The following is a 141,794-nucleotide window of genomic DNA, read 5'->3' on the forward strand; positions in this document are numbered from 1 at the left end:
ACTGCAAATGTGGCATTAAATATTCATAACCTTTGGCTGTCGTGTTCCTGTTTGAAGATAAATGTGCAACAAAAAAACAAAATCCTACAAAATTACTCACTTCTAATAAGTCAAAGATCCATAAAGATAGATCATTAAAGCATTATGGGAAAGTTTTACAGGCGATATTAAGAGCAGCAGCAGCAGCAGCAGCAGCAGCTGGGATCCACTTTCCCTCACATTGTCTGGTATAGACGCAGGAAGGTAAACTGCAATTTGCTTATTTTCCACAGAACATTTTCACCTCTGTCAAACTCTTGTCTCACAAAGATTTAAATGCATCTCATAAGATTGCAGACAGATAGGGCCTTTGACTTCAGCTTATGCTCGTGTGTGGGAAATCATGAAAGTAAATCTGTGCTTTCAAAACTTTAGATTGAAGTTGGCACTGAAGTGATTTGATCTAAAACTTCAATCAAAATGGCATCTTTTTTTTTTAATGAACTAAGACAAACCATGCATAGCGTCTTCATAAAACCACCTTTTTTTTTTAAATAACTGACATTGATATATACATAATAATTTAATTATTTAAACAATACGACACAACTTATTATCATTTCAAAAGACTCAATAAGACTTTACAAATTTCACGCAGTGCATTAAAGGACTTCAACCAGCTTTTTGAGAACTTTGAAATATTCATCTCAGTGTCTGCCTCAGTAAACTAATTATATCGCTTTCAATAAATGATTGGCTGAGAAACATATGAAAAATGTGAAAAAGGGGATGAATGTGTCAGCAATCCAAAAAGCTATATATTGACGAAAAAGCATGGAGAAAAAGTCAATTATTATCTGTTATTATTCAGTCAGTCAAGGAAATCTTGCAGCCTGAGGCTTCATGTGGTGAGTTTCAAAATGTTCATGTAGCTAGCGGACGTGTTTCTATCTAGTTTAACTCTCAAATTCATGCAAATGCAAACATTCATACATACACTCGTTTCTCAACACAGACAGAGCTACAGATTATCATAACATTGCTTGGAAAGCTTGCAGAATGTAACATTATTTTAGCCAGGGAGTGAAATATGATTGAATCAACAGTGAAATATTGAAATCAAAATTGAAAGAACTCGTTGTGTAATGTTGAATAAATGTCAGATTTCCAGTCACGACTCACACTAAATCAATACTGATTTAGCTATTATCCAAAAGGTACCCTGGGATTGAACTTTATTTAATTTAGATATATTGACTCACCAATTAACCACAAGAATTCAGACCTTTTGATGACATTTCCTTATACAACATTTGAACACATGGTAAAACAATCAAATGAAACTATACTTACAGGTAAGACATTCATTCATGTCATTAATTTTTAAAGAATGAGTGAAATACTTATACATCATACAGTACTAATGCACTTTATGTCACCCTGTGCGATTTCATACTTGTCCAATTATTTTTCATCTGAAGTTGATCCTTTCTCAGCCTCTCTCTCTCCAGCGTTTCTTCATCTACGAATGGCTGAAGGTCAGTTGCAATATCTTTTTGTGTTGCAGTGCAATGAAAGAGACAAATTAAAAACACATCACAAGTGGAGTGCAGAAGACATAAAAAAAAAATGTGAAGAATCCAGCAACTCAAGGGGAGAAAGTAACATTGATTGTTTTTAAATAGAAATGTTTCCTACTAATTTCATTTAAACTAAATCTTTTATACACATTTTTAATTTACAACTTCTAAAAAGTGTTTTTTTGTTTTTGATTGTCATTACTTTTACATCTACTAATTAACAGTCAGGTGTAGTGTGTTCAGGTGCCAACAAAACTGCAACTCCACCTTGCACTCCCACCTAACGCTCACTGTGATGTTTGGGTGGAAGACTGATTTCTGTAGATCACCTTGTCAGTGCAGCCTTGATAGATAGGAGAGCGAGCGAGAGGGTGGACAGAAAGTAATAGCTGTTGGTGTACCTAGATTACACTTGTTGTATTGGACTGAATTGTAATGTACAGTATGTGCTTGTGGCTTCAGAGATTACTACTAGAGACTAGTGACCGCCCCACCCCAACTCTCTCATGAGTGCAGCCAGTAGGTGAAATAACTTCTGACTTACCAGCACTTGTAGGTTAGGGATGTGGTACTAGCCTGAGGTGGATTCTGTCACTCCTATGAAAACACATAATTGCTATATATATATAGACTGCAGAATATTGCATTACAGGCAAACAAGGACATTGTCTTCCACAATACAACATTGTGATGCACTAATTAGGATTTATTTTACTTAAAATTCATTGCATTTACTGTTGTTGCGCTCCCACCAGTCTCAAAGGAGGTGCTTACTGTAAGCATTAATCCTCATAAGGAAAAAGTTTCCCTTTAAATTAAAATTTCTGAAGATTTCTGCTTTTCTAAAGGACTTGGCTTCAGACTGCCCTGATAAATCTTTTATGTTACTGTGATAGACATCGTCCATTTGTTTAGGTGAATATATAACAGTATAAAAACTTGCAAAGCACAACCAATAAATCATGGGAAAGGTGACATTCAATGGAACATCAGTTAAGTTTGAGGCTATTTTTAATTGTTTGTTTTCATCTGAAATCGTCTGAAATCATCATTTGGCTGCAATAATTTATTTAGCAGCAAATGCTATCACATATATCACCATAAATAATTTAATGACCATATACAAACAGCAAATGCAGCAAGATAATTGCACTTGGTCTAAAGAAAATGACGCAACATTGCCAAAGATCCACTTAGAGGCATTTGTTTTAGGGTTTTGTTGTTTTTGGTTGCTCCCTGAAATATTACATTAATTAATTTTCCATAACCATCGTGGGGTCATGGGGGGCTGGAGCTGATCCCAGCTGACACTCGTGAGAGGCGGGGTACACCTTAGACAAGTCACCAGTTAATCACAGGGCTGACACTTTGGGCTGTGGAGAGAAATCACATTTCCCCACAGAAATGGACCAGCTGGCTGGTGAATTAGAACCCCAGACCTTTTTGCTGTGAGACGACAGCACTAATCACTGCACCACCAAGACAAAAAGACAACAATTCACAAGTTGACCTTACATCTTTCTACCTTTGTCCCCAGGATGATGAGAGATGATGAGGGTGTTGGGCAGTTGGAGAGGTTGAATACATTTCAGTATTCAAATTTATGATTTAGTGCTCACACGCTGTGTGCATCACAATGAAGAAGTGCCTCAAACATATTGTAAATAGCTAGCCTTTTGTTACAGGAATTTTAAAGAAAAACCCTTAAATAGGGAGGATCGATTCGAAGCATCAAATTTTAAGTTGAATTTATTGTTCTTGTGCAACACACTAAAGGGGTTACAGAGAAAAGCTCTGACAGTTGGTTCTTATACATTTTCCTAAAAATGGGCTGTCTCATCCCCTGCAAATTGTTAACAGACAATTTGCATATAAAGCATCTAAACAGTTTTCTTCAACATATCCCCTAATCAGTAGCCAGTATATCCCCAATCTAGATGTCCCCTCTCTGACCTGTCCCTGGCCCTCATTTTATTCTGGAATTCCTCTATTTATACATTAACCCGAATTTTACCTTACCCTGCCAATCTCAGTAAAACATCAATAAATGGAAGTGCCTTCAAGACATAATAAATAGGAATACACATTGTATAAGTTAAAACATCTAAATAGCAGTGTAATCCTAATTTTTATGACACCTTTCATTTAAGATATTTTGGCAGGATGGACATTGAAACAATATTTTTTAAATGTTAGAATTTCAGAACTGAAACCACAACCTTTAAACCATGTCAGTTGAATAGCACACATTGGTTACTGAATCCAATGTATGGTTGAAATTTAGCAAAGACAATTTAATTGGCAAAATAACAAAAAATCATTGTCTTTTGGTCTTTGCAACATGACTATGTGCACTTCCTCATCATCACATCTTCAATTTACTGTCAACAGAACTCTCCAAAATAAGTGCTAACATCACAGCACGCTGACATAAACAACATTTTTCATCCTGTATTTGTAATGCAGTGACACAAAATCTGATCGAACAGGAAAGAAACAATGTGACACTTTGACAATAGAGATTTGTTAAATAAGACCAAAGCTCCATCTGAGCTGGATTCATTCCTCCAGGGGAGGTGGGGTGATATTTAAATCACCTGTGCTGGTCAGTGATTTTAATCCTGTCCAGAGCACATACACGGGTAATTTTTCACCTCCCTAGTAATAATTATAGCGGCAATTACCCACTGATTGGTGAACTCGCTGGTCCCCCTGTAAATTAATTCTGTCTGGGACAATGTCCTTGTATTTTTAAGTGGAAGTTTTTTACTCTGGCTGCTTGTCCTTTGACTTCGGATCAGATCTGATCTAATCGGATCAGTGTAAACTTTGACTTTTGTGTGAAAACAGAGGAAGTGGAAAATAATTTTATTAACCTGATAGACAGAAACAGATTAACACCAACAAATAGTCCAATCTAAGAGCCAATGTGACAATTAGCTCAGTTGGTAGAGCATCCGCCCCATGTATGAAAGCTTAGCAGCGGCCCAGGGTTTGTGACCAACCTGTGTCATTCCCCGTCTCTTTCTCCCCACATTCCTGTCACTCTTTAGCTGTCTCTATAAAGAAGCCAGAAAATATCTTTAAAAAAGAATGTCCAGGTGAGAACGGTCCGGTTGCACCCATTAACATTCTAGTATGTGAAAAAAACACACTGGATTCTTGTTGTATTTTTTTAAACTTATCACAATCGTCTTGGGCGGCACTGAGCTGAGCATGCAGGACGGTTGCAAAATAGTGTTGGTAGAGAACTTGGTTTTTGGTGGAACATACCAGATAGTGAAAATGGAACATAAAAATGGTCAGCCAAAGGCAAGCTTGTATCAACAGCCTACTTTCTGTGAGCCGGACTAAGTCCCGTCTGAATGGGGCTTGTGGGAGTGTGAGTGGCCATGATAGAGTTTTTTTTGAGGCCCAGCTAAATGCTAATGTTACCATGCTAACAAGCTTACAAAAGCAGGTACAGTGTAATGTTGGCAATGTATCTCAGTTCAGCATGTTATAATGCCAATGTTCGCTACTTTGCAGTCAATTAGAGCTGAGGCTGACGGAATGTCATTGGTTTTGCAGGTATTTGTGAACAAAATGTCGACACAAAATTGTGTTCTGATCCATTTGGTCGATATTGAAATATTTCACACAATAAGTGAACACTTTGACCTGCCGGTGGTGTTCGTCAGGGAATCACTACAGTCATTACATCCTGCGGGGAGCAAAAAGGTCTGTACCAAATTCATCCTGTACCTGTTGAGACATTTGAGTCTGCAGGCCAGAACGACAGACTGACATTACCAGTCACAGAGCCATGCCACTAGCATAGTTCGAGGGATTAAGGGGGCTTTAAGATTTATCTCATAAAGTATGCATATAATGGTTCTGCAAAGGTTCAACATTAATTTCTAACTCTTAACTCTGGACTTACTTTACACAGTATTTCTTCACCAGAGGCATTTTCCCCCTTAAAACCAGTGAGGAGTAGAATATCTAACATTTAACAATCTTTTATTAAGAGCCAATAATTAAAAAAGGTCATTTGATTTACTGCCTTTATAGTTTACTAGAAATCTTTGTCTGTGAAACCACAAACCAAAGCTTCCAACTTTCCTTTGTTGAGCTGCGGGTCCCCCCAAACCTATGATGCATAAATTTCAAATTACAGAGCTGGCCGATTGCTATAAATGAATAATGAATTTCATCACCTACTGTTATATGAACACATCTCATCTCTGTGCAGCTGTGTGCATTGTCCAGAACAGGGCAGAAGCCTAATTACTAAGTTACAGGATAGGGGAGACCGGACTAATCTCTTACGGGTTTTTCCAACAGATGTGTCCAATTAATGGCCTCTTTGAAAGAGTTTAGATGCGTACTATTCTGGGAATTGTATTTCAAAGTAAAAGACCCAGCTTAGTTTCTGATGAATAAACCCTATAGGCAGTCTTAATCACAACTTTCGTCTATCCAATCATACACAGGACTGATCTTGGATAACAGATGGGATATGAACTGAACTAAAGCCAATTGCGAATGTTAATAACCTGGTCAGAGCAGATAGAGAGGGCAGATAACATCCCTGGTTGGAATCATTACTTCATTGGCTGAAACACAGCAGGAACGCTGCTTGGGAATTAGACATATGGGAGTCTTATCTTGGAAAATGAAAGAATAAAGAGGGAACGGCAGTAGGCACATCAAAATGAGCTCTTCGTATTACAAGCGAGTACTGGTGGATAGGAGAGAAAAATCCCACCATAATTTACCACTTGTATGCACAATGCAAGTCCTGCTTTCCTTGAATGAGCGGGTTGAGAGGACCCTTACAGTCATAGAAAGAGAAGAATTAAGGCTGGCCAGTAAACCTTAATAGATCTGTGCCAATGCTCCCCTGCTGCTCTGAGAGAAGCCTGTCACGTAGCATGTACATGCATTTAGGCTTATTTACCTCGATCCCGCTGGATGCCTGACAGGCACGTCTCACTGCTGGAGATGCAACGTCGTTGTCTGGCAACCCCTTGATCAAAGCGTTTTGTGGTGTGGCCAGCACATCGCAAAGGGTGACACACACACAGAGAGCTGCACTGCAAAAGATAACAGAAAAAAACAGAAACCCAACATCTGCACTCATTTAGTGCAGCCTGCCCTTCAGTGTTGATGCTCTAACCTAGACTTAAATTATTAATCATCATTTTGATCTACTAGTCAATGGGGCCCGTGGCTCTGCCAGATACATGTACTCATTACGCCTCATCCTCAAACTGAAGATGAAGACAAGAAAAAATATGCTGCAAGTTATATGACCTTTTAGTTTCAGGATTTTGGAAGCAAATTGGGATCAATAACATTGGAGTGTGCAGTCTGGCCTTTATTAAGGCAGTTGAACATGTAGAGCCTACTACTAGAATCTGTATTCTCACTACAACTTCTCTTGTATATATTGTGTTGCTTATTGCTATTGCTATAAAATGAAACCGCAGCATTACTAAATAACTAAATATCCTCTTGACAACTCTTTAAATATTTAGCTGTAGCTTTCCCACAAACTGTTTATTGTCATGGAACTCAAAAATAGATAAATGCTTACATGTAAAGGCTGGATTTGTTCACGTTTGTCACATCCAAAAGGGTACCCGTGATTTCTAAAATGCAAAGTTGAGAGAAACTGGGTTGATCATTCCATCTCAGTATCTTTTGTTGGTTCAGCTGAACATTTTATTCAACAGTCTGTAAATGTAAAACACCATCCTCCCACAGCAAAGACATGAAAACATTAAGACCCCACAGCTGAAAAGTACCATTTGAAGCATTTACAGCGCGCAGATTGGCATTTATTTGAAACATGAACACAGTACCAAGAGAAATACAAAAAAAGCACTTTGAAATCAAAACACATTTGAACATCCAAAAAAGATCAAAGAAATCAGGAAACAGTCGAGTCTTCTTGAATTTCCCTCTGTTTTCTCATCGTGTTGTTTTTAACTCTGCACTTCAACATCCTACACAGCAAATCATTACCCAGTGAAATGGATCACATGTAGTCTAGTCTGCACTTTGGTGGTAGAGGGACTGGTGTCAGGATTTCTTGGACGACACCACATGAGACATTGAGGCTTTCACCTCCAAAGACAGCTGTGTGTGTTCTATACATTCTGTTGTTTTATTGACCTCTGGTCCAACACATTTCTTATTAAAATACAGAGGCTATAAAAAATACTTTTTCACTAGATCAGCATTGATGACTCCTATATTTGTATATATTCATAAATAATTTAATACATAGATAAATAGATATTCTGTGTGTGGATTATAAACGTTCATAAAAGCATTTTCTTTCTTCAGTAATACAGGAGTGACTATAAATGCTGAAATGCTCGAGGGCTGCAGTCCGACCCTGATGTCCGGTAGACTGGGTGAAAGGCCAAGAGTTTACATGCGGATTGGCGCTGGTGTTGTGTGCCAACGTCCCCTCTCACCATGCCAGTCTCTAGCTCCGCTGGCACTCATTTTTACTGCAGGTGGCTTGACGCTCAATCTGCCAGGTGCCCTCCTCGTATGTGCAGTAGCAGATTGTACACTCATCAATCTTCACCTCTCGGCCAGCCGGTATCACTGTTGTGTCTGCGTAGCAATTTGGCCCTGTAGGTGTTGAGGAAAAAGCAAAAGTCGAGCAAATTAGAAAGTAGCCCCTATAGTGTGTTTGAAAATAGAATTTCAAATTGGCTTCATATATTTTTAATGTGTTTTTTTTGTGTTGCTAACACCATGACACATTATAGGGTTCAGGCTATGACCACTGAAAATGCATGCTTTGCTTTGCTCCGGTTATTTGAGGTAATATGTAAGCATTGCTCCGGTCAAACCAAATGAACAGAAACTTGATGATATTAAATGATATATTATGATGTCAAATGAATCATTTATCCTCATGTCAATGTTATAGTTGAAAGTTAATTAGAAATTTCAAAGAAAAAATATCTGTTGCCACCTGAGTCTGTGTTATTTTTCTGCTACTAGTCCCACCAAGGACACAGTTCAGTGTGTAAAAAGGCCATTATGGGACTGTACACCCAATTCAAAGTCACATCCCTTTGTGTTGTTCAAAAGATCAGATCAGAGTCAGTGAATTCCCAGACATCCTTGTCCGTCTAGACTCTTCTGTTCTGTAGTTCTGTCACTCAAAAACCTTGCTTGTTTTTCTTTGTGGATAAATCAGGTAAGCCTACAGTAAGTGACATTAAATATCAGAATAAGTAGCCTGTGAATAAAAGCCACAGAAGTGGCAACTCCCGTGGCTTTGTGATGTGAGCTTTCAGAAACCTGTGGGTGACGTCATGGATATGACGTCCAATCTTTATACTGTCACTGGGTATGACCAGCAGCTTATCAAGTCTAATGTTAGTTAACGTCAGCAACCACCATGAATGCCTGTTTTTTTGTTTGCTTGTTTTTTTATTTTGTCCAGAGTTTGTTCTTAGCCTTTTTCATTTGCTTTTCGTTTGCTAAATGTGCATGCTCAACACCCGTGATTATCTGGTTCTGGTTATTGCCATTCTGCAGAGCACCATTCAGGCTAGAGTTCTTGTAGCCTTCGTTTCAAAGTGCATTATGTGGTTTCAATTACATCTACTACTGCTCTTGCTAATAAAAAAAAATGTATTTCACACATTTTATGATTATATGACAGGGTTTTGATAATGTTTCTATTCTAGTACAAGACTCAAGCTGAAGTAGGTCAATACTGTGACAAAGTGCTAAAATTTCAATAGGTAGCATTTTATTCATTTAGAAGCATATGAATGTATAATATATAAGAGAAGAATTGCCCTTTTGTCAGATGTGTTTCAGCCTTCCACATCTGACAAAAGGAAACCTTCTATGTGGAAATACAGTGTGGAACAAAGGCCAATGGGAAACAAGTTATTTTGAAAGCAGTACAGTATCTCATCTTGTTTCTGTAAGATAATTTCATGAAACCCCAGTAAACATAAATGCACTCAGTCCATGAAGAGAATGAACACAAGAGACCAAATGCTGTGCCCTTCATTTCATTTCTCTCAGTGGAAAATGGGTTCCCACATCTGGGCTTTCATTGATAGTTTCCCAAAATAGTCTTATAAAGAGCCACAGGAAAAAATAATAGAAACACAGGTATCACCACACTTCTGCTGGTTTCAGTTGCCATTGCTGACAGGTTTTAATTCAGGATGATTCACATTCATCAAAATGAATATGAGCTTTCACCGGGGTCCCTTAAAAGGTGGAATTTGCAGTTTCCCAGTTGGCAATGAATCATCAATTGGATTCGTATCTGCTCAAAATAGCTCTTCCATTGGTCATCATTACCAGGCTCTTCAGACCACTGAGTGACCACTCACGGGTGATGTAGAGCAGCATTTTTCATTCTGGAAGACCGAGCTCTCATCAGGAAAGAGATGCATCCTGGGATTGCAGTGATTGCACTGAATTGTTAAGGACCCAATTCACACGATTATCGCTTCTGCTCTAGTTTTGTCCTGGGATTCAAACATTTAACCTGATTTTGTTTATTTAAAACTTATTTAAAAGCAAATTTTATTCAATTGTAGATGCACAATCGAGATATTCAATGCTATTTTGTTCTACACTACCAAAGGAAAAGCATAAATCCTGATGTAGGCGTGCCTTCCTCCATGTGTAACTGAGGTTGGAATGCACAAAGTGGGAATTGTGCATAAAAACCAAATTAAGCACTATTACGCAGTGCTTTAATACAGTTCTAAAGTGTTCCCCAAGGGACTGTTCTTTTTTATTATTTTGTAGGAAATTGGATCTCACTAATGGAAATTTTGATGTTGAAGGTAGTTTGTTAAGAACTGAGCCCTGCAAGTGGCTCAGAGACGTGCAAAAAAAGAACTGCCGCTGGGGCGCTTATTTAGGCGCTCCCTTCCGTCTGCCAACATTGCGTGCACAAAAAAATCCACTTGCCAAGTCCTCCTTATATCACATACAGCATTACCTTCTTTGGTAGTAGGTGTGATGCAAAAGCTAAAAAAGCTAAAGCTTCTGTTGAGTGGAAGTGGCTCTGTCCTCAACCGGTGGCTTAAAAAAAAAAAGTGCTCATAAATCATCCATTATCTCTCAAGCTGCACGGCAAAATATAAACACTGCGGGAATTGCTTCCACAACATCAGGTATAGCATAACAATGGCTATTTCCCTCAGACTAACAAGGTCTTGAGCCACACTGTTGTATAATTAAGATGCTGATAAATGGGGAGTCTTTCAGCTGCAGCCACCACATTTCATTATACGTCAGCACCCAGGAGGAGCGTACTGGCACATCAATCAATGTGAACAGTTTGCCGAGGCCTGTCAAAATGTCAGCCCTAACACATTTATAAGTCTTCAGATGAACACGCACACACCCTATCTGAATAACAACTCATCCTGTGGCCCAGGCTGCTGTCGCTACTGATTCATCATCATTAGCGGCATTTAGAACACAGCGTCTCAAATAAAAGACGCAAATGTCAGGAATATCCTGCGAGAGAAAAATGGGAAAAATAATCATGCACTTTACAAAATAAATCAAAAGAACTTCCTTCCTGGAGCTGGGATTAAATCACAACCTGCCAGTTATTTAGAGTTGCATGACACTCATTTGTGTTAATTAATGCATGGATTCGGCGCCACTGTGCTTACTCATTCCTGTCACCCTATTATTCTGCCATTCAACACCCACCTTTTTGTCATTGCTTCATTAATATAACATACCCCATCTCCCCATCACTCTTTTTCTCTCCCTCTCACTCTCTATGGCAGAAAGAGATTTTTATAGGCACATCAGGCTTCAGAGGAGCTTTTCAATGGCACAAGAGCCAAAAACAAATGGACTGTGCATGTGCATGAACAGTTGGACCCAAACTGTCACTACAGCGTGTTCGAAGTTGGCATGGGTAGCGTGAGAAAGAGATAGCCATTAGCACCTGTGGCTTTTGGCTCTCTAGCAGCTCCAGATAATGGACGAGGAAATGAGGACACATCACAATCATCACACGACTTAATTCAGAAATGTTAAGAACTTGCGGAGCTCCATTTTAAAGGTAATGGAAAGAAGAAAATAGCAGAAATCACTCATCTTAATGCATTTCTTGAGTACATTTGCATTATAAATGCAGAATAAAAATGACCTTGCTTCGCAAAGGCAGAAAGTGGGAGAACTTTGCAGCAAGAGATGATGATTTAACAACAATATGAATCATTTCTTCCAGAGATGCTGCGTGAAACGGACGGTTACTTTTAAATATGAACTGCCTTGGATTAAAGCTGCAGACAGTTTTATAGAAGTGCCACCTCATATTGAATGTTTGTTTGCATATGCTGTCTCCAGCCACTGTGTCCACTGATAATCTTTGTGGCTGAACGACCCTGCTGCACACAAGTAGCACGTCTGTCACAACCGATGTCCTTCACAGGGACTTGCCACAAAACCTTGCCAGCCATCACAGCAGTGTCCAGGTGACAGACTTTACTGGAAGACCTTCAATTATTTCAACCTCATAAACATTATATTTAAAGTTTTGATGTCAGTCTAGAAGATCAACTAGATTTTCATTTAGTTTTGTTCCCCTTCATTACCATACTGTGAAAATTTGGAAGTCAAATTAACATTTGAGTTTTATTCAGAAGATAATATAGAAAATAACACATAACAAGCAGAGGACTCAGCGACTCTGCAGTACTCTAATTGTTAAGACATAATATAACTAACAATTGCTTCATTATAGTGACCTTTCTCTAATGTAATCATGAGTCCAGTAATGGAAATGGCCTTTAGATAATTAAATAAACCAGCACAATGAAAAAATTAAACCAAAAATGAAATATTTTTTTTAACCTTTTGTTATGATGTGAAATGTCCTACCTTTCCAGTTCATCTAAAACATGACACTTTATTATATTATTATTATTCCTGATTACATTATGGCCAACAGTATAGACACTATGCTGCACTGTACATAATTACTGCTCATCATTGTCTTTGTTGTATACTGACCTAACTATTAGACTGTTCTCTCTGAGCTAAAAACAGCAATTGTTCAATCATAGCTTAGCAACCATAACAATCTGTCAAGAGTTGAATTTTTTATGTAATTGCATAGGGCGATATCGGAGCAATTCTGTATATAAACAGTGTGTTTATCTGCTCTAATATAAGCTGCAACCATGTCTGGCTGACTGGTTAACTACCTGGTGTCATTTCAAGATGCAAGGGGCATGTCACAAGCTTTATTCTATTGGGTTACAGATTACAATAGAGAAATATTGGTTTAGCGTGCGAACATCTAATGCATGGGAGCAAAGGTGTGACTCGACCAGAATTTAGAATAACATTAGCAGCTTCGTCCTGGGATTCCCCTCCAGCAAGTGCAGCAATCTGAGTTACATATGGTTATGTTTGGCAAACTCATCAGGTATGCTTCATCCTCAGATTCTTTTCCCTTGTAAAAGTAGTCCATATACTGTTTGATGTATGTTGAAGTATCACCTTAAACGTCCAGCGTGTTTATTGTGCTCTATATACAGGCAGAATATAGTATCTATAAATATGTAATTCTTTGTGTGTAATCACCCAAAAAAAAATTATATATATTTTTTGTTATTGTAAGAATTAGTGTTTTAGATCTACAGATGCTGCAGGTCCCCTTCTAAGAAGTCCACCATGTTGAAGTGCCATGTTTCTAGATAGTCTTCAGTGTTTTTTGCATGTTTCCTCGCCACTGTAGTTTCTTCTTCACGCCATAGGAAGGACAAATATACTTTTGTACATTTGAGTGGGGAGAATTCAGATTTTTTGCTTGGGACACGTAGCTTTAGCTGCAATGTTTTAGCTCTTTTTGGTATGTAACAATCATGTACATATGTTATGTAATGTAATGAGCATTTACAAGATTTTGTCTTCTAAGGAATCAGCTGGAAGCATGAAAACATCAACTGGAGTAGGAGACGGGGATGCAGAGCTGGATCTAAACAGAACTAAGCGCCAGGAGCGGAAAAGACTGTACAAACCATGTATAAGATCTCTCCCTTATAAGATCACTAATCAGGGGAGTATTGAGAGTGTAGCATCACAGAGATGTGGTTAAATGAACTCACTTCGGACTCGCTGGTAACTCTGGACGGAAGAACAAATGAGAGCAGACAGCTGAAGACAGACAGGAAAGCAGGGAGAGAGAGGGGGAACAACACCCAGCAAATGTCCGTGGACCAGACCAGGCCAGAATCAGAACCTGGTCGTATGCGAGGAGCCCACTCTACTAGATGAGCCACCAGGACGCCCCTATTTATTTATTTAATGTGTATTTTTCCTTATCCACCTTGTATATTGTAAGCTGCTGCAACAAGTGGGATCAATAAAGTCTATCTTTTTGTATCTTACCTTATTTTGTCTTGTCTTGTCTTATCTTATGATTTTGTCATCTAACAAACAGTATTTTAGCACAAACATTATGTAACCTAGCTTCATTACATGAAATATAGCGGTTGTTGTCATTTTACCCAACAAAACATTGCCAAGTGCCTGCTTTTTGTTAAGTCTGTACAAAACAATGATGGACTTTCAAGGTGCCTGTGACCTGGTTAATGCTGGTTTATCCACAAGCATTTTCATTGTAAACTACATAGAGTATGTGAGAATGAAAAGCTTGGCAGTAAGTATTTATTGACTGAGACTAGCTCTGTTTGCTACACTACTCCTCGCCTGTGCTGTCAGGATGAGATGGACACACCATTTCACGTCCATGTAAACAACTTCCCTTTCACTTGTGTGTTTTTTTTTTTTGTTCCTTTAGCATGCACGCTCCTTTAGAAAAACCTGCCACATCTCAAAAGGCTGTCTATGAATCATGCCTCTCTTAATTTAAATGAGTCTCTATCCCTCTTGGCAACCAGGCTACCATGTCTTGTGTTGCTCTATTTGAAGTGATTTTGGCTCGGGTTCAGACTGTTTATCACATCCCCCCCAGATTAGTGTTGACCCTAACGTCTGAGTCTTGAAGAGCATCACTTGTTTCCTCATGCGTTGCCAAGGCGATACCCTGCAAGAGCAAAGGACAAGAGGGAGAGAGTCATGGCCGAGGTGCCGACGAAAGAGGCTTCTCCTGCATTGATTTTCTTTTTCCAAAGAATTCTTCAAAAGCAGATGCTGCGAGAGGGAATCTCGGCATAGAATACATAATACTGTCATTCCTACAACACCTACATGTCGTGGAAAAGGAAAATAAGTATAAGTAGTAAATAATAAATGACTTCAAGCAGTAAAAAAAATACCCAAAAAAATTAAAGTACAGAGAGCATGTTTTCCCTCTTTGACTTGTATTGACGAGGCATTCTTTGAAAGAATCAATATTGTTTAATTAAACTTTATGGCAGCGTGTGAATGATAGTCAAAACTTTACAGGCTATGAAACCATTTAATTGCAATGTGTTCCAGTGCTTTGAGATAATGAGTAAAAAATGATGAGAACCTGCTCTCATTCACAGCTGTTCTTTGATATTCATGAACAACTGTCTGCGGTGGATGTTAGCGATACCTCTCACTTTCATCTTCCTCCCCTGGCTCTTCCCCAAGTGTCTCCTTGCATACAGGCTGAATAACACATCTGAGACAGGGTGCTCTGCCATAAGCATTGATTTTGCATGCCTGAAAAGGCCAAGATAATGCCTGTGCATATTTGATGAACTTATCAAACACTAAAATACTTCATTGTGATTTATATCAAGAGTGAAAACGGTAAAGCAGAATGGCTGTTAGCTGGGAAATTAGAGTAAAAGTTTAATCAGAAACCAAATGTGAGATTTTTTTTTCTCTTTACAGATCTGATGTTTCAATCTTTCACCTCATTCATTCCATTTTTGCTCCTTTTTCTACTTTGATTTGCACAACATTAAACTCTATGACAATTTCCTCTCCTGACATTACACATCTGGATGAGGATTTAATTCGGTCCCATTAATGAGCTGAGCTTTGATGTGACACTTTAGATGCGTCACAGTTCCTGGGAGGTCTTAACATCTGTCTACATGTCAAACAACATCTGCAAACAAGACAAACAACACCACCGGAGCGGGAAGTCTCTGACGACCTCCAATAACCTTATTTTAAATCATCAGTATTTCATCACGGAGCTAGCACTGAGGTGCTGTCTTGTATTGAGTGCTTCATGATCAACGGCGGCAAGATGGGAGTTGACAATCAATGATCCTCATCTTTTAAATCATGGTGTCTGTAATACCTGGCAAAGAAGCATCATGAATAAAAGACAAAGTGAAATCCAATGTCTAATCGTTTTGATATTGATACGAACTGAAGGATGATCAGCGGTGTCATTTCGAGCGATGTCTCATTTACTTCTGTTTACGTCCGATTAATGTATCTTTCAATATTTAACAAGGTATGCCCTGTAGTTCATTTTTTAACATGTAGTTATGTACACTTTATGGTGGCAAGTCTAGCGTGAAATAAACTGCAAATGGGAAAAAGAAAGAACGTGACAATTAACTCTACAAGCCGAAATGTTTTTGATGGATTATTCCCTGGCACAAGACTCCATTTCCTCCAAAACGTTGAAGGTGATGAGCAGCATGCAAAGTCTGACGCTCATAAAAATGCTTGGTGATTCTGAAAAGTGTTTACACCTCATGTTTACACCTCATGTTTACACGATGATAACCCCAGCACTCCTGTTCATCAAATCAGAGCCAAAACTGCTCCCTGTCCAATAAAAGGTTGTTGAACACATACTGATACAAAGATACTCAACTCTGCTTAATTAAAAGTGTGAACTTGGATATTCACAGCTATCCTGAATATGTGAAAACACCAGCAGGAGCCACGGAACTGAGAAAGGAAGTCTAGGAGGCGATGGGCACAAGCCTAAAAATATACTTTTCAGCATTAAAGATATCACCTGCTGCAGCTCTAAAAACACTGTGACCTGACTGCTGTATAAACAAGGCGTAAGTGCTGCCAAAGGCTAGTTCTACATCTTCATAAATACCACTGTGCTCAGGTAGATTGCTGTAAAAGAGAGTGAGACAGAGCTGACAGAGGTTAAATGATGTAGCAGACGTCTAATTTTAGTAAAGCCATACAGGTGTGTGCGTAAAAAAATAATAGTATGGGGTTAAAGGGGTGCTCTACTGATTTAATATTTCACTTCCATAAATTTGGGGGACTTATTAAAGACAAAGCGTGTTAAATATAACAGAGGCCAATGAGATCTTGACTTTATATCCCTATTTTTTTCCTTTGAGTAGCAAATTGGGAGGACTATTTTGGCCGCTCCTGCCTCTGCAGAAGTAAGACAACGTTAGATGACTGACAGTTGACTTGGATGGACATGAAACTCTCCTAGTTTAATCTCTACTGTGGGGTAAATGTGGCATGTTTTCTTGTATGGTTGCCGGTTTGATTCCCAGCTCCCCCAGTCCAGTTGATGTGTCCTTAAGCAAGATATTGAAACGTATGGCTCCCAATGGTTGTGATGTCAGTGTATGAATGTGTGTGTATGACTGAGTTTAGTATCAGTGTGAGCAGTTTGGATAGAAAGCTGCCTTATGCTTCTGATGAGCAGTTGGCACTTTGCATGGCATCCTCTGCCATCAGAGTATGAATGTGTTTGTGAATTAAGTGGCCATCCGTCCACCATACCAAACTTACAGGAAAAAAACTGTCTGATTTCCCAGAAACAGACACGAAGACTTAGTCCTTGCCGTGGCAGCCCAGGGTTCAAATCCAACCTGTGGCTCTTTCCCTCATGTCATTCCCCATCTCTCCCCACATTCCTGACATTCCTCTTCAGCTGTCTCTATCAAAAATAAAGCTTGAAAAGGCAAAAAAATATATAACTAATAAAAAGCTAAATCATCGGGGTGGACGGTAGCGTAGTGGGTTGTGCAGGCGCCCCGTGTGTAGAGGCTACGGTCCTTGCTGCAGTTGGCCCCAATTCGAATCCTGCATCGGACGACCCTTTGCTGCATGTCATTCCCCTTCTCTCTGCCCCCTGCTTCCTGTCTCTCTTCAGCTGTCCTATCAATTAAAGGCATAAAAAGGCCCAAAAAATATCGGTTCCAAAACTGCTGATTTCAGTCAATATAACTCAGGCTACAAATGGAAACCAGAATATTTACAGGACCTGAATCTTGATCCCTCACCTCCAGATGCTGCATTCATATATGTCTATAGAGATTGATGTTTTCAAAATGTACTTGAATAGACTTGAGATCAGCCTTGCAGTTTTATGATGTCCATTTGTATGACATCCATTCTATTCTGATTTGATTGTTTTATATTGATTGTTATAAAGAACTTTGTTACATGTACTGAAAAATGATATATAAATACAGCTATTATAAACTGACAGAATGTGCACTTATTTTCTTAAGATTCAGGCTGTTGATTGATTGTGAACGTTTTCAGAATGTACTTCTTTACGCTCAAACAAAGGTTTTAATCATCCAGCCCACTTGAAATCAGTCTCCGCTCTATGGTAGCCCTTTAACAAAAGACTCTTGTGTTTCTATGTTGGGGAACATTTAGGCACCAACACCCTCTTCTTGGTAAAAGTCTACATATTTCAATGCCTCCAGTTTATAGTGCAGGTTTTAAAAGTGTGAAAGAGATTATATAGCTGTTTTCACAGGTTGCGTTGAACCCCTCATGACGAATAAACTGGTCTCAATGTGTAAAATCGGCGTAGTACCCCAGAATCCCAAAGGTCTAAAATAATCCAAATATTTCCGAGGATTGAAGGACTGAGGCAAAGTTAGTTGTGGTTTCAAACATTGAGCTCTGTTTATTGGATGCTAATATGTGGTAATCTTATGGTAATGTGGACTGATGCCATCTTAAAACTGAAAATCCTCATCGGCTGAATGACTTTGTGGGTTTGGTGGGACTTTTGAATATAGATGCATACTCTCTACAGTGTGCCACATCTCTGCACATACTGTACTGTAACTGCCTCCGAGACTGATGTGCCTGCGAATGCAATCTAGCAAATCCACAGGGCATTTTACAGGGGAAAATGTAGAGCACTGCCCAAACTCTGCACAAAGCATGCTCAGCATGATCAATATGTGCATACAAAAAAAGTGGGTGAACAGCAAAAAAAAAAAAAAGGGAACAAAGGACCAACATGTATTTCCCAAGATTACAGCAGGAAAATATTAATTGGATGCATAACACTCTGTGACTACCAATGTTTTCAACGTGTCATCTCTAGAGGTTGTGAAACAAGCTTTTAATTTGAGTGGGAGAACTTCTGATAACTATGTTCATGTCATGAACATTCATTACATGCAAATGCTTTATGTCATAAAATGTGAGAAGAATCGTTCTAATGTGATATTCTGGATGTTATTATGATGAACTGAGTAGACAGTGGCTGCAGTTTGTGGACATTTTATTTCTTTCAGTTAAATAAACGTCTTGACATATTTTCGCACATCTCTTCGGAGCATAAATATGCAAGACAGTTGTTTTTGTAATCTGACTTGCCCACAGTCTGTTATTTCTAACTCTCTTGTGTTCACCATTCAGTGTATTAATGCTCAGTTTCAACAAACAGCATTAAAACCAAAATATCTTGCTTGCAGTTTTACTCAAAAATGATATTATCAGGGCTGTCATCTAATAAGTGGCTCACTACAGACGAAGCAATTTTATGTGCAGCGCACTGTGTATCTTGTCTCTATCACAGGGCTTTTTCTTCATGCAGATTGCTTGCTCTTGTTTATAGCAGACAGCCTGCGCCACTTTAAGATTCCAAGTCAGAGATGCATATCGCAAGTCATCATTCTTTTTGCTGAAGGAAGCAATGTTGCTGACATTGCCATGTTGCATTAGAGTCACACTAAGAAAACAAGGGGACATAATCTAGGACATGCTGTCTGGAATCATCCGAAACAACTTCAGATAATCGACTCTGAGCCACAGAATTCCTTCTTCTCAGACGCGCTGAAGCTCTCAAACCAACTGGATTATACTTTTTAAAACGCCTGGCAGAAAATAAATAGATAAATTGCAAGCGGATCTCAAATCTCAAGACAGTAAAAACGGATTTTGAATATATGCAACAATTTCCATCAGATAAACTGAGTAATTGAATGAAATTAAGACACAAGAGCAAACAAAAACAGGCCACGACTCATAGCTGATTAACCATATTTTTGGTGTGCCTTCATTGAAACAGCTCTCATTACTTCAAAGATGCAATCTGATATGATATGAAAGAGACTGCAAACACTGCAGTGCAGTAAGCTGCGTGCTTTGCGTCAGCAAAATAAGTGTCACGTTACCTTGGCCTTATAACTCCTGTTGAGGTGCCCTTGAGCAAAAAAATTTGACACAAGTCTGCTCTCGTGGAGCTACTCAGCGTCCACCGCTAGATTGGCTGTACTAAAGCATTCACCACAGTGCTGTTGAAGGAAATCGTCTACACTCACCGCTCTTGCAAATGGGACAGCACTGATCCGGCTCGTACTCTGGGTCCACACACTCGGTCTGAGGGCAGGCTGCCACAGAGCACAACACCTCTCCACTTGGCTCGCATCGGCACTTCTCGCACGGAGACACCTGAGTAGCAGTGAAGAAATAGTAATTAACACACCCATAAAAAGACACACAGATGCACAGACAACAAAGAGTCATCAGCTTGTTAATTACTTTCTTGTTATCTTGGTCTCTCGCTCTTTGTTTGTCTCAGTGTGTCCTTTTTCTGCTGTTCTGTCTCTCTGCAGCTATCTTTGTTTTTCACACACACACACACACACACACACACACACACACACACACCCTTGCACATACACAAAAAGTACTGCTGCCTGTCCGGTTTGTTTAAGACAGTGTGCATTCAATGTCACGAAGCTACATCTATAGGGAAGTCTCATCCTTCTCAACTTCATTGCCAATGAATGCTTCATTTTAGGGAGTGCCGAGTAGAGAATTGAACTTCACTATCCAATCAAGGGATATAGAAAAATCAATAGGAATTGGAAAGAAAAGAAAGATGCTTCCAATTTTCTCAGTGCGTGAACAGAAACATTAGAAATAACTTGGTTGGGAGCGTTCCTGTATGTCTAGAAATAGAACAAATGTGGGGCAAGGGTTGGAATTGATAGTATACAGTTTGAATTAAATCCAGCTCCTACATTCCCTGTGAAAGGCTTCATTTAGTCACACACCTTTAGTCTTAACAAGAGAGCAAAGGTTAATTCTACCTGCATTGCTGTAGATTGCAGAAGCATGCGCCTCCGCATGGCACTCCACTGTGAAAAATGGAGCGAGGCAGCACTTAGCACAATGCCCCAGAACTTAGCAATCAAGCATAAAAATCTGCCTGTTGCTTAGTTTCAAAGCACACCACACTGCACACAGCTGACATATGCTGCTTATGAAAGTGGAGCTTTCTGTAGATTTCCCTGAGCAGAGACTTGACATAGAGCTGTCACTAACAATATGAGTTAAAGTAAGAAAATCCTGTATTAGGCTTGACCTCCTGCTGAGACCCTCGCCAACATAAAGAGAAGAATTAGGAGCTGGAAAATGTAGTGTCTTATAAGATACATAACATCGAGATTGTGGTGCAATCAGGTCAGATGATAAAACATAAAAAATCTTGCAGCTGTATCTCTGCACCTACATGCAGCAGTGTGCTCTGCAGAGTTGTAACATTACTACCTTAATGTACTACTGTAGCCTTATCATGTGTATCAACAAACTGAATATGGAAACACTCTGCTGAAGCTGTGCTGCTAAATTCAGCCTCCGGTAATATTCGGGGGTTGTGTGAGGAAAAAAAAAAGACAAGTGCTGACCTTTGCCATTATAAATCTGCCTGCCTGCTCACTTACATGCCGCAAGACAAGGTAGCTAGTTTCTATGGAGTGCCTGTGATGAACTGCAACAAGTGTTTTGTCAGCATTTCTTTGTCAAGAATGAGTGAATGTGGTTACCGGGCTCACCTTAAACTCTTCTAGAGAGGCGTAGATCTTGCCACGAAACTCACAGTAGTTCTTTTTCTCCTTGCACTGCGGGCAGCATTGGCTAGTGTCCACTTTGATGCAGCGAGGGTGAACCTTGGGACACTCTGGCTTGGTGCACAGAGGGCCCTCGTCTGTGCAGAGGCAAGGGCACGTTGAAGGGCCCGGGGTGAACTGCTCACCAATGGCAAACACAAAGCCACTCTCGTCCATGCAGCCTTTACCCCTGTAGTCTGGGTAGGCGTATTCGTCGATAGCATCCAGGGAAAGGGTGACGTCACTGGTGGGGCCCTCGTCTATTTGATTCAGGCTGTCCTGTTCAGTCCACAGCTCCTGGGACTTCCCGTCCTTAGATCCTTGTGTCTGGGAGCTGAGGTTCAGCCGGGTGCGGCTCACGGCAGTCCTGTTGGGGCCCAAGGCATTGATTCCCTCCAACCGCTGCTGAGCGCTGTATCCCAGCGGCTCCTCTATGGTCTGCTTGTCCTGATGTTTGTCCTCCCTGGCTTGGGTCAACACCCTTTCCAGACGTTCTCGGCTCACTGGTAGGGTCGCTATAGGATTACACTGAGCGCTGCTCATCAGGACCCCAAGAACAAAGAGAACTTCTGCTGTCATGGCAACGGAGTGCAGCATCTCTCCCCACCACCAGTGAGGTGGGAAAACACCTAGGCTCACATAACACACTTCACATCTCAGGTGTGAGCCAGTCCATCTGGAAAGAGAAAATTAAACTGGGGTTATGTGCTCAGTTTTTTGTCACTTTTTACCCCAGGTGTGAAGTTTCATTCTGTGTCTAGAACAGTGAAAGAAATTCTGTTGACTTCAGAGCACTGCTCCATTGTGTAAAACATCTTGCTGAGTGTGACGGCAGCCTGTAGGATCAGTGAATTGGATCATCAGGGCAGAGTGTATTCATAGGGCCATGTAAGGAAATCAATACGGCTTCATACTGTAACACCTCTCTGCATCAATCGGTCCTAGCAGTGACAGAGTAAGAGGAAAATAGCCAAAGAAGGACCTGAATCCAACACTTTTAAGCTCTGGCTCCCCTTATGGAACAAAGAATCAGGATCAATGTCTGTTTTTTTAAATGAATCACAGTCAACTGTACAAAAAGAGAAATTGATTTGAAAATAGGACATAATTCCAGTCTGGAAAGATGAATTTGCAATAGCTGACAGAAGTAGCCGTATTAAATTTCAAACTAAAACCAGATCTGCCAAAGCTTTTACAAAGAGGGGTATGGACGTCAAAACCTTCAAAAAATAGCGCATTAAATATCTCATTGTTTAGTTTGAATCAAAAGTAAAAGGAGCATCACGTTTTTGACTCCACATCTCTGAACAGCTGTAGTCAATGTTTTTGTTTTTCTCTCTTGGTTAACTTGATTTACTGAGACATCTTGAAATTCAAATGCTATGATGCTTTGCTGAGTTTGGTGGCCTACTTCCATTCATTTCCTCACCAAATGTTCTGTGTCACCGTCATCACTAAGCTCCGTTTAACAGGGCTGCGGTCGTGTTGAGATTTATATCTTATTTTGAAACAAGGTGAGATTGCTCCATATTGACTCGCTCAACAATTAACTGCAATGTCCTGTCTGTGTTTGTTTAAGAATAGTTCACCATATTGATTAATTTGTCAACTTCAATGAACACAGCTAATTTCCAGCAGAGCGATAAGGAGCCCTAAACACGAGGTGGAGTGAAACTAAGCATTAAATAAGCTGTAAGCAAATCCGTTTAGGTTCTGTACATGGTGATACATAGAAGAGCAGAGATAATGCCCCGACAACCAGTCACATTAATTCTATCTAACTCCAACTATGAAGCCAGAGTCTCCCCATATGTTTTAAGCCATGCATTTTGATATTCATGAATTCTGTTCCATTCAGTGGGAAAAAGGCTGAAATTGACTGCTGGCACGTCAGTGGTATTTGAGCGGTGTTTTAGCTGAATTGCTATGTTTGAGGCAGAATCCTTGGAGCTGCTGTGGAACCGAGAGGAAGCAGAACGAGGTGCATACCGATAATGCTGCTGCAGCTGAGAGAGAGAGCGAGACAGAGAGAGAGAGAGAGAGAGAGAGAGAGAGAGAGAGAGGGAGGGAGATGAGGCCAAGCCTCATTAATAAAAGGACCTCATTTGGCTTTTCTCAGCCTCACCTCTCCACCTTAACAGCTGTTACTAGCTGTCACACTATAACTGCTCCTGCTGTGCTCTCCATCAGGAGTGAGCACTGGGTGGCCCTCAGGCAGGTTGTCAACTGGGCACAAACTAGCCACATTAACACCGTGCCTAACAGGATAAGGCTGCCGATAGATTTCTTATTTCCGTCAAATCCCAATGAAAAGACCAAGATCCTACTAACAAGCAGTGTTAAAGTGTATCCAAAGCTTCATTCAGATTATTCATCTGTGCCACAGAGCTCTACAGAAAACGATTAAAAACACACCAATGAGCTGTTGTACTGGCTGTTCCTTTGCTGTGATGATACTGAACTTTACATACGCTATATTCAGTAGTAGTAGTTGTGGCTTGTGCTCCCACTCTCAGTTTGTAAAAGTTGTTGGTGGCATGACACGGTAGATAGTTTAGTACAAATTCATATCATAGTTTTCCCTGTGTGAAGTATCGTGACAAATTCAAATGCTACTACGGAGGACGTAAAGTATTTCACAGAGACAACTTGAAATACCGAACTAGCTGTCTGTTAGCTAGCTAAAAAACCATGTTGATCTTTTATAGAGTCAACCAACTACATTACTGACCTGTACATATTTTACATTTGGTTCCTATCCAGACTAGAATATGCACACACATAAACTCATGCCTCATTATACCTCTACTCAACACAATACAAGGAAATAATGCAGTGTTAAGTGGCCAGTTACAGCGCTGCTGGATGTGGTCAATTACGCTGGGTTACACAGAGCATATTACATATTACGTTATAACATATTAACAGCTGACAAATAGCAAGTGAATCAGTTGCCAAATCCGTTTGGCAAGTAAGCCTATAGCCACTGGCGAAGAAATGTTTGTATTTTGGAGTCATTTACGGGCACGCTGTTTCTGTCCTCTGCTGTCTGATTCGTAATTGGACACTCGAGTAGGGATGTGCATGATTAGCCAACAAGTCTGTTAAATGTCGCCAACCTCTATTATTATTACTATTTTGTTATTATTTCATCACCAGCCCCTTTGGCTGGTGAGTCAAAAAGTTGATTTTGGGCACCCATCCACCTTCAGCTCTAAAGATTTCAGCATCAGGTGTGTTATTATTCTGTGGCTGAAAATAGAAAATAGTTGCCAACAAATGCATTACTTCCTGTGTGAGTAACATTTGCTTAAAACTACTGTGTCCTGCTGTTTTAAGATACAGAACATTCTTGAAAATAGAAACTGTTATATTTGTGACTGCTTTTAAAGCTTTATGTCTTCCTTCGGAATAAAAGGGTTCAGGGCAGAGTGAAAGAAAAAGCGCAGAGAAATCAAAAAGTACTAGCATTACTTTGTTAGCTTTGGTCTTTTCAAGGAATTTGTTGACAGTAGACAAAAACTGGATAATGCCCACACATCCTTAAATATTATAAATATATAATATTTAATTCAAAAAGATAAAATCCTTACAACCTTATGTATTCTGTTGATCAACAATTGTGTTTGCTGTATTAATCATTCATACACTAATATCATGTTCAGCTTTTGTAAATGTTAAATGTTCTCAAGATGCCTTTGTAGATACTTTCGTAACAGCTCCTCAGGTCCAAGCGATGGCACACATTTATAATGTTGCATATAAACCATTTGGTGAAAGGTCAGAGATTTATCTTTGCCCTACAGCCCTGCATAGAATTCAGTTTTTTTGCTTCATTGCTCTATCTTGAATACTTGCAGAAGATATTCTGGCTGGAGAGAAAAAACGACTATGAAGTATGTAGATACAATACAGCATCCACTTCTCTCTGCAGCATAGGGTAGAAGCTTGACTACTACTGGCTATTAAATTTGAAGTATTAAATTGAGTGTAATGGGCACATAATGTGTGATAAACTGTCATGGCTCTGTAAAGTTTCTTTTAAAGTCAGAACCTGATGAAGCAACTTTTACCAAAGCTGCTAGAGTCACAATAAAGCCGCAATCAGACTCATAATCTCAGCTCATGTGACCTCAAAAAGGCTTGTGCTAACTAATGGTTGTAGAAATCAATCAGCAATATAGCCGAGTTTATATAAGCCAACATCACTGAGTTCATAGACACTTCTGACACATTTGAACACCCACTTCAGAGCAGAAAATCAACTCTGTAAGTGGAAAAACAACCCTTCAATTTACACTTGTCAGTTTCAAATAATTATCAGCGGAAAATAAACACTTATTAACACTGGAAAAATAGCTGATTTTTTTCTTTTTTTTCTTGAAGAACAGTCATCTTTTTTAACCACATAGAGCTAAGTGTTCATGTGGGTTCCCTGTTCCCACATCTGTACGGCAACTGACAGGACTCCGCGTGGTTCCAAAGACTGAAGTGGTCCAGGCAATTACAAAGTGACATAAAGTGCTAAAATGTCCTAGTCTGGGCAAAAATGGTCAATAAAAATAGAAACGCACATGAGAACAGTTCCAAAAATCAGTGACTTAAAGTGCGAAAATGCTCCATAAGTCGAGCCAAAAATGGTCAATTAAAAAAGAAATACATAGAAGGACAATTGAACAATTCAGTCAGATTCTTGTAGCTTTTAACATGAAACCACATGCACTTTGTATTGCACTGTAGGGGGTTGGACCAAAACAGCGAGCTTCTCGTGATTAGACATGCATAATATTAACTCCAATAAAACCACAACCTCCACTTAGCTTTACTGTTGTGCTAAATCACGATCTAATGTTATTTCTTTAATTGATGTTTGATTATTAAATAATGATGCAATCAAAAGCTGCAATGTTTGTGCGTGCGTGCGTGTGTGTGTGTGTGTGTGTCTGTGTGTGTGTGTAAACTGGCAAACAAACAACACATCCCTGGAGTATAATATTGGCCTTAAATATACTTATTAGTAAAACATCTCTGTGCATAATATCAAAGTTTAATGATTGAGCGATACAAGAGTTTAAATGAGCTGAGTAATAAACTAATCCTCCACTTGAGACAGCACTGGGATGTAATGTGAAAGTTGTCAGTTCAAACTTCAGGCCTGACAGGTCGAACATCAGGAACACGTCAGCTGAAAACTTAGCAGAGGGAGTGATTTCTATGAATACAATATTATATCATTATTATTATATCACTAATGGAAGTGAGAGTTAGACTGTGCTAGCTATACAGTATATTATACTGTAATGTAATATACTGTATCTTCTGTTTACCAACCCAAAGCACATATTTCAGATTGTTTTATCACTTTAATATTTGGAGACTATTTAATCCAAATTTTATGAGAATTGCTCATGAACATGATTTTGAACTATTATCTGCTATACAGACTCGCTGTTAAATAAAATAGATTTTAATCATTTCTATACTTGTGACTGAGGCACTTTTTTAACTTCTCCCAAATTGCAAATAACTGTGCTCATATTTCTGGGATTAGACTTTGAGAAGTGCTAACTTATAATTGATCTAACGAACAAATATAATAGCAAAGGGGAGCAGTTATTGGAGACTGCAAAGCAGCAAAATTCAGAACAACACTGAGCCAGTCCTCTTTAGCAGTGAAAGGCTCACAGATTTAGTCTGCCATCAGAAATAAAAACATGAACTGATTGGAAAACGTTCTGAGGCTCAAACAAAACCACATCTGTGAACACTTGGATGATGTATTTATGTAGCAAACATACTCTTGCGTTTGATGGTCATTTTCACTCATTGTTCTTAATTGTTGTTTTTAGTAATGGCTGTATCAAGTACAGATTGTAGTGTTTATTTCTCTGTTTATTGTGTGTGTCTTATTATGTGTTTTGTTCTTTAAAGGCCTAACCACAGACAACAACTGCAAATTAGCTTTATCTAGATTTTGTCATCTAAATTGCCTTTCTTCTCTAAAATGTTAGAGAAGATTGTTTATTCCCAGCTCATGGACTTTTTAAATGAAGAAAAAAATAGTGAGATTTTCCAATCCAGTTTTAAAACATTGCACAGCACAGATTTAGCGCTTTTAAGAGTTTTTAATGATAAGAATAATCTTTTTAGCTACTGACTCTGGTCACTGTGTTGTCCTGGTACTTTTAGATTTGACTGCAGCATTTGATACAGTCGACCATGAAATCCTGATTGCTCGTTTGGAGCAGTGGGTGGGCATCAGTGGCACAGCACTGGAATGGTTCAGGTCCTACCTGTCACATCGGACTTTCTGTGTAAGCCTTGATGATTCTGTGTCCTCCACTACTCCTCTCTCATGTGGGGTCCCACAGGGCTCTGTGCTTGGCCCTCTTTTATTTTCTCTCTCTTTTATTTATTTACTCTACTCCCACTTGGTTCTATTCTCAGGAAACATGGCATTTCTTTTCAATGCTATGATAGCCAGATCTATGTCCCTCTCAAAAAGTCTGATTCATACTCTGTTAAACCGCTGCTAAAGTGCTTACATGACTTCAGCCAAATTTAAGCTGTGGTGAAGTCCAGCTTTTTTCAGTTTAGGCAGCTGGCAAAAATCAAACCAGTCCTTCAGAGGCAACAGTTTGAGACAGTAATTCATGCCTTTGTGACCACCTGGCTGGATTACTGTAATGTACTTTATTTGGGGGTTAATGGGTCCTCTATTAGTTGTCTTCAACTGGTACAAAATGCTGCTGCACCTCTTTTTACTGGCACAAGCATATATGAGCACATTTCGCCTATTTTAGCTTCACTCCACTGGCTGCCTGTCCATTTTAGGATTTTAGGACTTTCTATTGTCTACTTCATGTTTTTATTGTGTTTCTATTGTGTTATTTACTTATTGTGTTTTATCTTGTCGTGCAGCCCTTTGGAAACCTTGTGTTTGCTAAAAATCGTGCTATATACGGTAAATACGGTAAATAAAGTGGATTGGATTGGATATGAATGTTTTTTTTTGGTCAACGTCAACGAAACATATGAGTAATACTACTACGATTCTATCAAATACCAATGTATTAAGAGTAAGCTGATTTTATCTGTCTACCATAGATACACTGGTATTTGAGTGTATTTTTTAAATGTATATTAATTTGTAATGATTCAATGACCAGTGTTTTTACCTGTGTTTGACGACGCGCAAAAAATGCAAAAGGCCTGGCTCACAACTTTTGGAGTTAACTGCTTACGTTTGTTTTTTCTTTGGATGCTGCTCAGTGATGCATGCACTCAAAACAGTTCAAAACAGGAGTCATGGTGGGGTTGGAGCCTATCCTACCTGATTTTGGGCGAGAGTTGGGATTAATAAAACAACATACCAAATCTTAATTTCAGGCGATTGTACGCTAATGAAAACAGTGATATCAAAGATAACACTATAACATAATATATTCCATTTTAGCCATATTCCATAAATAATAATCTATTATTTTACACACTGGACCTTTAAATTCACAGTGAAGCTTACAGCTTCAATGCACTGATGTCATTTTGAACAACAAAGTTTATTGTTAAAATGTAAAATATTTGTTGGATCATGGCAAAGAAATGTATGTTTATTTCTAAATTTGACAATACAATATCAATCGCATCAATATGTGAATTCTTTACTCTTTAATATCAGTATCGGCCCCAAAAATCCAGTATCAGTAAGGCTCTGATCTGCCCTTCAATAGAGATTCATGTTTCTGGGAAAAGATTTTTTTTATTTTTTTTTTTATAAATGAGGTCAAGATAATGAATGCTGGCACAAATAGTAGAGGTAATCACATTAGCAGTCAAAGACCAGCCCTTGATAAAAAATAAGTCCTGACTCTTCCTGCTGTACATTAAATATATAATATGACATCAAAAAGTTTCTCCTTTCCTCAAATATTCAAGTCCTCTACTTCCCACTCTCTCCAGTTTGACTCTCTGCACACACAAATGAATAATTATCACATGTACAGTCAAAATTACAATGCAGCAGAGGAAAATTATAATCATCTACTCTAAATGGCTAATTTCACAATAATGAAGTTGCATTTTGTTATTCTGCTCCCTCATTAACATTGGAAATCTGAATGCTGCCATATCCTGTGCTGTTACTATCGAGGACGGACGTTTCCACTTTCCACTGACATTTAAATGTTGCATTGACTTCCTGCATCACAGAGAATGAAGTCAGTTTTAGCCTCAGTGTCTGCCAGCAGGAGCAGGTTCAGTCATTAACATCACTGTAGATGTAAATCTCCCTGTCAGAGGCCAAGATTCTGTTTACAACGCCGGCTGTTGAGCATAGCCGCTTGACCACTGAGGTGCAGCGACAATGATTAATCAAGCAGGAATTCAACCTGGCTTTTGGTTCACGGTTCAATGATGCTCACCATCCCATTGATTTATGACTCATAAATTATTGTCGTTTTCATTAACCAGCAGAGCGATAAGTCTTGACACAACAACCTGAGCCCGGAGTGAAATTTTAGCTCTACGTCGACTAATAAGATGCTATTATTCATATAGATTAAACTGGCAAGGCTTTCAGTAGCACAAAGCGTGGCAATTAAGTAGTGTTAAGGATGACCTGCCTCTTGTTTTCTTCATTGATGTCACTCAGAAAGCATTCTTCCAGGGAGGTTGATGGCAGTTTTACTCACACAATAATGCTATAAATAGGGCCAAATGTACTGAGGCAGAGCACTCATCTCCAGCATATTTAGTTCTTAATATAATGTGAGCAGTATTTAAAAATAAAACTTCATTATGACAGAAAAACAACAGCTATGCAGGAAGTGTTGAATGGAGAGGCTCACAGCATCCTTCTTTGATTTCTGTGCAAGCCTGACGGTTAGCCTCCAGAACAATCAAACATCACATTCACATTGTCGGGGAGAATACAACTCCTGCGATGTCCCTCTGCAAAATCAAACTGAATGTCGTTAAGAGTAAAACCATCTCCTCTGGGCTAGAATTAACTCAGACAGACAATATGCCCTCATCGCTGTGCACTCTTCATTTATCGAACATTACAGATTCTCCTTTTTACACTGTTCCAACATCCCTACTTCCCATCGATGGCACACGGGGAACGCAACAATTTAGTCTGAGGTCTATTTCAATTTATGACAAAGCGCATCACAGGGAACGAGATGTGAAATGTTTAGACAGTGGTGGCTAGTGGTCTTGGATCTGACAGGGTGACTGAGAAAGTATTGAATTAATGATGCCACATTTTAAAACTCATTTTTTACAGATAAACAGTGTGAAATGGTGAAATCCAATTAGAGCAATAAAGGACACTAAGGCAGCATCCAAGTGTATTAAGCCATCTGCCAGTGAGTTAAGATTGCTGCAGGGCTGCCTAATTGAATTTTATCCTCTGACTGTAAATCTTATGAGTGACCCAAATCAAAAGAAAGTTTGCCTAAACATGCAATGCAAAACTAACACTCCTTGCAAAGCTGTCATATAATCTGAAGATTATGTGCTGTGGAGCAAGGTGAGAATTCACACATATGCACAAAGCCTGCCAGGACAAGTCTGTAGCAGGCAGAACAGTGTAAATCAGCTTGATTTTTTTTTATGTTTCTCAGAAAGAACATAAATGATGATGATGACAAGCAGCCCCTTTGACTTTCTCCTGTGTCACACCCAGAGATGTAGTCACATTTTCATAAATCTCAATCCAGTGAACTGCAAAAAACAATCAGCAAAAAAAGACCCTATCATCATCCAACCACTTACTTTGCCGGTCACTATGAATTTATTAAATCATGAGTGCATTGAAGGGTGTTTTTGGCTGCCTGCTCTACCGTTAGAGGCTGTGTTGACTGAATGTTGCATCCTAGAGTGTGTAAGCAGGCAGAGCCTTTGTGCAGCCACTGAAATCCTCCTGATGCGTCTTAGAACAGCCTCAGTCCAAATTTACATCCAAAAAATACCAGCATAGTTCACTAACACTGATTCCTATGGAGCTTCTACAGGTGCAACAGCCAACAGTCTGCATTAGAGTTCCCCATCAAGCTCATTTGTATATAAAGGCTTCTTGAGATGGATGCAGTTTAATTTTAAGGCATGGTGGCTCAAAGAGTGAGATCTTCATGAAATGCGCACGAAGACCAATTTTAACAGAAAGCACAAGGCAGTCCATTCACGGTAAAACTAAGTTGATGTTAAACCTGAGCATTCAAGGAAATGAGACTACCATGCAGAATTAAAAAGCTGCATCCTGACACAGCAGCATAGATATAATTCACCTGTGATCCCCGGAGTCTGTCTGTATCCGTCAGTGTGCCAGGTTGAAAACACACAGCCTTCGGACTGCTGGACAGAGGAGCCACGACAGCAACAAATGATTACTAGTGAAGAGATGGGAACTGACGCTCGTTAAGCCAGTCAAATGCACAGTTCCCCCGGAGGATGCTCGCAGGTCATCAGCGTGTCGCGCTCAACTTTAATCGGCACAGTGAGTGAAAGCGCTCCGTCTCCGGCGATCCGCCGCTGCAAGTGCCGCGCAGCTTCTGATGTCCTTGCTCTACACTGGCACTTTATTTCTCACGGTGACAAAAAAATAAATAATTTAATAAACGAGGGGGGAGAGAAAAAAGCGTTCAGACCTCACGTTTATCCGAGCGGCCACTAGATGGAGCAGTTTGAAATGACTGAGGAACAACAGGCAGTCAATTAGTGAGCTCAGTGCGTTCACAGGTCGGTTCAGGAGGTTCACGCACCGCTGTGATTAACGACTTTACTTAATTATCTCGAATTAGGAAGTCGTTTCCGTGACACAATTTGGTCACCGGGCAATTTGTTGCCAAATGAGAAAATTCTAAAGCACATTATACAAGGAGGGAATTAAATTGTGGACAAGACACTGCAGTATCTGCATGAAGAATCATGCAGGGCCACAGCAAGGACTGCCACTGAGGTCATGGGGCCCAGGCAGCACGCCCCCCTTTAACCTTTAACCACAGAAACATCTTAAGTGTCTTTAATATTAGTTAGATTATTCATTTTATTTCTTATTGTTCGCCACAGTAAAGGTCTAAAAACCTAATCTACACTACTAACAGCAATAACAAATCACTTGTTATCGATTTATTCTTGTATTTCTGACATACAATTACATTTAAACATATTGAAACTTAAAATACTGGAATAAGCGTATAACATACTCGTGTGTTGCAAAATGCAGCAATGAAATAAACTATGTGCATGTAGCTTTTGTGAAGTAGGCCACTCGTATATCATTTGAATGTTGTGTTGCTTTATACATACATGTAATACTATATACTACTAAATATATTTAAGAGGGGGGTATTGTTACTCTGCAGATTATCTGTAATTAAAAACGGTGACATGCCATTGTTCCGATTCAAAAACCCAAATAGACCAAAAAAATTTGCCAAAAAAACAACCATTGCTCCAAAAATACACACTCAGGTATCACCAACTAACTTAATTGACGTAACTAACATACTTATTTTAACCCAAAACATGACCTTTTCTTAATCTGACCAAGTAGTTTTGATGCCTTGACCTAACAAATACATTTAATAAAGTTAACAATGTTTGTTATTGTTGCCATGATGATGAAAGTCACCCAACCTTTCCTGCATGTTTGGATAGATGTGTAGCGAATGGACTTTGAAAGGCAGGAGGCTCGAGGCAGAGGTTTCGGTGTAGACCAACCAGGTATTCATTTCACTCACGATGACAGCATGGTAACAATAACAGACACATTCACATAAAACACTGCGACCCACAGGTAATATGTGCTCTTGACAGAAGCAGCGGCAGCTCTTGTTGGGAACTGGCAGCCTTATGTAGCCTGCCACTGGCCTCAACTGCTCCCACAGTATAGAGGAATCTGCCCCTCACCTGACATCAAAACTTCACAAACACATCAATTAAAAATACTTCTGCTACTACTGACATCGACCTACTTTATGGTACATAGTGTAAAGGAATCATAGAAACCCTGATCAGCAGATTAAAGAACAAAGTAAAGTTTGTAGCTTTTATCATTACCATGACCTGATAACGGTGCAGTCGATTACCAAAATCCTTCAAATTCATCCTGTGTGGACCATGAAACGCAACATTAATCAAAACTCAATATTAATAACAGCAGAATGAGCTCAACCTCAGCCAGCCACAACATTAAACCTTATTTCATCAGTGAGAATAATTCTACATCATGATACAACTGATAATGATTACAGAGACTAGTTGTACGCCTGCTTATGTACTTTTATACAATGTTATAAATAGTGCCAAATGTACTGGGTCTTAATCAATGTGAGCATTTAAAAGAATATTTGCAAATCTGATCTGGCTGGAAAACATCATGGTCACAGTGATGAGTGGTGAGGCTGACAGCATCTTTCTCTTTTTGGTGTCGTGCACTGTGTAAACCTCACAATGAGCCTCCAAAACAATCAAACCTCACATTGTCTTGGAGACAATCATCATTCAACCACCTACTTTGTTGGAAACTATGAATTTATTAAATCACGAGTACACTGAATGATGTTTTGGCTGTGTAGAGGCCGTGTTGACTGAAAGCTGCATCCTGGAGTGTGCAGCCACTGAAAAATCCTTTTGATGCCTCTTAGAACAGCCTCAGTCCTATTTACATCAAATGTACCAGCACAGTTCGCTCACGCTGATACCTATGCAGCTTTTACAGGTGCAACAGCCTTTTGGAGGTGTATACAACCTGAAATCTTTTACATTTGAGATTTACTGACTTATGTAACATTTTAATGCATGACTTTTACTTGTAACAGAGTTGGTTATGTTTTATTTACATTGTGGTCTTGCTACTTTTTGTTCTACCATCACTGGTAGAATGTGAACTTCTAAAACTTCACAAAAAGCACCACAACTACTACAAAGCTAGAGACTAAACAAAAACATTATATCTAATCTAGTTATACAAGATTTGCTATACCATACATATACCATAACAATCACTATGCTGAAATTGAATATTTACTCTATATATTATAGAAAGTATCATCAAAGTATTAGGCTTTGTGATAACACCAGTCCATGGGAATACAGTGGTAAACAACTGAAGGGATAGCATCCACAAAGTAAAATACAATTAGGCACCACATACCATCCCTACAGTCTGTCAGAGTCAGAGTATTGCAGAGATTTTTCATTAGGGATTGAGTGACAGCGCTGCCTACCAATTTTCCACAAACTTTCAAGTAGTTATGCACCTAAAAAAAATATTTATTTTCTTATTTACCTCTAAATTGCTTTTTCAGAACTGCATGATGCCAGTAAGCTCCAAAAAATGCCCCCCTCACTCCCGAGTGTGTCAGGTTGAAAAAGGAAATCATTAATATAGCATTAGAAGCTGGCTGTGAACCCATAACTGCCCTGGGCACACATCAGCATACATGCTGCACTGTTCTCTACTGCTACACCTTCCCCGAGGTTCAAATGTCATCCTTCACTGTCATTACATTTCTGCCCCCATTAACTATTGATTATCTGCACTTCAGCATTTCGAGCCCTGCTGTGAAAATGGCCCACATGGCTCACTAGCCATACTCGGATCAGACAGAACTGTAGTGCCCACCTCCTGTTTTTTTACACTAAAAAGGGAGGGAGGGGTCAGACTCAGGAGCAGGGGTAAAGAGGGACACAGAGCAACAAGGACTGACTAAACTGTACTGTAACAGCCTATTAACAGTGTGCTTGAGCGGACGACTGGAGGTTAAGTTGTTCTTTTTTGTGACCTGTGAGAATTTTGCTGCAACATGTTTAGAATATTTACCATGAGGTTATTCCAAGTTTGCATCTGTTTTTCAGGAGACTGCAGGTGGGAAAGTTTGTGCCCTCTGCTAACAACAAACTACAGTCATAATACCACGGACTAGTTTGTGCAGAGTTGTATTTGTACACCTGCCAAAATCTCAAAGTGCCTGTGTGTTTGCAAATTGCTGATGGCCACTGTAACTGCTCTCCATTGTTTTCTATATTTTAGTATCATTGCTGTTTAATGTTTTACATGTACAGGCTGTGGAGGTAGGAGAAAATATCAGAAGATGGAGAAATATTTGCTTAGTCAATGCATTCTGGGTGTCTGGTCTTTAATCTTACAAGTAAATCACATACATGTTGATGATTTGCATAGATAAAGTATGAAACTTTAGACGAATATCACATTGTACCATTACGGGTGCTCAAATTCCTCCCCATGTAAACAGAGTTTAGCAAACTATTTTGTATAGTTTGCATTTTGTATTTTTACAAAATAAATAAATAAATACATTTTGGCACCAGGGGATTTCTCTCTGAGATGATTTTTCAAACAAAACAGCTTCACTGCTCTCTGAGTTATTAACAGTAATTCCAGCTAAGTGGAATTTTGTTGTCCTGATTTATGTACAATTAAAAACTCAAAACACATTTTAGAGTAAATAATGCATAAATCCTCAGAGTGTATGTCTGTATATAGGGGTCAGAGTAATCAGAAAGAATGTCAAGTATTTTCTATACCAACAGAATTACAAAACAACAACAGCCAATCTGTATTCATAAAAAGTCCCATTTATTTCAAAGTCATTTCATCAACAAATATTACAAATCTGCATTGTTTGAGGGTAGACCCACCAGTAACACATGAATAAAACATTTATTACAATAATTGCTCAGCACTGAAGTTGAAGCATTCCATTCATTTAGGTTGAAGAATAAACAAGAAACAAGCTAACGTACAGAAAGAATAAATGAGTTGGTTACACCATTCCCGCCTTACAGGATTACTGTGCAGAGTGAAATCCACTAGGATCCACTGGCTTTAGGATAATCCCATCAGAACCGCTACAGTGCAATGCTACTACAGGACACCCAAGCCTTTTAGCACTGATGAGAGCCTATAGTAGAGTGAAGCAATCCTTGTTAAAAAAATACTTATCACACTGACTTCTAACATTTTATTAACAGCCTGCTGCCAACCAACACCATGTCTTATGATACTAGTTTGCATTATCTAACAAAAACTGACTGTAAACTAGTTACACAGATAAAAAAAAGTCAATATTTGCATCGTGGAAAATACCTCTCCTGGAGTAAATCTTCATATAAAGCTCTGTAACATGAATCCATCTGAAAAAAATCTTTTCCTGGGATAATAATACAAGCCTGAGTTACCTACATTAATTGTTATTCATGTCCTTAAGATAATACTGAGTTAATATGCACCTCTGCTGCCTGTTTTAATTAATGAGGACATGTTTTGATACTAACCTGTATAGTAGTATCAGTAGAATTCAGTTAGTCAATTTTCTCCTGATTTATGGAAGTGCTACGCTGGCAAAACTTACACACACTGGTGTAAGCTATTTTTATGCCTGTATTCCCAATTTAAAACAATTTCTCATCATTTAATAATGTCTCACCAGTCGGCTTCACAGACTAGACTTGAAAAGCAGACATCAATAAGGAGCAAACTTCTGCCGCTCAGATTTTTTGATGCCAGAGGTTGGCATTTTTGCGGTGTAAGGGGATAAACCCTGTGCTAGGCTGGAAGCGGCTGCTGGGTGGACAGCCAGTACAGGGAGACCTTTCATGCCAAGCAGGCTAGAAACGGGGATGGCGTAGTGTGGGTTTTGGATGGTTGATAAAGTGGAGGGAGAGTGGACGTTAATGGTGGTGGGGGTTGGGGTGGCCGCCAGGACGGCCATAGAGGTAGCAGCGGTGGAGGCAGTGGGGACGGACTGGGAGAAGCTCATGTTGAGGTCAACTGGGGTCGCAGAGGAAGCGGCCTGCATGGTGTATTTAGCCATCTCTAAGCTGCAGGTTGTGATGTTTGGAGGGGGGAGTTGAGATGGTGGAGGGTTAAGAGGAGATTGTGAAAAATGAAAAGGGGGGAGAATGGGTGATACAAAGGAGAAGGGAGGTGAGAGAGAGAGGGGGGGGAAAATAAGAATCAAAGAAGGAATGTGTTAAAAAGCAGAGACAATAAGGATTTTAATGCAGTCAAAAGAATGGAGCAGTGAGATGGAACAAATCCAGCCTCACCCTGAGTACAATAACTCTGGCCTCATACAATAGCATGGTGTTTGGCTGTCTTATCACCAGACTGTGATGTGAAGCCTTGCAGGACATGGTCGCCCTGCGTAATGTCTTACCTGGCATTGATGAGGTACTGGGCCACACTGATGCTGGCTGGCGAGCCTGTGATCGTGACTTGGCGCATGGCTGAGCCATCAGTGGCACTGGCAATTTTGATGTGAGCTCCAGAGACCTGGCGAATCTCATTGATCTTGCTGCCTTGTCTTCCAATTATGCAGCCAATAAACTAGAAGGAGAGAGAGTGGAAACATGTAAATAGCAAATCAGCTCGTGTTTCCGTGCCTTTCAGGAATTAAATTTTGAGGCAACGGTCCGGATGACAGCAGTGCCACAATCTGCCGGCAGAAAAAAACATGTGGCCCTTTGTTTGATTTAACACCGGATCACATCTCCATTATGCAATGGACTCATATAAGCTAACCCTAAACCTAACCCACCAAACTGTAAGATCACATGAAATGTTAGCTGACAATCCTGTGAAAGTTATGAGTAGAGCTACTGCATTTTTTAATGCAGCAGCTCTACTGATGAGACGATCAGTACCACTTTCATGTGTGTATGATAATTACAAAGCTAACGCCAGCAGCTGGTTAGCTTAGCAACAAGACTGATAACAGGGAAACACTTAGCTCAGCTTTGCCTGGCCATTAATCAACACAGCTGATCCTGACATACTAACATACTATATGTAATGACTAGTTCATGTATGAGTCATAGTTGATTGCCAGGCAATCTCACAGTGTCCTTCTGTTGGCGGTGTCATCTATAAATATTCCAAGAAAGTGAATAAACATACTGTTAATCTCAAAACGTTGAAATATTCAAGGCCTGAATCAAAGGCAAAGGTTACATTTTACAATGTGCAATTCTAGGGATGTTCCGCTTTCCTAACCTATGGTCCATGTAATTCATGATTTATGATTCTGATGACAGAAGGAAAGCAAACACAGCGTATAGACTGCTACACAGTCTGCTAAACAGTTTTTGATCGACAGTCTTTGAGTCTTTTTATTAAACCACTGAGATTTTCTTTCTTCTTTTTGTGGCTACAACAAGGTAACACAACAATGATGTTTTTTCAAGAGACAAAAGATAAATTACTTCATGCAGCTATGAAGGTGAAACACTTTTGTCCAAAAAATGAATAAAAATCCTCATTATACCTGTCCTCCTGGAAAGTGTTAACGAGTAAGTAGCAGGAGGATTAACAGTGCTGGAAGAACACAAACAATGTGACACTTACATCATTAGGTATTGCCAGCTCTTGTGAACTTGTGGGGGCAGATGCATCCAACCCTGCAAAGTAGGACAAGGAATGACAACAACAACAGTATGGCACTAATGGCTTCCACTTTCAGTTGTCCTACTTCGTCTAGTTTATCTCCTAAATTACGAACATGAAAATGACATATGGTAAGAAAATAGACTTTCTAGACAGACACATACTTTATATAGTATTCAGTACACAGTCTATGCATATATGTAATATTACTGCTATGAGGCTACATTTTCATTCACATGAGTATGTTTCCATCACTAGAGCCTGCTTATATAATCAAGTGTTTTGTCCTCAGTTAGTTTAAATGAGTATGTGGGGTAGTTGAGGTCAGGGATGGTCTGGCCAAGACAATGTTAGATTTGGAGGAGAAATGTTGCAGAGGTGGAGGATGGGTCAAGAGATTAGGATTTGTTTTTGGAGAGGGAAATTGGGCAAATGGAGTTGAAATTTTGGGAGAATATGAGAAAAAGTGAGAAATAGTTAAATATTTACTCCACTGTAAATATTTGTCATTTTTCACATTTCCCTTTCAGAGAACTCTGTTTTTTTTTCATTTTTTATTTCATTCTGTCTGCTTCAGAATGTAACACATACTCTTTTGTGTTATGAATATTTCAGTGACTAACTTTCAAAATTGTTGATAATAAACTAGTCTGGTGGCTCAACCTTGTAATGTCACTATTCTATCTGTGAAGCCACCTTTAATGAAATTAAAAACCTGTGAGTCTGTATACTCTAAGAGAATGGAGACATCCTTGATCTTCTCTGTAGCGAAAGGGGTGTTTTGATGATGTGATTCGAAGAGGAGTGAAGACAGAGGGCTAGATGGACTTCCCCTGGGAGCCGTGGGTACGTACCAGGGAAGGTAGGGTTGCTCTGCCCAAGGGAAGGGAGGGGGATATGCTGCATAGCCAACTGGTGAAGCTTGGTCAACTGCAGGGTAGGAAGGAGGTTAGAGCTAACCAATCAAACTGGATTATTTCAGAGGAGTTGACAACTACAATACAGAGCCAATCTGAAGTTCACAAACATCACAGATGGTGTCAGTGTGAAGAGATTCATTTCCTTCAGAAAGCATGCTGGCTTCTCATGGCAGTCATCTGAAAATACATCACATCTCTGACTACAAAGCTAAAACTGATCATTATGTCTTAAGGTTTTCACTTTTCATTTCAATCAACGCATGCTGCTGTTTGTTAGTGTTAGTAATATCAACAGATCAGGGTTATAGAAGTTTCATTTTTGCAGAGTAGGGTACACAGAGGGCGTAGTGGTGGCTTGGTAGGAGTGGGTAGGAGTAGGTCATCAGGGCAGATGTCAGTCGCTCAAATGAACATACTTACATCTTGATGTGCAAAAGCATACTGTCCTGGAATTGCAAAGGCCTGGAACGGACAGAGAATAGATGTGGTGATATGACTGGGAGGCGCAGACATGTTATAACGTGTCACTTGAAACTTGAATTTGTCACAGCGTAAAGTGGAGTGGAGTCAGTGCAATGAGTGCCTCTCTGAAAATCCATTCCCTTCCCTTTTTCCATAGCTCTAATGTGTATAGATTTGATGGAATTTCATCTAAATGTCATCTGCTGTTTTCCCCCCTCTTTGACCATGGTCAGAAATCCAATAACATAAACAGATGTGCGATAGGTCAGAACAGACTGTGCCAAATCCAGGACAGCGACATGGAAAACATGAGCTTTAGTCACGACATCTTTCAGGTTTCACACTGCAGGGAATAATTAATGTAAATACCTTCTATTCATATGTCATCACATTACAGCTTGGCTAATATGATCATTACCTCATCTTATTGCATAGAGCGTTATAATACAAGGTGCTTATTGCTGTATAATTACACAGATGTGTCCGTCTAGTGGTGAAAATATTCTTAATGAGAATCAGTGTGACTCAAGATCCCGCAAAAAAAAGGAGCCCATTCCATTGTTATGTTTTTACAAAAGTGGCTACAATCACACATATATAACTCCCATACAGCTACTTACTTGTGCAGAGTGTTGTGGTGCTAATACTGCATGTGCTCCAGCAGGTATGGCCTTAGGACGGTAGGGAATAGTCGCTCCTTTTGGTGGAGACTTAAAAAAACAGTCATGAAAACCAAAAAGGGAGAAAAAAATTTATATGCTGCTGCAGCTGAGAAAAGGACTCTTACTGGCTCTGATGCATTTTATATCCCTTTTTATATCACTTGCTGAATCTTTTTATACCCCATTCATCGGTTGAGAAAGTTACATGAAACCAAGACACCAATGACAGAACTGTGAAGAGACCTGAAAACAAGGAATTACAGTTTTACAGAATTTTTAGTTTTTCACAAACCTAAAATATTATACTCTAAAATATTTTCAAGTTTATAGATATAATTCTAAAAAAATGATTTTTTTTTTTACATCATTGATTCCCATCCAGCGCTACTCGATTTGGATTGCAAATTGATATATTTATGAAGCTTTAGTTTATTCACGTTCACATAACCAGCAGCTGCCTGATTCAGTTTCAACACATCAATATCATATGTTGCAATTCAGAGTGCGTGGATACTAAGTAAACAGAGAAGTTGAAATACTTGATAAACTGAATAAATTGATGTAAGGCTATGCTCTACTACTTGAAGTGATAATAGAACAAATACAATGTTCATAATAGCCACTTAACTCAACTGTATAAATAAAATTATTGTAACCATATCCATCAGTATATAAAATACTGTTGAATAATCTCCAGTTTATAATCCTTTCAAGGGTACTTAAATTCCTCTGACAGGGCTTTTGGCTTTTATGTCAGAAAGGTTAGGAACTACTGATATAAACTATTATTAAAAAATGCAAAAATCATAGACCATTATAGAAAATAGTGTCATTATTGTTGCACATCTCATGAGGGTGTCTAACCACTGCAACCTGAACACAAAGCTTTAGGAGTAAAATGTTGCTGAGACAGAAAGTATCCTGAACGTGCGACTGAATACCTAAACAAATGTGACACACGTGACACCTAAATAGAGCTGTTGAATGTGAAGATCATCGGCTGTCTGACAGTGCTTACCTCCAGCATGACGGAGCAGATGTGTCTTACACACTGAGTAATGGCCTGTGGAGTGCCGGAGATTGTGACAGCCCTCTCTGTAGAGTCCGGCAGCATGTCTCCTGCCACCTGAACCTGAGCGCCTGTGGTCTTAACATCGCCAGACAACAGAAGAAGCAAAGGCTATTTATTGCTGAAAAGAGCACACCATCACCCAAACTGAAATGCTGTTTCAAGCACCCGCAAATTACCCAGTACACATTTTGACATGCAGGGAGCAGCTGCAAGCCAAATAGAAATGTGTGCTCCAATATTTGAAGAGGCACACACAAATATTGTCCATTCAGAATGAGCATTCAGCCCATCTTTACAGGCATAATCAGTGGAATTTTCATGAGCAGCAACCAAAAAAGTACACAAATCCTAAGGAAGAGGAAAACAAGAAAAGCTTGAATGGAGTGTTTGATACTCAAGGTGTCAGAGCACCAGGGAGGATGTTTTCTGTCCCTATTTGAGTGGAAAATAAAAAGTAAAGGACTCCTACCTCTCTGATCTCTTTGATCTTTGAGCCTCCTTTGCCAATCAGTGAGCCACACTGGCTCCCTGGGAAAACCAGGCGAAGTGTCACAGGTGGCTTGCTTGTCACGTTGCTGTTTGTCATTGCTGCGGTAATATCCTTAGGGAGAATTCAAAAATATGTTTTTCAGCACCGACTGTAAGGGCACTAGCTTTATTTGACAAGCCCTCTTTTTTTTCTGCAAGACTGAGAAAAAAACTGCAGCTTCAATGTCCTTCAGACTTCAGACTTCCTTCAGACTAAATAAACTGTAAAAGAACAGAATTTTTATTGATGACATGTGGAAAGTTGCAGCAGGTTTGTTTTCCTGTACCTCCTCAAACTTCTGTGCGATCATGGAGAAAGCTCTGAAGATGCCTTCTGTAGGTCCCGTGATAGTAACTATTCTCTCGGGAGATGATCCCTCTGATATGTTGATACGAGCACCACTCTGGAAATACAAATCCACAATTATTACAGCCTCAGTTTGTTGTAATTGAACACATCACACATGTTTTCACGCCCAAGTGAATGCTCACCTCCTCCCTCATCTTCTTTACTGTTTCTCCTTTCTGGATTCATGTAGAAAATAAAACAGTGGATTTGATTAGTTTTATTAAAAGAGGAAAACCAGACAAGTAATGAATGAATGTTGATAGATTGTAAAACAAATCTACCTTCCCAATTATGCTGCCAACTTCCTGTCAATGAAAAGATAACAATGCTTGAGAAAATGGCATCACAGAAGATTTTCTCGTAACAGCTTCTCACATTAAGAGAAGGATGTAGGCTAACATGCTATTACCGGACCATTGGGCTTTTACCACCAAAGACACTAAATTACTTTAACAATTTCTGTATCAGTGTATTACCTTTCCATGCATCAGCAGCCTCAGTGTCAGTGTAACATTCAGACTCCCATCTGAAGCCATTTCTTCCTTGTCAGACATTCTGTGTGTTTTGAGCTTTAGAGCAAGCACTCTGCAAAGAGAAAGACATTGTTTCCAACAGTTACTTTATACGAGAGCTCAATATTTCAGGTGGTTTGGTAGATTATCTGTTAAAATAAAAAGGTAATCTAGAAGATTTAAATATTAAACTGAATTATAATAATTCCCAGACTCTTATTTGTGTTAAAGGCATCATCACTGTTCATGCTAACTACCCTGTTCTTTTTCTATTTAATACAGTCAAACTGCTGCAGCTGCAGGAAATGTGAAATGCATCATTTCCTGTGCTCAACAAGATTTTTCTGGGAAAGAGATACCAGACACAGCAAATGTACTGGGTGCAAACTGCATCGTCATTTTTAAATCAGTCTGCAGTAGAGTTAAAATTAGATCTTCATTTAAAAAATGGATCATTGCTTCAACTCAAAGTTGGAACAATCATTTTTAGGCCACTGAAATTAGCCAGACTCACTTCTTTAGGATTTATCAGCAGACTGGTGTTCTCTCTAAGTTGTTAACCATTCTTGTTTCTCTTCTGATCATTGTGAGCGGGGGGGAGATAAGCATATCACTAGGTGCAATCTTCACATGGCACTTTGTCTTTAGTTCCGGCTAAATACAAGTTGTGTGACTCCCTCGGATAAGAAAAGATACAAAGGAAGCCAGTTGTTCTGTGAAGGATCAAGTGATGTGTGTGTGACTGTCTCTTAATATCACACTGACATCGCACAATGTCGGCTCTGTTCTGGCCGCGTATCCAATCTGTTGTATTTGCAGAACAAATAAAGAATGTCTCGATGCAGTATAGGAAGGGCAGCTTATTGCCCCATGACATGATAGAGAGGATCCTTTCAGTCTACCAAGGGCCAAGGTCACGTTGTTTGATAGATGAGAAATTGTGCACAAAAAGTTCAGATAAAGAACTTGTAACTAACAAACAAAACAATCTGAAAAAAGCATGTTGGCATAATGCAGATGGTAGATTTACTGTCTGAGACATTGGTGATAAAGTGAAGGGAAGACAGCGGCAGGCAAGCTACTGGTGAGAGTGCATGAGGTGTAGCCAGTTAATCCAGAGTTGAAGGGCACGGTCACACATGCAAGAATACAGGCAAGTGACGATTGCCTGCCAAGACGAACGGGGGGAGGGCTCTTTCACCTTTAGTTGAATTGCAACTGGAGACCGACAGGAAAGTAGAAGAAAAAGGACGAGATGCAGCAAAAGGCCACAGGCTGGCTACTGCAGTGCTGATTCAACCTTGGTTCACAAGGGTACATGGGGCGCACACTTCCTGGGGTGCCCCAACCACATGTACACACCTTTGCTATAGTTTGAAGCTGTGACTTCAATGACTTTTTCGAAGCAATGGCTTTAAACTGTTTGAGATATATGCTTTGATTTTCTGGCAAGAGTTAGATAATAAGATCAATATCACTCTCATGTCTGCAATGATAAGTATGAAGCTTCAACCAGCAGTCAGTGAGCTTAGCTTAGTACAGACTGGAAACAGAGGGAAAATTCTATCCTGGCACTGACCAAAGCTAAAAGAATCTATCTACCTCAAAAGCTCACTAATTAACATGTTACATTGTATTTGTTTAATCTGTACAAAAGCCAATATGTAAAAACACCTTGTGGGTTTTGTGTTGGACTTTTTTTGGTGGCTCTGACCAGCTGCCAAGCAACAAGCAGAAGTTAGTGCTCCCAGCCAACATATAGTCTGGCACATAACCCCCCCAAATACCGCCAACAAATTGTCTAATAAACAAAAAAGATATCATAGTAAGACGTGAGTTTCAGAGGGCCTGGTGGGTGGATTTTGAGCCAGACTCGCAGTTTCCCACTACTACTAGCTCATTATGGTAAATTAAGCTAACCAGCTAATCTTAATACAGAACTCTCTGTTCCACAAACAAAAGAAAGACCGAAAACGGCTGTGGGTTTCAGTCAAGCATGCTAACACTAGTGTCAGTATTCATCAGAAGAAATGTGAAAATATCAGCATGATAACGAGTGGAATGGTTTTCCAGGACACGTTTACAATAAGATATTGTTCTGGCACATTCCAGTGTGGACTTAATCCAAACCATATAATGAATAAGTAGAAGGAGTCTTATTGCAAACAACACTCACAACCATTCTTGCCTCTGTGCATTATTATAAAGTTACAATGAATACATCAAATAAACAGCAACATCTCTAATCCCATAGGCCGGGATTTGTTTAGTTAATGCTAAGACCCTTTTGACCCATTTCTGTCACCTCTAGCACATCAGCGCCCACTCAAGACTTCCGAACAAAACATTGGTGCACAGCAGTACCCACAGAGTATACATGATAAAAACAGATAATCTACGGGAACCCAGCTCCCACAGCACTGACAGGATGAAGTGTGCTTCAGACAATAATAAGAAAGAAAACAACAAAAAAAACCACAGCATTAATACTTGAGGGAAATGGATAGATAAGTGGATTACTTCAAGGGTTTCCTTGTAACATCTTTTGTAAATTTGAGGGTGAAACAAAGCAATTTTAGCAATTGTAATGAAAAGATTATTGTATTGTACAAGACTATTACATACAATAGTGCTTCAGTTTAAGAACAATAATTCAAACAATGTTCCACACATTTTAAACAATGTGCATTAAATTATTATTCTCATAACATTTCTACTAACCACTTCACAATTTTCTACATTATTCTACCACATCTCAGACTAAGCGGCGCCATACAGCATGGTATTGCTCCTTAATGTGATAATTCATTCTAGCCAAACTATGTGTGAAATTAAGAGGACAACAAAATGCATTTACAGCACAGCAGTGTACAGGAAACCAACCAGTCAAAGTAACTCAGTAATGGGAGTCAGGAGGAGTGCATTAAAAGAAAGTGCTCTCTTTCGATGCACAGGACTGAAAAGGACGACTGAAGTCCTAAAGTTAAACCAGACAGAAACTTCAACTTTCTGTCTGGCACCACTGCAGTCTTGAACATTGTTACAAGTAGAAACTAAGCCATGAACAGTCTCACCCAGGCATTTGAGGCTCAGAGGCCTGTGATGCAACAAGAATTATTAGTATAAAGTACTGACCTTATATAAAAGATACTTCCTCCTCGTCTTTATTTCTGGTATCCTAAATGAACAGCCTTTAATTTGTTCGTCCTCAGTGTTTGCCCCCTTTGTTGTCAGTTATCCACAGAGTGGACAGATGGTTCCCTGTGCCCTCAGACCGGCTGGAGCGGAGGCTGGCTTTGCTATTAGTCCCTCAGCTTAGCCCAAGATAAGCCCTTACCCAGGGCAAGTGAACCCGCATCTCTTGCCTAATTCTCCCTGTCACAGTCACCAAAGAGGCGTTCCTCCGCACGGAGATCCACAGGCAGAAGAGGCCGGAGGGCAGGGCAAAGAGTCTTTTTGGCTGGACACTCTCCAGTGCAGATAGAGCGGGCTACAGTAACAGCCACCACAACAGAGAAATCATGAAGGTCTAGTCTTTTGCAGTCATCAGAAACACACACAGAGACACAGAAGAGAAGCTTTGTTAACCAATGTTGCTCTGAGGCTAACAACTCTGCATGACTGCTGTGTTCTTCATTAGATTTTCAGAGAGCTTCCTGCCTGCACAGGGCCGGATTTTCTCTAAAAATAAATCTCCCTGTATGAAATTGGTGCTTTGTACAGGGAACTCGACTAATTGAGGGCTGAGAAGGACAATGTGGCGTTTGAGGTATTTAGTGATGTTAAGCACAATGTCTTCATGGGGTGCTTCTCCCCCCTTCGCTGCCTCTGCCCTCCCCCACACCAAGCCCTTCTGCCCTTGTAACGAGGCCATACTGGATACAATACAGCCCTTCTGCACAGAAAAATGTATTCAGCTGAGCCTCAAAATCGTGAAGGAAATGAATCACTGAAGCATAAGTGGCATATTTAATTACTATTCAGTGTGTTGCACGGGGACAATGATGGCTGCTGTGAGCCTCATGGTCGTCTATCAGACAAAACAGGCCACATTATATTCACTCTTCTACTAGGATTTCAATACAACTTCCAAGTGTTACATTCAAAAGGACTGGATGTCTTATGAGAAAGATGACAATAATCCATAAAAGAGAAGGTCATTCTTTACTTCTCATGGTTAAGACTAAATTAGGATAGGACAGGGGTTGAAGATGAAGGTCAAGAAATGTGCAGAAAAGTATCCTAACACAACAGTGTGACTTTTTGTTGCCAAACTGCAAACAGAATTATAGCCACAACAAAGCTCAAAGCTGTCAAGGGCAATGCTTTTGACAAAGTCTGTGACAGTTATTTCTATCCTTTCAAAGACCATGAGATGATCAGGCATTTCATGCCAATCACTTGTGACTAATTTCCTCTCCTTCGTGTACAGTGTGTGTCAATGAGATTAAAGAGTCTGGGATTATCCGTAATGGAATTAGTGATTACTGAGACTTGTTAATGTAATCAGTTACAGTTTCTGAAAACAGAGTAGATTCAGCAACTGCCTGAAAAATGAAAGCAAGCAGGTCATAGTTGCACTAATTTTACTGGAACTGAAAAAAAGGGCTAATAGCAGGTCTAGTAGCCTGACATAAACTCATTATTATACTGGGAAAATGTGACCTAATCAATATTTTTAAATAAGATTATGATTTACTAACTTCTAACTCCTTCATGTACCTTGTGTGTAAATGAGGATAGGAGTCATGTAATGGGATTACTGTAATTACTGAGCCTTGCTGGTGTAATCTGTTACACCTACTAAAAGCACTGCAGTCTGTACAGGAATAGCCTGAATCCTTCTTCCATGAATAAATGGCTATAAAGGATAACTAGAATATTTCATCAATATCCGGGCTTAAATTTAATACCTATCTGAAGACAGCAGGTCACATCTACTTCTCAGGATTTCAATTCAATTTCCATGTTGTTTCGTGACTAAAAACATCAATAGACCTTATGGGAAGTGAAAGCTGAAGGCAGTTCTTTAAAGTATTAAAGTAAGAGAGAGTATTTGGCATTCTTTAGTTTTTTAAAGGCTTTTTCAAGCTTGAGACTTTAGGTTAGGAGGACAGATTAAACAATGAAGATCAATAAAAGTCAAAAAGGATATTGTTGGTGTAATTAGTTGAAAGCAGTGCAGGGTGAGAATTTATTGGAAGGAATACCTTTAAAAATGAGGAAGGGGTACCTTGAATACTAAAAGATAACTATAATACTTACTTGGTTCTTTCATCATCATTTGTGCTTAGCTGTAATACAACCTGTCAAGTCTGGAAGGCAGACATAACCCTAACCCACTCAAAAATCTGATATAAATATGACCGGATATAAAAATGACATACATATCAATTCATGTCTCTCATCAATATCCAATCATGTGTATATACATATTCATACCACATACATATATTTCTATTTTGTGACTATCCAATGCATTTTTAAAACCACCATATTTCATATTTTAGGATATTTTTTCTCTTATATTACGAATGCAAGTTAAGACTCTACAATGAAAAGAGGAAGCCATACATCAACAATATCGAAACACCCCTGACTTCTCTGGTCCTGAGCTCATCTGAGATGGACTGACACAAAGAGGAAAAGTGTGCATTTCAAATCGGTTTTGGACATTATGGAAAAGGCCTATCGAGATTGTTACAAGCACAAATTTCGAAAGGAAGCAACTGTGCTCATGGCATAAAGAACTTGCACGTCAGTGAAGGCACCATTAATGCTGAAAGGTACATACAGGTTTTGGAGCAACATATGCTACCATCTAGGCAAAATATCTTTCAGGGATGTTCCTTCTTTATTTCAGCAAGACAATGCCAAACCACAAGCCTCTGGTAGATCATCTTGGAGAGTGTGCGCCCCATTTAAGCAAAGTCCTAATTGCAGTTCCCTGGGTTCAACTCTGACCTGTGACCATTTGCTGTCATCCCCTCTCTCCCCCCTTTTTATTTAAATTTTCAACTGTCACTACAGAATAAACGTATAAAAAGCCTGTGCACGTTACGAAGCACAAAATACGTCATCAGAGACCCTTAAAATAAGAAACAGCTGAATTTGTATATCAAGCAAGAATGGGAAAGAATTTCACTTTCAAAACTTCAACAATTAGTGTCCTCAGTGCTGAGTGTTGGTAAAAGAAAAGGTGATGTAACACAGTGCTAAACAAGCCTCTGTCCCAACTATTTTGAGACATGTTGCAGAATGACTGTATAATTACAAAAACAATAAAGTTCATCATCTCGAACGCTAGATATCTAAAAATATATAATTAAAAGGAATATAGGTCAAGAAGGATTTTTGCAAATCATTGCTTTCTGTTTCATAGAGTGTCCCAAATATCTGGGGCATTATAGAACAAACACATTAAATACTTTTCAAAAAAAAGATTTCTGTAGGATTCTTCATTAATATATTACTTAAATCACAATATATGCCAAATGCATGATTTTTTTTAACGGTATATACAGTGAATATGTGTGTGTGTGTAAACATAGCATATAGTCTAATTGATGTTTAATATATGTTTATATATCAATATTTATATGGGAAATAAACATCATGACTGCACTTGAATAATGTGAAATAATAATCTCATAAATAAGTTTCTTGCCCTCCTTCATAACTCGTGTTAGCTAATGCTAAAAACTACAAATGCTCAAAAATATTTAGCTTAGAAACTACCAGGTGACATGGTAACAAAGCAGTTATAACTTCAGAGTTTGGACTGTACTGACCCTTGTGTCTTGTGGTTTCTTGTCAGCTGTCCCACTTTGTGGGAGTTACAGTCACCTCCCACGCGTCAACATGACAACCCATCCGGCCACTGAACAGTCTCGAGACGGTTTGCACGAGCATTGTAAAAGCTCCCTGGACTTTCAGACCCTGGAAAACGTCAATGATTTTTAAAGCAGCTGTGTGTCTGTGTCTGTCTGTGTGTGTGTGTGCAGCCCCGCGGTGTGTGCGCTACAGCTCTCTCCGGCGGAAAGCAATCGATGGATTTCCAAAAACTATGCACTTTTGAAACTTTCCAACGACTCTGGAGTCACTACGGTTATGGGGAAAACTTCCAAGACGTGACTGAGCAGGAGTTTACACGGATTAAAGGTAATGATTGTGCCCAGTCATGGGTAACAGTGATAGGCCAGTAAGCTGACATCTTACATGGCTTCTTGTTTTTTTCTTTTTTGTGAACAGGAATAACATATCTGGATCATGCTGCAGCCTCTCTGTACCCCGAGTCTCTGCTCAGGGACTACTTCCAGGACATTTCAAGGAATGTGTACGGTGAGAAAAATCACATAAAAATGTCAAGTGTTATTTTTATTTATTGTTATCTCAGTTGAAAGCATTTAAGTATCATTATGTGCCCCAACAGGAAACCCTCACAGCCATAACCCCAGCAGCAGATTGACACATGACACCGTGGAGAGGGTCAGATACAGGTAAAGTCTATTTGTGCCATTGGAAGCTGTTATAATGGGCCTCTGTGATTCCTCTGAATGGTACTTGCTGGATCAAATGATTAAAACATAGCACATTTTCTTACAGGGTATTGCAGCATTTTAACACCACCCCTGAGGAGTACTCTGTGATTTTCACTTCTGGTTGCACAGCCGCTCTCAAATTAGTGGCTGAGAGCTTTCCCTGGAGGACACAGACTGAGAGTGAAGCGGGGAGTCACTTCTGCTACCTCACTGACAACCATACCTCTGTAGTTGGCATAAGAGGACTGACTTCTGGCCGGGGGGTAGTCTCCCTGCCTGTCTTGCCGCAGGAAGTGGAAAACAGGGCACAGGGTGAGGCTCAAGGTGAAGATGTTATTTGCCAGACGCCTCATCTCTTCTGCTACCCAGCACAGAGCAACTTTTCTGGAAGGAAGTATCCCCTTAGCCATGTGAAAGGCATCCAGGCGAGACGCCTTTACCCAGCGTGTGACCACCATGGCCGCTGGTTTGTGCTGCTCGATGCAGCCTCTCATGTCGGCTGTTCCCCTCTAAACCTACAGAACTGCCCTGCTGATTTCATTCCCATCTCTTTCTACAAGATGTTTGGCTTCCCTACAGGTCTAGGGGCCCTTCTTGTCCGCAACGACGCAGCAGGCATACTAAAAAAGACTTATTTTGGAGGAGGCACAGCGGCAGCTTACCTTTCTGGGGAAGATTATTATGTGTATGCGGCAAACATTTCTGACAGGTGAAGTACAAGCCTGCCAAATCCTAGATATACTCTGGAAGCTCACGGGTCGTCTATAGCTCCTGAAGCTTCGTTCTAAAATGCAATGTTTTCTTTCTCCCCGATAAAGATTTGAAGATGGGACCATCTCTTTCTTGGACATCATTGCTGTAAATCACGGTTTTGAATCTCTTTACAGGATCACAGGTGCTGTAAGAGACCCTAATAATTCATAGAGAAACATTAAAACTCTGATTTAATTACAGAATCAAGTTGCAAGTTGTTCATAATTATAATCTGCTTCAGGTTAACATCATCAACATCCCTGTCTTCATCCTTTTTTGTCTTCAGGGGGCATGCACAACATTGAACAGCACACATTTGGCTTGGCACGCCACACTTACATGCTGCTGTCAAGTCTTTGCCATGGCAACGGGCGACCGGTGGCTCAGATATATGCTGAAGGCCGGTTTGAGAGTCCAAGCACACAGGGCGCAATTGTAAACTTCAACCTCGTGGATTCTCATGGACGGATAATTGGATATTCTCAGGTGCATTCAACAAATAGGATTTATTTCATAATAGATTAATTACTGTTATTTATGTGTAGGTAGTGCTGGTGAATGTTAAAATAACTCTTTATTCTGCCCACAGGTGGACAGAATGGCCAGTCTGTATAATATTCATTTACGCACAGGTTGCTTTTGTAACACCGGCGCCTGTCAGTCCTTCCTTGGGATCACCAATCAACAGATGAGGAGAAACCTGCAGGTAAGAGATCAAGGAATAGGAAAAATGTCAAGGTCTGTTAGGGGTATGTGTAAGTAGAATGAAAGAATAAAACACTGCCTTTTTTTTCATCAAGGCTGGCCATGTCTGTGGAGACAACATCGACCTGGTGGACTGCCAGCCGACCGGATCTGTTCGGGTGTCCTTTGGCTACATGTCAACATTTGAAGACTGTCAAAAGTTCCTAAACTTTGTTGCTGAGTGCTTCATAGAGAAACCAGTCACAGTGGACCAAGTGAAGCTAAAAACAGCCACAGGAGCATCCCAAGGCTTAAATGAACATCCTCCTATCAAAATCACTAATGGTGATGTATGTGAAGTAGATGAGAAGCCTGCAGAAGCATTACTGAGAGGATTTGGACACAGAGAGCCAAACAGCCACGGGGAGGCTTATACTCTGACCAACATCTACATATATCCCATCAAATCGTGTGGAGCACATGAGGTTTGAAGATAACCCAAACATTTCCTTCTTTCATGTATTCCTGTCTCAGTCTCTCCAGTTTTATCCCTTCCTCTGTTTTGATTTGTTTCTGTGCTGTTCTTCATGCAGGTCCACGACTGGCCAGTGGGACCGCGCGGTTTACTGTATGACAGAGGCTGGATGGTGGTGAATGGAAACGGCGTGTGCTTGAGTCAGAAGAGAGCTCCCTGTTTATGTCTCATTCACCCACAAGTCCACCTGCCCTCAAACAAATTGCTCCTGCAGGCATCAGGTCACTGAAAATAAATACACTGCTTAACCAAACAAAATTTCAATCAGTTGGATTTTCGACTATGAATTCTCTTTGTAAGAGGTTTTATATATTTTTTTTCCATTGCCCTGCAGGAATGGATACCATTTCAGTTCCCCTGGAAAACAACACTCAAATGCACACTCGCTCTCAAGTGTGTCAGAGTAAAGTTTGTGGTGACAGGTGAGCTGGCAGTGTTAAAACATCTGAATGCAGCAGCTGCGGGAAATGCTGTGACACATACCATTTGTTCCTTATTTTTCCACTCGTATCAGTGCATTCTCTCACTCCCTTGTTCTTGATGCTACCTTCCTACAGTGAATGGCATTATAAGGCCTCCTGCTCTGCTGATTTTATATGAAATTCTGGTTATGCTATTTTTAATGAAAAAACAAACAATGCGCAGGGGATGATATTAATCTTCTCAGATACCTGCATGATGTGTCACACAGCTTTTCATCCAGTGATTCTCGGATTACAAGTCGCAGCATCAAACTCTGTAGATTTCCCTTGTGGGCCTTAAACATAATCCTCCTTTTCCCCCCAGGGTGGAGACTGTCGACTGTGGTGATGAGGCTGCATCATGGCTTTCAGACTTCCTTGGACAGCCATGTCGCCTGATAAGACAAAGTCCTGATTTTACCCGAGACATGAAGAAGAAGCCTGGTGGAGGTAACTATATAAGCATTTCACCTGTTCTGCCTGACTCTTATTTGTTTACCTTGGATTATCTCTTATTCAGCACACAAGCAGTCCAAGGTTACATTTCCTACTAATATTAGAGTACTGGGTGCAGTGGCTTGACCTTGCAGTCTGTTCTGCTGGTCACCTAGAAATGTTTCTGCGTTTCTAAGGTACTTTGCTCATAAAAAACATTCATTTAGTGTGTGAAAGTGTGAAAGAAAATGTCAGATTCAGGCTTAGGCTAGGGATAGGTTTATGGTTATGGTTAGGAGTTTAGGTGATATGATATTTTACAGGCATTCGCAATCATGGGCACCTGTACCCCAGAAATTACTATTTAAAATCAGCTACACCTGTTGTGTTTAAGGAGTTGCTGAACCTAATGGATAATAGATACCTTCTGCCACTACAAGTGGTAGTACACTGTTGCCCATAAGTTGAAATAAAATATTTTTTACTTCTTCTCATGAAATGATTGTGACAAAATGATTTATTCTTGATAGATAAAGTGTATCTTCCTATAACTTTATTGATCAGTCTCTTCCAAAACAGTGTTTACTTTTATATCATTAATAGATAATATCCAGCTTATATTGAAATAAACATACTTGGAACAAGATAGGTGGTATCTAAATTCTGACGACTTCATTTAGCGTTGTGGGAGATCAAAAAGCCAAGCTGAGATTACTCACCATGATTACTGACGACATCATCATGGTCACTTTCTAAGCCTTTACAAAACTCCCTTCAGAGCCACTGAAGACTTTATAAAACTGTTTACACAGGCCAAAAAGTAAATTAGCCCTAATGTGTTAGATCAGTAGAGTGCCCCTTTAATCTACGACTGCATTGTGCTTCAGTGGCATCGTGGCATCAATGAGCAGCAGTGCTTTCTGGCATTATTGAATCTATAGGTTTTCTTCATCAATATGATGAATTCTTTGTGTGTTTGAGGTCTTTCATACACTGGATGAGCCGGTTCCCATCTGGCTATTTTATCTATAAACAGTTTCTAAATTGAATATATAGAATAATTACCATATCACAATATACCGTTTATCGATATTTGACGAAACAATCCCAATGCGAGATCCATTTAGTAGCTGCTAGGGAATGTTTGATCATATCACGCAATCTTTCTCAGCAGATGGAGTTTGCCCGGTTGTCATTGAATTGCAGATGTTCAAATTTACATTTCCAGAGCATTTCAAGGACTTCTAGGCTGAGATTGATAGTTCAGATTGATATTGCTGTTAAAATTACATACACAGTAATAGAAGATTTTATCCTTATATGCTCCTGTTTCATGTATTTTGAACAGAGTGCATATTTTCTTTATCAAATTGATAAAAAATAAATGAAGTCACACTTTTATCACTCTCTGTTGTACAGTAAAACCTCAATTTTTTAGGGTCTTTGAGGATACAGGCTGCAAACCAGAGATCAGTATATTTTCCTCAAATCGAATACATCAGATAGATCATTGGGTTAATGTAAAGTCTTTTCCCTTTCAGCTGCCACCTCCTCTTCCCTCTCGTTGGTGAATGAAGCTCAGTATCTCATGATCAACCGTGCCAGTGTGGAGTTCATTCACAAACTAATGAGCAGCAGGTTTGAACACATGATGTGATACTCAGAATACACCACCACGCTCTAGTGAAAAACATCAGGATGCGTCAACGCCCATACATTTACATAACAGGGGATGATTTACGTAGCACGGCAAAATAACCTGCAATTTCCACATTCCCTTTTTCCAGGAAGGACGATTCTGCGGGTGATCATCTCCTTGACACACAGAATGTCATTAGCCGCTTCCGAGCCAATTTAGTCATCGCTGGAGTAGAACCATTCAAGGAAGATAATTGGTCACACTTGATTATTGGCAACACTCGATTCATGGTGAGCTGACACTTTGAGATAAATGCTGAAATCTTCACATGAACTCTAAACGGATTTCTCAAAAAATAAATGTGCTTCCTTTTGTGATTAACCCAAAGGTCACGGGTCAGTGTGGAAGGTGCCAGATGATCGGAGTGGACCAGGACACTGGGGCCAAAACAAAAGAGCCGCTAATGTCTCTGTCAGCCTATCGTGCTGGGAAGGTCAGTCGAAAACCAAAATCACTGCTTGTTCATAAAAATATAATTGCATGAAAATATAACTCACTTATTATTTTATACATTTTTAGGTGACTTTTGGTGTTTACCTGACCCATGAACTACCAGAGGGTCCCACTACAGCAAGTGTCCTCTCTAGTGGTTCTCTCATACAGCCAGAGCCACACAGATCTTAAAGTAGTCATCCTCTTTATTTATTTAGGTGACACATTTATTGTTCTAAGCGGGCATTGCTGCACTGCACACACTAAGGATCACCTGTCAGACTCTGTGGGGAGCTGCTCTATTCCCTGTGTGTTCCGATGGCTTTTGTCCTCTCAAATGTCCTTTTCATACCAGAGCATTCAGATTTTATTCTATGCAAGTCTGTTTTGATGGGAAATGAATAAGATATTTGGATTTTTTTCCCCAGTGGTTTTGTTCGTAGAATGTGTGCAATAAATGTAGATGTGAAGTATCTGACAAAATTAAAATTTTAATGTATTTATTTGAGCCAAAACATGTCAGGTTTGATGCAATAATCACCTCTCATGTTAACCTCCCAGACAGTTCCTCCACTGTTTATTCCCATGGAGGATTATATTTCTATTTATTCCAGACACATCACCACTGTTACTGCTGCCACAAATCTAAAACATATTGCTCCCTGTAATGGAAAAATCTACCAGACAACTTAATGTTCGCTATATGCTCCCAGTGTGCTGCAGACTTGGACAGCAGATTTCATGCCAGAAAAAAAAGTTATTATTTGATGTGAAGTTGATAGAAAATGTGTCTTTCATAGAAGATGTATAAGCAAAGTGACATATGTAAGGGGTTTGATAGAAACTGAAAGCATAAATGCATGCACAGATTGCATAATTCAAACTGAAGCTGAATATATAGATGGGTGATATATTAAGGGCCTGCATAGTGTCCTAGAAAAAGGTGTGAGCCTCCAGAGCAGCATCAGTGCTCCTTGGCATTGATCCCTCAAGTCGCTCGAACTCTGGAACCGGATGATTCACATCATTTTTATCCTCATTAAACCCTTCATTGAGCCGTTTACTCCGGTTTTTCACCCACCCATCTTCATTAATAAGTCACCCATGTCTACTTCTTGCTGATGTACGCACACCCTTTAAAAAAAAAAAAAAAAGATCCAATCATTGGTTGCGTCTTTAAACAATGTATTGTTTTGAACAATTCAAGACTCTCTGTCCTTGAAAGTCAGTGGAAAGAAGCCTATGGGAAGGGCTTGGCCAAGTCCAATTTGTATATATCTTCATGAGAACACAGCCACTAGGTATGATAAATAATTCATTTGTAATATAGTTGGCTCCTGAAGATGCAGAGGGTAAAACGGTACCATAATTATGGTATATGCTGTTTATTTCCCTGTGTAATTTTCTAATGACATTTCTATAATTAAACACCAGTTTTAATTGCAGTGTAGCCTGTTTTTGTGTGTCATAACTCTTGAGCGCAGATAATGTGCACATAAAAGACTGCAATATACTGTGTGCTCGATTTAAGGTGGCGTCATGTGTAACATGCATTGTGCTTTGTAATAAACTATACAGTTAGTGAAGCGGTGCTACCTTAACAATCCCAAGTACCTCCTCTTCCTCATGATTAAACTTTCGGGTCGTTGACCCTAAACTTTGTTGCAGTATACATTAACATTAGTCTTACTTGTTTCATACTGAGGTTACAGCATGAGGAACAGGGTCGTTAAACAGGATGGTTCATCCTCCGCAGCCGACGAAGCTCAGAGGTCAGCCAGGGTCCAGAAGAAGGAGGCGGCACCGTGAGTTAGCTAACTTATTAGCTTAGTATTTATTAACTTACCTAATATTTCTGATGGTTCAAATGTGGTGACCAGGTTGTAATAAATGTGATCGTTAAGGCTGAAGTTAGTCTATGCGTTTGGTATCGTCATTACCACTCATTTCCTGATAAGTTAACAACAAGTTTGCAAATGAACTGGCACGCAGTGAGATCTGCCAGGTTGACGCCTGTAATTAGTATCATTGGCAACACCTGTGTTGGCTGCTGTGAAAAAGGTCTCTTGACTTAGCTTATGATTAAGCTTAGACAGGTATTTTTATAATGCAGCAAGACAATATACAGTAAAAAAAAAAGGAAAAAGAAAAGAATATGAACCATGCAGCATTAACAAGATAAAAAAACAACCCAAATGTGTACGACAAAATACAATAAACAACCCAGATCCTGCAGAAGCCCTTTGCTGTAAACATCTGATTCATTGTGGCAAAGGATGTAAAATGTAGGATATGTGTATGTATTACAACACAAGTTGAATCGACACTTTAATGGACACAGAAGTTTTTACTGTAATGTATTCTTGGAAGTGTCATAACATTTGAACATCGGTCAGGAAATGTTTTGAAAAATGTTAAAGTCTCGAATTACACTGCGGAACAATTTGAAAAAAAGAAATTCTGTTGATTTTTTTTGCTGATTAAAACTAAAATTGTCACGCTGATTCCAAAATTGCAGTCAGCTTTTTTCAAGCCCATCAAGTTTTTTCTCCACAGCTTACCCTCCAGATAAGAAAAATTCCACTGATTAGCTGTAGTAAGACTTGCCAGCTGATTACGATTGGACTCATCTACGGCTATGTGGCAACTTGTTTGTGCAGTCACAATTGAGACGGTGAGAGGTGTGTGCAGCTCCCAATAGGTCAGTACTATCAATATCTGCAAACAGAAAGCTAGCATAGTGGGAATGAAGAGGGTTTGTGCTGGCTTTTCTCTTAACCTTGTAACCATGGGCATACCATTGTAAGTTTTATTTCGTTTTATGCTGTTTTTGTAGTTTTCAAAGCTCTTCCATCTTAGTGTTATATTTATTTCCTTTGTTCCAGATCATGTCTGCTCCTGCTACTTCTCGTCGTACTGTAAATGCCTAAACAAACCTGACTCCTTTTGCTATATTTGTGGTAGTTTCAACATTCCAAGTCATAGGGCAAACATCAGTGCATTTGTCAAACAAGCATATTTAGCATATTTTAAAGTAAAACTCGCTGATCAAGACAAGCCATGGGCCCCTCACAAAGTGTGCAAGCAGTGTGTCGACAATTTACGGATGTGGACCAAAGGAACACGTGAAAAGTTGGCATTTTGTATCCCCATGGTTTGGCGAGGGCAAAAAGATCATTGCACAGACTGGTACTTTTGTTTAGTGAAGTACAGTATTTTTATATTTTTTAAGAAAACAGGATCCTATATTTCAAAAACTTGACATGATAGAGAAAAACTGAGATCAGTTTTGGATTTCACACCCAAAAATTAGTTAAAAACAGCTGTCAGACCTAACTCAACAAAAATTGTGTTCCCCAGTGTTATTATCTTTAAGTTCAGAGTTTGGGTGGTAAAACAGTTATGTGAATGTTACATAATAATGGACAGCAATATCACTGCAGAGTCCCTTTGAAGTTCAAAATCTCTGGCTATGACCGCCGCCATGTTGGTAGTCCTGTGTTGTCCACCTGTGGATAATCGGCTGACCGAAGGCAGGCTGAATGATGCCTATATGCTTAAACAAACCATCTGTAATGGCACCTGTCAGTCAAAGCAGCCACGCTGTTATGTTATTATGCATAACTTTAAGCTTTAATATAATTGTTTTTGCTGTGAAGTTGGCATTTTTTTTTTTTTTTTTAAGTATATTCTTTGGGCTTTTTATGCCTTTAATGTATAGGACAGCCGAAGAGAGACAGGAAGCAGGGGGCAGAGAGAGGGGGAATGACACGCAGTAAGGACTGTAGCCTCTACACATGGTGCGCCTGCACAACCCACTACGCTACCGACCACCCCAAGTTGGGCGTTTTAACACAGGTGCATATGGAGACTGACTTGTTCTGTAGCCAGCCTCAAGTGGCCATTTGAGGAACTGCAGTTTTTGAAACTTCAGCGTTCGTTTAACTTTACAAAAACTAAGGTTGCTGCTTGGTTCAAATTGACCCTGTGTTGGGTCAATATACAGGAGCAAAAATGGCAATATCAATACTGGGTTAATTTTGCACTGTACCAATGGGTAGAAAACAGCTCAACAGAAGGGTTGTTTTGTTCCAGTAACTGATAAGTAATTGGAAATAGTAAGGGCAATGTTAATCCAGGTTTAATTCTAACTTTTTGTGTGTGCTTTTAGATATCTTCTAGAAAATATCTGAAAATGATTAAAGTGTGAACCCTGGACGGATGAGGCGACAGTTTGATGGCTGCTGAAATGAGCGACCTCCTATACGTTTCCCTCGAGTAGTGTGGAGAAATCGGTTTTAGACTAAAAGGGCTCTTCTGGCTGATTAGAGTGTTAATGGAGAGGGTGGGATGTATTGTCCATTAATTGGCAATAGTCTGAATGGTATCGTCTTTTCTGCTGTTGCCTTTAGGGAGTCAAGGCTGGCTCCAATGACAGCCTGCCTGCTTGATTAGATTATTCAGTTCTTCTCTCCCATATTAATGTTTCCATATCAATGCTGCAACCACAGACTGGCTGGACATGTGTGGAGCTGTTCTGTACATGCCAACGGGTCTGAGTGTGCGTTTCCATGTACATCTGTTGCTCCAGTTTCACTGGGACCTTTTTTTTGTTTTCGCCTACATGCAGCTGCTGGTGGATCTTTTTGCACCACTCAACAAAACACCCTCATCCTCCTCTTCCCTCCCTCGATTCACCTGATGGAGGTGTTGAGTACATCTACAGACAAATCTTTACCGCAAAATGTACAAACTGAAGTAATATACTGAATCACCATCACCATCACTCACTGAATCTATGCTATGACTGAGTTAATTCACCATAAAAAGACAGTAAAAGGTACTGGTGTTTCTCTGCTTCTTAAAAAGGGCAAATGTCTGCTCAACCCAAGCTCATAGACCCTTGAATCTGACATTTATTATTCAGTGGTTGGCAATTATTTATAATTATTTATTCTCCCGGCTTCCATATCATTTCCAAGTGGTTATATCTCTTGATGCAAATGATGGCAAAATTTGACTGGGTCAAGAAGAAAAAGTCACACTCAACCCTGTTGAAATTTGGATTTGTCTCAACTTGAATATCTTGGATTAAATGACTCTGGCCTTTACCCTCCATTCACACAAATGGCTTTCGGTCTGATCATTTCCCTTTAAATCGTTCTACCAAAAAAGGTATCTATCTCTCTAGTCCTTTTTACACAAGCTATGAGCCGCTTGGAATTTCTGTGCATGCTCCAGATATTTATACTGAAATCATGAGAAGAGACAGAGAGAGACAGAGAGAGCATCAAGTTTGATTAAATGCTGAAGATTTATTACTGTACATATCCAACCCTTCAACATTTTAAAGTGTTTTTGAAAAGGAATCGGGCTAAAGGTCAACATCCACAAAAAGTGTATTTTATTTCCCAAGGCCAAAACAAACATTTATCTCTTTCTTGTTTCAAGCTTTAAAGGACCAGTGTGTAGCATTTATTGACATCTAGTGGTGTAGTTGCTGATTGCAACTTTACTCTCCTTCCAAGCATGAAGGAAAAACTATACTGGCCCTTTAATGTGTCAAAAATAAAAACAAATAAATAAAATAAATTTTGAGGTTTTTGGTATGGTTTATTTATATTATGAATGGTTTATTTTGTAGAAACACTGTGGACTCTGTGGAAGAGGACCCAAACACTAATAGTAATAATGAAAACATATTATATTACGTTTATAACATATTCTGTAAATAGAGCGTCTGTAAATGAACCTTTAAGTTACTATCATTAAAGCTTTTGTAAAGTGGTCATATTTCCCCATTTTACTTGCTGGTCAAACTAATAAAATTAAAATAAACACTCTAATTACGTTTTTATTTTTATTTTAATGAATTCTAGTTTTTATTAATTACACTCTCTTTAACAAGATAGATTTTTAAAAATCTGAACTGAATAATAATTCATAATAAGAAGTTTATTGGGCCTGCACTCTATGCATACTGCGGTCAGCAGCCAGCCTCCAGGTTAAAAGCACAAGGTAGTGACCGAATGGTCATTCATTCACTCCAGCTGGATAAATATTGGTTGGAAAAGTGAAAAGCAGTACTTGCCCCTTCCGTATTATCACCACTGAGGTGCTCTTGACCCCTACTGCTCCAATGTATTCGAACAAGTAATGAGACCGCCTCGCTCTGGGGAAAAACTACATCGTCAGTGACTACGAATCTTTGAACTGAATTGAATGAAGTGATCCGAATCAGCAAAGTGATTTCCATCTTGAGCAGCTCACATTTGCTGAGTCATCCAAAAGGCTCTGCAGCTGAAATGGAGCAAAGATGCAGCTGAAGTTCGATGTGAAGTGGAGGCACTAGTGAAGGTGCCATAGTGCTCTTGAGCCTGCTGATCAGTCAACTGCAGTCTGTTCTTGATTAGCTTAGGTATAAAAAAATACAACAAATATTTGAGTTACTTGAAGACCATCGGGACCATCTCAAGAGGGTCAACTGCCTATATGGAAGATAAGATATGTAAAATAATGGATGGTCAGTAGGCGCGTTGGTTTTATCTTTGTCTCTGTCTGCTCTCAGGTCCCGATGGTGGCTGAAAAGAGGCTTATTGGCCCTCTTTGTTATCTTCATTGTGGCGCCTTTCTCGCTCCGAAAACTCCCAGAATTAATCCAGCACCTTGTTTATGTTCACAGAAGTAAGTGAATTCCCTTTCTCCCTCTTGAAAGTACTGTAAATCCTCAAGTTGCTCACAAAAAGAAGCCTACCTCTCTTCTCTCCCTGTTTGTAGTCAGGTTGCCGTTCTTTGTTGACCTCAGCCACCCTGCTGATCTCTCCCTTAATCACACGATCAACATGTACTTAACATCAGAGGAAGATATTTCCCTTGGCGTATGGTAAGTACAATCCAAGTTCAACATTTGCTTTCTTTTCCAGCAAAAAAAGGCTTTCTTTAAAGATCCAATCATCGGATTTGTCTCAAAGCAGGTGTATTGTTTTGAACTGTTTTAAGGCTCACTGTCCCTGAAAGTCAGTGGAAAGAGGCACAGGGGAAGGACTTGGCGTGGTACCAGAACAGTTTAAGCGATGGCAGTCCAGTTTTCATATATCTTCATGGGAACACAGGCACGAGGTATGATAAATTATTCAGTTGTGTTATAGTTGGCTCCTGAAGCAGCAGAGAGTAAAAGTGCCACACAGTTAGACATATTTGTTTATTGGCATGTGTTGTTTGTGAATCATTCCAACAGGGCAGCCACTCATCGGGTGGGAGTGACGAAAGTGAGTGATTACCAACACAAACATATCAATCTTTGAGAGAGCTGATAAAGGTATGGAAGTCTCAATAACTGTTCTAATGACAAATGAGTGTTCTGTTTCAACAGGTATTGAGTAGACTTGGTTACCACGTGCTGGCGCCTGACTACAGAGGTTGGTGCAAATGAAGATTTATGACTCTTCTTCTGAACATATTTTCCATCTCTACGCTTCTTTGCCTTCCTATTGATTGTAATACACAACCCTCTCAAATTGATTTAATATCATGTGCAGCCATATTACTACTGGTGTCAGAAGACAGAGGTTCAACTTTAGGTCAGAATAGTGTGGGTTTCCCTCTGAGGGGCTGCCACCTGGTGGCAGTGACGAGCAGCTTTGTGATGTGTCAGTGAGCAGTAGTTGATGCGAGAATCTCTGCAGGGTTTGGAGATTCCACTGGGGAGCCGACTGAAGCCGGTCTGACCACTGATGCCCTCTACTTGTACAACTGGGTCAAAGCACGCAGTGGAAACAGCCTGGTGGTCATCTGGGGACACTCTCTTGGCACTGGGTGAGTGAGGAAAGACCCCTAATCCACAGCATTTCACTCAGTGACTTAAGTCACTGTTGTAGCAACTGAATATGAATTGAAATTGAACCTAGTAATAGTCTTTTTTATACTTGAATGAATACGTCTGCTGTTATGCATCAGCAGTAATGGCTAAACAGATGAGGAGGAAAGCTCCACACACAGAAGCACGTGTATCAAAAGGAAATCAGTGCAGTGCAATGAAAGTTGAATTCAGCAGAGAATCACAACAAAAAAAATGTTATGAACCAAAGTTATGAAACCAACAGATCTCATCATATTCAATACAATGATGTCTGTCTATACGATACAAATTCAAGGCAAAGTAGGAAAAGTAGAAAATGCTAGAAGGAGATATAGTAGAAACTGTACATCTCATTTGTCTGCAGCAGGGTAAATTATTTCATTTAGAATTATAGAAAACTGACTCTGTTGTCAGTAAAATGCATGTTACATTCAATGAAATGATTAAAATGATATCACAGATACAATCAGGAACAATCACCATCAGGAATAGCTGAAGAGGAAAGTGTTAACTATATGTGTACATGTAAACTAAAATGTACAACTGAAGCTGTTGCTCTTCATATCCCTTTGCAGAGTGGCTACTAACACTGCAGTAAAACTGCTTGAGCAAGGTACGATTTGTTATTGGTGAATTGTGGAATAAGATATATGAATAGGAATAAGAGGAAATTACTCTGGTATTTGAATATCATGATTATTTGCTCTTGTTTTCAGGATTGGTTTTTGATGGTGTAATGCTGGAGGGCACATTCAATAGTGCTCGACAGACGATATCAGGTCATCCTTTTACATGGGTAAACTCACCAGTTTTGATATGTGGTGTGTTCGTTTCACGTGGTTGCTGTTACATTATGCATAACCTTTCAATTTTCAATTTCTTTTCTGTTTAAAGTATTACTGGAAATTTCCAGGCTTGGGGTACTTTTTGCCAGAACCATGGGCGGAAAACAAAGTAGTCTTTCCTACCGAAGAAAAGTATGTTTTCGTCAAACACTAACGTGCTGCTGGTTACAGTTATAGTAATAGTGAATTATGCATAATATTAAATGTTGGTCAGCTATTAGTGTTATTACTGTGTTTTCATCATTCTACAGCCTGAAGAAAATGAGAAGCCCAATCCTTTTCCTTCATTCAGAGGACGATCATTTAGTTCCCATTCGGTTTGCTCAGCAGGTAATACTGGCAAAGAAAAGTACAATGTATACTGAGGTGGTGTTTTCCTTGCAGCTACAAAGTGATTAAGTGGCTTCTTCAGGATAATGTTTTGTTTTAGGTCGTCTGAGTTATCTTTGCTTTGCTCTCCCAGTTGTATGAGGTAGCAGCGAGTGCCCAGAATGCAGAGCGAGTCAAGCTGGCAACATTTGACGGTTCTCTGGGGTACCTGCACAACGGCCTATATAGAGATCCCCATCTGCCTGACATCATAAAGTGAGAAAACATTTCACTGATAATGCTTAAAGTGTGTGTTCTGGCTCTACAAATCTGTGTCTGTTAAATGATCTGTTTTATTACTACAACATGTATATCCCATCATGTCTCCTCTGCAGGACGTTTGTGCAGTCGTTGTAATGTTGGAAAGATGACTGAAGCAGAAAAAAACCTTTCCACGCTCAGACCTAGACCAATCATTAGATTACATGCTACATTGAATGCTTTGTCTTCGCAGCTGTGTTTATGCTGCACAAACATATGATTGACTTGAATATCAAATCCTAAATGTTTGTAGTAAATATTCATTAGTTTAGGAATTAATGCAAAAAATGTTCAGGGAAACACCTGTTCTCATCTGTTACAATTATAACCGATGCTTCTGTATCTTTGAGTAATTTATTCTGAATTATCTGAACTGGAAAGCTTAATTCCCATTGGAAATGCAATTTAGATGAGCCATTGTTGCATTAGGTGCCCTCTACTGGGCATTGTTGTGTGGTGATAATGCCCATCTATAATACTGGGTAATGAGTTTGGTAATCCAAAGCTTAAATCGTCTAGGTGTCAGTGACATTTCAGAATAATAGAAGGAAAGCAGCTGGGACACAGCTGTCCTCTGACCTTGTTATCACAAGTGTGGTTTTAGTAATAAGTTGAAAGAATCTCTGTTTAGATGTTACTTAATTACAGTATATTTTCCAGTGTCATTCAGCAGTGCTGTGGTAATTCTGGTTTGCACTTGTTGATACTTACTCCGCATTGCAAAACTCCTTCTCCCTCAAACATTGAGAACGTAATGAAATAAATGTAATACAATATCTACAAAGCTGTGTTTTCTTTCAAATAAAAAGAAACCTTCTGCTCACTCAGGCAGATTCGATGTCAGGAACATTTGTATGCATACCTCATGTATGCTGTATGTATATAAACTGTATTTTCCCCTAAACACATAAATCACTTTCCTTGAACCCTTCTGTAAATCGTGATTGAATGTACACACTCGCACTACCAATGAAAGTTAATAAATAACAGAGGCACCTTTCCACACAGATTTTTCTTTTACTTTAATAAATTTTGATTTTTAATTCTGTTGTATGTCACATCTTTTGAAGCCCAAGAGCACATGTAAACAGCCAAGGAAGCTGGATCCTTGTCAAGACAAGGTTTAAGCCCACTACTGTCCTACACTTACAGAGAGGTGTCTTGAAAGCATTGGGTGAATGTAGTACTACATAAAGTAAATTTACTCAAGTACTGTACTTAAGTACACATTTCTGGTAGTTTTTCTTGATAATTTCCATCTAATGCAACTTTGTATTTCTACTCCTCTATCTCAGTGGAAATGTATTTTTTACTCCACTACATTGGTCTGACAGCTGTAGTTACTTCATAGATTACATGTTTTATACCCTTATAAAAACTTCAGGAGAAAGTGTTCATTTATGGGCTGAGAAAAGCTGTAGATTATTTAATGACTTACACTGTGAAACCGTCAAAACTTCTCATATTCTCAACGATCTGTTATTGTAGATGTATGAATCGCAGGTGATTCAGAGTGACACACACTATCCTCAAAGGAGCGTGAAGATAAACACAATCCCAAGACAAAATGAAAGGCCGAGCTTGTTTTGAGAGCTTTAAACTTCACGTCAGTGCATGAAAAAGTAACACATTGTTCTGCCAACTTCAGGCCCGTGAGGAGGCCTCATTAGACAGCGAATAGGGCTGTTTGTTGTGCGCGGGGGTCATGTTTCATGCAGCAGCTCTGTCAAAGGTGAGCTGAAGCTCCAGTCTCGGCAGTCGGATGACGTGGCTGAAGGTTGCGGCGGTGCGCCGACAGAGTTTCTTTACTCACCGCTTCGCTCATCGTTTTCAACAATGACTGGACGCCGTGAACCACGTGATCCGACTCAGCCAATCAGACGTGCGTGCGATGGGCTGCCCGTGAAGCGCTTACGCCATATGCGTACGAGAGCATCCCTAAAAATTGCCTCTGTCATACAACCAGGAAGAAGGTGGGATAGCCCTACAAAGCTAACATCCCCAATCTTTCTGCACACTTTCTGCGAAAAATAATGGGATCATCCAGGTGGAAAGTGGCAGCGGCGGCCTTTCTCGTTATAGTGGGCTCTTTATTACCTGTGGACGCAGATGAACACGAACACACGGTGAGACAGAGAGGCCGATTGAAGAGGGGGAGCCGTGGAAATAATGGACGTTTGTGTAACCTGCTAACTGTAGCTGCGACGGCTAGCCGCACGCAAGAAAACACAATTACAGGCACGACGGGGTGCACGGCTCGGACTGTGGCGTTTATTCATCGACACACGACGAGCTATTGAACAGATACGCGTTGAGTTGAGGAGCTAACTTGTCACCACTTATCGGCCTAAGTGCTTATGAGCAGCTAACGTTTGCCTGCTAGCCTGTTAGCATGTCTTTTCTTGAGCACCGGCGCTAACTACGCTCAAGTTAGGACAGCCAGCGCTAGTTAGTTGCTCGGTAAAAGTAAAAGTACTCACACCGTGAACACGTAAAGCGTTTAACCTCGAGGCTATCACTACAAACCCGATACGCCCGACGTGTTATTTGCGTTAGCTTATTACAATATGCCGAAACACCGGTTTAACGTCAGGGCCTCTCGGTATTTCTGCTCCCAGACACGTTCATTCCCGTCCATAAGTTAGTAACAAGTTAATACGGTGTATTGCATTTCCTTCATGTGCTGTAAGCAGACATGGCTTGACTTTTCGTGCTGTTACACTGACGCAGCGATAAGTGTGTTATATTTTCATATCTCCGCCTGAATTTGAATGTAATAGCGCTGTTTTTACCATTCACTTTAAGAGGAAATGTGATGATAATGTATCATTAATCAAGTCATCTCTTGTTAATCAAACGCAGCAGTGTGTTGTTAATGTCATGGTTGACAACATGTATTAAAAGTTAATGTGATTTTCTTGCAGAATAACACACAGAGAATATGAAACCAGCCGGACTAGCAGAACTGGTGTAGCATTCCTGACTTCACAATAAGAGTCTTTCCTTTTTTTTGTGTTGTTGTTGTTGCAGTACACCGATAAGGAGGAGGTAGTTTTATGGATGAACACAGTCGGACCCTACCACAACCGACAGGAGACATACAAGTATTTCTCTTTGCCCTTCTGCGCGGGCTCAAAGAAGACCATCAGTCATTACCATGAAACACTCGGAGAGGCTCTGCAGGGAGTGGAGCTTGAATTCAGCGGCCTGGACATAAAGTTCAACGGTAAGGCTACTGTTGCACCTCTTGTTGTCGCACGTCTCAGAATGTCCGCTCTCTTCTGCACACCGTTCGCCCACATCTACCACAAATAATGTGGTGTTTTGTCATCCCTGTAGTTGAAGTCATGCAGACGACATACTGTGAAATTGACCTGGACAAAGCCAAACGGGACGCCTTTGTCTATGCCATAAAGAATCACTACTGGTACCAAATGTACATAGACGACCTGCCCATCTGGGGTAAGTGATACTTCCCTTCTTTTCAAAAAGAAAAGAAAACAACCTTTGGCTAAGGCTGAGGAGCTACCGGATACTGAATACATGTCTCTGTTGCGTGTTGGAGTATTGCTCTTGTATTCTCTGCTGTTTTCCATTCAGTCTCAGTTATGAGGTGTTTATTAGCACATTGGCCTTTCAATGTTTGCATGTGACACTAGCATCTTGCATGTCACTGCTGTTATCTTGCAATCAGAGACGTCAAACCAGTTCTCATTCATGTAAGGGACTGTACATTCATCTTTGGCCAAACTACTTGGGGTGTAATAATACACGTAACCACCTATCAAATGACTAAAAGGCACACAAGTCAGTACGAGGGGTGACTAAAACATAATGACTAGTCACACCTCTGCAGCATACAGTACTGATAAAAGAAAGAGCCTTTGTGTAGTGTGCCAAGAAGGACAACTGACTTCTTCAGGTTTTGACGAGCCATTAGTGTGATGATGTGGTCACTTGCATACGTGGTAACAGTTTGCACAATGGTGCCACTCCTACAGGTGATCAAACATCACTGATGTTGTAGTAGTGGGTGGGGCTCTTGCATTTACTGTGAGAATTCTCCATGTTGTGTTAGATACTGAAACCTTAACCTTATATCCGGTTTGTCTGTGTGCTAACTGAACCAATGTGTTTATCATGTCTGAGACAATAAGATGCTTGGTTGGGATTATGCACAGCCAGCCTGGAGTTCAGTAGCAATAGATCTCCAGTTTATCACTTTATGACCCCAATACTGCAGCACTTACTACAGTGTCTTGTATCAGATTCAGCTCACCTGCCCAAGGTTGGTCTGCTGGAAAAAAACATTGCCTGCCAAAATTAATTTGTTATTCAGAATCATTTTTTTTTTCATAACCAACCATGTAGTTCAGTAACAGTGCAAATGCATATGTAGAGCTTGATGGGAAACTTTTTTTATTAGTGACACCTTTTTTTTAAAGTTTTTATTTCGGCCTCACGTCTGCTCCAGTACGTGTTTCCACAAGGGAATAACATGAATTTCTACATTAACGTTAAATTTGTCCTGGACGTGCAGTGGAGGAACAGGGTGAGAAATATGCAGACCTAGAAGAACAGGCAGCCAGTGGGGAGCTGATTCACAGCGACTGTTTTACATCAAACTGATTTGCACAGAGTGTGAGATTGTTTACAGTGGTCAGCTGGGGCAGACTGATAACAGCTGAAGCCTAAAGACTGACTGTAACCGATGAATACAGATGATGTTGTTAAGTTAACAAGCAGCGTAGCAACTGACCTTTATTTGGCATTTACACTCCCTGATTATTAATGTTATATAACTGAAAGATAAATGTTTACACCTGTCAGCTTCTACTTCTGTATGGACCAGATCTCTAATTTAGTCCATGTTGATTTTTTTTTTTAAGGTATTGTGGGTGAGGCAGACGAAAACGGAGAGGATCATTACCTGTGGACGTACAAGAAACTGGAGATCGGCTTCAATGGCAACAGAATTGTTGATGTAAATCTGACTAGCGAAGGCAAAGTCAGACTCGTGCCTAACACAAGAATTGCAATGTCCTATTCTGTGAGTACTGAATTCATCTCACAGGGTTTCAGCTATGCAAACATGTTCATTTCTAGTTCGTAGAAGAACTTAAATAAATCTTTCCCATCACAGGTGAAGTGGAAGAAGTCAGATGTGAAGTTTGAAGACAGATTCGACAAATACCTCGATCCATCCTTCTTTCAGCACAGGGTGAGTTGAATGATACTTTTACGGTTTTCAGAGATTCGTGCTTCATTGTGTCAGCCAAGAATGCACATGTAAGAGCGGAGCCTCGTTCCATATTAGGTGTGATTGGCTTAACCTGGTTACTTTTGGCCGACTCTTTTAACTCCTCCTGCTGTTGTGGCAGGAAGCTAGCGGTGTGTTTTCTAAAAGGAAGTCTGGTTGATTTAAGAGTCTGATTTTTGGAATCCACCACCTACTACAGCCAGTGGGTGAAAAAGTTTGTTTCCTGTTGTGACTTGTAAAGTGAGGCTGAGCTCAAAGAGAGCAGGGACTTCACAAATGGGTGCTCGTGTAGCTTAAATACTTCATATAGGAAATATCCAGAGTAATGCATTCAGCAAGTTTACACCTTAACATAGTCCATTTTGTTTTATTGAGATTTTCATATATTCTGCTTTGATGTAATACACTTCATAACACGGTTATTTCTTAAAATAACTTGATTTACTGTTCCTTTCTTAGATTCACTGGTTCTCCATCTTTAACTCCTTCATGATGGTCATTTTCTTGGTGGGTCTGGTGTCCATGATCCTGATGAGAACACTCAGAAAGGATTATGCCAGATACAGCAAAGAGGAAGAAATGGATGACATGGTAAGAGTTCATTGACTCAGCAGTTTGCTCTTGACCACATTGTCGTCTGAATGCAAAATGACATTTTTACTGTTTTTGTCCTATATTAACCTCATATGTGACTTTTTTTTTCTTTTTTTATGTGACACAAGACTTGACACATGTGCATGGACTTTCCTTCTGATTTTTTTTCTCTTTGTTGCTGCACCATCAGGACAGAGACCTGGGAGATGAATATGGGTGGAAGCAGGTACACGGTGACGTTTTTCGGCCCTCAAGCCATCCACTGATATTCTCCTCGCTCATCGGCTCCGGCTGCCAGATCTTCTCCGTGTCCCTCATTGTCATCATCGTTGCTATGGTTGAGGATCTGTACACAGAGTAAGTAGCTGACAGATTCTGTGGTGGATCCAGTTTCCAAGTTAGTAAAATGGCTAGATTCACTGAGGTCTATTGAAGAGCAGTGCTAAGATCAATTATGTAACCCATGGGGGAAACTTGAGTCTAGTTGTTTTGTGTTTTGCAAATTTGCTGAAATGAAAAGCTTAGATGGACTCAAAAATCTGAGTCAGGATTTTAAAAAATGCTAGTGAAACCTAACCCTGGAGTTACAGATTAAGTATTATTTTTTTTATATAAAAAGGGAAAACCACAGAGTAGGTTCCTCCTGCTCCTTGGAGGAAAAGAAAGAATGATTTTATCAAGGAAACAAGTGGGTGTGTTCCCTAAGCTGGCTGTGTGTGAAAAGTTGTTTTTCGTTGGATAATGTCTGGTAAAATCAAGTCCTCTATTGAAATGTAGCTTAGAAATATACAATTTAGACACGAGTGTAGGGAAAACACTGAATATGAAGGACTAGTTTCAAGGAAAAAAGGCTGAACACTGAAACTTCACAGGGTTCCACTCATTATTTTTTTTCCTCTGCAGGAGAGGATCCATGCTGAGCACAGCCATTTTTGTGTATGCTGCCACCTCCCCTGTCAATGGCTACTTTGGGGGAAGTTTGTATGCAAAACAAGGAGGTAATAATAAAATAATAAAAGTCCATGCATCACATTCTCTTTCTCCTGGATATGGACTATTAGCTTAATATTTCCTCTGAAATGATATTGTAACTGTCTCACATTATGCTGTTTGATGTGTCTGAATAAAATAGGCAGAAGATGGATTAAGCAAATGTTCATTGGGGCCTTTATGATCCCAGCCATGGTGTGCGGGACTGCCTTCTTCATCAACTTCATTGCTATCTACTACCACGCCTCCAGAGCCATCCCATTTGGCACCATGGTATGTTTGACGCAGCAACAACTCTCTCTGAAAAACCAGAGAGTCAAGAAGACCATCCTCTTGAGTCTACAGTTCATCAGTTTAGCTGTGCTCATGTGATACAGAGTAATCAGTCACCGAGCCGATAGACAGCTAAAGTGATGAGAGTATTCAGTTCCCAGTGTTTAAACTCAGTCTCAGATTGTGTAAGTCCTTTGCTTCATCTGAAGAACATTAAAAACAGATCACATATAAACCACATTCCACACAATGCTGCCGCCCCCCAAACTATGGACTTGAGAATGCTAGGACTTTCTTTCTGCCTTTTAGAGCCATCATTTCATTTCAACAGAAACGCTTCATTTTCTTAATTGCAAACAGCTGTTTGTTGGCTCAACACAACACCATCCATCAGCACAACATGAGATTAATCACAAGTGTCAAGTAACCATCTTGGAACATTAGTGGCATTTGTACCTCATTCCAACATTTTCAGAGTAAAAATGTTGGAATGAAGAACCAGAACCTCATCGAGCTGACCCAAACATTACTGGGACACAGTCGAAGGACGATTGAGATAAATGCTGTGGATCTAAAAAACCAGTCCAGATGTTGGCTGTAAACGCAGACCACCCGTTCGATTAAGTGTTAATCTTTTTTTTTTGTTTCCTGCAGGTCGCCGTCTGCTGTATCTGCTTCTTTGTCATTCTGCCGCTAAACCTTGTGGGGACAATTCTGGGGAGAAATCTGTCGGGCCAGCCGAATTTCCCCTGCCGAGTGAACGCTGTGCCGCGGCCAATCCCTGAGAAGAAATGGTAGGTGTTCCCCAACACAGGCAGGGTGTCTTTGAATACAGGGAATGTTTGAGAATTTCTCTGAGACACTGGAGTGAAGTTGGACACTGGTAGTACGTACACACTATTATAAAAATATGAATTAAAACACGTATTGGTCATAATTCCTGTCATAACCAAGTATGCATCCGATGTGCATTGAAATATTATGGCGTACGGTGTATTTATGGTTATAAAGGTGTAAAAAGTGTAATGACTAACCAGTGGACGATGAAGAACTTGTATTTAATGCATAAAATGAATTGTAAGTGTTGTACGGCCTTTGTTCAAGTGTTACACATCGGCCCTGAAGTACAAAATGCTTTTGCTGTCTGCACACACTCTTTAGGTAATAAAAAATAGCAAAGCAATAAACTATGAGTCCATTAACATTTACAACCTCCTACCAAGCTCTGTGGCCGGCTGCCAACAGGAAATGGCAGATGTGACTTCAGGCCACTGTCTTGCGTCCACCTTTTCTTTTTTCCTTCTCATAACACAATAAGTCATGTATCCGTGCCCTGGAGCAGGGAAGGTCAGGTTTGGACTCTTGACAGTATACATCCATGTCCTTATGTTAAATGTTTTGCTCTCTCAGGTTCATGGAGCCGGCTGTCATCGTCTGCCTCGGAGGAATCCTTCCATTCGGCTCCATTTTCATTGAAATGTAAGTCGTGTACTGTAATGCTGAAGGGTTTGTTTCTGGCGACATGATCTTAGCAGCACATGACATGTTTTGTTTTTGCTCCCCTCCTCCTCCTCCTCCTCCTCCTCCTCCTCCTCCTCCAGGTACTTCATCTTCACATCTTTTTGGGCCTACAAAATCTACTATGTGTACGGCTTCATGATGCTGGTCCTGGTCATCCTATGCATCGTGACCGTGTGCGTCACCATCGTGTGCACGTACTTCCTGCTCAACGCCGAGGACTACAGATGGTGAGTATATCACTGATTTATTTGCATCTTTATAACATGTCTGCTGTCAACCCAAAGATCACTACGTGAACTACACAAGTCCCCAACTACAACTCACCATTGTTTCCACCTCTTTTCTAGGCAATGGACAAGCTTCCTCTCTGCTGCATCCACTGCTGTTTATGTTTACATGTACTCCTTTTACTACTACTTCTTCAAAACTAAGTAAGATTTAGACTTTTATTTCACCACATACCCACATGAAGAACGTTTTGAAATTCATAAAATAAAATTAAAATTCCATTTCTTACACGTTTTATCCTGATGTATTTCAGGATGTACGGGCTGTTCCAGACATCCTTCTACTTTGGCTACATGGCTGTGTTCAGCACTGCTCTAGGAATCATGTGTGGTGAGTCCCACGTTTAGCTGTTCAGTTACTTTCCTGAACTAAAGAAACTCATGACTCTCTGACAAATAATATTCACAGATTTCGCCTTTTATGAACTCCAGATTGGCAGTACTTGGAATATACTGCCAGGACTTCATCAGTCAATTAGGTTTTTGGCGATGCAGTGAATGTGAAGGATATTTTGGCAATCAGACAGTGTGATCAATTAGCTAAAAGGCAGAGATCTTCACTATGTTGGTGCAGTTTTTAAAGGGCCTAATGCAAAGATGCTTGATTCCTTAAATAAGAGGTTTAGGAGAATACTCAGACTCACCAAACCCTCTGAACTGCACAAACTTGTCGTAAATGGCTTGTTTAAACCTGATGAACAGTGTTTGTCTGAGTAGCAGTGCGTTCATTGAGATTTCATCTTAAGCATAAACATTGCTTCATTCACAAATGTTACCAAAAAGTAAAAAGAGTCCTGCAGCCAGGAATCCACAGACGGAAGCAGAACAAATGCAGCATTACGAGTAAGCGCAGTGAGCCCAAAACAATTAGAAAATGTGAACGCAGGCGCCGACGTTCACGACGTGTCATTACAGCATCATTGTGCCGTGACGGAGATAAAGAGGGAATGATTTGACATTAAGTTGGATGTTGCTAAGCCAAATCGATCCACGGTTTAGACGACCATGGAGGTGGATGTGAGTATATTACACAAAATGTTTCTGTCACGGTGCGATGTCGTACCATGTTGGATATAATGTAGGATTCTCCCCTGGATTTGGCAAAACACAATGATGAAATGGTGAACAGGATATTAATTTAACATTTTACTTTAGATGATTTCTGTGACATTTTTAGACAGAAATCCTAAATACAAATGAATACCCGAGCTTCACTCCGACAGGAACAGATCTGTACATCTGAGTAGTTCTTGAATGTGTTTTAGGGCACATTTTCCACATCGGTTCTTCAGCTTAAAGTGCAGTTAACACTTTTCCTCACCAGCTGCAAGCCAAACTCATTCTTCAGCTGGTACCTTGCACCTTAGAGCACCTCTAATCTGTGCTAGCTACTACATGGTGGCTTCAGGGTCTGTCGGTGTCTGACTAGTTATTTTATGGATGAAGGATGTGCTTTTCCTCGCTCAATCCTTTATTAGATACCCCCACCAATAATCATTTCGTCCTGTGATGGATTTACCCGAAAAGCGAGAGTGTGATACTTGCAGTTGCAGGCCACCTAAAAGACTCACAGAACACATTTGTTTGTTCCAGGTGCCGTCGGATACATGGGAACAAGTGCCTTCGTGAGGAAGATCTACACAAATGTGAAAATTGACTAAGAAGCGAAGCAGCAACACGAGGATATTATTAATGGATTTGCCTATGTGTATCCTGAAAGACGGCGGGCACAAGTCATTCTTTATTACTTTTCTTTCTTGCAAAGAGATTGTGAGAATCTCACTTTGTACAATGTAGTTTTTCCATTTTCTGAATGAATTTCAACGCCGCAACTCAAAGTGAACAAGAGCAAATCTGCGGAAGAGATATCAAACACAAGGTTCGGTTTTTATCAGTTGCTTTCAAAGGAAAAAAAAAAAAAGAAAACGTTGGGGCAAATGTTTAAGGCTGACATGGCTTCTCTTTTCAAACCCAGTCCCACCTGAGACCAGAGAACATAAATGTTTATTGATGGAACAGTGTAGCTCTCTTCAGTGAAGAGGCCTAAGTGTATTGAAAGCCTTTTGTTCTATTGTGTCAGAATATTGGAGAGTTGGGTTTGTGCCCATGTTCTGACTTGATTTCTATTTTGTATTCTTGAAGTCACTCGAAATATCGTTACTACACAGTACAGTAGTCCGTTCTGATTTAGTTCCACTGCAAAAAATAGAAAAAGATATAAAAAGCTGTCTTCACTCCAGAATCATTCCCCCATTTTGACGATTCTTAAATTCCCTGTTACAGTAGCAATCCATCCAGCTGAGGAGAGATTTTAGACCTGTTGTAGTTTACTGTACAGTCAAGAACAGAGGGCCTGATCAATGGTTGAGGTACAGTAAGATCCGATTTTTAAATGGATGTTTGATGTGATCCCATCCCGTTTAGTCGGGGTTTTCTTAATGTTTGGGTTTGAATGAAGTCTACTTGTAAAGATAATATATGGATTGGGGGGAAGTGTATATAACCTTAATAATGTACCTTTAGATGTAGATCCCAAATGTATTTTCGTTGTACAGATTTACTACAGGGTGTTTTTTTTAAATGAATCAGTTAAAAACCGAGATTTTTTTTTTGTCTTTGTTTGGTGCTTGGGATGGGGCTTGTGGCGCTGTTACATCTTGCCTGAAATTGCATGAAGTTTTCACCAAACCATCAATTCCACTTCAGTCGGCGCTGTCAGGTTTTTTTTTTATTCTTTGAGTCAAAATGGGGGAAAAAAAGGTGCATTTCGATGACTGGTAGGCCTGCTTATGAAACACCCTTCTTATTTTGATTTCATATATTATTTAAAGCTTTAAAAAGGCTCTACATCTTCTGGTAAGCCATTTCCCTCATGTTCTTTCAGTTGCCTAACCTGAAACATCATTTGTGAATGTCAGAAGGAATGGAGCGGTTGCTTTGTTTCCGCAAACATACTGTACAAAGTGAAGTTTATGTACACTTAAAAACTAGATGTTTTCATAACCACACACAGTGCTGCAGAGTGTTTCAAATGCTTCCCCCCCATTTTGTGTAAATACAGTATGTACCCTACTTGTATGAGAAGTGGCAATGCCTTTTTTTTTTTTTTTTCTAATTTCCAGTTCTCCCCCACTGAAGTTGATTTTGGCACCTCATGTTGTGTACCAATGTCTGATTAGACATTTTGAACCTGCATATTAACTTGCTGTAAAGAGAAAATAAACATGTTTATGTACAGGGGTTATTAAGTGTGGTTTTGACTTTGAGGCTAAATGTTTCTGAATTATTAGATAAGGCACCACAGTAGATATGTATTACAGTCACAGGAGCTGACAGCCGTGCACTTTAATGTCTGTTTCATGCAGTGTCAACAGGAAGTTGAGCTAAATTCAGTTAATGAGTCAGGAAAATGAACAAAGCACAAAGTTTCAGATCAGTCAGGACTGACACATGAATCAAAAACAAAGAGCTGTCATTTATTAAGAATAGATTTACTAGTGTATTCAGATACATGTAAGTACGTGCAACTTTAACTGTAAACTAATACAATTGATTTGTATCATTCACTGCTCTAGGTGAGAGTTGTCAACTTTGTCTTCTTCAGTTGACTTTTTCAAAGTACTCTTTGGATCCATCTGGAGTTGGTTTGATCTGAAATGCAAACAGTTACACAAAAACAAAGTTAACATTTTTTAGGCTTTCTTTCAAGCTTTATTTTTGATAGAGACAGCTGAAGCGTGACAGGACTGTGGGGAGAAAGAGATGGGGAATGACACGTAGCAAAGGGCTGCAGGTTGGATTCGAACCCTGGGCCGCTGTGGCAAGGCTTATACTGTACATGGAGCGGGTGCTCTACCAGCTGAGCTAATTGACACCCCAAAGTTTAAATATTTTAAACATCAAATTAAATGAATTTCCAGGCCCAAATCTACTCAAATTCAAGGACCCAACATGGCTTAGTTCGGACATGGATTAAGGTTAATTACTGCTTCAATGTTGAGAATTTGTATAATGAGAACCAACCGGCTTAACAGAAGAGAGGGAGGCTTAAATCTCTGAACACTTCTTAGTTGTGCAGAGAAAACTTGATTTTATATTCTTGTTTAAAATATATAATTTCAAGCTTTTTAAATGACCCATGTCTTTTTCTTTATTTTAAAGGCCTGAATTCTTTTCCCCTGAAATTCACAAACTTGATAGAATTTCCAGGACCTGTGGGAACCAAGTTTATAGCATAAATTACTTTTAAATTCATATCCTGTACAGATACATAGTCACACACACTTCTAGTAAATAAACTGACAAAATAAACAACAAATAGGAAGTACTGAATGTACTGAGTAGGATGGATCATTTACAGATGCTATCAGAGGTCGAAGGAACTCACCGTTGGGGAATTAGGGGTCCAGCTGGCCGGACAAACCTCGCCGTGGGTCTCCACAAACTGGAACGCCTTCACCAAACGGAGGGTCTCTTCTACGCAACGGCCCACTGGCAGGTCGTTCACACTCATGTGCTTCACCACACCATTTGGATCAATGATGAACAGGCCCCTGAGGGACAATAAGAAGATAAACATACAGGCAACAATAAACATTCAGTTCTGCTCATCAACACAAATCAGTACCATAGATATACAAAGTAACAGTTGTAACAATAGCAGCAACAGTAGTAATCTGCAAACATAGAAAAATAAATAGCAGCAGCTTGTGGTTGAACTTTGTTCTCCATGTGCTTCCCCTGGGTCCAAACTTTCCAGACTCCACCATTAATACACTTCTAAAGATTTTTTTTCCATTGACACTGTGGTTGTGAGTAAATGATTATTAAACTGACATCGTGCACATATGCCGCTTGTACTGTAACAGCCATATGTAACATATGGCTGACATTTTTATCTAGAGAACACAGATTGAGTCTAAGAGCAAAATAAAATTCAGTGAAAGGCTGGGAGCATTTAGAAAAAAAAAAACTGTAAAATATTGTGACATGACAAACATTAGCAGCTGTAATGGTGTAACATTAACAGTAACAGTAGTTAAGTGACAAGTCCTTCTGGGTTCTTAACCGACCTTCTACTCTACTCGTCTTTTCTGCGTTTCTTCACTGCAGCAGCAAATAAACTACACAAGTACATACAATGATAACTGGTGTTAATTGTGCTAGACACTTCATTCAAATATTTAAAATTGTCGAACAGCATTTGCATGTCCTGTGATGGCAGCTTTGAATAGATGTTTCCTATAGAGCACACAATGAGCCCACCTCAGTGCAATGCCTGGACCCTCCAGCAGCACCCCGTAGTCTCTAGAGATCTGCTTGTTGAGGTCGGACAGCAGGGGGATGTGGATGTGGCCCAAACCTCCAGTCTAACAGAAATAATACTGTTAAATTACTGCTACTGATACAGATAATAATAATGCATTTCAGATGATGTCGGCATTATAAAGTGTTGTGAAGACAATAGACGCACAGTACCCGCAGGTCAGTCATTTACCAAAGGCTTCTTTATGGCCCACATTAAAGGAGGAGTTGCACCTTGCACCATGTGTGTTACTGAATGATTGGAGGGGAATGAGGGAGGGTACCTTGCGTGGAGTGTTGATCCAGGCCAGGTGGGTGAAGTGAGAATCCACAGATACACCCACCACCTCACAGTTAACGTCGTGGAACTCGTTGGCCTTGTCGCTAAATGAGATGATCTCCGTCGGACACACGAAGGTGCTGCAAAGTGGCAAACACAGAGAGAAACAAAATGTTTACTGACCCAATCACAGAGACGAGCACAGAGTGATGGGATGAAATTTCTACCTTCTTAAATTCCTCGATGTATATTTGAATCAAAGGTAGGGAAATCGTGTTTTTCACGCCATCATTCTTCATGTGCGACACAAATACTCACAAATCCAGTGGGTAGAAGAAGAGGACCAGGTATTTGCCCTTGAAATCAGCGAGGCTCATCTCCTTGAACTCCCCATTGTGGACAGCTGTGGCTTTAAAAGCAGGAGCAGGCTGAGTGACAGCAGGAGTCCATCTGGAAGTGCCTGATACAGAAAAGTCAAACACTGTTTATTCTCTATTACCATTTGCTTTGTAAAACCAAAGTAAGAGACATCAGACTGAAAACATCTGAAGTGAGGGTGCTGCTGCAAATTCTCATTTTTGATATAAAAACATTGATCCACATGGACGACAGCATTTTTTTATTTACTCATGGGAGCCATTTACAGTGATATTGAAAAGGTAATAAATTATGATAAAACCATAAAAACTACAAAAACTAACTAACAAAACAAGTTACTGAATGTTCTGCTGTATGAGTTTATTTCCGATCGCTTCTTTGCCAAAAAAACATTAATTTACATATTCTATGCGTGACGGGGCATAAAGTTTTCTAATATATTCCAACAACAAAATAAAAAGTAATATTGTGATATATTATTATTCTCCAACTAGAATCACACCACAGAACAATAAATACTGCATTATCTTTGTTTATCTCGACATTCTGCTGAAGAAAACAACTAAACAATCAGCTGGTTGTTTTCTAAATTAACTGATGAGTCACTCGGTCTATAAAATGTCAGGAAATAATGAAAAAATGTTAGTCACAATCTCCCAGAGCTTAAGTTTCACACAGCTCAGTCTAAAATCCAAAAGGTATTCAGATGAATCAATTATTAAGATTGTAGCAAATCAATTTTTTAGCCAATCGATGCATCGTTTATGCTCTAGCCATCTTTTAAAAAATGAGACTGTGGTTTTGTACATACTGGTAGAGAAACAGGCTCTCTGAAGTGCAGGAGTGGTGAGGGCTCTCACAGCTCCTGATGCTCCATGTCGAGAGGCTGCTGTGACATTCAGCCCTCCTGCTGCAACGCTCGCCTAAAGAAAAGACATCAATACAACATGAATGCACTTCACTATCACTGTACCTGTATGATTATATTTCACAATCAAACATAGTTAGAAAACATAGTTATGCATATTATATTCCATTTCCGCCACATTATGCAAATGGTGCGCTCTAAATCTTACACACTGGACCTTTAATGGAAATATTTAGTTCATACATCAATTAAAAAAGTGATGCTGCTCTGATGTCTATGGGTTTTAAAGTGAGCCATGAAGCACTTGTGACCAAACCTCAATCAGTGACATCACAGCAGGTGCTCTTATATATATAGCAGACATGTTGAGTGAATCATAGGTGTTACTGATAACACTGATGATTGTTCTGTTCTATTCACGTGTCCACATCATGTCGAGTCATGTCACGTCAAGACAGTGAGAAATTACCAAAATACCAAAATACCAGGACCCTGAAACTGAGACAGTCAAACAGAAGTCAACTAGCACTAATTGTATTATTTACACCTGTGAATTTACTATTGTAACACGTCAAAATAACAACTGTGTTGATAAATATATTTTCTATAGTTTAAGTTCTAACTCAACTCCTCCAAAGCTACTCTGTCTGCAAGAAATGTTTGTTTTATCAATACTACTCATGGCCTACAACCATGTTTTTGTATGATTTTCAAGCCATAGACTAAACAGACAACAACTGTGAAATCACACAACAACAACAACAACAAATGTTCAAACATATAACCATATAAATAAATAATTTAACATTGTTAGAGAGAGAGAGAGAGAGCTGCCATTTATTTTACTTTGTGCTGCTTGCCACAGTAAAGACAGCAATATACCACAAGCTATTTTTCTGCATTATACACCAGAAGAAAAAAAAGGAAAAAAAGTTTCATACTAGCACATATTGAAAAACATATATACCAATAATGATATATCCAATTTCATTGTCGTCCTGCACACAGTACACATGTTGACACATCGCAGATAAGGCACAGGTATAATAATAATAATAATAATAATAATAATAATAATAATAATAACAACAATAATTAAGTGTTATTTTATTAAGTGTATGTGCTGATGCTTACTGGCATGGCTTACAGCAGCATTTCAACACAACACACTGCCTGTCATGAATTAATGTCATTGGTTAAACCTCTGCTTTACCTGTTACATGTTACATTCATAGTGTCCATTGTGGAGAAGGTCTGTGGTAATGAAAACTATGTAAAGAGCATGACTCATCAGTATTGACCTTCACAAACAAAGACAGACTGTTATAAAAACATAACAGGGATTATGACTTTGCACTTTTATGAAAATGAACTAATATATTGGGGAACATACCAAACAAAGCTACTTTTATTTTTGCTGGAGGTTTAGAAGGAAACATTTAATTACTCTGCTAATTGGCTTGAAATTATTATCATATGAGTATTTATTGAGGACCATGTCGGTCCAAAGCAGTGGCCGCGAACCAGAGATTTGTCACCACGGTGTCATCTGGTTGAAACGTGCGACACAGACGACATGACAGCGCCTCAGTGCAGAGCTGAGCCATTCACCAACAGCTGCTACCGACACCAGTTCATTACTGAGGAATGAACAGCAGCAGAGTGAGGAGAGGAAATGTGGCGCATGTTGTAAAAACTTACAGAGGTCCTGAGCAGTCTTCCAATGGTGGCTGCCATTTTGGATTATGTCAGGGAGGAGGGCGGTTTGAGCAGGTTACTACGTCATGTACGCACGTGCTCCAAGCAAACTTGTCCTCTGAAAATCAAAAATAATAATAATAATAAAATATTCACTAGTATTATATTTGGTTGTGTTTGGTGATTATAACTTGAGTTTAATTCGCGAACTTTAAAAATAGCGGCGAAGACAAAAACAAGCTGTCATGATGCCTTCAGGTGCTCAAGTTCAATACATCTCTTTCCAACCAATCGGATGCAGAAGATTACAAATTCCTTACGTCGCTTTAGGTGTTTGGTTTATTGCTCAAAAAGCTATTGTTGTTGAAATGTTGCTTTATTTGTACGTCCAAACGTTCAGCATCAAATTGTGCTCTCTGCTGAATAAACTTTAATTTGGATATGATGTGATATATAACGTCCGATTATTCCGGTGACCCTGAATGTATCATGAACCCGCCCCCAAGTGAACACGCGGAAGCAGTTTGTAAGTAGAACTTGACCTCAGCAGCAGGAGAGGTCCATGCTGCTGAAATGTTTTTATAATTGAATGAATGTATGAGGAGTAGATGTGTTGGTCGCTCTAATGGATCCTAATCTGCTGTACTGGAAGAGCGAGGGACAGGTGAGTGTGCACAGCAGTGTGTTAACACACAGAGGATATGTCATATTCAGTCAGTCACCATGAAACTCTGTTTGCATCTTGGTTCCTCTGATGTTGTGTTGAATTGTAGCTTTCCTTCTTGTCAGTCTTTCCTCAGCCGGCTGCAGATCTGGGTTAATCTCCTTGATCCAACCTCCCTGCTTTCCTCTGATGTAAGTAGCAGCCACTTCAGTGATCTCATGCTGTGAGATGAATAGCAAATATCTGATGATACTGCTCTCCACAGGCTGAAATACAGAAGGCCCACGCACGTCTTGGAAGTGTAGAGAAACTAAATGAAAAGGTCAGATTATGTTTAAGAACTGAACAGTAAATCTTCATGAACCTACCCGTGCGTATTAATTTGAATCTGTTTCCTGCTCTAGGACGGACATGCACCCGTCCTCTCACTTGTAAGTCTTCCAAGAAACAGAACACTGCACATAACATCAGATTTCACGTGTGTTGTTTTGCATCTGCATCTACCGATGTGTTTATATCTCTGAACGTGTCCAGATGTTTCATCCTCTGGAATCTGTGCTGTCCAGAGTTGATTGTCTCTTCTGTGTAATGTAATAAAATAATAATGACTGCTTCTGTGTTAACAGTCGTCTGTCCACGCTGATTCTGGTGCGGCTCTTCCACTAATTTTCCGCCCTCCAGGTACAGGCTTTTAGCCCCTTTTGAGAGTTTCCATCCATTATTCAAATGAACTTAGGATGTTGTGCTTTTGTATCATGTAATATAGAAGAAGAAGATATACTTTATTAATACCTCGATGGGGAAATTCTTTTTTCACTCTATTTTTATTTACATGCATTTTAACCCGGACACACACACATGCAGTACAACGGCATAGACATGCAAATGCCAGTCCACCTTCCATATTTTTGGTCCATGTGGGACTTGAACCAGCCCCCCTCCGGTTCCCAAGCCAAGTCCCTATGGACTGAGCTACTGCCGCTACGGCCTCTTTGCCAATTCTTGTTGGGGTTTAGGTTCTCTTCAGGGACGTCACTAGGTTTAAGAAACTGGGGTGGCTTAGCCCATAGAGGAGAAAAGTTAAAGCGCGCGCCGAAAATTTTTTCAGAGCACCAATTAAAGCTTTGTCAATCAATTGATTAATCTAAGACAATGACGCCTCCTTCAGCTGCTTTACCAGCTAAACAACACCAGTTAAATTGTGCTAAAATACAAATAAAAACAATTGCAGGTGCCATACATACCTGCACAAAATGAATAGGGCAAGTGTTTCATAACTCATCATCATGGAAACATTATACAGGAGAAGACTGTTCTCTAACCACCACCCTAGACTTACCAACATCTTCATAAACCAGGCCATCACGATGGTTAACTCCCCTGCCCCTCTTTCACCCATCCTATTTTCCCCTCCACCTGCCAGAAAACTAGAAATCTGCACCAATGTGGAGCCATTAAACCACTTACTTACTTAACCACTCTTACTTTCTTGAAAAAGGCTCTAATGTCCATCCTTCACCCATGCGTTCGCGCTCTGCTCTTGCCGCTGTGAGGTTCGGCTCTGTGTACTTCAGAGGTAAACACGCAAGCGGCAGTGAGCAGGGTCGCATGGAAAACATGGACTGGAATTTCAGTGATGTGGGCGTTCTCTATATGAAAAAGTGGAATGGATTGTATAATGACGCACTGAAGGGGCTCTCTCTACCATACCCGATGAAATGAGATTTATGATCATATTTAAGTGAATAATGACAGTTTATATGATTATTGGTTTAAACTCATATTCTGGCCACTTTGTATTGCATAAATAGGCATTTTTTTGTGAAAAAAAAATGTAATAAATAAAAATAATAATAAAACACCACCAAATTATTTAGGGGGGCTTGAGAATATTTTAGGGGGGCTGAAGCCCCCCTAAAATAGGCCTAGTGACGCCACTGGTTCTCTTCCAGCTGCATTAAATTAGTATTTAAACATCTGAAATGATATTGTTCAAACTTTGTATGTACATTATTATGATGACATTGTGTCACTGAAAGACTTGATGTAAAAGAGATGCTAATGCTCTTGTTTGTGTCATTTTCTTTCCAGCATTTTTGCCAATTTCAGCTCCTCTGGTACGTGAGCCATTCAGCAAATATATAATGACACACGATCGTGGCTGCATAATGAACTTTTTTTAAAACCTCTTTTTAGGTGGTTGCCAGCCTTTTGCCACATAGCAGGGTCAAACCCGTTCTCTTTTGGCAGGTAATGAAGTATATTCATCATATTTCTATAAATATATTACATGTGGCTATAACACAGTGTACGTTAATGTTTTTTTTTCAGTTCTTGCTGCAGAGCTACAGTGCTGGCTTCAACCATGCAAACAGAAATTCTTCATCAGAGCAGGTATTACACAGTATACATATTCAGATACTGAGTTATGAGATACTGTCACCACTCAAAATGACTCTCATTTGTATGACTCATCAATTAATCTTCAGTATTTTAATCTGTCTTCAGTCAAACGTCCTCCCTCTGTTTCTTTCTCTCTCACTGACAGGGTCAGAAGACGTCTTTGAAGCAGTTTCTGTTGATCGCTGGGACAGTTTCCTATGCCACATGTGCAGGGGTGTGTATGATGTGATAACTTATGTTGTGTTTCAAGTAAAAAAAAAAAAAGACTTAAGACTTTTTTTAAAATTTCATGCATCTTTTATTTCAGGCCCTTCCTCAAATTTTCATTAATCGACTTGGTGTAAGAAGCGCACCAATCCAGACGTTCTTTAGATCGATATTACCAATCCCACTCTCAGGTGAGTTCTTTACCTCTAACATTAAAATACTGTAGCATGAATAATAGTATGTCATAAATAGTTAGATAAATCTTTAACCTTTTTTTCCTTTTGATTCATAAAGTCAGCTGGACGCAGTAATAACAGCTACTAAACATCTTGTGTAACTCTCTCCAGCTGCTCTGGCCCTCTTTAATGTGTTTACTGTCAGAAGTGAGGAGTCAGAAAATGGCATCCAAGTATTTGATTCCAGTGGAAATCCTGTCGGCCTCTCTAAAGCAGCAGCAGAAAAGGTAAAAAAGAAAAAAAAGAGACTTTTCAAAAATTCTCTCCTCACTGAAAACTTTCAGTGCTAAATATTTGTTTCCTTTTGTTCAGGCTGTGAGAGAAACCGCATTGTCAAGAGCGGCCCTATTTGGCACAACCGCCGCTGTCCCTAATCTCCTGGTTTTTCTCTTACAGAGGTCGGTCACTTTTAAATGTAGTTCTGTTTACATGGACAAAATAAATAGCACCTTAATCAGAGATCTTCCTTTACAGAAGAAGACTTTTCCAGAGGAATGCTCTGCTGGTCGCTCCTCTCCGTCACATAAGTGTTGCGCTTGTTCTGGGCTTGATGATCCCCGTCTCGTTCAGTCTCTTTCCACAACTAGGAACAGTAAGATCCTTGATCCTGCAGTGCTGTAATGTTTTCCCTGTGATGAACTCAGCTGACATTGACCTTGTTTTGCAGATAAAGAAGGAAAACGTGGAGGAGGAGCTGCAGGCTGCAGTGGAGGATGGGCAGTTATACTACCACAGAGGACTCTGATGAAGCTGCTTACACGGATACAAAAATCAACCAAAGTCAAATATTGCCATCACTGAACGGCGTCATAGTCAATGTCTTCTTCATGCAGCTTAAAATGTACGATGCATCTAACAGACTCAAAGATGAAATGCAGCTTTTTCTACATGTTTTCATGTCAAATATTTAATTTAAAACACTTATTAAAACATACAACAAGCTCTTTGATAGTAAATTTATTTAGTTGGAATATTAGGTGTATTTAGACATAGGAAATATTACATCAATTCATGAAAATACATTTACTTTTCATAGTTACATGAGCATGTGTATGTACTGGACTACTGTGTCTTATCTGAAATACTGAGGCAAAAAAAACCATCCTTTTGGCAATGCATGTAAAAAACTAAAACAACAGCGCTAATTACACATTCATATAAACAAAAGTAGAACCTGAAGATGCACATAATGTAATAACAATGCATACATGGAAGCACCAATCATTATTTGATGAGGAACAGTTCATTTGTTTTAATATATATATTAAAAAAAGCCTTTTTGTAAAAGCTTCATAACACAACACAGTCTGCTTGTAATTCAGTTGTGCAGCTCTCAAGTCATTAGTAAAATACAATTTTTAAAAAAAAATGTAAAACCTACATGTTGTACAACCTTTCTATCAACTAACCCAAGTTCTAGTTACATCTGAGCTACTTCAGCTGAATTTACATATATATATATATATACACAAACATATCTCTATGTGGGTCTGACTCTTCACATTGAGCAACGTTTCACACAAGGTACAAGTTCTGTGAAGTACTGCTTTTCACTGGAGCTGAAGCTAACATCTGGATAACCTATCAGAGATATACCAGCTTATTTGTCACCATTTCATGACACTAAGTCCTAACATTAAAGTATAAGGCTATCATGAGCATATTTTTTTCCTTTTTCACCAAATTCTATGAAAATCCCAAAATGGAGAGCCTGTTAGTTCATCTTCAAATACTTTAAGACTATTTTCTGTAGCACTTAGTTCCGAGTCCATAATTTGTTAAACGGAGTCGCAAATATATAGTTAGATTTTTCTTTTCTTTCTGTGAATTGATACACATTTGGTGCTGTCATGAGGCAGCAGGAACACATCTCCCAGTTTAACAATGCAACTCATTGTTGTGGAATCAGATACATAAGCTTCGGATACAAAGACAATACCTAATATGATCAATTCATTGTTCATTTTGGTCTTTTCATGGGTTTTAACAAGGATTGCCAAACGTATCCTTTGACTCTATGATGTGAAACATCCTGGTATTGGTACAAGATGCGTCATGTGACATATTAGTACAACACTGGACGATACAATTTGATCCAAGTGACACTTTCTCACTTAATACAGTAATTATCCCAAAATCTACAAACCAGCACAGCACAGCACAGAGTCTGTGCTGCTGACACCCGCAGTACACTGTCTTAGAACACGTTTATATCCGTAAGAGCTGCTCAGCAGCTGCCAAATGAAAGAGGAAGTTCTCTGTTGCCGGAGGGAAATGATGTTGCTTTAAAACTTCCAATGTAATTTTGGAGTCTTCACACTCGTTAGCCAGGGCCACCAAGTTGGTAAGAATCTCTTTAGTCTTGATAGAAATATCCTGTGAATTTAAGTGTGGTTGTCATGTTAGATTACAGGCTACATTTACTGACAACTGGATTGAATGCAGACATGTTTCTCACCTTAATGACCTGACTATCTGACCTGTCGGCATCCTCTGCAGACTGGACAATAAGGTGGCCAACTTCCTTATGTAACTTCCCCATAGCCATGGCCTCTGTGGTGAGATACTGAACATCAGTCTGCAGGAAATGCGGTCCTTCTCTCAGAAATCAAAGCGTTCTTAGAAACATACTGCTGTCTCTTTGAACATACTGTACCTTTGGCACTCTGGGATACTGTGATGACGCTGTCTGGGAGGTTCACATACACATCAAACAAGTCCGATCTGTTGCTCACTTCAGGATCTACAAATCCTGCTACATACCCTGCAGAGAAAGCAAACATATTGGCGCATACATAATTTATTTCCCCGCTGTGAGATCATAGTGATCATAGTGCAGATGGTGGCTGATCGCCAACCATAAGGAGGTTTACTGTTAATTAAACCAGAAGGAGGCCTCACCGGGGCATTTCTTCAGATCCTCCAGCTCAATATCCATCAGATGCACGTACGGGTGCAGGATGGACCAGTCTTTCCTGTGCCATGTCAGAGTGGGCAGTACTCTAAGAGGAAACAAATAAAGAATTAACCACAGATGACAATACTCTCCACTGCAAACCAAAGTTTACAGCCAATTTTGTCCAATTTAATTCTCAAAGGCACCTTGTAAACTCCAACAAGGCTTCAATCCGTGGGTGATGGACAACGATCCTCTTCTTCAGCATTAGAGCGGTGTACAGGATGATGGTCTCCATACCAAACTGGGACACCACATCTGACATGAAACAAAACATGAAAGTAAACTACATGAGCCACTCTCAAGTCAACCACTCTCAATTTAACTTCACTGCTGTCTTTTAGCATCAGATATCACCTTTGCCACTGTAAACAGGTGATAAGAACACCTACGACTGCCATCTGACACAGCATGACAGCTGCAGGTGCATGTAGAACTTTTTATTTCAAGGTTCAAGGTTGCTTTTTATTGTCTCTCTAAAAAGAAAATTGTCTTGGGTTGAAAGCATGAAAACAGGACATGTCAGCAGAAGTGCATAAATGGAAATAATGTCAGAATTTACAATTAACTACAAGAATCTTACTGGCACACAATAACACAATGTGAGTATATAATTACATGTTGTCTTGAGACAAAAAAAAGTGGTGTCTCACCTTTGACTGAACCGGCCAAGTACGCTTTCCGGACATCATAGTCTTTAATTAGAAATGAGCCGTTTTCATCACTCTGACAAATTCCTTTGGTGAGGACGGTGACGTAAGCCTCCATCATTTTCACCGGACTGCCATGTTTGATGTACATCCTGGACAATAAACAAACTCAAATGAAGAAACACTCTTTAAAAGACAAAACATACAAAGAGTTTGGTCTGAACTTCACACTGTACCTGCAGAGGATTCTGCTAAGTGCAGCATACTTCTCTGGGTTGAAGTCTTTCGCTGTGACAACTATTGAAAAATGAGTGACCTTGAAGGGGAAAAACAGACAAAAATACAACTTAATGCAAACGTTAGATACAGAAATGCTTCCCTCTCGTTGTTGCTTATTGAAGATCTGACAGCAGAGTCTGTGCACTCTGTACCTTGTTCAGCGCTGTGGGCTCCTGTACCTCCACCGTGGTGATGTAGTACCACGTACGACAGAACTGACCAAACACAAAGGTGTGGAAATCCCGGCCGTCCTGTGTCAGACAGCACTTCCTGAGCAGGACTTGCCTCAGGTCCGAGCCCACAGAGGGGTAGCACCACACCCACAGTGTGTCTCCATTCACATCTTTCTCTGATGAGAGGATAAATCAAACCATATGTTATAATCTGAACATATTAGACGAGGGGCAGACTTTAAAAAGTATCTGTCACATGGTGCTCTGTGTTACTGGATGCATTCATCATGAATACTGCCTAACATGCAGAACTAATGAACCACTGAGGGACAGGAATCTCTGCTGATGAGATGCTTTTGGTATCACATTGGTGTCATGTGACTGTCCTGCACGTACAGAGAGTCTGAGGCGCCAACTTCGCTTGAAAACCAAATAAATAAATAAACAAACAAGAAAAGTGAAGTGAAACTCACCGATTAGTCCGACGCTTAACATAAACTGCGTTTCAGTAGCTGCCATATCCCATACCTGAAAGAGTTCACAGACACAAGTCAACACAGACACAGACCATCAAAGCATGTTTGTCTGTGGACATCAACGGGACCGTGAAGTACCCTGAGAGCTCCCGCTGGGTCCGAACAGCAGACTGCGACGCCGGGCGGGTGAAAGAAGCAGTCGGTGTGTTGGACACTTGTCAGTGGCCTGGGTGTGATCTCTGCTGTCAACAGACTTTCCTCCCTGTGCGAAAACCCTCTTCCTCCTTCCGGGGACAGGAGGATTGTGCAGGAGGAGACACGCTGCTGACAGCCAATCAGAGCTGGCGACAGGTCAGCCGTAATGATGCGTTCACGGCTACTGAAATTATACAAATATACAAACTTTTTTTTTTCTTTAAAAAAAGGTAAAATAAAATAAAATAAAACAAAAGATTCGACCTACACTTCTGATTGGATGAGACAATTTTGCATTTTGTATAAATTAGAAATCAGCTGATACAGTAAAATAGTAATCTAACTATATTTTGGGCAAATATAAACGAAATATATGTTTAATAATGTACTAATACTACTGTAGTTTTTTTTTTTTTCATTAGAATGTCACAAGACTCAAGTCAAAAATAGTAATGTCATTTTCCTTCACTGGCAAAAAAAACACGTCTGTATGAAGAAAAAACAACCAGCATCACAGGTTTCTTTTGATGGTTTCTCTATGATATTTGTGTCGTAAGCCACACTATGATCTTAAAAGTGAGTGTCAGTGTTAATTTGCTGTCACATGAAGGTTTGGAGAAGCTTCTCTTCATTTCCAGCATGTTTCAGTCTATAAAACTGACCTACAAAACACCGTGGAAATGATAATTTATGCAAGCAATATATTTTATTTTGGTGTCAAAACTCTTGCACAAACAAACAAGCAACAAAAAAAAGTCTACTAAAAAATACAAATCTTTATTTGGATGGATGATGTAGGGCTTTGTTTCGGACATGCAATTTAGTACGAAGCCTACATAGTTTAATATAACGATATTACGAGGGTTGCATGAACGCACCATCATGGGAGCGCATACGGGAACTTTATACACCCAAAGTTGCCAGGTTTGTTAAAAAAAAACAAAAAACCCTTTGTAGGTTTCATGGTGTTATTATCATTTTATAATCTAGTCAGTGGGAATATTTATTAAAAATAAATCCTAAAAGATTATACTAGTTAGAACAATTTTCAATATCTTAGATTTCACACATTTACTTATTTGATACGTTTTAATGAATACTTATGGTCACCAATACGTGGGTTCTTGATAATATGCGGCAGTAAACACATACCAGAGACTAAATCCAGCATTTTCCAACATATTAACTCATACAGATGATACACATAGCAAGTGGCTGTTATGAAGATGTACCAATTACCATTTAATATAAAATGTTTAAACGTGACAAACGTGTTAAATTATTTAATTTACAAATATGCATATCTATAAAATAAAAAAAAACTGACTGAATGCTAAATTTACATTAAATTCATGTTTTGGTTGAGACAGTTCATTTTGTGGCTTCACTGTCCACTCGTGGGTTAGACATTGTGATAGGGGGGGAGAGCTCGTGACGCATCTGGCAACCCTAGCTAGGCCGCTCACGAGGTTCTTCCTTTCTCAGCCAGCACCGTGGTAGCGGGTGAGTGCGTGGCGTGGATGGACCGGTGAAAAATCGACAAAATTCACCAAAGTCAGACAGTTTAAGAGTTTCATTCGTACGGCATCAACATGCCGGCGTATTTTCAGCGGCCAGAGAATGCTCTGAAGCGGGCGAACGGTGAGTATGAAGGCGGCTCGACGGTTAACAGATGTCACACAGCGATGCTAAGCGGCTAACGTTAGCGGAGGTTAGCCGGCTAACTTAGCCTGGCGGCGGGGGAGCCATGTCTCTTTCTTGTAGCTACCGTAGCTAAACCGGCTAGGCCGTTTTTTTGTGGAGGCGGTGACATTTTATAAACGTGCCACAGGCTGCGGGTAGATAACAGCTATCAGGGCTGACAGTGTTGTAACGATAGTGACAATACCCGCTAAGTAACGTTACTGTCAGAGCGCTAATGCCTCTGTTCTTGTCACGTCCACCGCAGGCCCGACAATGATTTTGCGGTGTGTAAATGCGGTTCCCGTTGTTCTCTGATGGAGCTCACATTAATCTGTTTTTCCGTCTTTTCACACAGAGTTCCTCGAGGTTGGCAAGAAGCAGCCAGCCTTGGATGTCCTCTACGATGTCATCAAGAGCAAAAAACACCGAACATGGCAGAAGATCCACGAGCCCATCATGCTCAAGTACCTGGAGCTCTGCGTGGACCTGCGCAAGAGTCACCTGGCCAAGGAGGGTCTCTACCAGTACAAGAACATCTGCCAGCAGGTGTGTGTGTGTGAGGAGAAATCCCTCATGTTTTTGCACACGTCATGTACTCTCACACTGTTTGGAGTCAAAGTGTAAATGATTGTTTTTTTGCCTCCAGGTGAACATCAAATCTCTGGAGGATGTGGTCAGGGCTTACCTGAAGCTGGCGGAGGAGAAGACTGAGACGGCAAAGGAGGAGTCCCAGCAGATGGTCCTGGACATCGAGGATCTGGACAATATCCAGACTCCGGAAAGGTGAGGATGCATATTTGTTGTTGGATTGCCTTAAACTCATTGCTGAATCAAAAAAGAGGAGTTAATGTAGAGTGATGATTGTTTTAGTTCTCATCTGTCCTTCAAACAATGCTCAACAATATGTTTAAAAGATCTTTAATCTATAAATACAATCCAATATCAAAGCTGAGGGTATAAGGAAACCAGCAGGTGCTTGATACATCCATGGTGGATTATTGACATTGAGCTTGTTGTGATGTTAGCGTGCTGCTGAGCGCTGTGAGCGGAGAGGACACTCAGGATCGTACAGATCGCCTGCTGCTCACTCCCTGGGTGAAGTTCCTGTGGGAGTCCTACCGCCAGTGCCTGGATCTGCTGCGAAACAACTCCAAGGTGGAGCGCCTGTACCATGACATTGCTCAACAAGGTAGCAACACACCCTAAAGACCTTAATAAGCATTTGTAGCCATTTAATCTCTTCTTATTTGAACTGTCGTATTTTCTGCGAAAAAGTTACTATGAAGAAATGACTATTTTTATTCAGTCATAATTGATTTAATGTTTTAATAGATTGCATTATTTTACTTTTATTTAAGTCTTGCCTAATTTGATAATGTTGTTCTAGCTGTAGAGTTTCTGTGTTTGCACACGTGTTGCTGTAAGTCATCCCTGGTCATCTTTTCCCGCAGCATTTAAGTTCTGCCTGCAGTACACCCGTAAAGCAGAATTTCGCAAGCTGTGTGACAACCTGCGTATGCACCTGGGTCAGATCCAGCGCCACCACAACCAAAGCACTGCCATCAACCTGAACAACCCTGAAAGCCAGTCTATGCACCTGGAGACACGTCTGGTGCAGCTGGACAGCGCTATAAGCATGGAGCTCTGGCAGGTGGGTCCACCTGACACTAAATGTCTCAAAGGCCGCATGCATGTTTTTAGTTATTAAATTATTAAAAATGTAAATGTATAAAACATTTTGAGAAATGCTTTAGGAAGTTAACACTTATTGTGTAGGTCTTTGTCTTTCAGTAAAAGTGAAAATGTGAAGATGATTTTTGTTATTGATGTCTGTGTTGTCTGTTTTTCCAGGAAGCATTCAAGGCTGTTGAGGACATCCATGGGCTGTTTGCTCTTTCCAAGAAGCCTCCCAAACCCCAGCTCATGGCTAACTATTACAACAAGGTGTCCACTGTGTTCTGGAAATCGGGAAACGCTCTCTTCCACGCCTGCACCCTCCACCGGCTCTATCACCTCTCAAGGGAGATGCGTAAGAATCTGACCCAAGATGAGATGCAGAGGTATGTTGTTCATTTTATCAGTTTGAAGTGCACAGATTTTACTCTGGTAGTGACCAAATGTTTCATAACGCTTAATTTCATCATCCAGGATGTCCACTAGAGTCCTCCTGGCCACTCTGTCTATTCCCATCACCCCTGAGCGCACTGACATCGCCCGCCTGCTCGACATGGATGGCATCATTGTGGAAAAACACCGCAGACTGGCCACGCTCCTGGGCCTGCAGTCTCCACCAACCCGTCAGAGTCTCATCAATGACATGGTACATAATGTGCATAAGAAAGAACTCAGGACTCCCTTTGAAAAAGAGGTTTTTAATCTCAATGGGACCTGAAAGTGATGTTGTAAAACTGTTTAAAAATTCCTTTAAGATGTTTTGACACTTATATTTTAACTGTTTGCATTCTAGGTGAGATTTAACCTGCTGCAGTATGTTGTACCTGAAGTAAAAGAAGTTTACAACTGGCTGGAAGTAGACTTTCATCCTCTAAAGCTGAGCGGAAGAGTGACCAAGGTAAACAATCTGGTGGCAACCAGCTTGATAATGATGAAAACGAACTGTCTATCTTTGCAGCTTATATTATATTCATTTCATTTCACTCTTCTACTAGGTGTTGAACTGGGTGAGAGACCAGGCTGAGAAGGAGGCTGACCTGCAGCAGTACGTCCCTCACCTGCAGAGTAATACCATCCTCAGGCTCCTGCAGCAGGTAATTCTCTTCAGTCTGTTTCATTCCCCTGGAATGCTCTCCTAAATCACCTTCATCTCCACTGTGACGTAGAAATCTTTTCTCATTGTTCTCCGTCCTTTTATATTAGGTTGCACAGATCTATCAAAGCATCGAGTTCACCCGTCTGGCCTCTCTGGTTCCATTTGTGGACGCCTTCCAGCTGGAGCGCTCCATTGTGGATGCTGCCCGGCACTGTGATCTGCAGGTAATGTCAAGATCAAGAGAGTCAGTCATGAGGATGTGAAGACTTCACAGTGTGTATCATACTGTTTTACTTGACTGACATTTCCTTTTTTTTCTCCCCCCTGTAGGTCCGTATAGATCACACCTCTCGAACGCTGAGCTTTGGCTCTGACCTGAACTACTCGACCAAAGAAGATGCCCCAGTTGGTCCTTTCCTACAGAACATGCCCTCAGAGCAGATAAGGAACCAGCTGACTGCCATGTCTGCTTCCTTGGCCAAGGCCATCCAGGTCATCAAGCCTACCTCCATCCTGGTAAGACCACCCTCTTAATGAGCTCTCATAAGTAGGAACACAGAGACCAGAGCCACCTGATCAGTGATCAACATAAGCTTTTTACATGCTTGCACATAATACTAACACACTGTGTGATATTAAACTCTTCTCCATAAGTGTCTTGGCTGAGCCCTTTGTTTTATTCTTCAACTCTAAACTGCATTTTGATGTTTTTGTCTCTTCTCAGCAAGAGCGTGAGGAGCAGAACCAGCAGGCCATCGCCGCCTATCTCAAAAATGCCCGCAAAGACCACCAGCGCATCCTGGCTCGTAGACAGACCATTGAGGAGCGTAAGGAGCGCCTGGAGAGCCTGAACATTCAGCGTGAGAAGGAGGAGCTGGAGCAGCGGGAAGCTGAGATGCAGAAGGTTCGCAAGGCTGAGGAGGAGCGTCTGCGCCAGGAGGCCAAAGAGAGGGAAAAGGAGCGCATCATGCAGGAGCACGAGCAGATCAAGAAGAAGACAGTCCGTGAACGGCTGGAGCAGATCAAGAAGACTGAACTTGGAGCCAAGGCTTTCAAGGACATTGATATTGAGGTAAAATGTAACCCAAATAACCAAGTTGATTCTTTAGGTTGGACACTGAAATGGGTCCTTGTAACATGAAGTTCAAAGATGGGACTAACAGATGTGTTTTTACAGGACCTTGAGGAGCTGGATCCTGACTTCATCATGGCCAAACAGGTGGAGCAGCTGGAGAAGGAGAAGAAGGAACTTCAGGAGCGTCTGAAGAACCAGGAGAAGAAGGTAAATGAGTGACACGTCAGTGAAAATATCTGCCGCCTAGACGTGAATTGGACATTAATTTTTCTTTGTTTCCAGATTGACTACTTTGAGAGGGCAAAACGTCTTGAAGAGATTCCTCTCATTAAGAAGGCTTATGAGGAGCAGCGCATCAAGGACATGGAACTGTGGGAGCTCCAGGAGGAGGAGAGGGTATGTTTAATAAAAATTTAAAAAAAAACAGACTGGAAAATAGTTTACATTGAATACATCACATGAGTATCTACATTGTACATTTTTTCTTTTTCTTGTAGATCAGTAACATGAAAGTTGAACGGGAGAAGGCTCTGGAGCACAAGAAGCGCATGTCCAGGATGATGGAGGACAAAGAAAACTTCCTGTCCAAAATAACTGCTGCCCGTAGCTTCATTTATGAGGTAAAACCATTGAGTCCTTCCATCAACTTAAGCTTATGTCGCTAGGCAACTGGGACCACAAATGTGATATGGGGGTGAATTTGAGGGCAGCACAACATCAGCATAATCCCTCCATGGCATCCATTGTCACTTTGTTGTTGTGTTGCTGCACCTCCTCTTTAAAATTCAGCAGTAAAGTACATACGACCACCATGTACTCCCATCACAGATGCCATAATAACTCCTGAATCCTGCAATTAAAATACAAATAAACTTAAGTGAACTCTGTGTTGATGATAATTGTGCTGCTATAGAACAACTATATGAAGCAGTGATTTAAAATGTAATATTCTGTGTTTGAAGGAAAAACTCAAAGCTTTCCAGGAGCGCTTGGTGGAGGAGAGGAAGAAGCGTCTGGAAGACAGGAAGAAGCAGCGCAAAGAGGACAGACGTAATGCTTACTACCGCCAGAAAGAGGAAGAGGCACAGCGCATCCACGAGGAGCAGCTCAAGAAAGGTCATTATTTCTGTTTGCACTGGGACACAGAAGCCTATCAGGCATGATAAAGGAGGGGGAGAATTTCATATACCACAGAAACGGACCGTTACCAGCAGCAAGAACATGGAGGAAGTTGTTGTGAAAGTGTTGGCAGTAGTGGTTAGTTGTTGCACAGCATGATTTTTCATTTCATTAGGCAACTTATGCATGTTTTTAAATGACAAAGTGTCTCCACTTTCCACTTCAAGTTTTTATAGTTTGACCTAGGGTTGCAAAGGAGTGAAAAATTCTGGTAAATTTCCATTAGAAGTTAAGCTGGGGAATTTTGGAAATATTCCTGTTAATTCACATAAACTCCTGTTAATTCCTATGGAATTTTTCCAACATTGAAAATTCCCACAATTTGACAACCCCAGATTGAACGTGTCTCATGTTATTTTCCTGCTCTTGTTACAGAACGCGAGGAGCGCGAGCGCCTGGAACAAGAGCAGCGAGAGGAGGAGGAGAGGGAGTACCAGGAGCGCCTGCGCAAGCTCGAGGAGCAGGAACGCAAGCAGCGCGCTCGTCAGCAGGAGATCGAGGAGCGGGAACGCCGCCGCGAGGAGGAGAGGAGGGGACCTCCAGAGGAGAAAACCAAGGTACAAGTTAGCTTTTGTAAACTGATGTTCGGATCTTACAGTTACTGAGACTCGCACCTGACCCGTGTATAAATATTGCAATACAGTGGTCCCTCGTTTATCGCAGGGGATATGTATGTAACCTGCAATAAATGAAATCTGCAAAGTAAGTTTTACAATTATTATACATGTTTTAAGGCCGTAAAACCCCTAACCACACACTTTTATACACCTTTTACACACATTTTGTACAGTACTCTCTTAGTTAATCAGGACGCAGAACACAATGCGCGTTCATACTGTACAGTGCGCTGTAAAAAAAAGTTACAATACAACAACAATTACAATAGTTTGTCACAAAATATTGTTTTCATTTTATTTGTCATCCCTCATGTGAAGGTGTGATGGAAGGAGTCCAGATATATTGTCCCATAAGTTTAAGGACAGAGTGCAGAGTAATCCACTGCAGGACAAAACATTTGAGACATTTATGGTCACAGCTCATGTTTTGTCAAAGCGCCTTGTCATAGGGATAAATTGATTCCTTAGTCTTGATCGATATGTTTTATTAATTCAGGACTGGGGTGAGAAGGAGAAGGAGAAGGATGAGGGAGGATGGAGGAGGCGTACGGAGGGAAAGGAGGGAGGCGATTCAGACTGGCGTCGTCCTGTGCCCGACAGGTATGTGTTGTTAACTCGATTCTACGTTCTTTTTTTAAATAACCCCATTAAACCACGAATGGCTCCTCTAACCGTACCTGTGCTCTCTCTCTTAAGGGATTGGAGACAGGAGGGCCGTGAGGATGACAGAGAGGAGAGAGAAGCTCCCTTCAGGAGAGAAGGTCCTCGCAGGGGCGGAGATGACAGAGCACCCCGTAGAGGCTTTGACGATGATCGAGGCCCACGTCGTGGTGGCGATGATGACCGTCCTCTACGCAGAGGCTTTGATGACGACCGCGGCCCAAGGAGGGGTGGAGATGATGACCGTGGCCCAAGGCGTGGTTTTGATGATGACCGCGGCCCAAGGCGCGGCGGCTTTGATGATGACCGTGGTCCCAGGCGTGGCTTTGATGATGACAGAGGTCCCAGGCGTGGCTTTGACGATGACAGAGGTCCCCGTAGAGGCATGGATGACTTTAGGGGTCCCAGGCGTGGGGGTGATGATGACTGGGGCAGAAGAGGAGGAGATGATGACAGAGGTGGAAGGAGAGGCATGGATGATGGACCACGCCGTGGTGGTGATGACTTGAAACCCTGGAAGCCACTGGGCAGACCTGGTAAGCATGTAGCCATTCAGCTGCTAATAAGTGTTACATGAAGAATGGTTTATTCAACAGCTCTGTGTTTGATTGTAAGATCGATCAAGGATGATGAGCAACCACTTCTTTTACAGGTGGCTGGCGTGAGCGTGAGAAGGCTCGTGAGGAGAGCTGGGGTCCTCCCCGTGGTGAAGCAAATGATGAAGGAGATGATGATGGTGGTGCTGGTGAAGAAGAGGAAAGATCCTTCAGAGACCGTCGTCCACCAAGGTGTGTCTGATGGACCTGTGTTTTCTTTTCTCATAAATGTAGAAGATGTCATAGTTACCTGCTCAGTGTTGTCAGTTTAGTTAATCTGTGTCACTTTGTTACCGCAGAGAGGATACCTGGAGGAGAGGAGGCACAGATGAAGGAAGCAGCTGGAGAGACTCCCGCAAAGAGGACCCTGACCGCGAAGATCGTCGTGAACGAGTCGAACGCCATGATGATCGTCCTGTTGACCGTCGCGATAGAGAACGCCGGGATGACCGTGAACAAAGAGGCCCACCCAGAGATCCTGATGATGGTCAGCAGAACAGAACTGTCCGAACTATTTAGATGTAGTGTTGCATTCATCCAGCAGAGGTCACTGTTCATCTGTTAGATTACTACTACAGCAGGTGTCTGAAAGATAGCCTCTCAAACTCTTTGGCTAGACTTGTACTCATAAAATCAACGTGCTCCTGCTTAAACATGTCCTAATGTGCATCTTTGTTTCCTCAGGAGGTTCTTGGCGTCGTGGAGGTGATGACAAGAAGGAGGAAAGGGATCGTCCCAGAGAGAGGGAGCGTGAGCGTGAAGCTGACGGAGAAAAGGGTTGGCGTACCGACAAAGAAAACCCTCGTCGCACCAAGAACGAGACGGACGATGACGGCTGGACCACTGTCCGCCGCTGAGCAACAATCTCTGCAATCAATTGGCTGTGTTAATTAATTGGTTTTGATTTAGAAAAAAAAAAGAAATCCAATATCCCATCAGTCAGTCACAGTGGTAAATCAATAATACTCACGCATTTTTTCCTTTTGAATTAAATATTTGTAGACACAGGTTTCCTGGGGATGTTCTTCCCGTTCTCTTTATTTTCAGCAGTTTTAAACCAGAGGCTCATCACCACCCAGAACACCAACAACCGATGCACTTAGGCCTCATGCAAACCATCAATGTAAACAGACTGCCCCCGGTGGTTAGGAGTAATATTACATGACAAAGTGAAGCCGACTAAAGTGAAACCAACGTACCTACTCTAACTTTCAATGCAAACTGTGTATCACCAACTGCCTCTTTTAAATGATTAACCTTTTCATAGATGTTCTATTATTGCATCGATCCACAACTCTTGTAATGGCAATGACTATGAAATTTGTCATCTGCTTGATTGATCTCTGCTCTTCATCTAAGGTTTCAGATGCTTCTTAACCTGGTAAAGATCTAGTGGAAATTACATTTTGATGTGCATGCGTAGAGTATTCAATTGGTCTTGCTTGATATCCAATATGTGGTTCTATCTTGCTGCAGTCAATGGTATCAAACCAGGTTGCATGTGTACAGATAAAGCCTTTATTAATAAAGATGTTTGCTCACCACCTACCTGTTCATTTTCTCTTACATGCTGTCACCATGAAAGAATGCAGCACCGGGGTACAAAAACTTCAGATGACAAACACTTTTCAGTAACAAAATATTTCCAGAAAACCATGACTGTGTGTTTGGATTGCTGTGAATAAACCCAAGAAAAACCTGATATATGTAACCTGTGTTTAGGGCTTACAATCTGACGTCTCTTGGGTTTTCAACAGTCACGATGGATCATTTGACTTAAGATGTCGGAATGGCTAATGATATAAATGTCATCCAGTATCTGTGTTAGTCTGTCTCATTTTAATTGAATCCTTTTTAAAGACAGCCTGCGTACACTGGAAGTGCTTAGATTACAATCTTAGAGCAGTTCTAGTATCAGCTCTAACTTCCACCAATGAAACTAAACCTTTCCTCATTGTGTTGGGGACTTGCTGGATCTCTCTGTGCTCTCCAGGTACCCTAAAAGCTCCTCAGACCCCAGCTTTGGTACCAGTCCAGTAACCACCACTAGAGGTCGGTAAAGCACCGTGCAGAGGACCGGCACGCTCCGCAGTGTGAGAGCTGGCCGGCGAGGTGTGTTGTTTCACTCAGTAAAAGTAGGACAATATAAAGATGCAGCAGCGGTCAGTATGCAGCCAATAAACACAGCAGTAACACTGTGGAAGACTTGTTAAAAAAACCCTCAACCAGGCTCAACTTATACTCAAATATGTTGTTCTTAACAACAAATGACTTTGAATTATTTACCCAATAATAATAATAATAATGATAATGGCTCTTATAGTTAAGACACTGACTGATATTTAGAAAGTGATGGAGGCTGTACCTTCTGAGAGCGACTTCAAAATAAAACATCCAATTCCCCATGCTCCCTTCACAGTGTTGATAATAATAATAATAATGATAATAATATAATCTGGACTCAGACATTTATAAGATTTACATATCATGTGTGTTATGAGTTGAACAGCTGTGGGTGCTCTGACAGCTTTGAGGATCTATTTATATTCTGGAGTTTGTATTTTCTCCCACAGAGCCTGAACCTACCCGCACACAGGCAGACGAGTCCACAAGCTTCGACAGGCCAGACTAGAAGTTAGCGACGACAATAATAATAATATTCATAATAATAATAATAATAATAGTAACAATAACAATATTAATAATAATAATAATAAATGTTCCACCCGAAATATATAAAAAAAATCTATGATAATAAATTATGAAACACTGTGTGTCATTCTTTAGCGTCATGGCTGCATGTATTCATTGTCAGCCTCGTGAGTGTAACTCCGTCAGTGTGTATCATTTCTTTATGGAGGCCCTGAGTGCGCGGACATGGCTGCTGATCAACACACACACACACACACACACACACACACACACACACACACACACACACAGAGGGCTCACAGGTAGCTCCTCCAATAAACACCTGAGCAATCCCGCACTGAATCAGTGAATAACACACAGCGGCTCATCCATCGGTCACTTATTGAATATTTCTTGAACTCTCGTGTCAGGTGTTCACGCACATGGCGGACAAAAAGCTGCACAGCTAAAGGACTGTTTGTGTCCCAGACATCCATCCAGACATCCAGAGTCTTCAGTTTGAAACTTATCCTGATAGGTATGGAGAGAGAGGGGGGAAAAAACGAAAACGAAAAACAATCTTTCTGCGTGAATCCAGTTTCAAAATGATGAAGAGAAGTAAGAAATTAATGAATCCGACTGAGCAATTAAGCTCGCGCTACATATGATCCGCGCGCATGGCAACGAAAATAGACTTTAATGGAGCTGAATTGATGTTTGCGCAACATTGTGCATAATTAAAAACAATCATACTAACACTACACACATACACACACACACTGAAATAATCAGTTTTAACCTGTCATAGGCCGTAAATGCACATAAGCAGGCTACTTTGAGCTTTTTCTACTGGTCCAAGATGAGTGTGTTAAATGTCCTGGAGATATGTGCGCGCGCGTGTGTAAGTGTGTGAGTGTGTGTGCGCGCGCGCGTGCGGGGGGCTTCTCTCTGGACGAATCCGTTCCGTGTTGCACGTTCGAGTCCGCCTCTCCGCGCCCCTGCTTCCCATTGACGCACTTTTTAAGCGTCTTCCCCCTCTCCACCTTAAGGCGAGCAGCAAGCGGCAGCGACCAATCACCATGCCATTACAGCCTTCAGAGGAAGCTGTTTATGGGACTGCAGCGCTAATTAGGCTCATGAACTAACAAATCTGCCTGCACGAACACGGCGAGGAAAACGATCACATCCATGGATTAGTCTGGGAGTAGCCGAGCACTTTTTATTTTGGCTTTCTCGACACTGCCGCCTTTTCCCAACTTATTTACTGCGCACAAACTTTCCCCCTTTCTTGGGTGTGGAGTATTTTTTAAGCGAGAGCGCCTACGACAACTTTAACTTAAACTGGGGAATCTGGACTATCAGACCATGTTTCAACCGACACCCAAGAGGTGTTTTACTATAGAGTCTTTAGTGGCGAAGGATAATCCTGTACCGGTGTCCCGCTCCGAGGAGCCCATCAGGCCAGCAGCTCTCAGCTATGCAAACTCCGGCCAGATGAACCCGTTTCTCAACGGCTTTCACTCCGGCGGCAGGGGCGTCTACTCTAACCCGGACTTGGTGTTTGCCGAGGCGGTCTCTCATCCGCCAAACTCCGCTGTCCCTGTGCATTCGGTGGCCCCGCCGCACGCTCTGGCCGCTCACCCGCTTTCATCCTCACACAGTCCGCACCCTCTTTTTGCCAGCCAGCAAAGGGACCCATCAACTTTCTACCCCTGGTTATTACACAGATATAGGTACTTGGGTCACAGATTTCAAGGTAAGTTAATCCGCGTGCTTCGTTTTTGGTTCACTTTTACGCACGAAACGTGGCGAGCGGCTGCAGAGTTACTGATTTTGCTCTCCCTCTCTCACTCCATCAGCACAGAGAGCTTGCATGTAGACGGAATTAAAAAAATGTGTGAAGCTGCAGCAGAGCACTTTCTAATCCTCGATCCTCAGGCAAAAAAAAAAAAAAAAGAGAGAGACTTATTTTAAGGATCATTTCGCTTAAAAAAAAGAAAAAGAAAATAGAGCAAATAACGAGTCAAATAAATAAAAAGACAGAGTAAATAAATCATTTGTTGTCTTGGCTTCTGTAGTTGTTGCTGCTCGGAGCGTCTATTCGAGGCTAAAAAAAAAAAAAAAAAAAGACCACTAGAAAATGTGACATGTTTGTACACAGCTGGTCCTGCAGGTTATATATAGCATATGATCTATATCCATACGTAAAACCAACAGTGTCTCTCGCTGCTCCGCAATTTATCCTGAAGCTTCTTTCACGTTTTAACCACAAAGGTGCATTTTAGTTTCCAAATTCCAAAATTAAAAAAATGAAACAATTTGGATGATTATTTGAGCAGCACATTGATATTTTTAAAAAGGCTGTCAGGAGTCAAATCCAGCCTCATTTTAATTGTATTATTATAAAAGTTGATTTGAGCTGCGGGCTGTTTGGATTAGAAAATTCGTTGTTGTTTTTTTTTTTCCTTCTGGTTGCTCATTTTATAATGTTTTATTTTTTACACAGATTAGAGCAAAATGATCACATTTTATATGAATTTATTCTCATTTCTTCTACCGGCTGATGTGCGTGCTGCTTCCATTTGACCTGTTATTTTGTTTACAAAGGCTGTTTTTCAGCTAATTTAATTAGGCCCAGGATTATGGCTCTGCTTTGTGTTGTTCTCTTCCTCCTCTTCACGCGGTGGTCGAACAGCTGTTCGATGGAGAAACGCAGCGATGAGAAACAATTTTAATATACACACGTTTTCGATAAAACTGTCTTATTTTATTGACACATGTCCAGCTTCAGATATTATTACGATGCCATATTTCCAGTCTGCCCTCAGCAGACTATTGTCTCCTAGCTGTGCGCAGGCCTACACACAAAATGTTCGTATTATATGCAATAATAAAAAATAAAAAAACAGGTGTTGACGGACTCTCGTTTTCTGCTCGTTTCCAGGTAATGAAACGAGTCCGGAGAGCTTTCTTTTGCACAACGCGCTGGCCAGAAAGCCCAAAAGAATCCGGACAGCTTTTTCACCTTCGCAACTCCTGCGGCTCGAACACGCGTTTGAGAAAAACCATTACGTGGTTGGAGCAGAAAGAAAACAGCTCGCCCACAGCCTTAGCCTCACAGAAACTCAGGTAAGAAGAAACACAATATTTTCCTCGACATTTACACCTGGACAAAGCGCTCATTTTATTTTGAAGTCCTGCTCCTTAGTGTGTCTGCGTCTGGCTGTTAGAACAGGCCTGCCTGTACTCTGTTCATCTATTTTTTTTTTAATTCTTATTATAAAATTAGACATTTCTCACATTATGGCTCATGTTGTTGGATATTTGTCATATTTGTTTCCTGGATGTGGCACGTGCATTATGGAGCCTTATTTAAAAAGCAGGCCGCTGTGATAATGAATGTATGTTAACGCATGATAATAAAGAGGAGACATGCAGCCAGCAAAACAATCATTTTAAATAATCAGCCACCAAATTGTTTCTACACATCAGCGTCCATAAACGCACGCTGTCAATTGAAGACAGAGGCTTTCTGTTGGATCAAATCCACTGTCATTGTATAGGCCTAACCTCATTTTAGGAGGGGTTGAATTACTTTGTTTTGGGGGTAGAATGATGCCTTTCAAAATGGAGGGCAAATTAACCAGTTAACCATTTTATGGGATAGGCGATACAAAGAGCGAGGCGGTGTTCAGTGAATTCCCCCTGCCATATTTAAGATGCTGTTTGAGCCCATCAGCCGCTGTCTTTTGTCCGCTGTGTCTCCTTTGGACGGCGGGGCCTTTGGAGGAAACTGAAGGGAGAAATGAACCATCACCCACTTCAATTAGTCCACTGAAGGCTTATTAAATGCACCTCAGTTACCATTTAAGCGCTTAAAAAAGGGGCTGCGGAGTGACAAAGCAGGAGCAGAGAATTTATCGATTTAGATGGTGTTAATTCGGCCCCACGGTGCCGTTTGACAGAGCTGAGCTCTGTGTGGAAATATATGTTAAATGTGTGTTTCCTTTATTTCTTTTTACATTCACACGTTGGATTAGATATATTCATAGAAATATAATAATAATCTGACCTACTTTAAATGATGCGTCCAAAGTTTTTTTTCTCCAGACAGCAAATGTTTGTGAGTCTATAATGAAAGAAATATATATTTTTTTAACTTTATTTCCATTTTTTTTATTTTTTTAGGTGTTTGTTATAGGTTGTATTGGATGATAAGTTGCACCGTTCTGTTTTTAAAAGTTGATCATCTCCAGGCGGAGTTCCCCCTGTGCGTTAAATGAATGTCATATTTTGGAGTAACAATTGTAATTCTATATTTTTGACATTTAAATGACATGAATCCACCCTGTTCTTGAGAGAATAGCTGATCTTTGTTTATTCTGGCGGTTATTTGCTCTATGATCACAGTTTACCTTTTTTTATTTTTTTATTTCCACTGCACCGCTGCCTGCTTGAATTTAGCCCTTGCTCTCCAAACAATGTGTCCCTTTTACGCGTGGTTTTACGCACTGGCCAATCGCGGTTTATCTTGTGACACTGATCCAGGTTTTTTTTTTTTTTTTTTTTTTTTTTTCTTTCTCTTCCTCTTCCCCCCCACCCACCTCCTCTTCAGGTAAAAGTGTGGTTTCAGAACCGGAGGACGAAGTTCAAGCGACAGAAGTTGGAGGAGGAGGGTTCCGAGTCTCAGCAGAAGAAGAAAGGATCGCATCACATAAACCGGTGGAGACTGGCGACTAAACAGTCGAGCCCGGAGGAAATTGACGTCACTTCGGACGATTAAAACACACACACACACACACACAAAAAACTATATAAGCGTCTGATTGAAGGAGGACATGGATAAAGGATGCCGTGTAGAGACAGTGAGAGGGTAAAAAGCCAATGTCACATTTCAGATCTCCGGATCGGCAGCTGAGGGTGAGAGAAACCCGACTGGTGGCACTGCTGTCACCATGTGGGCCTGTCAATCCAAAATGACCCAGGAACATGTGACTGACAGTGTCTCAGTCCACCTACCTGAACCCTTCCAAACCACCACCACCACTACTATCTCCCATCGACCACCACCTCATTTTTTTTTCTCCAATTCACATTGGACGTTTGCACTTCAGAAGGTTTTTTTTTTTTTTTTTTTTTTGCTTTTTTTTAAAAAAAAGATACCAAAACACCAAACTGCTTTTTGTAAAACTTGAATTGCATGGTATAGTTTTTTTTTCCTGCTAGTTGTTTTTTAATTTGACACGTTTTTTCCCCCTCAAAACCAAGAAGAAGAAGAAGAAGAAGAAGAAAAAAAGGATCAAATTTGTTTCTAAGTCTATTTTCAAACTGAGAGATGTCGTGCTTCTTCCTTTTTACAAAGTGTGCAGTCTTTAATTAATGATTCTCGTGTAAAAGTGATTGTGAAAACATATGAAGTAGCGGTGCTGCGTTATAGTGTTTTTTTTTTTTTTTTAAGAAAAAAATTCGATTTCAAAAAACAAAAAAAGAGAAAACCTTTCTTAAAAAAGAAAAAGTGAATCAGACCACAGATCAGTACTTAAAGGGAAGGTATCAGGACATTCCTTTAACCTAAAGCTTTACCAATGTGTCGCTGTGGCCCCACGCAGCCTTCTCTTCTGTCAGGACTTGACCCTCCAAGTGAAAGTTGCCACGAAGGACTAAACGCAAGAATTGAGAGAGAATTAAAAAAACAAAAAAAAACAAAAAACAAACTTCAAGCACTGAGCGTATTCCATGTACAGAAATGCTAAAAGTTAATGTTTCTGTTAAACCCTCTTTTACAGAATGTAAATAATTTTTGTGTTTGTGTTAAGTTTGCTACAATTTTAACACAAAGTATACTTCCAAGAAGTATGTAATTGTCAATATTTTGTCAATAAAGTTTTATCAATATGTTGCGCGCAGTAAAAGTATAGGCTTTTATTCTAGAGAGCAGCTGAATGGTTAAATGGAGCTTTTTTTGGGGGGGGGCGATGACTGCGCCATCAGTGAGGTTTGCTGATGTGGCGTCAGGACAGTAGAGTTTAATTTTAAACACACACACAAACACACACACACACACACACACACACACACACAGGACGTGCAGGCTGTCATTTGTTGTCGTCAGCTCTGCATTTGTTTCTCAGTCTCATCCGGCCGCCATCAGTTTGATTTCTGAGGGGCTGCTGCTGCTGCGTCTTGCTCCGCTCCAAGCTACAAAGAGTCCCTACAAGCTTTTGTGAAAGTGCAAATCAGTTTAGGCAATTATCATGCGAGTAATATGAGGGGGAAAAAGGGGATGCATTGCCCAGTGGTCCACTTTAATCTCTTAATCCACGGATCCAAAGGGGCTTGGTTGGACATAATTTAGTACAATCTGACTACCCCTCACGACGCGATAAGGGAAGGTTGCAATGTGCCGCAAAATGGGATCTTTGTTTAAAATCTTGTCTTGTAGGCTGCTGGAACATTACGGGGCTGCTTTTTTAGGAGCCTGTAGGCTAAAACTAAAAAAAAAAAAAATGCTATGTGCAGCAGGAAGTGATTCCTTATTTACACACAAACAAACCACCAGAAAACAACGAGCAGTCCATTTAAAAAAAAAAGAAAGAAAGAAAGAAAGAAAAAAAATGAAAATCAGACATATTTTGTCTGGATTATGATTATTTATATCTGTTGGATCCAGCTCCAGTGTTTTGCATATGTTTGTTTAATTGTTTCCTAAAGTAAAAGAGCTGTTTTTGTGGTTTGGGGTTGAGGGGGGGCACATGGCATATAGGGAATTCTTAATCGGTCCATAGATTATAACAGCAATAAAAATCTTTAGAGAATACCATTAGCTTTGAAAAAAAAAAAAAAAAAAACCTAAAAGCTTTATTACAAACCCAGCTTTGAAATAGGAGGGATTAGAGGACTGAAAGGGTCCCACAATAGTTAGAAGAAAAGGTTTCATGCTAATGAGGTTAATGCCCTTTGTATCTCCGGACTCCACAACTTCATTACTCCTATCTCGGGCAACACCGAGCGGCTCAGAGCTTCACAATCCACTCGAGCTTTTCCCTACCCTGCCTCTAAAGAAGGATTTGATAGCAGTCCTGTTCAAACTAGATAATTATATCTTTTCAAGTTGGAATTAAGATAAAGAAAGTGCAGTGGAGGCGGTGAGCCTTGATCCGCCGCAAACAAATTTGGCGCACTCCCCCCCCCAGCACCACCACCACCACCACCACCTCCTCTGTGTGTGCCTGTATGGACACATGAGACAGGACAGGCTTCTCATTAGAGGCTGGCACAATTTGATTCACTTAAAGGCGTTTGATTTGAACCTGGAAATAAATCTCTCTCTATATATACATTTTTAAAATTTAATTTAGCTGTGTATGGTGATCAAATCATTTTTTTCTCTCTTTTGATCACGTGAGAATTTAGCAGATTAAAATACTAAATAAAAAAAACATAAAACTCAAATTTACCAAACAAACAGCTCGGTCTCTAAATGCTAAATAAATTAAATGTTAAACTTAAATGCTTTTATTCTGAAGGCACCCATGAAAATACTAAAATAATATAATTATTTTAAAGTTGTAGGCACTTTATAAATAATAATATCAATCATAAAATTACAAAACGCACCGTGGAGCTTGGATAATATTTGGATTAATTTTTGCGCATTAAAAAAAAAAAGACGCGCAGATCTTTGTGCACATTGAGGGCCGATCAGACGCTATTTGAGCCTAAGGTCACATGAATATAATGGCTCTGGACTGATTTCAAACTGTGTGTGTTATAATGTGAAGTGGGCCCTCACACATCACATCCCTCTCCCACGCGTTCCGTGCTGTGCGTAAAGGGGCCAGCTTGTGGGGACCTTTGGTGACCCGCTTATCTAAACTTTAAGCTGCTCCGCTCCGACCAGGGGCCAGACTCTCCATAAACCATCACAGCTCCTGAACCGTTTCCTTAAATATTCACGGCCGAGCCAGTTTGGGACATTTTGGATCTAAGCCCCCCGCTGCATGAAACATTTAGTCTGCGATGTGAAATGATTATCCGTCATTGAAAAGAGTAGCCGCTCCTATCAAGTGACCCCACTGACCCAAAACCTCTAATCTGCAATTAGTAGGTATAATTACGTCCGGTGACACCACTAATGTGAATACTAGCGGAGGGAGGGAGTGGGTGGAAGACTCGGGCTCGGTATTAGTGCTGAAAGTCAATAATTGATCGAGCTGAAATCTCTTAAGTTGGGAGAAGTGGCTTTTTGAAAGGAAGGCTTTGGATAGTTTGTCAACATGTCTGTGGCCTTCCTCCCTCGTCTTATTTCAAAGAGCATCATCGCTCAGGCTAAAATAAAGGTGGCACCTGTAGGCCGACCCTGCCACAAAAACGACGTCAGGACTAACTTGATCTGTCCTGTTTCACAAATTGCTTCTGAAATTGATCCTTGAAACGAGAGAATGAGTCCTACACAATTCCCTTGGCCTTGACATAAGGTGCAGCGATAAATATACAAGACTAATGAGCAATTACCATACAATCACCCTTCAAATAGCTTACATAATAATAAATTAAACATCGGAGCCTCGGATTTAGTTTCTTTCTTTATTATTAATAACGACGGAGGGTACGTTTGCAGCCATGATGTGCTCGGATGATTATGTTTTCCAAACGCAGCAATTTCCAATTTGCCATCGGGTACAGTCAGCACTTATTGACTCGGGCTGATTTCTACTGGCATGAACACAACTGAGAGAAAAAAGAAAAAAAAGATTTTAATTGCACGTTCTTATTTTATTGTTATAGATTTGAATTTATTTCTAATTTAGATGCTGATGGAGATGATGATGGGGCGCTTAAATGTATGATTACACACGCACAGACACTCTCACGGCGGTCTTAAACGCAGCATATGGCTCCCGTGATGCGTTCAAGGACACAAAGCGTTCATGTTAAAGCCTAAACTCTTAACTCAATTGAGTCAGACAATAGATTCTTGTTAATATGTTGTCCAAAATCATGTTTTGAAGTGAAAAAGTGACAAATAATGATAGCTATATGTAAAGTTACATTCAAATACAATTTATTTATCAGTCTGTGCTGCGATTAGTGTGCTAAATGTCGCCTTTTTTCTCTTTTTTAATCTCCTCATCGCAATTAATGAATTGAGTGCCGGGTTACAGCTTGTGGACACACACACTAAGAGCCTGGCACCAACATGAGATTGTTAATAGATGAACGACGAGCCAAGAGCCACATTACAAGCTTCTCTGACAGCCCCACGAAGTTTCACTCAGTAGGTTTTGGTGCTCCATTGCCCATGTTCACTGAGGTCACCACACTAGACAACATATGACCGAGAGATGTCTCGGACATACAGGTGACAAATGGCCATTTCACGATGAAATATTCATCGAGAGCCACGATTCAGAAACACTAAACTTTTTCCACCTGCACAGACGCCTCTTTCTCCTTCTGTCAGGCTTCTTTCTTGGCCTCCGTCCCATAATGCCCCGCGCCTTCCGCAGACACCTCCAGCATCTGCCTGAACTCAGCCTGCTCTCAGCAGAAACAAACCCGGCACAGGCACAGCTCAGTCTGGGAAGCCACAGACAGTTTAAGGCCTATATTAGCTGTTTTTTTCCTTTTTTTATTTTCATTGGCTGCAACAGTAAACATTTATTTTCAACGCATTAATATTCTTAAGACTTGCTGCTGGCCTGTAGATTCCTATGGTTTATTTTCCTTCATTACGGGGGGAATTTAGGCTGTAATGCGATGCAGTTTCATTTGCATATAAGTGTTTCCCACATATCCACCAGCTCTGAAGAGAGCAATTGTCGACCCCTGTCCGCTGAAGTCTCGAAACATTTTATAGGTCGTATCTGCAACCAGCATTCCCCTCAGCGCACTAATGTGTAACATATGGCGGACTGTACACCTGATAAAATACCTCAGGGGCCCTGCAGTTTGGAAAATCCTCAATTCGCTCCCTAAATAAAACAAACAATGGCCTCACTAAATATATCACATGTGCCTGCTGAACTATTTTGTGTCTCTTGACCTGCGAGTCCCCTCCCACATCACCAGCATTCATTCCAGTCGGCCAGTGCCCCGGCACAACAAGCAGGTACTTTTGAAAATAATACCACAGGTTTTTTAGAAGCTCCTGTTTTTACCTGCTGCAGGCCAAATAGGTTGTGGGCTTGTTGAAGCTATGCCACTTTTGCGTCTGGCTCTGTTAAAAACCCACATGAAGGCTACTAATTCTTCTGTCTATGTTTTGTGTCGTTCCATGTCAGGATATGATCACATCCAATGAAATTAGCTCACATCTAAAACTGGAGTGTTAGCCCCGCTTCTCTCTCCTCAGCTGTTTCATCTCTGCGAGAGCGCCATAAATGTGGCTACAATTAGAGCTGAAATATAATATAGCAGCTAGTGTGTGGGTTATTGAACAGACAGGTGAAATTGTGGGCACCTGTTCTTCTGTCCCTGCTCTGCATCCGTCTGAGCTTCGCTGTGTCTCCCCCTCTTGGTAGCTGGGAGGGAGAAAAATCTGCCCCCCAAAAAACATGAAATATCAAGTTTCTGTTGGCTGAGTCTGACGGCAGTTGAGTGCTTAGGGTCTGGAAAGCGAGGCAGCATAAAATACTTGTGGTGGACTTCTTGGACAGGGGCTTCTGTACACTCGGATAGTGGATGGTGCATTGCTTTTCCTTATTCTTTTCCAACATGGGAGTTACCTGAGCCACGACACATTTAAATGTCATTTTAGATCCATGTTTTTTTCATTAAGTGCTCTAAAATAGATTGGTGTTGACTAAGTGAGACATAGAACTTAAACAAGTAAATAGTATTGATTTTACAGCCTGACATATTATTTTGTTCTTGGAGTGAATGTGAAAAGTTATACACATGATTTTGCAGATTTTATTGGTTTAAATGATGCTGTGGAAACTGATCTTCAATCAGTTTAGAAAATGATTTAGTAGAGTAATCCTTTTGCATTATTTATTAGAAATCACCATGAAAACCTCTTGCAGTTTGTGGAGTGCCGGTGCTTATTTGTGTGTGTGTGTATATATATATATATATAATTGTACAGTATGGACCAATGGACCCATAACACAGCATTTAAGCATTTATAGCTAAGCTAGTTAGCAATATCCCACTGCAGACGGACCTTTAAAATACACAAAACTGAACAAGAGAATACAAAAAAAAGTGAGTTAGTGATACACAATCATAGGATGAAATATAAAAATAAAACTATTATTTAGCTATTGTGCAAAGTAAACACTTAAGTGGTGCTATTTCACTATTTTAACTTTCCATAAACAAAAGACTATGACAATAAAGGAGCAACAACTTTGGGTAAAGTACAAAAAATGTTGTTAATATGTGTTTTTTGGGGGAATTCATAATTCACCATGTCGAGACTGAAAAAAAAGACACTGCATAAAAAATGGAAAAGCAAAAAAACAGCTCGCACAAATCTAAAATATTGCCTAGTGCTTTAAATTATTATCGTTTTATTAAAAAACGTCTCCCGGTATAAACTTGTGAATGACAAGTAACAGTGACCAGAACACTTTATTCTCTGTGAAGCCTAATTTACAACAGACAGCATTCATAACACACAAGCAGGGATTTCTTGACACTTATGGTAATTCATGAAGTTTCAGCCTCTCCACAGCTTCATGCGGCGTCTCCGTGAATGCTGACCCAACTCTTACGCCAACTCCCATTAGCTTTTCATATCACACTGAAGTTATTTGTGGCATCGACGCGAAGCTGTGCCAATTCTCTGGTCAGTGCTGTCATAATACCCTCCGCCTCCCCTCAACATAACAGACACTTGAAGTTGGTTTAAACATGACTAATATTCACAAACAATATTTTCTGTGGGGGTTGCGTGTGCAAGTCTATGTATGTGTGCATATGCATTTGTGGGTAGGCAGCGGGTATCTCTGCATTCTCTGCTCTTCCTAGTGGAAAAATGCTGTTCGACAAAATACTCTGTGGCTTCGCTTCGAGAAATGGGGTGTCCTGGGTTGTGGCTACAAACAGTTTGATTGTATGTTCAGCACAAGCACCTAACTAAAGAAGTGGTTTTCTCTCATGAGCCTGTGGACTCAGCAGAGATGGAGCACAAGTTGGATACAAAACGTGGAAGTAATACACAGAATGTGAGGTTGGAAAAAGTATGAGATGGTTTATGTTTGTTACGTCTTTCCTTTCGGCGGCAGATGTTCTCGAATTCCCTGTCATAAAAAAAGTACAGCCATGTGTTCAAAATGTGTTACAGGGGGGAAAAACGCAGTGCCAGTGCGCCTGACATGTAAACACTGACATGTTTAAGCGATGTAGAAAGAGAAGAAGAGGCGTTTAGTTATTTGTTCTGAGCATAAACGTGGGGTTCAGCATGAGTGCTGGGAGAGTTGGAGCATTGCTTGAAAGGCAGTGTAAATGATTGGTAGTAGTAATTCAGGTTGTGACATCTATTATGGGCCAGTGAACACCTTAACACCTCCACGGAGAAACTAACCCAAATTATACTTGCTAATCATTCACTCTCATTCACTCATAATGTTTTCCTCCGCACAGCAGAGCTTAGCCATTGAAGGAGAGGGATGCTACCACTGTCTAACGATCTCAAGTGGAGTTTCCGAGAGTCTCCTTCTAATTAATAACAAGCATAACTTCTCGCGGAGGGTTTATGTAAGCTTAAGGTGAAATAATTACTCCTCCAGCAGCAGCAGAATCAGCAGCCGCACTCCTCGTACACCGAGAGACTTTGAAGTTGGACCGGCGATGGTTGGGAACTCTCCAACATCGCCGGTCGTGCAGCACTCCATTATGCATTAGCGGCAACTGAGAAGTACTCTGCTCTTCACCTGACTCTAACTGGTGGGAAAGCTCACTTGCTAAAGTGCTGTCTATCATATAATTGCATGCAGTGTGAACACATGAAGTCTAAACGCATGTAACCCCGCCGAAATGACTGGTAGGTGACTTTGATGCCATGTGATGTGTGATGATCTGCGCTCACTTTCTCAGACTGATTATCCTGCACTACAAAAAAAACAGCAATAAGAAGAAACAGGTGCAACGCTGAGTGTAGGACATATAAAAACGAGGTAACTGTAATATATGTCTTTTCAAGTCCAATTACTGCAACAGCCAAAGCCACTGCACATGGTCTTGTTGCAGCTTTTGTCCTCCCCCTCCCCCCACGGGCACTGCTATGTGTTTATAAGCGAGGTATAATGGTAGCAGGGTGTGTAAGTGCTGCAGGTTATTTTGTATTTGGAGGTGAAGACATGGCAAATCAGACCACTTCACACATGAAAGGCAGTAGTAGGTCCATTTAATTCTCTGTGCCTCTCCTACCCTGGATCTCGCTGTCCTTTTAGGGGGACTCCAGAGGCTAGTTAAAAGGTGTCTGATTCTCACCATGAATCTAATTAGATCTCTGACTGAGGTCTTAACATCTCCTTTGGAAAAAAAAAAAAAATGCATAGAGGAATAAGGTGCTAAAGCCCCTACCCCTCGCCTCCACTGCACCTTGGCCTGAGCCGTCCCCTGCTCCCTCCTTTTCTGGAGAAAAACAAAGTCCTGCAGGCTAATGAAGTTTGTAATTAAGGAGATTCTGTCAGGCTGAATGAGTAATTAGGACGTGGTTTCTCAGGGGTGTTAATGGTGGTCAGGCGGAGCACAGGCTGTATGTATGGCGAAAGAGAGCACCCTTTCATAACGCACCAGGAAACGAAAGGAAAAGAGGAAGAAGGGGGTCGTTTTTTCACTTGATTCAGATTTGTTTTCTCTCGGAGAGAACGTACGGCACATCCTGTTTGCTGCACTTTCTATACCATGAACGTTATTTGCACTTAGGATCAGAAACAAATGCTAATAGAGGAACAACTACAAAAGATGTCTCTCTTGCTTATTGCATCCAGATTATCAGGTTTACACACGTCTGTGTGGAAACACCAGTGCATTTGTTGCTTCACTAATTTGCTATAGATTTCTGATGTGTTGTGAAATCAGATATAATTTGAGGAAAATGGCTGCGGGACAGGACCACGCTCTGTTCTCGGTGAAGACATCTCCGTTCTAATTATCACATTTACTTCAGATTGGTTGACTGTGCTGCTGATAAAGAAAGTTCACCTGGCCTCAATTAACTATATTTATCTCAGATTATCCCTCCATGAGATTTCTGCTCTGGCAAAAAGATTAGCGTTATTAAGAGTCGCATATGCAGGATGAATACATTTTCAGACAAAGTGACATCTCTTAAGGATGAGAAATTAAATCAATGAAATGGGAATCAAAAGGAAGTAGCCGCGTGTTCTTGGGATTCTCTGGCAGCGCAGGGTTTTTTTTTTCTTCCTTCTTCTTCTTCGTCTGCTGTAATATCGCAGTTTACATCCACTGATACGCTCTTTTCATTGGGACAACAAATTGAAAATTAAATTTGATAATTGTTTAACTCTTATCTTGAATCAAATTTGTTCACCAAAACATGGTAGAACGGTGGTGGGATTTACTTGAAATTTGCTGTTTGGACTTGAAATGATCTGGAACATATGAAAATGTACAGCTGGTGTTTTCAAACACAATAATATAGAGCACGTTATTCCCCCTAAAGCAAGGACACCCACACAACAGATAGAAGCAGATTAGTGTGTGTACAAACTGATGTCTTTGACAGATACAGTAGAAAGAGTCTCTTCAGGGCTGGATCTCTTTGATCTGGGGTTAACCTCTACATTCTCTAAAATCATTTACACTGTTTAGACTGGGAAGTGTTCTGCTGCGAGGCACAACACCTGGGTTTTGAACCCTTGACCTCAAATCTGAGTGCTCTGCTGAAGCCCCTGCTGCCTCCCGGTCAGCTGGAGGATCAGCGTGGACAGACAGGCCCAAAACTCTTCATTTCCTGTTTCGCCTGCAACAAACCCTTCCCAAACTAGAAAAAAAAAAAAAAGTAAAATAAAATAAAAAATGTTACCTGTGTTTCAGGTGATACAATCAACATAACAAAGTTATGACCTTTGTGAGGACAAGTCGTGTTTTCACTGCAAATTCACAAACCGGTTTTTGAGGAAAAAAAAGGCCAGAGGGAAACTAGCAAGCACGGGGGGAGGGGGTTGAATTTATAGCTTTTCATGTGGTTATTGCAGATCTTCTTCTATATGTTTAGTGAACTAATATTGTTCTTCACAGTGTCTCCCTTTTATTGCCAGCTCGTGTTTTCTTAGCATTGCTCCCACAAACAATGGACAAGACAGACCAGAGTTGCAGACTCATTACAGGTTAAATAGAACAGGTGTTTGTCAGCTCCAGGCAGACCTACGTGGATGAGGCCTTTTCATGTCAGCTGCTTCCTCACACATTAGTCTTCAGCCAAATTACTCTGAGTGGAGGCTTTGCCCAGCCCATCCCTCATCGTCCAACCTGACCTCTCTTCCCTCCGTGCTGCAGGCAGGGCTGCAGATAAAAAAGCTGAAAAACGGCTCTAGGAATCCTAAATATTAGTGGTTGTAAATCAGCCCCCAGTGGCCTATGAATAGCAATTATCTTTTTCTCACTAATAAATCCCCCCAGTCACAGATAAGATGGTTTCCCTTCCTAACCTGCAGTAAAAACAGCTAAGTATTGAGCAACCAAAAAATGGGAGGGGCGCAGCAAATAAATGAGGGCTCTTTAGCTGTGGATTACACTCAGTCATAAGAGAAAATATGTCGTTTTTTTGTGCCGGTGGTATATCATGTATGAACCGAGAGGGAAACAGCGCATGATCACAGGACTTTGGGAATTCAGATGATATCAAAAAGCAAGCTCGAGCTCTAATCAGGCCTTATCAATACCTGCTAAACATGATTCACTTCAGTGCACAGTGACTTTCGGCTGGTAGAAGTGCTGAGATTTCCTGGAAATGTCACTGGAGGGGGGCGGAGGCAATGTGGTGCATAATAGCGAGGTTAAATCGATCTGATAGGAACATTCTTTGATTTTCATCTCTAACAAGTCACCGTGGATGACGTGCTTTAGCTTTTGTAGAGCGCTACTAAACTGACCAGCCTTCATCCAGATCCACAAACGAACTTCCTGTCTACCCTGCTTGGTGTTACCACTGAGAATAAGTTCACTGTACCTCTGCACTCCACTGGGATTTACAAGACTTAATGGTCATCATCTATATAGGAGAAAAACACGGCAATCTGCAGCTGTGGGGCTTATTTTTTCTTCTATAAGGTGACTGAACCCTTATTCCATGTAAAGACTTAAGTTAACCTCATTAAGCGTGCTCTCACACTAGATACATAATTATCCCTGAGAGGATAGCCAGTGCTAATACAAATTAGAAAGATAATTAAGCTACTGAGACTGGCCATTGCATCTCCCAGAGCATTGGACCCATAGAACCATTATGGTGAATTAGAGCCTTTGTTTACAGTCACAACAAGAGCCTTTTACCAGTGGCCATGTTTCTCAGAAGTCCTATATAACCTAGGTTCAAGAGGACCGCGTCTCATTTAGTCACTTCAGTTTGGGAACGTACCCTGCGCGGGTGTTTGAGTTCTAATGGCAGTGCAGACACTGTAAGATAATGTGAGTTCCTTTCTTTCCAGTGTCAGGAAGGATGACTTCATGACGCCCCACCTCGCTGAGAGCAAAGAACCTTGAGTCCGTTTGAGAGAAGAGCCTTTGGGCACTCATAAAAATTCAATCTAAGTGACTATTCACCTCTGTGGTGCGCAATGCATCTGGTCTTCTCTGTAACAAGGCAGTTTAGTGCCCTAAAAAGTCTCACAGCCACTTCAAAGATGTCTTAAATGCCTCCTGAAGCTAGAGGAAACATTTCTCTTTTTGTCGTTGCGAACGCTCAGTCAAACAGCAACAATAAATCTGGCTGATTTCTACATTCCTCTTTAGATCATATGATACCTGAACGGCGGAGTAAAAAAGTCAAACTGATCCACTCTGTGCACAACAAACATACATGTGCGCTACTCAATCTGGTCTCTCTGCAGTGTCATGATTAGATCAGGGCTGGACTTCTTGGTGAAAATATGTCAAGAGAAAAAGATAAGTACACACAGCTGGATGCATTTTAGAGTGCAATTCCCCTTTGTCATAGGAAGTGCACACACCGTGTAAGGCCTAACTGAAAACGCTGTTGAATTTGAGTGCACCATGGCAATTGTGGGGAAATTGTTGCACAGACTTCAGCTTAAAAAATGCAGCAAAACAGCCCGTGATGTTGAAAAAGTTCTAGCCGTGTACAGAGGCGAGTTTCCTTTTTTTCTTCGCCTTCATGGTGAGGGGAGTACGAAGGAGAGGAGCACGCTGCTGGTTGTGTGCCAGCTCTGCCTCCTGTGGTTTCACGCATAACAACCTTGCATGTGCACAGCTCAGAGTAAAGCATTGATTTAAGAGGGTACTTCTTCTTTCCACAGCTTTAGCAAAACAAGCCCCTATGTTTGGATAGACCTGGTAAGCAGCTCACTGACCTGAGCAATGGGTCAGATTAAGTTAGACCCCCCCCCCAGCCCCCCTCCCATCCCCAACACCACGCGCCCCACCCCCCCCTCCCACCCCCACCCCCACCCCCTCCTTCACTCCCTTCTTCCATGTCGGCCCAGCGCAGAATGAGGAAAGGGAAAGTGCTCTTCAGGGCAGGCAGCCCTGCCAGCCAGGTCAAGGGAGTTGCTCAGGAAAACAGGAAACTGACAAGAGAGACAAATGATAGGTCTCACCCAACCACAGGCCTTTAAGCATTTTGGTACAAAGGTTGATCATCCATAATTGCTGCAAGAGCAATACTTAAAAAAGTCTTTAAATGATACACGTCTTGTGAAATTTAATTTCAAAATGGAGCAGTTTTCCTCCAGCAATTACCGCTCCCACGTCTATTCTTCATAACTAATTTTCGACTGTCTACCACTGAGGTAGGTAACCACTTCCCGGTCCAGGTAAATCTGTCACCACTGTAGCAGGTCTAGAGTGAACCCGGGATAATAACCTATAAACGAGCTCTTACAGTTTGTCCTAAACACAGCAAACCATCCGTTTTAATCCGCAATTAAAAGAAACATTAACTTTGAGAGTGTTCCTGCGAAACCACAAAGCAAACATTGGGACATGGTAACAGTCAGGACTGATATTATCTATTGACCGTGCTGAGTGAGTGTTCACAATAAGTTAGTTATATATTTTCTCTGGACAAGCCAGAGGGAGGATTGTGTGCGTGTGTGTTTGTGTGTAAGTAAGGGGAGGTGGGTTCAGAGTAGAGAAGCTGCTTTTTGGCCAAAGGCAAAGATAAGCGAAGGGGAGTCGAGGTGGTGGTGGTGGTGGTGGAGGGGGGGGCACAATGGATTGAGCCAGGCAATCAGTGAGCGATCTGGGGCGGTGTTTAGTGGTGCTGTAAGATCTGCTAAACTAGCCCTAATTTCCCCTGTTGTAGGAGATGTGTGAGTTGAGGTGGAAAGGGGCAGGAGGAGGGGAGGCCTTTGGTCTGTCAGAGTGGAGTTAATCTGAACCTGGGGCAGCACGTTCACTTTTGATGGAGGCCAGAGATAGGACGTCGAGGCGGAGGAGGAGGAGGGCTGGGAGGATGAAAGATCACCCACACCTGCAAGGGGCTGCCGAAAGTTACAACTCACTCAAAGAGGCCTTTCTACCGCTGCTCCATTTGTCAAGGATGATGGGGGCAATAGCAGTGAGAGCTTCACTCCATTTCTGTTTTCACTGGTGGCTCATCATATGCACTCACCGCCACGGGATAAAGATTACATTGATTTGTCTTTTCACCGGAAAATCTTTTCCAAATGCAAACTGCATATTTTCAGGGTGAGAAAAAACCATTGTGAGGACTCACTGTATGTCTGTCTGTATGGCAGCTGTGAATTAAGCCGTAGTGAGTTCTGTACACTCGAGCCCTTATGTTTGGTGAGGCAATTACACTATGACAACAAAATAAATGTAACACGCCAGACACAAAAACAAAAAACAAAAAGCAAATATATTTTTTCCCCCACCGCTCCATATTTGATTCACCGTGGCCTCTTTTTGATTTCAAGAGGTGTCTGTGTACGAAAATCCCCCATAATCCTCTTGGAGAGAAATACGAAGCGCCACCCCTTGAGGTTTGCCCTCTTTGGCCCTGTGTCTTCCTTTCATGCACTATAAGATTCATCTGTGCCATCAGGAGCTTTCGTTTAACTTATAAAGCCAGAATGATTAAAGCGCCTCTCTTTTATGCACCATAAAACACCAGAGCAGATCCAGAGCGGCCAGCTCCGTCTCCACAAACCACCATATCATAAACAATAATCATTTACTGCTGCTGTGGATGTTTAAATCAACAATTATGTCAAAGTTAGTAACATCATTTCTAAGGGAATGAATGGCATCTTGACTTGGTTGGTTCTTGAATGCATCACGGGTCGGTCACACTGTATTCGGTGAGCGGTTGAGCAAGTGCAGGTTCCCAATAAATATGGGAGGGGAGCATTAATCCCTCTCCTCTGTCTGCTTCATCTGGCCTTTTTGCTCTTTGCCAGGGTAATGCTCTCCCCTCAGCTGGCAGTTCAGACTGCGCCAGGAGCGCAGCACATCTGGATCCAAAGCTGAGGGAGGGGTAGTGTATGTCAATGTAAGTGCGTGTGTGTATGTTATGTATATAAACTGTGAGCTTGTGTGTGTATGTGTGTGTATCTGTGTGTGTGTGTTGGGCAGGTGGGTAGCACTACATGTATGGGCATATCCTCTGAACTATGAAGAAAATGCCCTCTATGTCCCAACATGACGGGGTGAATTCCCAGGCAAAGGTAGCCGCTCATAAACAAAAACATATGGAGGAGCAGAGAATCATAAAGATTTTGTTTCCGCTGCCCCAGAGTCCCACTGAGACCCAAGTATCAACTTAAGTCAAAGACTGAGTGTATTCTGTGAGACAGCAAATCTGTAAATTATTATCCAGACAAGGGGAATAAGTATCTCTCTTCCAGAAAAAAAGGCGAGCTCCCAGCTGGGAATGAAATTGATTGTGTTCTACATGTGTATATTTTAAATGAGTCACGTTGATCGTGCGCTCATGTTAACATATTGAGATGTTTTACAAGTGAGACATGCGCGCTGTGACATTCCTGCTAGACGCATTACCTTTCCAGGATCTGTGTGACGCTGCGAGTGCTCCCTCTCGTCGGGAACTCATGTGCGAAATATTTTTGTGCAGTGTGGTTAGGGGTTTTTCATGCTTTTGAATTTCACTTGGAAATCAATTTCCATATGTTTGTCTGTGCTTTGTAACCACGAGTGCTAAGAGTTTTGAGGGCGATGTGTGTGTGTGTACGTGTGGTGAGCAATACCAGAAATTCAAGTTCTTTCTCTCAGCTCGTTCTAATGAGACTCTGGTCAAATTTAGACAGGAGAATTGCTCGTGTCATAGATAAACAAAGCGAAATCACTGTGTTTGATGAGTGAACTAAAGGAAGCCTGTATATGCACATCGCTGGTGTTAGCGGCGGCTCGAGGCTCTTGTTGAATAGATGTGAGAGCAAATGTAGGAGAGAATTCCTGGTAGAGCTAGCAGGTCAGGGACTATGCACTTTATAATGGCAGAGTGTTGTGAAAAACAAGTGAACCAGCAGCTCATAGATCACATTTCACGCTCAGGGCCAATTAAGGCTGCTTAAAAGAACGTCAAGAGCATCTGAAATGACCAAAGGTTAGTGATGGATCTGTCTTAACCCTTAACACTGTAGCTGTGGAAGTATGATTGCCCTGCAGTTTAACAGCATGTGACCAACAGCAGTCATACATGGGAGTCTTGCGGTGAAAAATAATAGGCACATCTTTACACCTTCTAGTCCTTTACACCTGCAAGCCATGTCTTCAGTTATAAACTGAATGAAGTGTTGGTCTTAGCAAGAAACAACACTCAAAAGAGTGTGCTTCAGACTCAATCACCTGTAAGAGCCAGCCATCCCTTTCTTCTGTCAATGTTTTTGAAAGAGGCACCATTTCATAGCGACTGTGAACAGCTAACTGGGGATGCTGGGTGTGAGAAAGTGTTGCTGGGATATTTCGCCACACGGAGGGCAGACCAATTGTGTGTACAGCACCGTCTCTGCAGGGATTAGTGGTGCCATTAAGTGGCGATGAGTTGCGGTGGGGGGCCACATCCCCTGCTCCCTCATTAAATTGCCAGCAGCTGCCCTTTATCACAGCTCTGCTCCGCCACCATACTGTACCATCAGCACCCTCACAGCACCCATGGTGCCAGTCTAGGACCCTTGACCTTCATAAAATCTCTTCTGGTAGCTTTAAGAAAGTTTAATTGCAGGCTATTGTGATGGATCACACTGATTTGTTCTTACAGTTTGCATGCATATACACCATTTGGGTGTGTTTTTTTTTAACATGGAAATGTGCACTGAAGGAAGAAAACATTAGATTTGCTGCATGTCACAGTCACAAAGGAGGGGATGTGGGTGAGGAGAGGCAGAGTCAGAAAGGGATTATTAAAGCTGAGAAAACTGAGATGTAGATAGTGTTGAATATCAGTTAAATGGTTTAACTGTTTTATACACTCAGTATATTTATAGATACTGTACAATGTCTGCATTTTGTTATTCACTATTTTTCCTGTTACACATAATTTATTTAGTCTGGGATGTTACCTAGTGATGGATGGTGACTAACCACTCAGCAGGTGATGTGTGAACACGGAGACCCGGATTGATTTGTTCTGTTCACGCAACGACATGACAATGATCATCACAGCAAAAAACGTTAAGCTTTTCCAAGAACAGCCTTTTCTCTTACAGACACAGCGCTCTCAGAGCTCTTTAATCCATTAACAAAAATAAATAATCCAGCCACTTTTGTTTCGAGTGCAAATGATGGAGAAAAGACAAAAAGTGTGCGCTCACACGTGTGTGTGTGTGTGTGTGTGTGTGTGTGTGTGTGTGTGTAATATGCAGAGATATCAAAAGGGGATCCATAAATATTCCTGGGATCTAAACTGCTTTTGAACAGAGGAGACAGAGGTGTGTTCAAACACTACCCAGAATGCTGTGCCTGAGGCTGTGGCCGTGGGGCGGAGATAGGTTGCTCTGCAGACAGAAGGGGGAAATAGTAGGTGGGACAGACAGTAATGACAAGCCCTACATGTCTTCCCGAAAAACGCCCACTTTTGTGAAGTTTGTCATTTCCTTAAGGCATAATTCATTTCTGGAAGCATTGGGCCTCCATGTAACGTCTGATGAATCTGATCTGACCAATTTTAAACCTGGATACATGTACTAAATATTTTTCTTTACAAAATGACTTCAACATTTCCAACGTGATTCATAAGGAGCACAGTAATAAAGACACAAGTAGTCTGAGGCAGTTCAGTTTCAGTAGTTTTAGTGTTACAGAGTACAGCAGCCCTGCCCCAGTCTCGGCCCCTGAGGCGACGGAGCCGATGAGGTGAGGTCTCAGAAATACAATCATACACACATGGATTTGGGAAATTAGAGTTTCACGTAAATGTAAGCATTTACAGGTGGTAAATATCCTGTTGGATTTCACGAATGTAAAAGCTTAAGCATTACACCCACAGGCTACAGAGCAGGGAGGCAAGTCACCCACACACACACACAGTCATCCTTTTAGGTTGGAAGTGATTTCGTTTTCAATATTAAGCAATTCAGTTGTATAATTTTTTCACACCTTTCCTCGGATAATCTACTACATCTTGAAACAAACACAATTTCACTGATACGCCGTATGAAAACACAAACTGTAATATGCAATCTATGGCAATCACCTACTCAACTGGTGGATAAATAACTGAAATCTCTAACCTATGTCAATTTCTGATATCTGCACCATGGAATATGAGTCTAATTTCAAGGTAATTAAGATGATCTCTTTTCTATTTATTTTTTCAATTTACGTGCCTTTTCAGTAATATCTTTTTCCATACATCACCCCTGGAAATAGTTAAATCAAATTTGTATCCCTTGAATTGGGTATATCACAAACCTGATTGCATCTGCAAATCCACCTATTTTCTGGGGTTTGACTTTAGTCATGCTTTGTGTAATTACATGGCCGGGGACAGCGACGACGTCTGAGACAACAGAATTACATCGATATTGGCTGGAGTAATCGCTCATTCACACTGCGAAAGTTTCTACCGCTGGCCTGAAGTTTACGACTTTTTCATTGTAGTGGAACAGAGATTGTAAAGATGATTGCTGCCACTCAGCCCCTCCAATCTGTTATTGAGTGCGTCGCCATTACCTGGAGAGCCGCTGTAGTTAAAAGAGAATAACAGCCATAATGGAGATCTCTATCCGATGTTACATATCTGATCGAGGGGCTTTAAAGATCAAACAGACAGCCAAACATTTGGCATTCCTCACAAAGTTTCTTTTGATGTTGTGGACCGCCTCTCTTCAAAGGTGTTGTCTTCATACCACCATGAAGATGTAAACATTATTACTGTTAATCCATTTGCTCATATTCTGTTTGCTTTCGGGGCGCTCAGGCCATATTCATTTTATGCAGCATAGCCCAAAGGAGAGGCTCAGATCATTCGTAACACTGTTTAAAAAAAGTCAAAATGTATAAAATATGTAGGAATCACAAGGAGTGGCTGCACAGCTAAATGCCTTTCGCTTCACTGGAGCTTTTATAGTAAGCAGGTCCAGACCAAAAAAAATGTTTAAGCTATCCCTTCTCTTCCAATCGGAGAGAGAAATCCTGCACAAATATGACAATCAAGACAAAACGTGTGTTATATTATTGCCTATTTCTTTATGTACAAATGAAAAGCTATCACCGCACCGTCTCTTAAAAACGTAGCCACTTTTTTAAAGCAAGTAAAGCGCCTGGATTTATGTGCAGCAGTTAAGATTTCGACAGAAACAGGTCTTATCTTTGACTTGGCTTGCATCACCTTGATTCTGCTCAGATGGAAGCAGCTATTATCTGGCAAATGATGTCTGAAATGTGGAGAATATTAATGATGACTGTAACGCATGCCCAATCACTTCCCCGGAAAAATTATAGAGGATTATTTCTGAAAGGCAGAAAAACATGCTGCTTATTAAATCATACCCCCCCCCCCCCCCCCTCCCCTTTTCTTCATGCTTTTCATGGGTGGTCAACAGTAATCAGTTTACCGTCTGGCTCTTTCAGGGTGTTAAGACATCCACTTTTCATTTGCACAAACAGTATGATAGTTTCAAGCACCCATTTAAATTAATCCCCCTTAAAGTTTTGTGCAGTCCCTCTAGAAAAAAAAACAAACCACCCACTTTTAATTTTTATTTTTTTGTGAAAAAGGATTTACCCATAATTCTCATTGCCTGCATCCCTTCCCCCCACTTGCAGAAAACACATCTGCACCCTTCTTTTGCGCACACGCATTGCAGGCACACACGCGCTGACGCACACACACAAACACACACTGTATAATTTATAAAGCCTAAGCTCTTTCAATACTCTAAAATGCCAGATAAACTTTTCTCATTTGCTCCTAATTTGGTCACGCAAGATAATGCCAACATCTGAAGGCTTTTTAAACTGCTTTTTAAAATGCATTCCTGAAAGGAGCTGGCACTGGCACCTCTGCACCTTGTCAGCTCCAATAATTATTTCCAATCCGGAGCTAGCCCTTAATGTGCTGATTAATCCAGCCCTCTCCTTGCTGTGAGATGCATTCAGCTCCATTAATTTTTCAAAAAGGCCTCACTCTTTTTTGCTGGGAGCCCTGCAGATGTCAGGGCTGTGGCAGAGAAAGCCATTAGAAGTTAACACCTCCCACTCCCCAGAGACTGGCATGGACTTTCCCCTCCCTTATTCTAATGCCAAGCAGCCGTATTAAGGACGTCAGCTGCCAAGCCTGGCATTCCCTGAACTTGGACATCACCATCTAAGCACCATCCCCCCAAAAAGAAAACAGCCTTAATAAGAGTGGTTTCAAAAACCAACATAATGAGAAACAAGGCTCAGTCTCGAACAAGCAGTGTCAACATCTTCGCTTTCTCTTCTTGGGAATATTTAGGATTCGCGTTGATTCTCATGTCGTGTGTCACCGTTCTTATCCAGACTCTCAGCTCCGAGATTCCCAGCCAGGTTTCAGATCAGCCTCTGTGAAAACGTCCTTTAGAACAACTCGCTCACCAGTGTGTTCCAATTCAAAGCGATTTCAAATCTGTGCTCCAACCTCCTCTCACTCCAGAGCTTTGTGCTGCTACCCCCTCATGCAGACTGGTTACAAGCTGTCTGAATTGAGGAAATCCCCCCCTTCAACCAGCTTTTATCTTCCGATAGGTAGGTGAATGGTGGAAATTAGGATTCCTGGAGAGACTTGGGATGGAGAGAATAGAAACAAAGACTTCCCCATGTCGGGAACCGATGTCTCTTTTTCCACTGCTTTTCCCTTTCATCCCAAGGGCTCCTGTCAGACAGAGCGAAGGAGAACGAGAGCACATATAATACCTTTTAAGAGGCTGCCAGTTCTCTCCCATGCGATAAGCTCTGCTCGAATCACAATGGAGTTTCAGGACCCTGCAGTCACCCCACTGCAGGCCTGAGAACACACTCCAGCATACACATCAACATCGATACGCAAGCTGCATTGAAATATAGCACTGTAGCTAATTGGACATACAATGTTGGCTCCAAACTAGACTTAAAATATCACTTTCCAGTGATCAGTTCTTCAAAATCATCTTTGACTCAGAGCGTAGTCTTTTAAGTCATGGTATAGCAAAGAAACATAATATTCAGCATTAGTCTGACAGTCATCTGTCTACACTGCGATGCCTAGGTTGCCAATATGGAAGTGTTTAATTCCATTCAACAGTGGAGATACTATGTATACAGTATTTCGTATACAATCCTCACTGCAAAGTATTCAAAAATCTGTATAAACAGAGGCAGTGTCAAAATCCCAGCCCTTTTGAATGTTAATGAAACGGAGGTGTTAGGATGTCAGAAATCTGTCCAATAATGATAACAGTACAACTCCTGTTTACACTGAGCACGCTTCAGCTCCCAAAACCCAAAGTGCAGCCTCATTTACGTGCTAATGTGGGGAGGCAGATAAAGGACGGAGGAGCGATCACATGCCCTGTCAGAGAGTCACCCTTTGAACCATCCCTCATGCCGGTGAAGAGGGGGGAAATTAAAGAGCCTCAGCAGGTTTACCACCTTTCAAACACAACTCACACTCCACTCAAGTCCTCACATTTGTGACAGAGAGAAAAATAACCGCGTGTTACTGCCGTAACACACACAGACGCACAAACACAAGCTTTCAGAGCACTGTCGTTTTCCTGTACAGAAGATTTCCTTTGACAATTAATCCAAATGATTGTTTGGATGGAACAGAATTAGGTTGAAGTTGACGTAATGTACATGACAGAGCCACACATACTAAATGCTTTTTGGTGTCATGTAGGCAGAGTGCTCCCAAATTGTTGGACAGTTTTCTAATTTAACTTTCTGCTTAGCTAAAAGTGACTGAAGTGACCGGTTACAAACACACAGATTAGGTTCAGGAGCAAACAATGAGCAAAATGACTATGTGCAATGTTAAAGGTGTCACTCATAGTCACCCCATAGATAATAATATTTGTCCATGAAGCGTTTTGTAGCATCTTTAGCTCATTGTTTTGGTTTCATAGGCCTCAATCTGTACTGTTTTGATTGAGTCCCACCACTCTCATCAGAGTTGTTTCCAGAAGTAGCGGGCAGCTGTTTTAAGCAAAAACGACGACGAATTTAGCTGCTGATTTAGTGGAGACTAAAACAGAACTATGAAGAGTAAAGGTTGGACATTCGTCAGCGCCGCATAAATGATAATGTTGCTCTGCATCTGTGAAAAAACGCAACTGTTCGCTAACACGTCCGCCAACAACTTAAAAGGTGATGCCACTGTTGTGTTTACTCGATACTGAGCTTCCCTCCAAACAGCCCCCCCAAAAAACCCAACAAAAAAATCAATTATAGCAGGTTTAAAATAATTGTGGACATACAGATGAAGCTCTGAATCTTTTTTTTGTAGTTTCCAAACAAATTATCTCCTTGTTTTACTATCTCAAGGCGAGTGGTGTGAAATTGTACATGCTGTATTAAAGAAGTGAAAAAGCTAATTTCATCAAGAGTGGATTGTGTAAAAGGTTTCCAAAATTGTCCACCACAGAGAACAATACAATTAACAAAGAAGAGGAAACAACATGCACACTCCCTAAGACTTTCTTAGTTGTGGTGCTGGAAGTAAAGTAGGCTCTAAAATTAAAAATTTACTGCTACACAACTGTAGACTGTTCTCGTGTCAATGTTTCATCTTCTGACCTTTATGACATTTGTCTTGAGGTCAGAGAGATGAAACATTAACAATGCCAAAATGTTTTGACTATTGCAGGAAAGGACTGAGAATTAAACACCGTGACGCTGTCTGGATTGTTCCAGTTGAGTAAACCCCACCCATCTGGTTCTCCGAGATGCTTAAAACAAATGAACTACTTTGCTGACACTTTATGACCTCACTCTGTTTAGGGTTAAAATGAGGTAACAGAGGACTGATGGAGCCTGAGCGTGAACCCAGCTGCGCTGCCTTTCAGTGGAGCGGCTACTCTCGGAACAGGAAGTGAATTCACAAAATCCTCGTGCAGCGTTTAGGTGCGCTGAAGTCTTGAACAAATAGACCTGGATGTTCTTCATCACCCTGCGCCCCGGCCCTTCTGCCTCAGCCATCTTGCTAATGAGAGCAGCCAGCTAGGCCACATTAGTGGTGCTGCATTAACTGTTCCCACATGCCGCTGAAATCTAAAGTAATGCACCTGTAATTTTTCCTCTGTTTGTTAATATTTTACATGCGGGTTGAAGGTCGATGTTACTGAGTTTATAAGGTTTGTGTGTGGCCCTGCGGTCACAGTTTGATACACTGTGTAATTTTCAATCACACCTGCTTACAGTTTTACAGACATTGACTGTTCTAACTTACATGTGGTTGTGTAATGTGTTCACATAATTCATAATAACGCCCACATAAAAGCACACAGTCTAACTCGAAGGTCATTTCATGGTGTAATAATTTTCCATCTGTCTGATTTTGTTCATGTAAATGGAATACTTAAAATATATGACTGATTGAACACGTCTGTTACAGTCAAGGCATTTTATTTTCATCCCACTGTGCACGTTTGCTGTGAATGCCGTAATACGAAACGATGTGGTTTTTGGTAACATGGTTACTTTCCTGACTCAAAGGGAAACTGCCCACATGGGTAGATGAAGGTCTGATTTGTAAGATACTGGTTCCTTTTCCTGTAAGTCCTGGAAACGGATCAGTCTCTAAGAGGCATAAATGTTGAATAAAATTGCAGTGTAATTATTCAGGGGAGATTTGGAACAGTGGAACATTTAGGCCTTTATCCCATGTATTATGCAGGGAATTAACAGCTAGAGAGCTATCTGCATTTGGCAAGAGGAACTAAGTAAACACCCCGAATGGATGAACCAGACAAGCTAGAATCACACAAAATGCAATCATTAAACTTTCCTGCATTTTCATTAACTTTTGGGCGCCGTGTTGCTGCTCAGGTTCAGTATTGTTCCTCAGGGATCCTGTCAGTAATGATGTGAAACCCATACATGCCGTACTGATGTTATGATGCATTAAACAATACTGTGGAGAAAAAAAAAGCAAAGGTACTATGACTTTGCTTTGCCTCTTTCTTGCTTTTATTTGCAGATATTTTGGCCGTGACAACAAAAAAATGAACCCCCAATGGCTGGGGTTCAGAGAGGGGGCAGGCCAGATTGCAAAAGAATTGCTTTGAGTGGTGGATCGGCATTGCAGGAATTTTTTAATTTCCTGTTACTCAATAATTCTGCTCTAGTTAGGTCCTTGGACAACATCCTGCACTGTACCTTGTCTGATCAGCTCAATCCATTGGACAGATGCAGGGGAAACATGCTTTAATCCTTTATCATTGGCCTGCGACGTGGTGGCCCTGTGTGACCGGCCTGGCAGGTAGAAGACTGGGTGTAGTTACTTAGGAGGCGGTCGAACAATGTAGTCAACAATGTGATGTCACACACTGGGGACATACCTCAACACCCCCCCAACCCAGCGTACAAATGATTATTTCATCCTCCAGGCTTTTTATGATCTCACAGTGATAAACGGGAACGATTCAGCCGTCTTTTACTGGGGAATAAAGAAAACAGTCAGATGAGAAGCAGAACGAAGTGAGCCGTAAGTGCTTTACAGTGGGGGCGTTGACTTCCAGGCCTCCAGGGCCGTGGAGCTGGTTCTCTGCTGAGGATCTTCCCCTCCTTAACCTCCACCCCGCCGCCCTCCCCACTGTGTGCTCGTCATGGCTGTTCAGGGTTAAATAAATCACCTGCCATCGCAGGTGCTGACCTGTTGTTTATTAGTAAATGTTTAAAGGACAAGCTTTGAGAGGGGGAGGAGTTGGCGAGAGGTAGTCAAGGGGTTAAAGCACTAGTCTTAGGTCTTAAGGTTGATTTAGCAGCCCCTCTGGGAGGCTGCTGTACTACCCTGAAGAAATGAATGCCAATAAAGCCTGCAATGACTGATGTTTGAGAGCGTCTTAATTGTCTTGCTAAAAAGAAAGACTGTGGTATGCAAGAAGAAAATGTGCTCTTGGTGCTGAGAGTTTTCATAGGGAAAACACACTGCACATTAAGGTGTTATGAAGAGATTACAGCTGACAAATGCTACTGTCAAACAACCATGACCGACTATTTGACCACGATGACGTTGTTGCACAGTGAAAAACTTGCAGCATATTTCATATTTGAACTTCAAATGAGGATCTGGACAGCACTCCAAAGGTTGAAAAATATCTACTTCAAGACTGTTGTTAAGAACCAAGAGCTAAACTTAAACATCTGTGCTTTAAAAAAAAAAAAAAAAAACTAAACCAGCAGAAATATTTTCTATAAGAAACCATTCCACACCATTTATTCACGTGTCACATGTTTAAATGGTGGAGGATTATAGAGGGATTATTAGATGAGAATGCTGACTGTCAGGAATGACAGACACGGATGAGAATGTGCAAAATGACTTTCCTCATTGCTTCATAACTGAAACAATAAAGGAATATAACCTTTGAGACAAGCCAGGATTGACAGCCGAGCTCGATCTCCAGCTATCTAATAAATTACACTATTGTCTCTTCACTCTTGACTTAGTCTTCTGAAGCATGTGAGCTTGAAAGAGACCAAAGCACTGGAGGCCTTAGCATAACACTTGCGCTGCCACCATCCAACAATGACTGGCACCTTCCACCAAAGGTAAGTCAACCTTAAAATTTTTAAATTAAAATAATGATTGTCTAAACATTTATACACTCCATTTCTGTGTACATACGCTTTTGTCTAGACAGTGCGTTGCCATAAAGCTGACAAAACAACATTAGCCTGCGAGAGCGGCGCAAAATATCAGTATCAAATGATGTCATCTGCCCATGTAATGTAAAGCTAAGATTGAGCTCGATCAATTAGGATTTGCAGTGGAGCAGAAAATAGCTTATGACAGAGCTAAGGTGGATGAGTGTATGAGGAAAAATAAACTTTTCCTCTGACACACACTCTCTACCTTTGCAGATTCACAATGTAGCCACGCTGTACGCATTCATGTACTTACGGGAAATATGACAAAGGTCTTAATGGATTGACAGTTTCGCAATAATGTCTGCAGCTCTGAATCATTCAAAATCAACAACCTCCATGTTGAAATCCTTTCAGAGAGTGTTTGTGTCTCTCATAGTTGTTGATGTTGTAGAATTTCAGGTTTACTCTACTGAGGTGTTGCCTCAGATTTTCGTCACATCAGATCTCCTCGAGGTGCTACAAGTCCATGCCTATTTAACAGGATTGCGAGTGACTATCAGAGCGTACTAAAGGACAGGTAAAGTGCAAATGTAAATTGCTAATTTGGCGACATCTTATTTATGTGATGCATCACTCTTTGTACTAACTACTGCCTTTTCTCTTTACCCCTCTTTGCAAAATGTATTATTTTCTGTCCACTACAGGCCTCCTATAAAAGCAAGTTTACACTGGCATGAGTGTGAAAACCGAAATTAATTTATTCAATAAGCAGTTCCATAAATTAACTGTGTTTAATCTTCTGTGTTGTGTAAAAACTCTTAAATAATAAACTTTATGAAAGAGAGGGAAAATGTGTTACAGTGTCACCTTTTCTTACATCAGTTTGAAATTTACTGTGACACTTCTGGGACTACATAGTTTACTACTTACACTGAAGGAACATTGGCTGAAAAATCTGTAAATTATGACCCTGTGTGAGCTGAGGTTGAGGCAGAGGCATAGTTGAGGCTTCATAATCTTCAGGCAAAATCTTCAGCTGTCACATCAGTGAACCTGTAAAGTTGATCTTTTCACAGCCTATAATTTGTAGCAGATATTATCAGTATGGATATCAGTGTGTCAGAATGAGTTAAATGATGAATCAATTAAAATGACTTATTACCTGCCCGATCTGCCTTATCACCTTGATCTGCTTTCAAAAGCAGCGTCTTGAACAGAAAACTTCCTCTCGGTAAGCAACTTTGTACAGTGGGTTATTCCCAGTGACAGCTCAAATCATGTTTGTTATTGTGCAAGAGGTTGAGAGCTGACGCTTTGACGGGCAGGTGTAATAAGCCAGGGAGTTTAGATGTCACCTATGGGCGCAGCCTGGGGCAAATAAGGCCTAGTGAGTGTCTAAAGATTCCTGCACTATAATGTAACTCTTTGTTCAAGTTGTAGTGCAGAGATGGGAATATGTTCATGCTTGACGTGCTCTTGTAATACCGGAGTAATGAGTGTCAAAAAGCAATGGCCATTCCAAATACCTTTTGGCATCGTGCGTCACTTTGGTGTCAAAACCACAATCCAAACGCAGGTGTAGCTGTAATTGTTTCACTTAAGATATTATGATTTATATCAGCTGTAAGCTGTGCGGGAAACTACAACTCAATATTTTTTCTTTAATCAAGCGATGTTATATGTTGTTATATATGTATAACTGTGGAGCTGGATACAGACTGAATAAACACAATGTCCTGCATGCATAGTACATAACTACAGCATACAGGAGTTAATGGCAGCCTGCTCGACAACTGGCAACAGTGTAAATGATTAATTAATGACTGACTTAAATAATCACATAAACATTTCACACAGTATTTTTTCTTTCTGTTTATATCACGACGACACAAACTCATCTTTCCATGTTTTTTTTTTTATCTACCCTATTTACGGGGGGCGTGGTGCACTCCACAATGCTAAATGCTGTTAATCCTCGCCCGAGGGCCTCTGACAACAGAAATACAAATTTGCAGCTTCCTTAATTACCAGATTTCAAAAACAAACAATAAATCTGCCTTAGATAGAAAGGCTGGTGGAAAACAAACAACCTCTGGGCTTACAGACGGTTACCACCGTATTCTGATGTCTTAGGAAGATTAGCATAAAAGCCCATGTATATTGTGGAAAAGGAACTGTGCAGAGGTTGTGACACTTCAAAAAAAAATCTGGAAATGATAGTTTCCTAAAGTTAATACATTTTTGCTTTTTGGAGTAGAAGTCGGAAGAAGTTTTAAGGTGGTTGTTTTGCGAGTTGATTGAGAGATACATCTCACTCATTGGAACAAGGTGTGTCTGTTTCACGCATGAGTAATACCTCTCACAGGACAAAGATGTGCTCTGTTCTGTGTTGACCACCCGAGTATTGCAGCCCAGCTTTTGAGGTTTTGATTATATTTTATGAGTCCTAATTGTGACTGACCTGGCCCGCCGGTGGCTTCATTTCATCTTAGGGAAGAAGGGTCCGGTCCTTCCTGCTGACTGGGGCATCTTGGTCGATCAGCGTGGCTGTCTGCTGACCTCCACCTTCACAGGACGGTGAGGGACACGTCTCAAGTTCATCCTCCCCTTGGGTGGTATGGCTCTCAGCTTACCTCCACCTGTCCACTGGGGCCAGCTTCTCCCTTCACCCCTCGCCCTCCAGCTTCTCTGTGAGACTACTTAACATACCCGGCTCAGCTCCTTTTACAGCCCTTAAACAAAACTCTGCCATTGTTTACCAACACTAATGCGCGGAAAACACTGCTTTTAAGTCTAGTTATTTTGTTGCGTTACGTAAAATGTTAAGTGGTTGAGTTTTTCTAAAAGGAAGTGAGTGAAGCTATGGATGAACTAAAACCTTAAACCTCATACGGATAATAAAATATTAGTTCAAAATGAGGCAACACTGAGGATTTTTCTCACTCTGAAGTCCAGTGGCTGGTGCTCTCTTTAGGTAGTAACATAAGAATGTGAGTCTAACCCTTTATTAAACTGCAGATTCCTCATTGTTTGTATAACCCCAAAGTGACTCCAGAGTCACATTTGTTCTCTAGGCCTCTGTACAGCGGAAAATGGCCGCTGCATGACCAGATCCTCTTTGATGCAATAATGAAAACAAATGAGTGTAACATGATAATATATTGAGGAGTGCCGCAGTTTCAAAGCCGACATCGCGGGGAATTGAGGTGCAACCAGGGAAACACTAAGCTATGTTTGTCATCACTCTCGACATTGTCTCTTGCACAAATTATTTCCTCGAGTTCACTTCAGAGTATTTGTCTTCTTAAGGGTTCAATTAATCAAAGGAAGCACGGCTCCATATGCCTCCGCAAGGTGACTCTGACTGACCTCGGCATCACTGAGGACTTGAAGCCATACTTTATTGTATCGCTAGATTTTTTGGGGGATTTTTAATGGAACACTTCACTTCTTTACACTCTGTGTAAACACAGTGCTTAAATAGGACTCCCTAGAAATTATGACTGTTAGAGCGCTCTAAATATGGTGATCAGACATGACCCAGTTTATCATGTGTGAATTGAGTTATTGATCCTTTTTATTTACATAAACATAATTTTATCTTTATTACCTGCTATTTACATAGACTCTGAGTTATTTCCTACAAGCTCACCTGTTGTTCTCATAAGGAAATCAATGCCTCTCTCTGGCGGTATAATAACATTCCCGCTGGAGAGTAACCGCTTAATTCACTCTTATCACTTTTGGTTGTCTGGCTTCCAGTCAAGCTGGGGTCCAAGAGGTGAAATGAGTTTGGCAACCTCAACTCCAGGCGCAACAAGAGAACACACATCATGGTACAGTTAGTGGAAAAAGAGAGGGAAAATTGCCTGCATAAGCAGGAAAGATAGAGTTTCATCGTCATCCCACTAAAAACGCACACTCGTCTTTGGCAGACTTCAAACACTTAATCGGCAATCATTTTTCAATGAGCCCCAGAGGAGCACATTTTAGTGCTCCACCAAACAGTCTGCTGCTTTGTGCTCTCTAATCCCTCACGGTTATGCATCATGGGGAGCCAGTGGTCGTTCTTTAGGCGGAGGTTAACCCCCCACCTCCAGACTCACAGACAAGCAGACAGACAGACCCACAGCACTGCTCCAGTCCTCTCCTCTTCTGCCTCTGCTCTACCTCACCCGCAACATCTGTATCCATCAGGAAACACTCACTTTCTATTGGTGCAGCCCTCAAATTATGATTGTCTTTTGATCTGGAGGCTGGACAAAATGCAAATGAAACGTGATCCCATAAATGGTCTTCTCATCTGCCTCGTTAGGCTCTATGAAGAGGTTTCACCAGCCCCTTGGATCGAGCCCTGCCTCTTCTGGACTTGTATCGCACATGTGACTGACTCACTTCAGAGACGCCCCCACTCCTTCCCTGCCCCAGCAAACACACACACACACACACACACACACACACACACACACACACTGGCTTCAATTTAACCCCTGCTTCACTCCCATCTCATCTTTTGCTTGTGTTCACAATGTGTGACATAACACTCAGGAAAAATCATATGCAAGGAAGCCAATAATCTAAACAGCACTTAACCTGGCCGGTGGAGGAGAGTATTTGTGTGATGAGAAAATCTCCAGGCTCTGGCTCCGTCTCATTAATGAGAAAAGATGAGCGTTCCCCACTGCAATTAAGAGTCAATCTCCTGCATTAACTCACCGCCCTGCGGCCACACACACAGCACAAAGACAACAGGCCATCCCCTGTCACTCATTTTCCTGGGGTGAGCAGTGCGGAGAGCACTTCCAAAATAGATTAAATTAGATGCTCTGTCCTTCTGGGCTCACCTGCTGAAACCTAAACTTGGGGAATGCAGTACTGCGAGGAAATGCAATGAATGCAGTTCCAATTCTGTCGGACATTTGATCATGTCACAATGATAATTCTAGTGAAGCGTCCCACAGAAGAAGATGCATTACAGTCCTACATTTAGGACAATGGGCCTTTTTTTTCACCGCAGACATGTTGAACTGTCATAGTAGGAAAACACAGGTGTTACCAATTACATTAATGATGACTCTGCTCTATTCATTTGTCCTAGTAAGTCATGAGCAGTGAGCCAACATGAACAATACAAGGAGCCAGAAACTAAAACATCTAAATGGAATTCAGCCATCATTAATTTTATTACTTCCTCCTCTGCTACTTGGAAAGCGAAAATGTACTTGTGCATTAACCTAAAATACTCTCAGTAAAACACAGTTTTGAGTTTTTGAGCTTAAGTCACGTGCTTATTACATATTTAAAGGTGCCCTGTGCAGTTTTTTGTAAAGAATGTTTTGTTTACAAATAAAAAAACAGAATGCTTTGTATGTATTCAAAAGTGCAAGTTTCTCCTCATAAAACAGATTTTATAAAATATTTTAGGTGACTTGCGCACACTCCAGTACCAGGTGAGCTACCGAGGTAAGCTTACATCCTCATCCAGCCTGGGTCTCTCTCCCCTGTCTATCTCTCCGGCTGTTAATATCTAATAAAGCAAACAGAAAATGCACATTAAATATCGAACAGATGCTTCTTCTTTGCAGATCTTGCTTGAAAGCACCATATGAATGTTACCACTCGCATGTTTGGGCGCTTCTCTTATCTTCAACACAAGTGTTTGCCCCTCGTTGTATAAAAAAAAAAGCAGCATATGACACTATTTTAGACTGTGTAACACTCAATGGAAAAGCAGGTTTGGATGACTTAGCATTGCAATTTGAACAGCAAACATCATTAAGCACTCTAAGCGCAATATTCATCAAACAAGATTACCGCAGCACTCAAAAGGAGCGCGATGGCAGGCGACAACAAACAGACAGTCATTTCAAAGACGAGCACACTGTGGGCGTGGTGGGAGAAAATCTCAGCATAAATAGTGAGGATAAACACGCCACTTGAAAACCATTATTCTGTTTATTATGTTACATCACATCATTTTATTGCAGGACCAAACAGGGCCTATGCATGTCTGTTGTGGCTGTGTGTGTGTGTGTGTGTGTGGTGGTCATGGGGGTATTTAAGAGTCCACCAGAAAACAGAGAGACAAGTGGAGGGATGGGAGATTGAGTTGGGGTGGGGTGGACTGGCATAATGAGTGACATATTGTGAAATCTTTACCTACAAAGCAGAGTCTTCTTCCATGCAAATGAGACTCACTCGATAAGGATCTGTTTGATGGGACACATGCGGAATATGAGGCAGTTAATTCCCTCATTAGTATTCCACAGAGCTGATTGGCAAAGACCAGAGAGAGAGCCAGCCGGAGAGCATGTCTGCAAAACCCAATATTGATTTGTTTAATGGTGTCAGGGAGTCAAAAAATCACAAATCTCCTGTCAATTGTTTATGAGGCTGTTTAGCGGGCCAATAGATGCCCCTCGCTTAATTAATACCTCATTACGGAGATGTGATTATATGCTTGAACTGTTAATGGGGCCCCTGAATTTCAAAGACCACCATAAAAGGTGTTTTGACAAATAGAGCTGGGGAAAACGCCATATCTGATGAGTCTCAGTGTGTTTGTTGATTTGGGACTCGTTGTTTGTTTTCTTCCCGTTTTGTGCTTCCATTATCCACGGGGTATCCATGCTGGAAGGCTCCACGTTCTGCTCTGGTTATGTCTGATTCTGCTTTCTATCATCCGGCAGCATTATTGTTGTTAAACCAGGTAAATAAATGTAATAAATAGGAAGGAGTAATAAAAAGTCAGTGCCAGGTATAGAAAAAAATCAGCCGTACTGACAAAAAAAAGCTATTAAATAAAATGTTGACACTATCGGAATGTGTCTGCGGGAAACATATTTTAGAAATGATTATTGACAAAGAGGCCAATCCAAAAAAAAAAAAAAAGAAAAAGCATTAAACATCTTGTTACAAATGGCAGAAAGGCGAGGGGCGCCGATGTTCACCTAGGCGAGCACACATGGCTGATCTGAAGGGCTCTCTATTTAAAGGCCCATAAAGAGAGTGATAATGGCATAGGTTTATGAGGACTCAGCCCAGTGAGACAGGCTGTTACTGCCGCGGCTGCTGTTGTTGTTATTCCCACTGTTCCTCGATGGCCACTAAAGCGGAAAAATGGATCCCCACTTTGGGCTGAAATATGAAGCTGGGCTTATTCTCCCTCTCTTTCTCTTTTTGTGTGAAAGGCGCCCAGGCATTTGCCTGCATGGTTATGGAGTAAATGCTCAGCTCCATGGCTGGGCTTCTGCACGGTTCCCCCCTCCATTTCATTCCCCCTGACAGGATTAGCAGGTCTCCAGTGTTAGAAATACATTAAGTGGACCTTTGCAGTCACTTATTATGCCTGATTATGCAGCTGGAATGGGGAAGGTAGGCTCTGTTTGTAGTTAAATAACTTCTCAGATGCTTTTTTTTAAACAGCAGCAATCTTCAAAGCATGAACGGGTCAGTGGCTCAGGCACAAAGCTGAGATTGATTTCCACCCTCCTACTCTTTGTTCCCGTGGTTTAAAGAGGACAGGTTCTACTAAATTAGTTTGCCCGTGTTATTAATGGAATAGCCAATTAAACTCCCATACAGTGGTGTCATGGCAAAACAATGCAGCCTTCCCACTACAGTGGTTAGTACAGCAGGGTTAATGAAATGGTTAACTTATGCTGATGTATAGATAGGATTAGGCTCCATCTGGGCGGTGTGCCACAGAGTCCCAACAGCTGTCCATCCGCAGAGTGACGCATTCGCAGGATCTTCTCAGGTCCAGGCGATACATAACAGCGCATCGACATCACCCGAGACAGCGAACGTGCCGAATGTTGACTTCTCGTGTTTTGACAGCTGGGACAAAACAATCTGAGAGTTTTGAGCTAAAACAAGTGGACGATTTAGCGGAGTCTGAGAGAGTTTCCATGAAATCAACGGAGAAAGTGAGATTGACAGGGGAAAAAGGGAAAAAGAAACTGCCCTAGCATAGTGTAGCAAACAGTGTGTGTAGGTGTGTGTGCATTAGGAAATTGAAGATTGGGTATTTAGGTGGGTACAGAGGTTGTCTTAGTGTCAGCGTCAGTGCTCAGATTGTCCAAAATGAGAGAATATTCATTGTCGCTCCAACAACGAAACCCAATCCCGTGTTCATCCTTCTTACTTTATTTTCTGTAGCGCCAGCAACATTTGCCATTTTGTTATTCATTCATTATCTTGACAATGTAAATGACTCATCACATTTAAAATGTCTCCCTAAGGTGAACAGACCCCGGGAATAATGTGAATGAAATCATGGGCATTTAGGTTACAGCCCAGTTCTCTTGGCCTGAAAATCCCAGTTAGACAATAATGCAGAGCAGAGGGAAAATTAGTCTTCCTCACTTGATGGCTGTTATACTTGGCCACTTCCTGACCCACTGTGAATAAACTCCAATTTATGCCAATTATCCACGTTACAGACGGCACCCATACAAATTAGCAATAATGCCAGAGGTGATGAGAATGTGCAAGCTGAAGTTGCTATTATCATATTCTTCAGCTCGAATACCTCACATGTACAGCAGATCACAGCTGAAAATGACTTTACACATGTTATCTATAAGGCGAGTTATGCTAACGCTAAATTGATAATATTTCTATTTATGTCCTCCAGAGGAGCGGTGTATTTGTGGCGACAGGGAGGGTAAGGAATGGCTTTTCTACCCAGAACAGCTGACACAAGTGATCCGTTATTTCTTAGAGGGGAGGTCAGGCACATGGGGCCTCCACACATCACACACCTCGGGCCATGACCACTCAGCAACGCCCTCCCCATCCCGGGCCCGGCCCTGTCACATCTGGCCCCAAAGACCCGGGACGTTTTCTTTCCCCTGTTCAAAATGCACCAGTGGTTCCCATTTAACACCTGTTCGCCCTAATTTCCATTTTCGGGGACGCTGTGGATTTCAAATCATTTATCACTTCCCAAAGTGCTTCCACATGTGCGCTGCCTTTCCCAGTGTGAGGGGTTCCTGCCTCCGGCCAACCTTTTCCAAATGTATTAAAATTCAGTTTGGTCCAAAGAAGTTCAGACACTGATGTTTCATTGTGGTGATGTCTGGTAATTATTAGTCTAAATTACGGCTCTGGC

The 141,794-nt window shown here is 40.8% G+C and overlaps 10 protein-coding genes across 11 annotated transcripts; 6 read left to right on the forward strand and 4 right to left on the reverse strand.

Moving 5' to 3' along the window:
• Window positions 1-7,267: 7,267 nt before the first annotated feature.
• On the reverse strand, window positions 7,268-32,219 carry vwc2 (von Willebrand factor C domain containing 2). The gene is made up of 4 exons (XM_010734532.3): window positions 31,903-32,219; window positions 21,560-22,289; window positions 20,042-20,171; window positions 7,268-8,192 (listed from the first exon to the last, which is right to left on the reverse strand). Exons 2-4 carry the CDS (start codon window positions 22,208-22,210, stop codon window positions 8,041-8,043), a joined length of 933 nt encoding a protein of 310 aa, XP_010732834.1. The 5' UTR covers window positions 22,211-22,289; window positions 31,903-32,219; the 3' UTR covers window positions 7,268-8,040.
• A 3,998-nt stretch (window positions 32,220-36,217) lies between these two features.
• zgc:110045 (poly(rC)-binding protein 3) lies at window positions 36,218-50,582 on the reverse strand. 2 transcript variants are annotated; one of them, XM_027276010.1, is made up of 13 exons: window positions 50,323-50,582; window positions 43,496-43,604; window positions 43,301-43,324; window positions 43,163-43,195; window positions 42,958-43,074; window positions 42,612-42,743; window positions 42,089-42,217; window positions 41,029-41,118; window positions 40,367-40,408; window positions 39,881-39,956; window positions 38,988-39,040; window positions 37,801-37,970; window positions 36,218-37,462 (listed from the first exon to the last, which is right to left on the reverse strand). In XM_027276010.1, the coding sequence occupies exons 2-13, from the start codon at window positions 43,571-43,573 to the stop codon at window positions 37,105-37,107; spliced, it is 1,302 nt and encodes a 433-aa protein (XP_027131811.1). In that variant the 5' UTR covers window positions 43,574-43,604; window positions 50,323-50,582; the 3' UTR covers window positions 36,218-37,104. The 2 variants fall into 2 exon arrangements, with proteins under 2 accessions (XP_027131811.1, XP_010732835.2); XM_010734533.3 differs by lacking the exon at window positions 50,323-50,582 and adding an exon at window positions 46,667-47,138.
• On the forward strand, window positions 50,406-57,657 carry mocos (molybdenum cofactor sulfurase). The gene is made up of 16 exons (XM_010734570.3): window positions 50,406-50,429; window positions 50,536-50,692; window positions 50,783-50,872; window positions 50,964-51,030; window positions 51,137-51,781; window positions 51,891-51,967; window positions 52,112-52,311; window positions 52,415-52,531; window positions 52,626-52,994; window positions 53,103-53,265; window positions 53,379-53,466; window positions 53,831-53,955; window positions 55,482-55,578; window positions 55,728-55,869; window positions 55,968-56,072; window positions 56,159-57,657. The coding sequence occupies exons 2-16, from the start codon at window positions 50,581-50,583 to the stop codon at window positions 56,261-56,263; spliced, it is 2,502 nt and encodes an 833-aa protein (XP_010732872.2). The 5' UTR covers window positions 50,406-50,429; window positions 50,536-50,580; the 3' UTR covers window positions 56,264-57,657.
• A 3-nt stretch (window positions 57,658-57,660) lies between these two features.
• On the forward strand, window positions 57,661-66,404 carry LOC104921868 (monoacylglycerol lipase ABHD12). Its single transcript, XM_010734534.3, has 13 exons — window positions 57,661-57,876; window positions 62,640-62,755; window positions 62,849-62,954; window positions 63,071-63,190; window positions 63,309-63,339; window positions 63,444-63,489; window positions 63,757-63,886; window positions 64,505-64,542; window positions 64,646-64,725; window positions 64,824-64,906; window positions 65,026-65,104; window positions 65,238-65,359; window positions 65,479-66,404. The coding sequence occupies exons 1-13, from the start codon at window positions 57,785-57,787 to the stop codon at window positions 65,498-65,500; spliced, it is 1,065 nt and encodes a 354-aa protein (XP_010732836.2). The 5' UTR covers window positions 57,661-57,784; the 3' UTR covers window positions 65,501-66,404.
• A 919-nt stretch (window positions 66,405-67,323) lies between these two features.
• On the forward strand, window positions 67,324-77,569 carry tm9sf3 (transmembrane 9 superfamily member 3). The gene is made up of 15 exons (XM_027276008.1): window positions 67,324-67,530; window positions 68,435-68,630; window positions 68,744-68,866; window positions 70,294-70,454; window positions 70,548-70,625; window positions 71,124-71,255; window positions 71,449-71,615; window positions 72,162-72,256; window positions 72,391-72,521; window positions 73,176-73,315; window positions 73,932-74,000; window positions 74,123-74,269; window positions 74,390-74,473; window positions 74,584-74,660; window positions 75,923-77,569. Exons 1-15 carry the CDS (start codon window positions 67,438-67,440, stop codon window positions 75,988-75,990), a joined length of 1,761 nt encoding a protein of 586 aa, XP_027131809.1. The 5' UTR covers window positions 67,324-67,437; the 3' UTR covers window positions 75,991-77,569.
• Window positions 77,570-77,784: 215 nt separating this feature from the next.
• prdx3 (peroxiredoxin 3) lies at window positions 77,785-82,982 on the reverse strand. Its single transcript, XM_010734537.3, has 7 exons — window positions 82,861-82,982; window positions 81,103-81,214; window positions 80,232-80,373; window positions 79,918-80,053; window positions 79,595-79,698; window positions 78,717-78,882; window positions 77,785-77,980 (listed from the first exon to the last, which is right to left on the reverse strand). Exons 1-7 carry the CDS (start codon window positions 82,894-82,896, stop codon window positions 77,930-77,932), a joined length of 747 nt encoding a protein of 248 aa, XP_010732839.2. The 5' UTR covers window positions 82,897-82,982; the 3' UTR covers window positions 77,785-77,929.
• Window positions 82,983-83,353: 371 nt separating this feature from the next.
• On the forward strand, window positions 83,354-87,724 carry sfxn4 (sideroflexin 4). The gene is made up of 14 exons (XM_019254556.2): window positions 83,354-83,521; window positions 83,647-83,712; window positions 83,787-83,843; window positions 83,926-83,952; window positions 84,148-84,202; window positions 85,613-85,638; window positions 85,718-85,771; window positions 85,853-85,915; window positions 86,070-86,138; window positions 86,232-86,322; window positions 86,479-86,594; window positions 86,680-86,765; window positions 86,842-86,959; window positions 87,035-87,724. The coding sequence occupies exons 1-14, from the start codon at window positions 83,483-83,485 to the stop codon at window positions 87,110-87,112; spliced, it is 945 nt and encodes a 314-aa protein (XP_019110101.1). The 5' UTR covers window positions 83,354-83,482; the 3' UTR covers window positions 87,113-87,724.
• A 482-nt stretch (window positions 87,725-88,206) lies between these two features.
• On the reverse strand, window positions 88,207-91,209 carry dennd10 (DENN domain containing 10). The gene is made up of 10 exons (XM_010734540.3): window positions 91,040-91,209; window positions 90,899-90,953; window positions 90,405-90,601; window positions 90,210-90,289; window positions 89,977-90,125; window positions 89,470-89,581; window positions 89,269-89,369; window positions 89,024-89,131; window positions 88,826-88,920; window positions 88,207-88,743 (listed from the first exon to the last, which is right to left on the reverse strand). The coding sequence occupies exons 2-10, from the start codon at window positions 90,942-90,944 to the stop codon at window positions 88,576-88,578; spliced, it is 1,056 nt and encodes a 351-aa protein (XP_010732842.1). The 5' UTR covers window positions 90,945-90,953; window positions 91,040-91,209; the 3' UTR covers window positions 88,207-88,575.
• A 1,331-nt stretch (window positions 91,210-92,540) lies between these two features.
• On the forward strand, window positions 92,541-101,220 carry eif3s10 (eukaryotic translation initiation factor 3, subunit 10 (theta)). The gene is made up of 22 exons (XM_010734541.3): window positions 92,541-92,737; window positions 93,135-93,325; window positions 93,426-93,562; window positions 93,805-93,968; window positions 94,231-94,430; window positions 94,631-94,839; window positions 94,928-95,099; window positions 95,247-95,351; window positions 95,449-95,547; window positions 95,657-95,773; window positions 95,880-96,065; window positions 96,274-96,621; window positions 96,727-96,831; window positions 96,907-97,020; window positions 97,122-97,244; window positions 97,587-97,740; window positions 98,179-98,360; window positions 98,917-99,020; window positions 99,117-99,616; window positions 99,733-99,868; window positions 99,976-100,163; window positions 100,361-101,220. The coding sequence occupies exons 1-22, from the start codon at window positions 92,689-92,691 to the stop codon at window positions 100,531-100,533; spliced, it is 3,756 nt and encodes a 1,251-aa protein (XP_010732843.3). The 5' UTR covers window positions 92,541-92,688; the 3' UTR covers window positions 100,534-101,220.
• A 2,015-nt stretch (window positions 101,221-103,235) lies between these two features.
• Window positions 103,236-107,106, forward strand: emx2 (empty spiracles homeobox 2). Its single transcript, XM_010734543.3, has 3 exons — window positions 103,236-104,063; window positions 105,252-105,436; window positions 106,923-107,106. The coding sequence occupies exons 1-3, from the start codon at window positions 103,673-103,675 to the stop codon at window positions 107,088-107,090; spliced, it is 744 nt and encodes a 247-aa protein (XP_010732845.1). The 5' UTR covers window positions 103,236-103,672; the 3' UTR covers window positions 107,091-107,106.
• The last annotated feature ends 34,688 nt before the right edge of the window (window positions 107,107-141,794 follow it).

The sequence above is a fragment of the Larimichthys crocea genome, unplaced genomic scaffold, assembly GCF_000972845.2.
Source record: "Larimichthys crocea isolate SSNF unplaced genomic scaffold, L_crocea_2.0 scaffold271, whole genome shotgun sequence".
Lineage (NCBI taxonomy): Eukaryota > Metazoa > Chordata > Actinopteri > Sciaenidae > Larimichthys > Larimichthys crocea.

What these genes read in the sequence shown, in the direction of transcription:
- mocos (XM_010734570.3), top strand. Translation starts at nt 50,581, where the DNA reads ATGGATTTCCAAAAACTATGCACTTTTGAAACTTTCCAACGACTCTGG. An exon ending in ATCTCTTTACAGGATCACAG is followed by an intron (nt 51,968 to 52,111) that starts GTGCTGTAAGAG and finishes TTTTGTCTTCAG; the next exon opens with GGGGCATGCACAACATTGAA. An exon ending in AGATGAGGAGAAACCTGCAG is followed by an intron (nt 52,532 to 52,625) that starts GTAAGAGATCAA and finishes TTTTTCATCAAG; the next exon opens with GCTGGCCATGTCTGTGGAGA.
- vwc2 (XM_010734532.3), bottom strand. Translation starts at nt 22,210, where the DNA reads ATGCTGCACTCCGTTGCCATGACAGCAGAAGTTCTCTTTGTTCTTGGG. An exon ending in CCTCTCTAGAAGAGTTTAAG is followed by an intron (nt 20,172 to 21,559) that starts GTGAGCCCGGTA and finishes ACTGCTACTCAG; the next exon opens with GTGTCTCCGTGCGAGAAGTG. An exon ending in CTGTCCCATTTGCAAGAGCG is followed by an intron (nt 8,193 to 20,041) that starts GTGAGTGTAGAC and finishes CAACACCTACAG; the next exon opens with GGCCAAATTGCTACGCAGAC.
- zgc:110045 (XM_027276010.1), bottom strand. Translation starts at nt 43,573, where the DNA reads ATGTCTGACAAGGAAGAAATGGCTTCAGATGGGAGTCTGAATGTTACA. An exon ending in AGATCAAAGAGATCAGAGAG is followed by an intron (nt 42,218 to 42,611) that starts GTAGGAGTCCTT and finishes GGCGATGTTAAG; the next exon opens with ACCACAGGCGCTCAGGTTCA. An exon ending in AGCTGGCAATACCTAATGAT is followed by an intron (nt 37,971 to 38,987) that starts GTAAGTGTCACA and finishes CTCTCCTTCTAG; the next exon opens with TTTATTGGCTGCATAATTGG.
- emx2 (XM_010734543.3), top strand. Translation starts at nt 103,673, where the DNA reads ATGTTTCAACCGACACCCAAGAGGTGTTTTACTATAGAGTCTTTAGTG. An exon ending in CTTGGGTCACAGATTTCAAG is followed by an intron (nt 104,064 to 105,251) that starts GTAAGTTAATCC and finishes GCTCGTTTCCAG; the next exon opens with GTAATGAAACGAGTCCGGAG. An exon ending in TTAGCCTCACAGAAACTCAG is followed by an intron (nt 105,437 to 106,922) that starts GTAAGAAGAAAC and finishes CCTCCTCTTCAG; the next exon opens with GTAAAAGTGTGGTTTCAGAA.
- tm9sf3 (XM_027276008.1), top strand. Translation starts at nt 67,438, where the DNA reads ATGGGATCATCCAGGTGGAAAGTGGCAGCGGCGGCCTTTCTCGTTATA. An exon ending in CCTGGACATAAAGTTCAACG is followed by an intron (nt 68,631 to 68,743) that starts GTAAGGCTACTG and finishes TCATCCCTGTAG; the next exon opens with TTGAAGTCATGCAGACGACA. An exon ending in CCATCCCATTTGGCACCATG is followed by an intron (nt 72,522 to 73,175) that starts GTATGTTTGACG and finishes TGTTTCCTGCAG; the next exon opens with GTCGCCGTCTGCTGTATCTG.
- prdx3 (XM_010734537.3), bottom strand. Translation starts at nt 82,896, where the DNA reads ATGGCAGCCACCATTGGAAGACTGCTCAGGACCTCT. An exon ending in GAAGACTGCTCAGGACCTCT is followed by an intron (nt 81,215 to 82,860) that starts GTAAGTTTTTAC and finishes TCTTTTCTTTAG; the next exon opens with GCGAGCGTTGCAGCAGGAGG. An exon ending in GGTCCAGGCATTGCACTGAG is followed by an intron (nt 78,883 to 79,594) that starts GTGGGCTCATTG and finishes ATTGTCCCTCAG; the next exon opens with GGGCCTGTTCATCATTGATC.
- sfxn4 (XM_019254556.2), top strand. Translation starts at nt 83,483, where the DNA reads ATGGATCCTAATCTGCTGTACTGGAAGAGCGAGGGACAG. An exon ending in CTAAAGCAGCAGCAGAAAAG is followed by an intron (nt 86,595 to 86,679) that starts GTAAAAAAGAAA and finishes CCTTTTGTTCAG; the next exon opens with GCTGTGAGAGAAACCGCATT. An exon ending in TCTTTCCACAACTAGGAACA is followed by an intron (nt 86,960 to 87,034) that starts GTAAGATCCTTG and finishes CTTGTTTTGCAG; the next exon opens with ATAAAGAAGGAAAACGTGGA.
- eif3s10 (XM_010734541.3), top strand. Translation starts at nt 92,689, where the DNA reads ATGCCGGCGTATTTTCAGCGGCCAGAGAATGCTCTGAAGCGGGCGAAC. An exon ending in GAAGCCACTGGGCAGACCTG is followed by an intron (nt 99,617 to 99,732) that starts GTAAGCATGTAG and finishes CTTCTTTTACAG; the next exon opens with GTGGCTGGCGTGAGCGTGAG. An exon ending in ACCCAGAGATCCTGATGATG is followed by an intron (nt 100,164 to 100,360) that starts GTCAGCAGAACA and finishes TTGTTTCCTCAG; the next exon opens with GAGGTTCTTGGCGTCGTGGA.
- dennd10 (XM_010734540.3), bottom strand. Translation starts at nt 90,944, where the DNA reads ATGGCAGCTACTGAAACGCAGTTTATGTTAAGCGTCGGACTAATCG. An exon ending in GCCTTGTTGGAGTTTACAAG is followed by an intron (nt 89,370 to 89,469) that starts GTGCCTTTGAGA and finishes GTTTCCTCTTAG; the next exon opens with AGTACTGCCCACTCTGACAT. An exon ending in AGTATCCCAGAGTGCCAAAG is followed by an intron (nt 88,921 to 89,023) that starts GTACAGTATGTT and finishes ATCTCACCACAG; the next exon opens with AGGCCATGGCTATGGGGAAG.
- LOC104921868 (XM_010734534.3), top strand. Translation starts at nt 57,785, where the DNA reads ATGAGGAACAGGGTCGTTAAACAGGATGGTTCATCCTCCGCAGCCGAC. An exon ending in CAGAAGAAGGAGGCGGCACC is followed by an intron (nt 57,877 to 62,639) that starts GTGAGTTAGCTA and finishes GTCTGCTCTCAG; the next exon opens with GTCCCGATGGTGGCTGAAAA. An exon ending in CCATTCGGTTTGCTCAGCAG is followed by an intron (nt 65,105 to 65,237) that starts GTAATACTGGCA and finishes TTGCTCTCCCAG; the next exon opens with TTGTATGAGGTAGCAGCGAG.